This window comes from Glandiceps talaboti, chromosome 3 (genome assembly GCF_964340395.1).
Source record: "Glandiceps talaboti chromosome 3, keGlaTala1.1, whole genome shotgun sequence".
Lineage (NCBI taxonomy): Eukaryota > Metazoa > Hemichordata > Enteropneusta > Spengelidae > Glandiceps > Glandiceps talaboti.
This window is the reverse complement of record NC_135551.1, coordinates 13,269,875-13,414,053: the sequence shown is the minus strand read 5'-3', so window position 1 is coordinate 13,414,053 and position 144,179 is coordinate 13,269,875. Positions and strand designations below refer to the sequence as shown.

Sequence of the window (144,179 nt, the reverse complement as noted above, 5' to 3'; positions counted from 1 at the left end):
TGTTTACTATACACATACAGGAAGTAAAACGAAGCGGCAAAAGATAACACATCAAACCACTGCACCTTCGAATTACACGTGGTACTTGAAAAAAAAAACATCAAATTAAAGTTTGGCATTTTAGTATCAAACGCTTGAATGTTTGTCTACATACCATCACATATGAGCACCGGAAGAATCAAAGCACGCGCGCGCACGACCACTACAAAATTATTCAATATGCTAAGAAGTAGTCGGGTCAGACTTTATATGTAAAGAAAAGTATGGTGCACATATCAGGAAGTTGTTATGCAATAGTAACATCGAAAGGGAGTAAAGACATTATGTGCCATTTAACTTCCCACGGTTTGATAAGTGAATACTAAATGGAATGATACATCGAGAACATTGATAAAAACATATCACGAATTCTATGCAGTAGTAAAATACAAAACGGGGTACGTACGTTATAACATCATGTTCATGTAGCCTTCCGTGATTGGTTTAGATCGATCGTACCACATTATAGTGACTTCAAATTTGCATTTGGGGTTACTATTCGCATTCTATTTTCCTCTAGGGCAATATTGGCACGAACCTTTCATCTGAAGTTGCTTTGACTATAGAACGAATACGCCTGCGAACGTGATATGTTATAAAACATTCATTTGCATGACCTTATTCCGTTACTATTAGACGTCATATTGCCTCTTGTGCAGTTATGTTGCAACTATTTTGCTGCACAGTAACATCCCTCGTAGTGATAAACGCTTTGGAATACCAATAAGATTAATAATATAATCAGTATATCTAATCAGGAATGAAAAAGTAGGATTGTTATTAGAATATCAATGAGCTGTGCTTATGATATCCGTGCACATTACCTTTTCATTTGCAAACAATCCGACGTTCTGAATAAACCTCTCCAGATAGAAAAAAGACAATTCAACATAAATAGTTATGGATTCCCTATGGAGTCCGTGTTCAGCATCATCGGACTTGATACGTCGTTGAAGAAGATGGCTCCTAACAACATAGTCACGGTGTGTGTGCTAGATAAGACGTGAATAATGTGGCATCTCTATATGATTACACACAGCGTTATCAAGTAGCTGATCTCTCCTATATAATGTGACCTCAAGAAACTCTTTGAAAGCTATGATTTGGTATACTGAAGCTGGATGTGTCATGGCCTGTTCCATCACGTATATATATATATACATGAGGTTTATTTTTCATCAGTCAAGTAATGTTTTTTAGTAACTTCATTTTCCCAAATAACATTTTAAGATGGTAATTATGTCCACAGAGCGGTCTCTCGCCACAATTTTACACATTCCAAAAAGAACATTTCTTCAAATGAATAATACGGTTACACATCATAATATATGACACATGTATATCAGAATTGCACAAGCTTATTATAATTCCATATACATAGCAAAGCGAATGATGAAAATATATCACCCGTTGTGACCTCTCTTTCAAAATGTGACATTTACTACTAATCACTGTCAGTTAGTTAGTGCTATTTTTGTATGTTTTGGATTACCTTCATTTCTTGTTTATATTTGTTTTAGATATCGGGAGATTGTTGTACATTCATGAAGTCTTAGTTATTATTTGTGCTAAATATTTCATGTTGTGTGTTTGAATGTCCATAAGATGCCTATCGTATATATGCCATTGCACTGAGCTATTATACATTATAACTCGCTATTAAATCTGTTAAGCTACCTACTGGAGTAGAAGATTTACTGTTATTGCCAGGTCTTTCACCTCAGCCCGTAGAATGCGATTACCACGAGAATAGGCTATCAAATACCAATTATACGAGTCTGGCAAGAATTAGAAAGTGGCTGTCTCAGTCTAGATTAAACGAGGTATCGAGTTTAGAAGGAAGAATTCGTCTACTTACAATTTCCCCTCAAATGAGTATATAGACTTACAATTGATTGCTAACGCAATACTGTGAATCGGTTTTAGGTTGTGGTTTTTTTGCAGATATGGCGCTACTATATTAATAGGTGACCTTTCGAAATACTGCCATTAGAATGCTATGGTTAAAAGGAATGAATTGTTGTGATTTTCCATATTGTAAAGTACAAAATTTCAGTAGTTTAATACACGAGACAGAGGGCAGTCTTTTAAATCGTCAGACGACCATGCATCAAGGGACACCATAATGGCTTTATACTAAGACCTATACTACATTAAGTTGAATACTATGGAGTTACACGTTGAATCCAATGATACAATACTGCTACTAATAGTTTTACAAAATGGGTGAATGATTTGTTTTATAAACAGAAGTAGTAGTACCCTGTTGTCTGGAAAACTGGACAAATCTATCAAAGTAGTTGTATGCAAACTACATACAGATGTGACTCTTCTTTTTTTCTCCAGACGTTTTCCATCGTCCACACTATAGTCCGTGATTGAAGACTGTAAAATTTTCGATGACCTAACAACCATGGCAACTAGCCAAATATGAATATTAATTGATTATTAGAATATACAACGACACCACCATCTTTTAAAAATAATACGATCTGATTGGCCGTCACTTACAAGTGGTTGAAAATGCTGTTTGTCATCTAAAAACTATCAGATGGCTTACATATCTGCGTACCAATATACTTAAATTTTGTAAAACTATTAGTAGCAGTATTGAATCATTCCTATTCAACGTGTAACTCCATAGTATTCAACTTAATGTAGTATAGGTCTTATTATAAAGCAAATGATAAATGTACGTTTTACCAGCTTTCTGTAGCAAATGATAATATGCGTTTTATTTTTCATAATGATTAAAGTATATATCATAATGGATCAGCATAGATTTTATTCGTCATGATCTCTTAATCATCTGGGTTATTATCAATCAATTAATCAATCAATCAATCAATCAATCAATCAATCAATGACGGACATACTAATGAAACGAAGCTGTCCAGATGAATTGCGCAATGATCCGTCGTATAATTTATGTGTTGCCCCCAAGAGAGTAGACTAACATCGGATGAAAATTAACAACCATCCTGTCATGAAATTGTCGTTCCATTATCAAATCTGTTTGATACACAGTAAATTTTAAAATGTAACAAATTATGAAGAGAAGAACCTCTTGGTCAACGAGAAGATTTTGGAATACAAATGTAATTGTACAATCTTTCCTATATATTATTTGGAATATTTATTTTCAGATGCATTCCTATTTACCTAAAATAGCTGGCGACATGCAATTTAGTACTTTGCCTTCTTACGTAAAGTGCAATAAGCAAATACTGATTGAACAGTTTGGTGAACATTTCCGGAACTGTAGATGTATATCCAAGATCAAACATCATTTGAAAATTTGATGTTGTGAACAGCTCTGTCACTAGTTTACATTCAAATAACCCGTTAGGCAATAATAAAACCCATGGAAGCTTCAAGTTGGACATGACTGAGTGCCAAAAATATCGCTAAAGGCTACGAAATTTGAAATTTCATCCATTTTTGTATAGACACCTATATAATAATGCACCAGTCACAATTAATGCCTCAAGCCTCTCTAATATCGCGACACTGATTTTCTTAAACTCCAACACTCGGCCACATGCTACATGTACCTTCCTGTCATGGTCAAAATCAGGTCATGACAGTGGATCCATGGAATGATTACAAGTGATATACAATATAGTCAAGGAAATCAAACTTAGTGTCTGTTCTTTTATGGGTTCTATTACATCTAATAGATAGAAGCCATAACAGTCCATAATCAACCGTCACCACTAAGACAACTCTGGTTTCAATATGTAGACAGAAAAGTTGTCTACTGCTACATGTAGATCGCCACTCGGGACGAGATCATTGCTGTGACACCATTGTCAAACAATACTGGAAAGATTCTAAACAAATGTGTTATTTGTCTTCACAGTGAGATGCAATGCAGCATTTCACGTGCATGCGCACTATCAGTGACTGTATTTTGTTTGTGTGATAAGTAAGCCATAACGTGTAGGATGTAAAAAGCATCGTGTCGCCTAATTGAAATCCTATATGTTAGTTTTCGTGCTTTATTAGCTTCAAGGTTCTATTTATTTATGTTGTAGGTATGCAAGTCTTAGAGATGTTATCACCCACATTGTGGTATCTAGTATTGATATTCAATACACATTTCATTCAATTCCTCTCCTTATTACCAATTTATATATCTATAGATTACCCTATAGATGTCACTGTTATAGACCCCATATCTGAGCATGCGTGATGTAAAACGACAGCAAATATTGGTAATTGTTATCAAATACAATTTCTGCTTTATTCAGTATATGAATCTGCCCTATGCTCACACAGTTTTGTCAGAGTGGCAGTTTCGCTGTTACATGCATCGCATTTGGTTATGTATATATAATTTGTTATAGATAGCTTGACGAGTTTAGTATTGGCCAACTATGGTACTGTGATTGCAGTATTGCCGATTATTCTCAAAATCCAATAAGAAAGAGCAAATCATTTCAGGGTTTGAATCCTGATGTTAGATATTAGCTATGTTACGACAGTTTTAAATCTTGATATCATATTTCCTGTATAGAGTAATTACGCCTTAAAGCAAATCCATCATGCCAATCATAAGACAGGTAATACATTTTTTAATAATTTCGCTTGGCTTTTACATAGATGATTTTTTTTAATTATGATTCCACAGTAGGGAAATTCGTAATCAACGGCATTCAATTGTATTCAAAATGGCTCTACATACACTGATCGAGATTAAAGGCGATAGCTTCAAAGGGGATTGGAAAAGTGAGTACAATCGTAAAATGATACAGTTTATCATTCATTCAGTAGATTGACTAAAGAAATATCTGCCCACGTGTATGAATGGACTCAGATAGCACATTTAATTATATGCATACAGTTCGACTACTTTCTAATCAATTCAAAGATTTAGATCTTGAAAAGATCACACACACAGATTTTAAATTGTGCACCCTTAATTACAAAACAGTGATATAAAGATACTGTATTTCAAAGAGAATAAACGATAATATATTAACACTCTTCAATGTCTGTGGATGATTTGTGCATATCACTTGCCACTCAAAGGATTTTCTCAAAGGTCTTTCCATGATCATAAACAACTAGGTCATTTAATCGGGACTTATTTTTTACGTGCCACCGCTCTAGAGTAGACACGTGAAGCGAATTCATCGACACCACTATCACCATGACTACTAGTATTTGAAATGTTTGATGTGAAACACCTAAAAGGAGTTACCGCAGGGGTTTCCTGGCACTGATGATAATAGCAGTTCTTGCACGTATTTAGTCACTGGTGCCTATATTCAGAAATAACTCCTTGGAAAGTGATTGAGGTTTATAATACCAAGATATATAATTTGCTTTACTGTCTTATTAAATATATATTGACATTTTAAAAAAGACAATGTGGTGTCCATATCAATCATGTACTTTTCTGCACATCAAATAATGTATAAAACAATTTCCTGTTCAACGTACAGTAGAATCATATTTATTGATTTTAAGCACACAAATTCAATCATACTGTTATTATGTTATGTTCGTTCATTAAATGTCCCTGTAGTATACATCTGCGTTTATAATGCCTTGACACACTGATGTGATTGGTAACTGGGTTGCAACGGAGGTCATTCCCTTCAAACGCACAGTGTGCTATATAATATATTACAAACAACCCCCCACGTCTGCTTATTGTATTACGTTATGAGTAACATCAGCTGACGTTATTACGTCGTACGTCTGTGTACTGAGGCTAGTATTACAACCCAATATGTGAACGGTTCGTGCGTACATGTACTCCCAGCATATATATTGTGTAGTATGCATAACAGTTGGTAATTATCACCCTATCGTTTACATCAATTTGGTTGCATATTTTGCTTATATGTAAAATACTGAGATTTAGCTTACCCAGTGCAGTATGTTAATTCATCACCAGCTTTGTATTAAATCCTTAATAACAGCACACTTATATCCTAAACATACTGATTGAGTACGTGGTCCTTCCAATAACAGCTCTCAATTGAGAATCCTGCTTGCTGTCGATACTGTAGCCTGGTTCAATTTACAGACGTAGAGTAGACTGACCCGATCTACTTCGGTGTATACACTTAAATAGCAGTAATTGTGAACTGATTGTCCACATACTAGCTAGTGTACATGTACATAGATGAGAAAGATTGCCGACAGAGAGGCTGGAACCAGCAATTCCATCTATACAGACGAGTTTTCGTGTTTCCTGTCGACGCAACTGAAGGATGCCATGGCAACTAGAGCAATACTGAGTAATTTCTTAGACGAACGCTTATAAGATTGATAATGAAGGTGTCATGTCATGCTCGGTGGCAACAAAACTAGATCAGTTTGTTATTTCGAATTTGTCATCCACCTTTGTCGCTTGCCTGTGACCTAGAATTCAATTATATGACCGAGGATTCAATTTATAATGAAGACAAATCTTCAATTTCACAGCGGGCTTAAAATCAGTGACGATGTGGTTGTAATCGCAGTGATGCGACTGGATGAAAACCGTTAGTAAAGCCATGTGCAAATATTCTAGGTTTGTTAAGCTCACTCTCTTTACGATAGATCATGTTGAACCCGAAAACTTACAAGAAATTACAAATAAATAAATAAATAAATAAATAAATAAATACATACATAAATATATAAATAAATAAATAAATAAATTAATAAATGAGTATACTCTAATAAACAAGCAAATAATGAGTGTGAATAAATGGCAATACTTAATTACCTAGTGCTTAACTATACATGTATATTCAGGCCTGTATGTTTCTATGTTTCTATGTACAGAGTGTATACATAAGTGTATGTTATATACCGTATATATATATATATATATATATATATATATATATATATATATATATATATATATATATATATATATATATATATATATATATATATATATATATATATAAATAAATGAAAGAAGACGAGTCTGATATTACATTGTGGAATTACACTACGGACCGTTTCACCAGAAGGATCGTCAGGTGTAATAGTGTGGTTTAATAGTATTCGTTAGCTATACATTCTGCTTTATGTACATAACTTGTGTGTGTTCACTGACGGCTGTGTGTACACAAAAAGATTGACAACAAAGGTTACGTATTATTAAGTAATATATATATATATATATATATATATATATATATATATATATATATATATATATATATCGCATATATATACTAATTATAGCAGTTTGATTTCAACACTTTACTCTATATATATATATATATATATATATATATATATATATATATATATATATATATATATATATATATATATATGTTGATTATTTGTTACTTATCCTGACTCCCTGTGGATAGATTGGCCCAAACCTCCAATACGTAATGTCTCATTGTAAAGCATAAAAGGACCATTCAATAGTCTTCCCTTTTAGTTACATCTACAGCATGCATTCCTCTTCATACTTGCTGTACATCTAAAATATTCCCCACTGTGATTGTTTCAATGTTTGAAATTATACAACCCCATCCGTTTCCGTTATGATACTGAATTGCTGCAATTGTCTGTCTAGTCCCTACCACTGAGAAGAATAGAAACTACCTTCAATATTGTATAGTTGAATTATAACACGTGCCGTGAGTTCGAAGAGGGCAGGCATTAAGTTGTGATATTGCCCGAGTGCATGTGATATTTATTTTATTACACCGTTCACCCATTCGTCCAATCATTCACTGGTCCAGTCATCAAGATTGACAACAAAGGTTACGTATTATTAAGTAATATATATATATATATATATATATATATATATATATATATATATATATATATATATATATCGCATATATATACTAATTATAGCAGTTTGATTTCAACACTTTACTCTATATATATATATATATATATATATATATATATATATATATATATATATATATATATATATATATATATATATGTTGATTATTTGTTACTTATCCTGACTCCCTGTGGATAGATTGGCCCAAACCTCCAATACGTAATGTCTCATTGTAAAGCATAAAAGGACCATTCAATAGTCTTCCCTTTTAGTTACATCTACAGCATGCATTCCTCTTCATACTTGCTGTACATCTAAAATATTCCCCACTGTGATTGTTTCAATGTTTGAAATTATACAACCCCATCCGTTTCCGTTATGATACTGAATTGCTGCAATTGTCTGTCTAGTCCCTACCACTGAGAAGAATAGAAACTACCTTCAATATTGTATAGTTGAATTATAACACGTGCTGTGAGTTCGAAGAGGGCAGGCATTAAGTTGTGATATTGCCCGAGTGCATGTGATATTTATTTTATTACACCGTTCACCCATTCGTCCAATCATTCACTGGTCCAGTCATCAAGATTGACAACAAAGGTTACGTATTATTAAGTAATATATATATATATATATATATATATATATATATATATATATATATATATATATATATATATATATATCGCATATATATACTAATTATAGCAGTTTGATTTCAACACTTTACTCTATATATATATATATATATATATATATATATATATATATATATATATATATATATATATATATATATATATATATGTTGATTATTTGTTACTTATCCTGACTCCCTGTGGATAGATTGGCCCAAACCTCCAATACGTAATGTCTCATTGTAAAGCATAAAAGGACCATTCAATAGTCTTCCCTTTTAGTTACATCTACAGCATGCATTCCTCTTCATACTTGCTGTACATCTAAAATATTCCCCACTGTGATTGTTTCAATGTTTGAAATTATACAACCCCATCCGTTTCCGTTATGATACTGAATTGCTGCAATTGTCTGTCTAGTCCCTACCACTGAGAAGAATAGAAACTACCTTCAATATTGTATAGTTGAATTATAACACGTGCCGTGAGTTCGAAGAGGGCAGGCATTAAGTTGTGATATTGCCCGAGTGCATGTGATATTTATTTTATTACACCGTTCACCCATTCGTCCAATCATTCACTGGTCCAGTCATCTTCCATCACAATTCACCATCGATAGAAAAGTTTTCACTTTCATCATGGTGCATTTCCGAACTGTATGGAATGAAGATATGGTATAAATATTATTTATAGGAGTACTAGTTCTGGTGTCCCCACAGTTCATTGTAATTACATTTATTCGAAGAAAAATAAGCTTGTGTTTCACTTGAACAACACTACGTAAAAGTCGAAATAACTCTAGTGAGCATTATAACACACCAAATACTCGACTCTCTGTCGTGATTGGTCCATGCCACATCGCATGTTATGGACCATTGTCACGCTGTTCCACGATAAATGACGTAGCAAGCACTAATTAAATGGAACTCGTCCCTAGTGACTAATTCCATCGATTAGTGCCTCATGATGACGTCATGTAAGCGCGCGCGAATACAGACGACGTTTTCAAAGAACAGCACATTGTAAACATGTCTGGTTCGTCTGCAACTACGTACGACCGCAATATGCACCTGAATATGGCTAGGCAATAAGTGTTAAATAGTCATCTGCGACTTCACATCACTTGCTTTTTCTTCAATCAAATTAGGGTGTGTTTTTTTTCAAATATACTGCAAATTTTACAGATGGTAATTTATAAATAAATCCCGATCAAACTATTATGTCATTACTGACTTATGACTGCAGTGGCACTTACACGTTTATGAGCATGTACCGTTGGTGGTGAAATATAGGTTTTCCCAGCATTGTATATGTATACTAAAACTGTATTTATCAAATATTGTGCCTAAGTGTCACTTTGAGATTTGTCAATAGCAAGTGATGGTTAGTTGTGTATACTTCCAGTAAGTAGATGACAACCATTAGCATTCAATAGAAAGCAAAAGCTACTCTCAAGGAATAGCTAAAACGGTACCCTTTGTAAAATAGTTCTAAACATTAATGTGTTGTTTGAAAGCAACGGTTGAGTGATCATAGTTTTAAATAACAGACTGGTTTTCTTTGATTTCGATACCTGTATGCTAAAACGTCTCTATCATTCGTGGAAATGACCCTTTTGTATATGTAACATACTTCTACCTTCGATAATTTCTGTTGTGGACAACTATGTTGTCATGGGTGACGAGCAGAGTACTCAAACATGTTCCCGACGTTACTAAGGCTTTCGAAGGTGATGGTTTTGGATTACCCCTGTCACCACACTGTCTCATCATTTAGTATGCCGCCCTGGGCAAGCACGTATTCGTATGGTGATAATCTACATCTCCCAATTAATCTATTAGAACACGTGTTATGTGTACATTATGAAGCTTTGCAAATAAAAACTAAAAAAAAAAAAACACCTCTTTCAAATTGCAGGAATCGTTTGTTATTTGCTTTCCAAACTATTCACCTACCTGTACTAAATCTCGTATTGCAATCTGTGCGAAAAGTCACGAAACTACTGTTCTTTAGATAAAGCCCTCCAGATCTATTCAGAAAAAAATTGGATATCACGTCGATCCGAAATGTCAGCTTTTGTTATAAAACCAGGCACAAATAATCGCAAACATTCGAAAGGTTAATTGCGGAAGAAGGTCATTCAAGGTTTGACGTCAATTTGTCAACTGAGCCCTAATATTTGTATCGCTAGCTCAGTAAAATGTTAACTTTAAGGAGAATACGTTATTCTATGCTAAACCCAATATTCCTGACAAACTACATTATATGTTTGACATTTGTTTTGTAAGAGTCTATACTAATGGTTGATTGATTGATTGATTGATTACATCACCTCCTATCCGACCCTGTAACGAATCAAATAATATAGTAAATCTATCAAACGTGTTTCGTCATTGGAAATGTCAGGCGTAACAAATGATTTCCTGTGTCGTTGTAATGTAATTATAGGAATGCAGTGTCCACTGATTGTTATATGGTTAGTGATCGATTGTCGATGGTATAAATTAAAGGAAAGGCCAATCCACATGTACGTAGCACGTATAATCGTATCACTACATGTCCGTATATGGTACTAACACTATACGCTGTCTGATATGTTTCCTGGATTTCAAGTCACGAATTATCCCTCCAGCAAATTGTCGTGTGAGTCAACTGTACTTCTTCGTTATCTACGGGTTTATGACTAATTTACGCACCAGGGGAATATATCTAATAAGGGGAAATAAAGTGACATTTGCCGTGCCCATCTAATCGATGATATAATCATAAATATAGCAAACTGGCGTTACTTCCCAAAATAAAAAATTTAGTTTGGATAAATGAATTAGTTCCAATTACAGTCTGTCTGTCTGTCTGTCTGTCTGTCTATCTGTCTGTCTGGTATAAAGGAAAGGCCGCAGATTTTTTGTACGGACCCAAAATTAAATTTGACCTTCTTAAACCTGTATACAGCTACAAAAAAAATATGTTTACCCATAGGTGCTTCAATACTTTTCAGGGTATACGATATTACGAGTACGTTATTGTATCTAACACAATTTAAAAAAAATATTGTTCACTTGCAGCTAGCGCACCTTTCATAATGAGGAAAAAACCAAAGCAAGCACCCCTTGTGGCATATCGATAATTTTTGGTAAGCATTGGCCGGATATATAGCTATAACAATATGAAATATTTACAATCCCATGTATTACCGAATGGTCTATAAAACACAGTACATCATTTGATAGTTCTTTCATGAATACTTTTTTTAAAAGTTGTTTTTTTATGTTCTATTTTCTGTTTAATGAATTTTGAATAACACACAAATACCTAATCATAACTTTAAACAATATGCTATTTATTACATAAATTCTGTCGAAAACAACAACAACAACAACAACAACAACAACAACAACAACAACAACAACGAATACTATGTGTATCCAGTGCGAAAAGAGATCAAAGAATGTCAAAAAATTAGCAAAAATCGTTTTCCACACATCAAACCTCTAACACCAAATGACAACGTCACTGCAGTGTGTTTACACATCATAATCTTTATTTCCAGGAAAGCCGAATAGAAAAAAAAATCCAACATCCCAAATATTATAAAAGACCTTGTTTGACTGTTGCAAATTGATAATGATTAACAAATCAGAGATGGCATGTTTATGCGACTACCTGACATGTATAATCGAAACTTCTACTTTGCCGCGTATATATGTCTCAGTGAAGACATTTGATATGGTATCCTCTTTGGTCAATTACCTTGCCTGGTACGCTAGGTTTCTGCTGAGGAAGAAATGTATCCCTCTTGCGATTAAAGAGAGAGACTATCTGGAAGGGTCAATGAGTCATGACTTCATTTTATGAAACACTTTAACCTAACTTTGCAGTGGCTATAATTTCCATATATAAACACCCTCAGTTTGACGGTAGAATAATATTACATTTGTCATTTATCCTCTTAATATCCTCAAAACTGATAAAACACAGTCATATATATAATAATACATTCTATCGCACTGGGAAATAAGTAAGCATTACAGCTACATATATCCGAGATGATCATGAGATGAGATGAGGCAAAATGTATTTATTCAGGTTTTCGCCGAGTATTTTGCCTACGATTATCTTCCTTCAACCGTGTTTAATGAATTATTATTCGAAAAGTCGGTGACATTAACCTTTGCACTCATATAGAGAATACAGCGTTCATAGTTTCAAGAATCTATAGAACAGTTAAATATAGTTACTTGGGGACGGTAAGTTAGAAATGAATACGACGTTCCTATCATTTTCAACATTAATGTTTCTCTCCAACAGAGGAGACCTATCATGAACAGAGACAAAATATACAAACTACTATCAATTTATGAACATATTATTCAACCAGTGTCGGCGTGAACAATTGGATCATTGCGTGATCATTTAAGATCGAATCGGAACGTCGATCACATTCGTTCCTAATTTTCTTTTCCAAAGAAATTGTATTATAACTGTCCTGTTGTTAGTTTATATGCGTGCGCTATCAATGTCTGAACTTTTATGTATGCAAGCCATAACGGAAGAATCGTTGTTGGCGACGTAAGATGATCATGTTACCTCTAGCTAATAACTATACCTTACGTACGTATTATAATAGACATGCTATGTTACTGCTATTACAGTGTAAATATCAAATATCAAATTATTGGGTGCAGTGAACTGGAATCCAATTTACGTCTTTTTAGAATGCAATTTGATACAACACTGTGAAAACTTTACTAATGTGTTAGTTACTAATATAAGTAATCAATCAATAACAATTTTGTTTTGTTTTGTTTTGGGTATTCATTTTCGATTTTTAATTTATAAAACAATATAATCATGGCTTCCTACGTGAACAATCAGTGTAAAACACCATTCACCAAGTGCATGTTTGTAACGCAATACATTACAAAAAGCGTGTTACCTACAATAGCAAACATGTAACACATTTATTAATATTTTGCAATGTAAACACAGCCTTCGCATATGTAATTTCACATTCAATTTGATATTTCAAGTAGAAAGCCATGTTTAAATTGTTTTATAAATTAAAAATCCAAAATGAATACCCCAATCCTCATCCATATTGCCACTTTAAACCATTCCCGTTACTTAGTTAAAGAAACCTCAGTCCTTAGTTAAACTCTAGAGGAAGGAAGCCTGGGGGGTCACCATACATTTTTTTTAATTGAAGTTAACACAATATGAAAATTCATATATTTTATGATACAACATGATTGCCGAATAATATGTTAACTCTACAGGAACATTTGAAGTTTGATGATTTCCTTGAAAACAAGACATTGACCTCCTAAATTAAAATGTTCTTATATTATTCAAAAAAGGTCGAAGAACAAGCTTTTCTATGGTAAAGTTTGGAGAGAATTATAGGACCTTCATTTTCGGGAAAATTTGTCCCCGGGGCATTCTCCCTTTAAATGAGAAAAAGAATGCTGCAAATGATCTCTTCTGTCACACACGTAGGGCATAATTTCACGGATGACAATTTTCATCCAAAAGACGTCACTGCCTAAAGAGTGTATATTATTCTTTGAATCTAACGTTGATTGTCGAATTCGTTCAAAATCACTTCTTGTTTGTTATGTGTTTCTACATTTCATCGGTAAATATTAATATATTCACGATACCTTCTACTTTCACGTTATGTTAGTCAAGGGGCATATACTGATTTTATAAATCCGGATGGAAATGCTTAAGTAGACCCTTTGATTAAGCTATACTAGTACATTCCTGATGTTACACTAAATGTCATTAAAATTCTTCTTACGTTGTTCAACTGATGACGTCACGATAATTTCTCTGACATTTTGGTGCCATTAGATCGCTTGTACATATGTATTATGCATGAGCACTGTAGTTCTCTAGCTGTTAATGGCTTATTAGTGACAAGTGAATACACTTCACTGAGTAGAACAAAACAAATCGATAACATTTGAGACGCAGAAGAATTTATTACCACTAATTTTGTACCAACTCAGATTATGATCTTGTAATTTCTCTGAAGGGTAGCAACCTCCTTAAAGGGGAACAAAGACGAGGCTATTCTTATCTTAGCTGTATTTTTCATGCTTGGAATACCTGATTTCGTTTATATTCTATATCGCCTCGCATCGTGCAGCAGGCCTCTTCTCAATCAGCTCAGATTTGCCAACGTGAAACTCTGTTTTAGAGAGGCCGCGCGATACAGATTGGTGAAAATGACTTTTGGATCCAATCAGCATCTGAAATGCGACTGGGATAAAATCAATGTTGCCTTAGATCCCCTTTCACCTATCCCAAAGTATATATCGTGACGATAGCTTTAACCCAAGTAAGATTGATATATAGAATTTATTTGTTATTGATGACTTCAACCTTAGAGGAAGTTAGTTAATACTAATATGAACGATCACAATAACATTCCCTAAATATACGTGGGACATCAACTACACAGCTTATTACTTCTCCTGGGCAGATCACTATAGTTACCACGGTTTACATAGTAGTAATTATTAACGTTTGTAATTTCACAACATAGTTGAAATGCTGAATTTATTACCCCGCGGCTTGTGATGAAAGCTAGGTGAATCCCCACAGTAATAAGTGATTAAATGTATATAACATCATTGACTTGCTTTAATCGCAAGGGGCTTAATATAAGGGTTGTTCATCCTGACGAACTGTGAGATAATAATAAGGCATACATAAATTGTGTGGTTCCGATTACATTCAATCTTAAAATAGGTGGGGTCGGTTTATTTTATTATATATATATATATTGTGTGTGTGTGTGTGTGTGTGTGTGTGTGTGTGTGTGTGAGTGTCTAGTTCAGGTTTTCCATTGTTTTCCACATGGTCTCTCTGTTGTTTATTTCTTCCTATCAGACGTACAGCCATTACAGATTGGAAGAACAGTTTTATAATGTATTTTTAAGTTTGTCAGTTTCCGCACCCACTATCACTGATTTTCGCGATTTTATTACTATTTTTCTCGAGTACGTAAAAAAAATGTTTAGAGTCGGCGTGAAGAACTAGATGGGGTCGGGTAACCGGAACCAAACAACTTTTTTTTTATTTGGCCTAACTGAAAAAGGTGTAAGTTGAGTAAAGGACATTCATCTTAATAAGCAATCGGAACGATAAATGATTAGGCCTAAAAAATAGTTTGGTTCCGGTCAACCGACCCCACCTAGTTGTTCACTGCCGACCGAAAACTGTGTGAAGTCTCACGAGAAATAGTTGATGCGGAAACTGACATCAACTTAAAAAAACAAACAATATAAAGCCGTTCTTCCAAATTTGATGACTGTACATCTGATCCGAAGAAACCAATGACACAGAGACCATATGGAAAACAACGTAAAACATAACTACATACCTGAAGTAGACACTTACACATGAAAAGATATTTTTTTTAAATTTACCTACCCCACATATTCTAAAATTGAGCATTATCGGAACCACACATTTTTTTTAGGCCTTATAGGAATATAAAGTAAAAGAATTTATATTTATTTCTGAGAGTTTCTGCTGTCTCGTTATGAGATTAACAAAAAATACTCAAAATGCGTATGGTAACTTGCGGATTTGTAAAAGTTGGCGAAGATTTGAACGTATGTCGTTCATATAGCTATCGCTTCAGAATTCCCCTCAGCCGACAGTCTACCTAGCTAAATTCTAAATTTCGTGTGTATAATATGCTATACTACACTACACTACACTACACTACACTACATTACACTCTACTCCACTGTACTGTACTGTCTCATATTTATAAACAAAACAAAACAAAAAAAAAAAAGCTTGTGCATTCTCTTAAGGTAGTTAAAAAATATGTCAACTGAGGGTAATACAAGAGAGTCCGCACCATTTGAAATGATGCCAATATTTTGAAAACCTGCATAGATAGTTTGCATTTTGGATGTTTCCTTGAGGCACCAAATATTTTGATTCATGTCCCAATATCATTACGTGTTGAGATGATAACAAACAGAATGAGTTTCCATGGGAACGATGATATCCTGGCGTCTTTAGGAATATAAAGTTTCAGTTGAGCACGAAGGCAGGCAAAAACTAATAACTTGCCATGCAACTGTATGTGTTATGTCATCTAATTTAGATTGAGTTAGATTCAGATAAAACACAACACCCTGCAATTACCTTGTGTAAGCGCTCATAGAAAAAAAGTCAATGTGCTCTTCTGTGAATTAGTATCAGCAGTTTAGCATTTTCGATTCTAAATTTCAAGAGAAAGTAATTAATTGTTTGGTTCCTAAAGTAGGTACAAGGAAATGTAAGAATTGCTGTATAAATCTAAACTCAATTTGACCTCTTCTTCTTGCACATTTAGTTAGTCACTATAACAAAATCTTGTCACTCAAGATTTCAAGTTCTTTAAGAGCTTCACAGCCTGATTAACGTAGCTATTACCTTGTTATATGTCATCTTCAAGTGTTGTGAATAGTATCGAGTGTCTCATGGCAAATTGCTATATATATGTAGATGCGCATCACGGATTTCTGTCTATCACTTATAACATTAATCTCCCCAGTGTATGTGTGACGTATGTATAGCTCAATACATTTTCGTTAGAAATTGAGAGATGTAGATTTTGTAGATTTTCTTGTGATAGAATTTTCCTTCATTTTTGAATTTTAAAGAAAAATAACAAATTTGAATTATTTGTAAGTGTGATGGGTAAGTTAATAAAATACAGTACCTTTGTTGTAGCCAACATTTAGATTTTGTCGAATACATTTTTCACATCTGTACATTTCTAAATGCTTGTTCCAAATAAAAGCAAAACGCATACCAATATCATTTCCTTCAAAGTGCACAATATCAGTATTAAACCTAAAACATTTTTTCCGATCCTAGACACTGATAATGACTCACACAATGTACAAAATATCTTAAGAAAAGATGGCGTCTTGTTTAACCAACTTCAACGATTCATTTGCAAATTGTTTTTCCTAAAAAACATATACCCTTAGTTTCTTTAGAATTATAAGCTGCAATGTGAATAGTACTTTATGCAATTCGATACCTATACTTAATATGATTGTACTTTTTTGAACCAAGAACTGCATTAGTAGCAGGAGGATCCGATCTACCAATCACTTTTAAGTACGTAAACTTATATTACAAGATGTTTGTGGTTGGTTTAATAATATAAGGTGAAAAAAAAGTATCTTCACCTTCGTTTAACTTCTTATCTGGTCTGAGATATTCAGGGATATGTTCACTCTGTTTGTCCAAGCACTGTCTTTGTTATCAGTTCTCAATTCCACACACTTGGGAAAACCTTTGAAATGAGGAATGTTCCAGCCGATGGACTATAATGCAGGACTATTGACGAGGTAATGAATATATTCATTGTATTGTCAAGAAGATCGATCACAAACAGGTGGAAAAAAAAACACGGACGATTATTCATTATTATAAATCTCCGAGTCGGTAGCGATACATCAAAGGCACCGGTATTTCTTGAAAGTGTGTCATTGTATAAATACTTGATCCTAACGCCTGCTGGTGCATGTCTCTAGATGTAACTGTCTTCCTTGATTACATATCAAGATAAATTTAACTTACATTTTTTCTTCGACGAAGTGATTGCAAAATTTGTTTTCCAATTAATGGCCAACAAGTGTGGATTTATAGTGAATAGGGTAAAAAAGAAAGATTTACACACATGAAGGAAAACGATCAAAACAGTTAATAGACCTACGATAACACCAGGTAATCTGACTAATCTCTGTATTGCCTTGGCTGACTCTTGACATTAGTATACTTCCGACTGTTTCCGATTGTTTCAACCATGCTTTCAATTTCATTTAACCGACATTGTTTCAGTTAACGGGACATTTTTACACAAAGAAGGTGTCTGCATTCCATTAATCCATGAAACGAACTGTCCGCTAACACTTTAAACCATGAATGAAACTGTCCTCAGCACTGTTCCCAAATTGTCAACTGTTACAATGCAACCAACATGTGCTGCCCTGCATAATACCGTGTTCAACCACCTAATTCTGCACCCGTCATTCTGTAATGCGTGCGTTAAAAATCGCCTTTACCTTGATTGGTTTCGAACACAGTACCTCTAGTTCTGTACCTATCTTTCCAAATACATGCTCTAATACCACTTCACTACAAAGTGACTTGTGCAGAAAGCATATCTGTGTTCCATATATAATTTGTCCATTGGCATGACAATGCGTATGTGCACTAGGGTTAGCCACAGAGGTATGGGTTGGTAAAATGGAAATACTGTTCGAATTGGGACTAGCTTTGTTACAGTCTTTGCCAGGTTAATGGATTTCACACTGAATTTTTGGGAAAATATCGGATTATTTGGTCGAGATATGCATATGCGGGATGCGTTTTCTGAATTTTGTAATTAACATGATAATGGGTAAGAGGTTATGTAACAGGGCTGTAGATGACAAGGTTGACTCTTCTCTGGTGAAACACCTAAAAACTCATCGAATTCGAAGTATAACTTCGTTATCCAAACACTTCGATTATTTTCAGTTAATATCCTCTGACGTGTCCTATAATTATCAGTTGATTAATGGTCCATGAGTAGACACAGATAGCAATAACAGACCTCACGGCAAGGTCTAGCCTTCAAAAGCATCATTTTACAAATAGGTCTGGCCTTCATGTGACTCCTGCGAGGGTCTTGTCGAGTCATACAACTTCCCAACAAACTTCTTGGGAGACTTGTACATATGTTACACACTAATGAGGTTTATTAGGTTTTGAGGTCTAATACGCCTAATGGACGATATCCCTGAAAATCAGAGTTCTTATAAGAAATCTCAAACCTCAGCATTATCAAAGTTTGTTTCTGGAAATGGGAAAATCAATTCGGGTATTCACCGTCTTATTTTCAATAAGATTGACAACTTATTATTGCTGGATTTAAGAATGGCTTCATTTTGATAATATTTTAACATATCTATTTTTAAATTTTGAACAGTTCCCCTGATAATGTTCTTGATTTTATTTGAAACTAGGGTTGAGTTTTCCTGAAGAAAGTGACATCAAAAGTTTAGGATTTTTATTTCCGAGGGCTGATGTTATCACTGTAATCGATATCTCTTGCATACGTACATTTTGTATATCACAAAAGGGTAGATTTAGTACTACCGTATATCACGCTGCGTTTTATAGGTTATATCATAGTATGAACGGCTACACCTAACTATAAACGATATTGTAATGGGCTCAAATGAGACTGAAATATAGAACGTTGTATTTAGAAATCGACTCACGACTGAAAACCAATTAGAATTTTGAACGAGATATCTACCTTAGAAAGGCTTTAATGTAATTTAATTAAAGTCAGGTAATTAAAGATACGATAGTTGTTCATTTTATTTTAATGAGTGGGGATTGATTACACGTGGTTAAATTATCACACTAATAACATAACTTTTTGCAGATAATTACAAGGTGGGCGAACTAACCAGGATCGGTTTTCTAAACATATCTGTTTCGAATGGCTTTATACCTTGTCAGAATAATGTGTATGCATGTCAGCACATCTGCAATCAATATTAATGTTACATAACTTTCACGATATAGAAGAGGTGTGCATGACCTATATCAAGTTGCAAAACAAGACCATGATTAGCTCATTACATTGGGAATCGAATGACACAGATTACTGATACCTTTGCCAGTAGTAAATCTAAGACAGCAAATTGTCACAGTAAATACGATAGTCTGTATTCCATTTACTAACTCGGCACTATCCGATTACTTACTGCAGCGGCGCTTTGCGATGTACTCAGATGATCGGAAATTCTCACAACCCTCGGTAAGGAACATGGGTTGAACACATAGATAAGACAGTCGTTGGTATGACAACGAACTAGCTAGGAATCACCTTAAATCCGAAACTCACAGATCCATGACTCTAAGTATCACGTCCTTTCTACATGAACACTATATCAGCGTTCTTCTATGCAATATGAATAACAATCAACACGAAGCTAAGACGAATCCATAAATAAATTTCTCGTTGTTTGAATCATTTGTGATCGCTTCTTTTATAGCTGCCACTAAAGAAATACAACTTAATTATTTAAATGTTATAAATATTACACGTTGAACGTTGAAGTATACAATTCAACTGAAACGCGGAGAAAGATGCAAAGAACTGAATACTGCAATATAGATTTGTTATATTAACAGTAAACAGATCTTAAAGTGGCCATATGGATGACGATTGGGTATTTGTTGAGGATCGTCAATTTATAAAACAATTTTATCATGGCGTCCTATTTGAAAAAATCAATGTGACACAAAATTGACAAAGTCTGTGTTTGTAACTCAATACTAATTACAAAAAGCTAAAAAGCGTGTAAAAAAGCGTGTTATTGTACATACAATAACAAACATTTTACACATTTATCAGTCTTTTGTAATTTATTGAGTTACAAAGACTTATTACATTGGTTTTTAAGTAGGAAACTATGATAAAATTTAAAATTTAAAAATAAATCCAAAATAAATACCCAATCCTCTTACATATGGCCACTTTCACATCTACGTGAATAACACATTTTAGACATTTTGACACAATTATAAAATACAACGTAATAAAATGTTTTATGAATTTCTCCTTGTTGAAACCATTTCCGATTGTTGTATTTCTGCCGTTGAAGAAAATAATCAACTATTTAAGTTGTCCATATGGATGAGGATTGTGGATTTTTAATTTATAAAACAATGTTCAGTCATTGTGTGTAACTCAATACATTACAAAATATTAATAAATATGTGAAATGTTTACACATAAAAATCCAAAATAAATACACAATCCTCATCCATATGGCTAATGTAAATACAGCGTGTAGATATATATTTATCCTATACGTATAATATCACTGCTATTTTCATAATACGGAAAACGTTTTTCATAGAGTTTGATTATATCAGGAAGGAGTTACATTGGAGTCATACATCTGTGTATGTTAAATGTACTAATCTGTACCAATACAATTCGTAGGATACACGAGCAATAGACTGATCGAGACACAAAATATGAATTATGTTGAGAAGATAAATGTTCAGTCAATTCCGGTCAAATTGTTCACTATCGCGTGTACCTTAAACTGAAAAAACGAAACGATCCCTTGAGCCTGGATCATTTTAATAATACTTTTGGGGACATCCATATCTAAGATGTAAAGGCCAGCTGAGAGAATTGAAAATAGCACGATCTCCACCTAAATTCACTGACAATGGATCATTGTCTGTGCTAAAACACACGTCTTGAGTGCTTCTTGCGCTTACAATTTTGAGTTTACATCATCAACCCTCTATCGTTGTATATCTTGTGTATAATACAAGATTAACTGTCAAGTTGACGTCAAACATGTGTAGGTGTATATTATCAACCTGTGACATTCACTCAACAGTAATATGTAAAATGCTACGTACCTTCCAAGAAAATCAAACCTGTGTTCTTGAAAGGCAATGTGGTCCGGCGTAGAAATCAGATGAACATATGGGGTATCTGCTGCCGTCGCATCAAGTCGTGCTGTGATGTTATAACTTGAAGCGGACTAGATCTTGCCAAGCATCACTTTGCAAATAACATCATCACAAGTCATTGCAAATCTCTAAATTTATATCAGCCATATAGTGCACATGCGCAACCGTTCCCATAGTTACAAGCATTCGATAGATTGATACTCCGTAGCATACATTTACGAGTTGAAGATAAGAAAGTAATCTTGTGTTTTCTAGTGAGAAATAAAAGTAATCTATCTATACAACTGTAGTGAGTTATAAGTCTACTCGAAGATCACATACTGTGACGTCGAAAGTAAGCCTCTTGAAAAAAAAATCTGAAAAAGCACAAAAGGCAGGATTTGTTACAGCTGTACTGATGTATACCTAAGGACTAAGACAAATTATTTCACAAATCCTGTGCAACCTGTCTATGACAGAGTAGCAAAAATAGCGACAAATAATTGTATTGTTTATTACCATAATCCCTCGCTTACGTTTGTACACCCCTTTTAAGCTAGATTTGTCAATTTGTATATGCCTTGTTTAAGGATGGCCGGTCGCTCAATGTAAAATTGCTGAAAATGACCTTTGTGGGTCTTACTTTCCACAAAGAATGTCAACTAAGATAAAATCGCCATCCCCTTTGTAAGGTTCTTTTTTCGATTTGTTAGGACGAATTGATTAAATGAAATAGCTCAACAGTGTTCAATTGATCCCCCAATTAACTTGCTAATTGTCACGCTATTGCAGACATGTGAAGTTGACGTCAAGAGAGAGATGATTACTAGCAAGTACTTCAATTTAGACAGCTTTCGATTTCACAAGCAGATGATTGTCGTCAACTCTAGCATCACAAAGGTCAATTTATTACATTAAAGAATGAACATTATTATTTGTTTGTCAATTTGACAGTTTGATTATAAATGGCTGTTTGTTAGATTGCTTAAAAACAACGTTGACTTCTCTCAATTGGATTCATTCAATTTTAAACTCATCACATATTTTACGCGATCTCTCTTTCTATCTCTAATTAGGAGTGAAATAGCAAAAGCAATTATATTCAATCCGTCATTATATCACCCTTTGGTGACCGCTTCTGTTGTCAACAATATCACGCCGCGCCGTGGTTTTCAGATAATATCCGTCTATGCTTGAGTCATTTTGATGTCGACCTCATCATCGAATGGGTTAGAAGAAAATTCAGTAAAGGAAACGGCTGCAATAAGTAAACTCTACGAACCCTGTGGTTTGCAATACGATTCTGATTTGCATTCTTCTTTAGAAGGCTTCGCTTCTATAGACAAATTTAATATCAAACGTCTTTGCCCATCAACATTTTCAGTTTCCCAGATACCGGAGACAGTGTTGCATTCATAGAGTAGGATACTAGCGTGAGACTAGGAACATAAATAACACTGCAAATATCAAATGGTTATTAAAGGTCAAAACGGGCGTCGTGACAAAACAATGTTCTTGTTGGTCTGTGAATACACAGGAACAAACGAATAGCACATTATATAGAACTTTAGTGTCGGCAAAATGTAAAGTGTAGGGAATATGAAAGTATGTTAGTGAGACGTGGCTGAGTACCAAATGACTCCTGGAGATTGTGGTAGAGATACAATCTTGACTAACATCAAATAAGACTGCTAGTCTGGCAAGGACTGGGAAGAACAGCTTGGAACTGCATCAAAGAATAAGATAAAAAATAAATTCTGAAGAACATTCAGTTAGCAGATACTTGTGTATTTTAATGAACAATGACAGGGATGAGAAAAGGAAAGGATGGGTTCAATGCTTGTTACCTCGGAAAAGTGAAAAGTTATCTTTTAAATATTTGCATTGACACTTTTGGTGAGGCCTAAAAAAATTGTTTGGTTTCGGTTACTCAACCCCACCTACTTTTCCACTGCCAGCCCTCAACTTTTTTTTTTACTCACTTGAGAAGAAAGTAATGACATCGCAAAAATTGTGAGGTCTCGCGAGAAATAGTGGATGTGGAAACTGCAACTTAAAAGGACAATATAAAATTGTTCTTCCAATCTTTAATGGATGTTCATCAGATGAGAAGAAACCAATAACACAGAGACCATATGGAAAACAACGAAAACTATAATTACCTGAACTAGACACGGAATTTGTTTTTAAATAAAAAAAATCTACCCACCCCACCTATTCAAATATTGAGTGTAATTGTAACCACAATTTTTTTAGGCCTGATAATCATTGAAAAAAGAATACTTAGGATGTATCGAACATTCAAAACCAACAAATATTTCGCATCGTGATTGTAAATGTTGATACATTAGACATATCACAAGCTATAGTAGGAACATTGTATTCAATGATGCATAGCACACCCTTTTGAGTGTCAAGTCAGTGTGTTGAAAATAGTGATGTTGAAAGCTGAGACTAACAAACACACTTGTGAATAATACTAGCCTACCCATATATTTAAAGGACTATCGCTATTATACTGCACTATTCCGCTATCCTGACTGACATTTTTCATTTTCTGAATATATGCGTATTATACGTAAAATAAAACCCTAAAATGTCAGTTAGGACAGAGGAAGAATTTAGTAGCGATTCTCGTTCATCAGTTTTACAGGTGGGCTAACATAATACATAGTAAAGTGGTTTGCATATCGAGTACGACAGCTGTGTATAGCATATCAGCCAATTTTCGACTATATATAGACTTGGTTTAGTTGGCATTGAGGAACAAGGTAACTAATAAATATAAATATTTCTTTACTGAGATTTGTTACGCCTTGATTTTACTTGATTTCGTGGGTTTCCTCTTAACATGTCAAAAGTTTCAATATTAACTTGAAACGTTTGAATGAATGAAAATTCGTTAACTTTAGGGCCTCGTTTAGTTATTTGATTTCAAAGATATGTCAATTGATGTTGTTAATAAAGATGGCTACATGGTTTCTTTGCCATCGATATTCTTCGCCAAGGAATTCTGCTGCATGGTGGATATGTAAAACCAAGTGTGCGCATGCGTGCATGTCTAAGTGTTAATTACTATGTAACTTGTCTTTATATACCTTGAGAACTAAAACATTTTTTTCGTACTTTGAAACATGTTTTGTGAAATTCAATGGTAATTCAATTGCACATATATGAATAGAAATAAGAGACATTGAGAACTAATTTTCTGTACGATCGAATACCCATAGACCCTGGGTAAAGGGTCTATGGAATACCTAAGAAATGAAAATTTAATGGTATTTTCATTGTAGTTCTAAACGTACGTTATTCCAAATATTACGTGAACGTTATATTTAATTATTAGTATTTCTTTAATTTAGGGCACCAAGATGTCCCATAAATAATATCAAAATATACAAATACAAATACAAATACAAATACAAATACAAAAAAGACAATAAGTATCAAACAAGCAACTAGAATGGCAATTCCATAATTTCTCCAAAAGTTGCGTAAAGAAAGTATGCATCCGAATCAATGCAGATTCGATTAACGTTGTTACTCTCAGAATACGTCTATTAAGTGTATACAACCGCTTTCGGTGGAGCGACGTAAAATTCAAACTATAGAATGTTGACTGCACCCGTCTTAGGTCAAAGACTACCCGCATTGTGTTATTATATGCTAGTATGGGGCAACTTAACCAGAAATAACTCCTTCACATTTCAAAAAGGATAACATTTGCGTTTGTCTTTCAGATAAAGCCTTTGACAAAGTTCAGGTGTCACTTTTCGTCATCTTAAGTTATGTTACAGACAAAAACAACACTGACTTCAACATGATCATTAATTTTCCCACCGACGGATTCCTGTGGAATGGCACTAGAATTAAACCCGTAATCAGATATGCACGTACCAAGTGCTTGCATTTTAGTTAGTATAATATCAAAGACCAAATAACTTGAAACATGTATGGTTGTGTAAATACACCGGATAAAAACGTATTGCAACGCCAGAAGGAAAGACACAAATCTGATCACGCCCGCCGAACTACTCAGTTAGATCGGGATTATTACATTACGTACTTATCAACGCTACATAGTAATCTTCAGATGTTCAGAAACCTGTATGAATCAGTAAATACGTTCTTCTTCTTTTTACAAGTGCTATTTGGATGGAACAAATTATACTATGAAACATTTGAGTAATGACTTCGGTGTAGACCTAATCTTTTAGTAGTAAAATAAATATACATGAATTGTAAACACTTGAAATTGATCATTCAAATAATCTTCGTGATTTAAAAGTCAAAAGTCATATCTTGCCGAGGGGTATGCTCTTATTTCAATGTAAAGGATGTTGACACTAGTGTAGTTAGTGAATAAGGTACGTAAGATCACTGCAACGATCCAGTACTCGTAAATTAAAGTAAATGTATTTCACCTGTAATAGAAGATCTAAGTTTTCACAATCCTGTATGATGATGAAAATTAAGAATGTGCAACTGAGATGAAAGTACTACAAGAAGGATAAAAGCATGAAAGCACAGTGATTTCATCGAAATTGAGTCTTGAATCACAAGTAAATATAGCAATAAAACCCAAATCAATCTTTAATTGCTACTGGAGACGTGATTCTGATGCGGACATAATTTTATAAGTGCCAGTGGTTTGACATGTACAGGTAGGAGAAGGTGTGGGATTCTACATCAATAACTTGCGTTGATGTATACGGGGAGAGGGCAGATTCACAGGAATCTTAGCTTTGTTTGTCATATTTGGCAAGATATTCTTCTAGTCGGTTTAGAACCAACGCTTGACTCTAATTGTTGGTGTCTGTATCTTGTTTATCAACCTGCTATTGAACTGGTCTCAATCTGTAAAGAATGACTCAACCTTAAAGGTAAAGTATGTTGTCAATTTAATTCATTGTAATAACGTTTCATGTGTATGTATAACCATGCATAACACACACTTGAAGACAGCAAAGGGTAAATGATGTCTGTAGCATACTTAGCCCATTGTGTAGTCCTTCGAGCTAAGGAAACATCCTACATTTAGTTGTTCATCAACATTGATGACTACGGATACGGTACAAATAATTGAATTGACCATGACAAGAAAGGAAGGCTAACAAAGTTTTAATGTGTATATATGTGACATAAAGCCTTTTCAGTGCCCAAGGATAATTTTACGGGAATAATGGACATAGCTGGCTTGCGATATAACGGACCGTCTTCTATTTTTCATTTCTGTATGTCTAAAGTTCATTGACCTTCGTTGCATGGCGTACGTGCACAACAACGTGTATATGCCCTTGCTTGTTATGGAGAGAATCTGGAAATTTCAATAGCTACTTTCACTTTGGAATTGTAAATCCAGGAACTCAGTCATTTTACACTGAGTGTGTGAAACCTGTTGGGAGTCTGAATACACACGATTTTGTGAACCCAACAATGAGACATACAAACAGCTGATAAAAAATTTTAAGCACATTTAGTGGAGAATTGAAATTTTGTCGTAGCACTTTTTTATCCACATAATGTATAAAACTACTGTCTAAGCTTGATGTAATGTAGGTAATACGATTATGATAATCATTAAGACATAGCTAGGTATTTAGTTCAAAAGAAGGATTATCCTGATTTCTTTCAAGAGTCTGATCATATATTCATCGAGCGTTCATTCTATTTTATTAAATTTTCCTTTTTTTACAGCCGAACAGAATACTGATACCTATTTGACCTTTAATGTTTTCAAATGTCAGACAACAAGCCGCACATAATATATATATAAATATCACCAGCACTTAAGAAATTGTCTTTTATGTGCACGTAAGAAGTGCATATATGAACAATAAAGACATGCAACAGAATGCATTAGGCTAAAACAACGTATCGAAGCAACTGAGAGAAAAATCAATAATTGGATCTCGCCATGTGGAGCCACTGAATTTTATCAGACTAATAAGCTCACAAGCCATTGCAATACAATACAATACAATTGAAAAACTGAGAAGTGATTCCCAACGGCTTATTTATTTGTGATGCCAACTGAGCGTGCTCAAAGGGCAAAAGAACTGTTGGAGTATTTGTAGATAGCTATTCTTCAAGGGTATACCTGCTTCAAACCAGAGTCTGCGCAGTCAATATTATAAATATTTAATGTTAAAAAAGCAATCATTGATGGGTGTTTTTTTATTATACTTGAATCCATACTGCTCATAATGCATGCAAGTTCCGTATTCAAGAAATATGTTCGGTGTAATCGGGATCATGACTTTATGAACAAATTTAAAGAAAGAAAGAAAAGGAACCGTGAGAAATGAAATCATCGCAAATTATGATTCGCGATCACTTGGAAAGCCCTGACCCATCACAAGTTCCCGACAACCATGTTGACTTGCCTTATTTGCATTATATGAGGTTCAATTATGGGGGAGGGGGATATGTTCGTATATCACATAAGTTTATGTTTTACGTTTTGTTCGAGTGGTTACCAGTTTTTCGTAGCATGGTACCGAGAAACGAGCGTGTTTTTGAAACGGACGACTGCCGAGATTGAAATACATACAAATATAATGAAACATTTACATTTACTCATTCTATATTTACATAACTCTGTATTCGATTCGTAAGATACCTGTGTATCGATTAAAATCGCTATAATGCCTACTTTACCAGTTATAATTTCATTAACTTGCACAATACAAACTAAAGATCTGATAAAAATTTTATCATGGGATTACTAGTTTGCTATATTCAGTGTAAACTTTATATCAAAGTATTTATATTATCATGACTTGTCCCTCAACCACAACACCACATGACCTTTCGCAAAAAGTTGGAATTTGAGCATTTTTTACTTGTAATGAGGATTGATACTTCGAAAGAAAACTCAAGACCGGTCTTTTTAAGCAAGTCTTTTTCAGGCTCTGATAATTTCATTTTAAATGGCATTTGCGGAAGTTTACTTTCTAGACGTAGTTTGTGATATTTGTTGATATTTGTTTTGGTGTTTTTTTTCCATGTTGTTGTGTTTGTTTTATGTCTGACTGTATCCCTTGTATTTTTGTACAGCGCCTTTGAGCAATTTTAACTTGATATATTGGTTGGTGCTTTCTAAAATCATATTACTATTATTATTGAAATATAGCACATCTTCCTTGGAATCCACTGGTAATGGCAGACTTCTAGTGTGATTAGAAATAGAAGCTTATCTCAAAAAAATCCATTGAACTATATTGATGATATATAAAAATAACAGGTCTGATGAAACACTTGTAGATGAATTAAATGAATAATTTAACCCTGTCTTTAAAGAGATTTGATGGCATGAAAATTATAACCAAACAAGCATAGGAGAGTTTGCTGAATTAAATGAAATTCAATCTAGTATACATATTCCCCACTCGATGCTTGAAACGTTTATTAGCCGAATCTCATTTCTCAACAGGATTAAACTTCATCTCATCTGGACATGATTATTTAATACCAGAATGGCTGATTAGACATTGTCAAATTCCTATTGAAATCAATCTGTTAGAATACATATGACATATAGGGTTACCGCACACTAGAAAGTATATTATAATTGTCCACGAGTAGATGAGTATGTATTGACCCTCTGGGCAGAGAGATGAGTATGTACTGACCTTCTGGGGAGGAGGCTATAATTCTACTTTTCAATGCATAGGCAACCAGGACAATGATCATAGCATCTGCGGTATATGAACTTGTGAACCTTCAAAATCTCTTCAATGAGTCTTACTCTACAATGCCTTGCCTTGAACATTAAATGTTTTTGTGTCGCCGCACGTCAAACGTTTATGGAAATTATTTATTGCCTGAAGGATATCACGCTTAAAAGTCAATCCATTCGCGAAAAGATGTACTAATCCCCAGGGAAATGAATATAATATTTCACTAGTTATTACCTACACTTCTTCACTATTATATGAGGAATTTGATTCAAGAATACCCTTCAAGTTTGAATAATCAGATTAACATCAAATTAAATTTCGTAAAATCTCTCTTGTTACAAGGGTTGATATATAATCTATGTTCAAGCAACACATATTCATGTAAGCAAAACAAAGGCGTGAATTGGTGTTATTGTTACCATTTGCAATAGCATCATTTTTTAAAGCATGTTTGATCAATATACATACCTACGTCATATTCACTTTAATAGCTTTGAAGGTTGGATATATAGTATTGTCAAGTAACATTTCATACGTTATCACTGATTTTGTCATTCCCGTTCACTCGCTCTATCGTATACTTGATGAAATATTTTTGTACAAGAATGCTTGACATTGTATATTCCCAATGTTATCAGTACAGGGCTAAATCATTAAATTGCTTGTGTGAGGCGTGAGACGGGTTACTTGTGTAAGACCTCATGTGATCCCTCATACGTACAAAGCTTCATACCATCGATATTTTCTGTTGAATTTGTATGTTTCAATGTCTGCTAACTGGTGGCTACAGAGTACATCACATGATTTACGCTGATGATTTCATTATTTGTTCAACAGATACGTATGGTCAACAAATAAACCTTAATACTTGTGGCCAATGTAGCAACATGAGTACAATATTCTTCAACGGGGAAAAAACTGTGTATGTTATTTCAAGCAAATGTAAGGCCAGTCAACCGGGTCTCTGGTCTCTAGTTATTTCAAAGGACGACAAATTAGCTATGCTAGTATATACAAATACCTAGGCCATTTAATCACTTCAGATCTGAAAGACAATCTCGATATCGAGGTATTTTTTGTGCCAGAGGGAATGCGATTATCCATAATTTTAAGTTTGCATCCTTTCAGCTAGTCGAGTCCGTACTCCATTCACTCTTACATTATATTGCGTTAAACTCATTCTGGGCAAACTGTTCATATGTAAATTAACTGAAATAACTCAAATAAAACAAAAACAAAAATACACATCAACTAAACTCCTTTGAAAACAAAACTATAAAAACACACGAAACAGAATATAACGACATATATCTTATTCGATAGACTGAAGGTGTTATATGAAATATGTTTTAGAGTATGTTGCGGAATGTTTGGTGCAAGTGAATTTTGCAATGTTCTCTATTGTGTTTTGTTCTTTCATTTCATTCTGTATATAGATATTTGTTGTCTGAAATAAATAAAACAATAAAGAACTAAATGTAGCTTTAGGCACAGAATGGGATTTAAAAACAGTTTGTGTGTATGTGTGTGTGTGCAATATCACATGATAATAATGCATTAGTGGATATATGTGAAATCACATATACTGACTTGAATTACTTTCCCTTCATTTCCCTCTGTAGACTTTTTTCTTGTGATCAAACTAGTCTCGATTATTTGTTATGAATTATAAGGATTGCAGACACTGGATTAACACTCTAGCAATACTCATGCTCGTATAATATTTATGACGCAAATGGCAGTTATAAAAACGTTGTTGTTGATGATGATGATGATGATGATGATGATGATGATGATGATGATGATGATGATGATGATGTTGAAATCAATGATATTTGCACTATGAATTTATCTAGGCTGATGCATATGATACCGTGTGTATTATTGCTATAACATTCAGAGTTGATTGGAAAGTTATGAATAGTTAATATATCACATATCGTTTCAACATAATTGAATGTTTGATTAATATATTCAAACATTAGTGTAGAAATAGTTTTGACTGTGACTCTTAAAACACTATTTTTTCAATAGTTTATGGACAGTACTAAACCAATAAATCTCAAAAAAAAATTTAATTGTAGTTTTCATGTTATGAAATATTGTATTCAGGTTTATGACTTTGATCACTTCAATATGAAGAAGTAATGATGAGTTTTATTTATAGTGTCAGAATAATGAATGGAACATACGCCTCAAGGAACTTGTAGTTTTTACATGAGAAATAATGAGTTTTGAAGCAATTAATAGTCGAAACGCAATTGGAATTCTTGTGGACATAAGGTTTATCTCTAAAAAGGTGATGCAAAATGTATTATGTCACTGTCATTTGCAATTACCTCTCTCACTTGCAGTTCTGTGAAATCTAGAAAGCTACAAGAAATATCCAATATCAGCACTATGGAGGAAAAATAAGACTAACCCTTTTCACGTCCTTTTCTTATCTAAATTTGTTCTTCAATTCATTTCTTATCGCCAATTAAATATAGATACCAATGTGTGAGATTCGTCACCTGACAGATGTGTTAAACTGAACGTCATAATGAAAAAAACTACATAATGGATGTAATAGCAAAGTTACCGGGCCAATTTCGCAGGCCCTATAGATACATGTACATTAGCAGAAAATTTAATGTTAAACATTAAATGGCAGTAACATCCATCACAGTACGAATGTTAACAACTGAGTAACTATTGTGCGTCAGAAAAATGACGCAATAAAGACTTTCCAAAATCAGCCTGGGTACTAATAGTAAGCGGCTTGTTGTAAAACTTTCCGAAAGTTGAGGCAGTAGACCATCCTGCTGTTTTCAAAATGGATTCTAGTGGCACATGTAGTCGCTTAGCCATACTTGGAGAGGCAGCTCTAGTACTATGTGGAGCAAACATAGACATATCAGTACCTGCTCTGATGAGCGTAGTTTTTATCCGACGTGATATGGTTTCTCTAGAGACTGCTTTGTGGGATTTAACATATGCTATAAATAAGCTGTGTTCTGTGCCCTTAAAGCTTTTGTAGTGTGTAAGTACTGCCTGAGTAAAGTTACAGGGCAAAGGCTTGAATCTGATGGATATGCGGGAATAGCAATCTCTGCTAAGTGTCTACCTGGAGCAGTTTGCTTCAACAGTTCCACAATTCTGAACTTACAACAAGTGTCTGTAAAAGTCATATTCCTAACATCTAATAAATGGAGGGCTTGGACCCTTTGGCCTGTATGTAATGCTAATAAAGTAACACATGTAAGAGTCAAGTCTTTCAATGTCAACTCCCCAGAGAGGTTGGACAAAACCTGTAACACAACATTGGTGTCCTAAGTCACTGAATTACGGGATAACGCAGGTCTGGTGATGAACACACCTCTCATAAACCGGGTGACAAGTTGATGGGTTTCGATTGGTTGACCATCAACCCGAATTATTGACGACAGAGCCGATCTTGCTATATTAAACCCACTGTATTGAATTCCAGTGTCATAGAGTTCTGCTAGAAAATCCAACACAAGGCCTACAGTTGGTGAAAATGGATTAGAGTTCCTTTTACTGTAAAATTTAGTCCACCTGGTGATGTAGCTGGAGTACTGTCGTTTGGTCCCAGTACGCCATGACTGCATGATGATTTGACTAGCTCTTTCAGAAATTCCTCTGTCTTCGAGGTTTGTCCTGACAATTTCCGTGCCCCTAGCTTCACCTTTTTGAGTGGACGTTGTACATTTTTGTAAGCTTAAGGTAAGGTAAGTTCAGGATCTTGTGTCCCTGTGGGAGAAGCAAAGGACATGCAGTTAGAAGTCTAAGCAGTTTTGAAAACCAGCGCTGTGTTGGCCATATTGGTGCTATAAGTACCATTGCTTCTACCTGGTCCACCTCGATCTTTTGAATCACTTTTCCTATCAGGGTGAATGGGGGAAAAGCATAAGCAAGGCCAAAGGTCCACTTTATTGTGAAGGCATCAACAGCCATGCACAACGGATCTGGTTTCCAGGATTATATTTGCCAACTTTGAAGTTGAACCTGGAAGCAAACAAGTCAATTTCTGGACTGCCATACACCCTCAAAATGTTGTCAACGACATTAGTGGACAAAGCCCATTCAGTATTGTCGTGATGCAATCTAGATTGATTATCTGCTGCAATATTTTATACGTATATGATGAGAAGCACTCAACCATATATCTCTTTCTTTTGCCCATAGCCAAATGTTTTGTGTAATATCATTTAGCCTGTCAATATGTCCGCACATATTAGTGACGTAAATACAGCAGTGGTATTATCCATTTCAAGTCTGACATGTTGGTGTCTCACGTCCTTACAGTATGAACGTAGTGGTAGAAAGGCAGCTAACAATTCCAAATAATTGATGTGATTTTCGGTCGTTTTCTAAATCTGACCAATGACCACCTATTTCCTGTGAGTTACATACACCACCCCAGCCACGAGTAGATGCATCAGACCTATAATTGTATATCTGCTTTGTTACGAGTAATGTGAAAAGGGTAGTTTGTGTCTTCATTGATCCACCACTGAATCTCAGATCTAGCTTGTGCTGATAGAGTCATTTTGGCATTAAGGTTTCCCATGGCCCGTTTTAGTGCGTTCGATTTTTCTATATCAATCCGTTTATAAAACAAAGGGCCATATTCAACTCCTGCAGTGTAGGAGACCATATAACACCAACAAGCTCTGCCACCTGCCTTATCATCGGTTGTTGCTCTTGCAATAACCTCATACATATTTTCTTGAGATTTCCTTTTTTCTTTTCAGTAAGCGAAACGGTCATATTTACCGAATTCAACTGAAACCCAAGCACAATTATAACTCGTTTCGGTTCAAAATCTGACTTAATTGGGTGAATTGTAAACCCAAGTTTTCTCACCAGTGTCATGGTACTAAAGAAATTCTGTCTGCAATCATCAGGGTCATCACCTTGTAAATAGGTATCATCAATATAGCCTGAATTGACATGCCCACTACTTCGCAGAGTGGCATAGACTGGCTTCATAACCTTTGTAAATACTCGTGGTGCAGATGTACGGCCATTAGGGAGGAGACATGTAAACTGAAATAACTTTCCATTGAAGGTAAACCGTAAATATTTCTGAAACTCTTCCGCCACTGGGACAGAGTAGTAGGCATCTTTTAAATCTATAGACATCATATAGCAGTTCTGTGTCATCAATGCTAAGATAGACCTTAGTGTATCCATTTTGAAATGTCTATAAACAACAAAGTCATTCAATTTGGAAAGATTGAGAATCAACCTGTAAGACCCATCTGGTTTAGGCCTTCTGAAAATAGTAGATAGGTACTCCCTGTTGGTATGCTTGGCCTGAACCAACACTTTTTTCAACCACAGTTTGTCTATTTCTGCCTGAATAATTTCCCTCTCACTGCCATTGAACACAATTTCTTTTGGTGGTTGGCTTTGCACTGGTGGACTTCTGAATTCAATGTGATAAGCAGTGATTGCAGTAAGAAATTCTGAATCAGATGTCAGAGTTTCCCAGGCTAGTCGATTAAATCTCAGTTGACCTGCCTAGAAACGAAGTACATCTGGCTTCAAGAGCTCCCTTACTTTATTTGGGTCAAGTGTAAGTAAAGTGATATTGATCTCACCTGCATCAAGGGAAGTTAATTCTCCTAGTCCTTCTTCTTGTTGTGGAAGTACCTTTTCCCTTTGGATAAAAAGATTTCCCTTCTTGCCTTGGAAATACTTTCCTTTCTGGTCTTTTGGGAATCGCCTCTCCGAAACATTTCGTCCCACTTTATTCGACTCATTTATATCTTTGATAGTCTTCGCCAAATCATCCCCAAACAGATTGTTTGTAGTGGGAGTCTGAACTGAGCATAGCTGTTGTACTTGTGTGTTAAGGAGAGGTCTGAAGAGTTCCCTCCTACGCAAATTCAACTCAGTGTTAGCATGAGATATAAAAGTCACAGAGTCTAATAATTGACGTATTGCTAGCACAATATCATTAACGTCAAGGCCTTTACCGGGTTTCTTTGCCTTCAGCAATAAACCCATGAGTGTTAACAAGGGCGTCATCCCTTTGATAATTGTTGACTGCACTCTCTGAAACTTCAAGTCTCTACTCTTTGCAAAGTTTGGCACTTTAACCCACACTTCAGGGTTTACCCTAGTTGTGCTTAGCTTTGCACAGTTTTTGGGTCTCGGGTATATTTCCCCCTTGTCCTTCAACTTGTCCTCTGTCCATGTGATCTACAGTAAGTTAGTTATTATGTCTGCTAGCTGACCATTAATATCTCGTCCAACCTTTTTCTGAGTGTCATAATCCTGAGCTATCTCCACCCTCCGCACTTTAGCCGGGTCACTTTCAACAAAAGAGGGCCCTGCTTGAGGCTCGTCGTCATATTATCTGTGTTTAAGACCTCTATATCAAGCTCTAAGGAGTCTATGTGCGACAGTGCCTTTTTGGCTGGGATTCCTGCCGTGTCGCCCTCAACGGCAGGTTCGTGAGCCCTTTTGTTATCACTCAGTGAAGTCCGTACAGAATCATTTAGAACGTTCATGTTGCCCCACCGGGGCGGTCGTCACTCGTACTGGCATTTTTATCCATGTCGGACAAAATATCACCCACAACATCTTTCGTACCCGCTGCCTCGGCGGAAGGGCCTGGGCGTACATCGTCATCATACAAGAAGGCGTCACTGATGGCGAGCAGCTGTGCCATAATTCACGGAGAAAAATGGTGAATCTCTGACGAAAATTTTAGAGAAAAGTATATGTGTGCGTGCAGTAGTACTGCGGGCACACCCTATAAAGCTCTGTTTCGTGTCTGTCGGGCAGAACCCGCAAACTTACAGATTTTGTAACAGACCCTAAACAACTGGAGTGTTTCTAGACTTGCGGTAATACATGTACTAACGCATTGACTTGTGGGTACATAAACGCTATCTCACGTGATCCGTAGTACCTACAGAATGGTGAGGTAGAAATGTGAGCTTGGCGTTCGTTGCTTTACACATAAAACTACATGTATTGAACGAGTCTTTATCATCTTTCCTGGTCCCCACCATTCCTATTCTTCTTCTTAGCTCTATCTTTTACATCGTGGATACATCAAATCCTCTCTCTCTGCCCTTGTCTTTCCTTCTTTGATCGAATTTACATTTCAAACTACACAAGATGAATGTTTTTATTAATAAGTGAATAAAATCTCGTGATCGTCTTGACGATTTCTTAAATTTCCATAGTTCGCGAATTTATGTAGCTTCACATATAAAGCCAAACAAACCGACGAAAACATTATTTGTTGGTTATAAATTTCGACAAAGTTCTCCCTCAAAAAACACGCTCGAGTAGTTTTAATTAAACATTTTTTTTTTCACACGAGGTCCATTCAGTTATCTAATGTTAAGGACATATTAGTTAATGAATACAGCGACATAAAGTTAATTCCCCAAAGGTGTAATTTTCCAGGTTTCGTTCTCCTTTCCAATCTTAGATTTTTTGGAATTTTTAAATTTACCTTCTAATCGCTTCTCAATTTTTACCTTCATTTTGGGATTTACTGTTTCCTGGGTTATGTCCACAATATTATTTTGATTTGATATACAGATGGAATTTGAGTACCTGTATTTAAATAATTCGTCTGGTTCTTGAGGTCAAAATGAGTTCTTTGTTCTCCTCATTTGTGTTGCTCAATGCAATATAATGAACAAAATATTCTATCAAGACACCAGTATGCAGTTGAAAAATAATGTTATTAGACAAGCATTGCCTAATTGTTCGTTGTGCATGTATGTACTAAAACAGATTACAAGTATCTGCAATACCTTCGTGATATAAAAAATATATCATAATAAAAATCACAGGCTTAGTAGGAAATCCGTTGGCGAGTTATCAAATGCAGTTACATATCTTGAATTCTTATGTATTACTTGATATAATATATTGGTAAATCATGAAGTCACCTTTTAAATCTCGAGATCAAATATACGGTTTGTGAATACATCTGTAATTATTCATGTGCGTGAATCTTCATCTTGTAAATTTCTGACGTCACTCTTACCACCTTCGGTTATTTTTAAGTGACCGTCGTGACTTCTTGAAGTCTTGTGTAATACTTGCTATAAGCTATAGTGAAGCGTGATTACATCTACTCAAAAATCTCCCACGTCGTTAGTAATACTTAATTCTACATAAATACACACCCTTTACCTTTAATGTAAGGTTATATCTGTTTTCAACAGAATTAATTCATCCAAACCATACACGCATGGAATCCACGTAATTATAACGAAATGCATCGAACATTAACCGCTCTCTCTCTCTCTCACTGTAGTAAACAAGGTCGTCGCAATGTTTTGAGGCATAACTAATCCTTCAAATAATCCTTGAAATATTACTCAAATGTGTAAATGACTTGTTTTTTTTACACTTTTTTGAAACCTTTATTTCTGTCCAAATTGTCCAAATACAAGAAATATGACTCACGTTCCTTTCATTTATCAAACAAGTCATCAACATCATCATCATCATCATCAACACCACCACCATCAACACCACCACCACCACCACCAACAACAACAACAACAACAACAACAACAATAACTACTACTACTACTACTACATCTACAACAACAACAACGACGACAACAACAACAACAACAACAACAACAACAACATAAGTAAGTAAGTAAGTAATAGCAGTAGCATCGTCCTTTAACCCAAAAATCTACACCTTATACAAAGCATACATAATACTGTCTCAAAAAGTTCATTTCATTTATTTTCTTTTGGCAGTCATTAATCTAACATAGACCCCCACCCTATCTCTCAACCGTATATGATGTAGGCTTTACGTTATAAACGTGATATACTGCAGCATCGAGTATTTCCACTTTAAATAAAAACTAGAGAACATTCTCATCTCTGTCGTTAAGAAACGAGTCAAATTCCATTCACAGTACAATTAATCAAGTATGTACCGATGTGTGTAAGCTAATTCAAGGAGGATCGCTTCACCAATCTCAAGTTAAGGGAGGTCGTTGCTTTTGTGCGAGTGTTTTATACTAGCTAGGTTCTACATATTTTATTCGTAGTAGACAGTGGAATATGCGAGGAATCCACTTCATCAGATGGCACATCTGGTTGAATTTTAATGAATATGATATGTTCATGCCAATGTTTGTTACAGAGAACATTCCAATCACAATATTTGAACAAATACTAATAACTAATTTCATATGTGGTCGATGAGAAACAGATTGTGATATGTATATCCACGTAAAAGAAGACCAAAGTCTGTCCCATCCGATTTTACTCTACCCCCTAAAATAAAATTGTGCATAACCTTTCTTGTCTAAACTTACCATACACATTGCAAAAAATACATGCTTTAAAATTTGTTTCATTTTCTTTCATCTTCTTCTCACGCTATAGGGCAGAAAAGAGACTGATTTCAAACATTGATTTTTCATAAAATGATTCCAGACTCAACTAGTATGGTTCTATCCTTCTGTTTTCTTTCTTCTTACTCGTATACAGGGTATAACTTGAGGATTTGTGTTTTTGAAACATTAATATTCAACAGAAGTGTGTTGAGTTAAGACATAGGGAGAACGTGTGATCATTATATGTTACACCCCAATTTTTTTCTTCGTTAAGCCAAGGAATATACGAGTGACCTAAGGGGTCTTTGTCACTACGAGTCGAAAGACGAGCACTTTCTGGATGACTGAAGAAACATATTGGAGAATAACATAATTAGACCAGCGTCAGTAATATCAAAGAGAAATCGGGGAAAGTAATAGTAATTTTGAACGTTTTGACTTATATTTGAACACCGAAGAACCAGGGACGTAGGCACGCGTTGTGGCGACATAGACGCGCGTGGTCGTGACGTAAAATGACCAGAGTATATATTCCGTATTTTGTGTTCAAAATGGCTCGTGTAGGGTATAATGATATTAAATTACGCATGGACAGAAGATTTCTATATCCTTGTTTATTTTGATATGATAGTTGTTATGAAATAGTCAGGAGACAAAGTAGCCTCCTTGTCTATATAAGACTGGTCTTCTAGCTTGAGTAAATCTACTCAGCGTAGCTTCTTACCTACCGTACTAGAAACACAAGTTTAATTTCCGCATCCAAGTTGATAACCGACAAAAGACATTTACGTCAAGAATGTTCGTTATCGGCATGCTACTTAGAGTCAGAGACCACTGATACAAACGGAGTATTAATTACCCTGGAAAAGAATGAATCGAAAAATCCAGTAAACATGTGCTCTCAACCACGGGATTATATTACGATGCGTGCGCGTGGGCCTCTGGTTACTGAGAAATAAATCAGTGAGGCCAAAAAAAGTCATGAAGGCACTAGATCAGCACAAAGTTCTCCATAATAGATATATATGTTATATGCGAATGCATCACCTGGGTATCTAAATATTTGGGTCGTTAAATACTTTATGTATAGTCTTTCTTAGCATATAACAATGTGATGGACGTGATGGATCTAAACATTATATTGGATAATATTCAACCTACCAAGTTATGTTGGGTTCAAACTATTTCTCAATGGTACGTAATTATTTACTACTCCTTGGGAAGTAGTATCAGTATCGCTGAAAATTGCAAAAGAAGAGCCTCCCAAAATTAAAGACTTCAAGTCGGTAGTGATGCAGGCTAGAATCGTCGATTAACAAATTGCAAAAACTAGCAATAAGATTGAAATGCATCTAAGAAAATGGACACCTTTAAAAGATGTTTTGTATCTAATTTTCCTGTGGATTATTTAATTCAGTATTTAGCAGTGCCACACTTTTCCTGTAGTTCCTTCTTCTTCTTCTTCTTCTTCTTCTTCTTCTTCTTCTTCTTCTTCTTCTTCTTCTTCTTCTTCTTCTTCTTCTTCTTCTTCTTCTTCTTCTTCTTCTTCTTCTTTTTGTTGCTATCTTGTTTCTTGCTTGATCAGTCGTGTTTTGTATTATTTTCTTTGTAAAGAAATCAACCTACCAAAATAGATTCAACTTTCCTCCATGATTGTAAACCGTAAAGCATCTTTTACTTAAACAATCATATGGATTTATTGTGAGTAAGTTGTTGGTGAAGCACATGAGTATCAGATGGGAGCAAAGTCCTACGTAGACATCGCATTCCTCTGTTCATTGTTATAAGCATGCGGTGTCTGGATTAATGTGTGAGAAGAAAATGTTATTGAAAATACAGCAAAAGCAAAGTTAAGTCTGATTAAATTATGTACATAACTGCACGCCTGAATATAAGAAAGTGAGGTTAGGATAGTCATTGAACGAAGTAAACGTTATGGGGTCAAGGCTTGACGTATGTAGATGTACTTTTCTTTTATATTGGTTACGTCAGATGTAAATGTAGCGCACAAGGGGGGTATTGTTGTTTTTTATTACATACACCTATAGGTCGCTAGAAATTTCCTAAAGTGGAAATACTCGATGTTGCAGTATATCACGTTTATAACGTAAAGCCTACATCATATAAGGTTGAGAGATAGGGTGGGGTCTATGTTAGATTAATGACTGCCAAAAGAAAATAAATGAAATGAACTTTTTGAGACAGTATTATGTATACATTGTATAAGGTGTAGAGGCTTGGGTTAAAGGACGATGCTACGTACTGCTATTACTTATGTTGTTGTTGTTGTTGTTATTGTTGTTGTTGTTGTTGTTGTTGTTGCTGTTGTAGTAGTAATAGTAGTAGTAGTAGTAGTAGTAGTAGTAGTAGTAGTAGTTGTTGTTGTTGTTGTTGTTGTTGTTGTTGTTGTTGTTTGTGTTGATGGTGGTGGTGTTGATGATGATGTTGATGACTTGTGTGATAAATGAAAGGAACGTGAGCCATATTTCTTGTATTTGGACAATTTGGACAGAAATAAAAGTGTAAAAAAAGTGTAAAAAAAATTCATATATTTCAACATATTGTATCTGATATTGTCGCATTATATACGGCAAGCAAGTAGTGGTGCCGAGGCCAGATTATTATAATTACAGAAGTATAGAAATCTGCGCACAAGAGCTCCCGACAAAATACAGCTGTTGGTCTACACATGAAGATTTTCATGTCGTCTTCCGAGCAAATTACTGACGAAAGACGCTCCTATAAAGCTTAGGCTACTGGTACTAATTGCTACCAGGTCGACTTACGTATGGATACTTCCTAAATTGATACTAGAGAAGTCTCTTCCTAGAAAAGAGCCAAATAAAGACACTGATAATAGTACTTCCAGCTGGCAGATCACAGTAATGCGCCGCACTCATACATAGTCAAGTGGCAAACAAGAAGATTGTAAAAGGTAAAAGTGATCACTGCCAGTCTCTGTGCAGGCAGTGACTAGATGACAACTCATGATAGGAGTTAGAGCATCAATTACTCTGTGCATAGACCAAAACTGACAATTTCATTGCATCCTACTTGAGACATTGGCATGTTCTACGGAAGATATACTTCGTCCGTTTATTCTACTTTCGTAAGACAAAATATCTTTCAAAATGCGTTGGTTGACAGAACAACACTTGTTGCATCTACCTTGGGATTTGGGGTGATAACTTGAAGGAAACACGACTTTTGACAACGTGAACAGTTAAGTTCAAATCATCAGTTATACAAATTTAACCACTACACCACAGGATATAGACACAAAGACTGACATGGCACAAAACTAAAACATGGGGGGAAAAAGCTAACGTCATCGACTCAAATTTCGGTGTAACTGTAATTTTGATTACACTTTTACTACTTAACACGATTTGAATGAAATGTAACAAATTTAATATTCAACGTCACTGTTTTAGTGTGTACACAACAAAACCACGTGATTAATGTCAAATGAAATAATCAACATGAAAGATCAAATGAAACATCAATCAGAACTAGGATACTAGGTGGAGACTTTCCTCCAAAACTGTAAAGTTATCTTCTTGAGATATGCGTTTGATCCATATTTTTCCATAGTCTCAGTTGTGCAGGAATATGTCAAATAAAATAAAAACCTGTTATATATATATAACCGTTGTGTTGTCAGGAGTAGAAATGGTAACCAACCAATGATATTTATAATAAGTTAAATAGCTTAAGTTGAATCCAAGTTGCTCTCGAAATATGAAAGCCAAACTTATGTCTAAGATTTCGTATTTGAATTTTCATTGAAATGTTATTGGATGTGTTCTCGAGTTATCCTGCGCATGAAACTTCGATGATGGATTTTCAGCCATTCGTAACCACCAATCCGATACAACCAGATATACATCAACAACATAATATATTAGCTCAACTTAAAGGGCCCTGACCCATTAAAACAGTCCACGGTGTTTGTGCAAACACGTATTTGTCCTGATTTCACAAGGTTCAACATCCACAGCATGACAGCATGACGAACTTAGAAAAGTTGCAGACCGTTGATCTAACAGTCAAATGTATGATGGCTTACTGAACGGACCTCCTAACGTACATAAGGAAAGCAAACTTTCTGTAATACAATAATTGAAACGTAAATCCAAAACCGAAATGGGAAAAGCTTTAATGTTTTTTGTAATATATATTATTAACTTTTGATAATTTTAAATATTCAAAAGGTCTTTGTATAAACATATAACAAACCTTGATATAGAAATGGTTATTTCGATTATATATGCGTGAACCTTTAAAAAATACGATAGATAGCAAGTTTGTATTGACGTTGTTAACATGATGATATAAAGAACGATAAGATACGTTTGCATCTTGTTCATGGAGAATAAAATGGATAGAGTATATTAATATCCAAAAGAATGCACACTTGATCAATTAGGAACACACTTGTATACAATTTATCGCGAAAGGCGACCTTGATTGTCAGATATATTTCTGGAATAGTCGCCACGGTTTCCATCAAAGAGAATGTGTAATCCTCATGTATTGCAGGATAATGTATTCTCACGTACGTGGGCAAGGCACAGTTCGCTGGAAGGAAGATTGAAGAAATGAGATGGGTGTTTGGGATTCACACAAAACATGTTACCATGGTAACTAGAGTATCAGCTTCTTGATTTTTGGTTTCCTTCCCATTTTGCCTCATATCAAACGGTGACACGTTTTTAATGATGTGTCAGATGATCAGGAAATGGAAATGCTTTTTCGATACATAAAATGTGAAAAGAGAAAAGATGATTCTAAGAACCACACTCCGTGCCTTGAGGATTTGAAAGCTTTATAGATAAAGATGATATGTGAAACACAGACTGTAATCCGTCACCCCAGGCTTAGAAACCCAAGAATGAGATATAAAGAGAGATAATAATTTTAACCTTAAATTTTAAACCTGCACCAGCTGCAACGGGAGTATGTTTTCCATCAAATAACCAAAGATATATTCACTATAAATTGATCAATTCCTTATAAAAAGACATTATATTTGTCATATTGTCTGTAGATAGTGCAGTGACAAGTCTAACTCTTCAGCGAAAGCTCTGTTTCTAATTTGTTACCGTCATATAAATGGTACTAGTTGTAACTGGAATATAATTTTTCATTCAGACAACCACAATATATTGACTGGATATTCTTACATACCAACAATTAGAAATTGTACATTTTAACCAGTTATCGATAATGTTATTCATAATCAGAAACGGGTTGAGATCGAAATCGCCGCTGAGGGCGCTGATTGTTGGGTGCGGACCCCAAAATCAATTTGATTTGATTTACCGTGTATATATACCTACAATAATACGATTATCCACTGCTATTATTATTGTGATTATTCACGGTATACGATATTACGGATGAATTGTTATTGTATCTAACAAAAACATGTGTAAAAACGTTAACCGTTCCAATTACACTTTTAACAAAAATGATTCCCTTTTACATGTTCTATATTTGATTCTATGCTCAAGCCCATAACCAAATAGAATTCAAACGATTAGGAGTATGATTACAACTACGCGAAACAATCATGCATGCATGGGGAAGGATTTCCATGGTAAAATTCAATCTACCAACTCAAGAATTGTATATCAGGGCTGATCTTTTTCATCCTCGCCTTATCTTGAAAATGTCACTGTAGTTTGAGTGGAAATGGCTATGACTTGCATACTAGTAATTGGTTCAGTGAATACGTGATCACCTTAAATTATTCAGCATAGACAACTTACATACTATATGCGCAATAACCATCTAATGTACATGTGAATTCAGATACAGTGCTGGTAAAGGGAGGTTATGTTATGTCTGTCTGTCTGTCTGTCTGTCTGTCTGTCTGTCTGTCTGTCTGTATGTATGTATGTATGTATGTATGTATGTATGTAGGTAGGTAGGTAGGTAGGTAGGTAGGTAGGTAGGTATCTATATGTCTGTCTAACTGTCTATGTATGTATGTATGTATGTATGTATGTATGTATGTATGTATGTGTATGTCTGTCGCTGTCTGTGGACACGATATCTCAAAAAGACAATTGCAATGAAACTTGGTACACACTTTCCATATGCTAATCACAAAACATAAATAGATTTTGGTAAACATCCAAAGAAGATTAATTAGTCATTTGCATAATTTATTGTTAGTAATTAGGCTATATCTTTAGAATGTATGCTTTATATTTAACATAATATGATGCATTTGTTAACTATAACAAAGAACATATGTCACCTGTAGTTTGTTGTTGTAGCTCATAGCTTTAATGAAAAATTTGCATAATTAAGATAATCTTAGGAGTGCACACTTCAAATTCCGCAACATTTGGTACATGCATTGACCATACATAATAAGCACATATATCCTAGTAAGCCTGTTGGCATAGTTTTAGTTTTAATGAGTAATTTGCATAATTAATGATTTTCGGTAATTAAGCCACATCTTTAGAATTCAGCTTCAAATTTCATAATTATAATTTGAAACATTTATCAACCATGACAATGCGCACACATCCTACGAAGTTTGTTAACATAGCTTTTACTTTTAATGAGCAATTTTTGTAATTATTTTCATTAATTAAACTATATCTTAAGAATGCAGACCTCTATTTCAATATAATTTGGCACATCCATCAACCATGACAAAGCACACATTCTATAAAGCCTGTTGTTGAACCTTTTAGCTTTAACGAGTAATTTGCATCATTATATGTCGGTAATTAAGCTATATCTTAAGAGTGCAAACTTTCATTTAATTTTGTACATATATCAACCATAACAAATCACCCGTGTTTGATGTAGTTTTTTATGAAGTTTTAAATTGTTATGTGTAATTTGCATAAATAATCAGTTTTGATAATCAAAACACAAGCAAACAAACTCAGAGAGAGAGACAGAGAGACAGACACAGACATACATACATACATACATACAGACAGACAGACAGACAGACAGACAGACAGACAGACAGACAGACAGACAGACAGACAGACAGACAGACAGAAAGAAAGACAGATGAATAACATTAATTTTGTGTAAAAAAACTCCAATAATTACCAGATCGATTACAATTGAGATTGCCTTCTATGTAAGAGCGAGGGCAATAGTCCAAAGTTATATAAAAACTAAATTCTTTTAGTTCGGTTTCAGCGGACCCTCTCCCCTCACCCACTTCTAACTTAATTGACAAACAATAATTTGACAAATTGTTTCAAATAAGTATATAATGCATATAGTGAGAAAATATAGCTGATTTATTGACACTTTAGTGTATATTGGTGCCGTGCATTTAATAGAGCAAATTGTGTTTCATTTCTCAAGTTGATGACATCTCTTCTAGAAACATGTGTACAAAAACGTTTCCACTATGTATAAAATCATTTGTATATGATGAAACTTAAAAATTGTTCAAACATCCCAACCCTACATCCAAACTAAAAGAATTTAGTTTTTTTATCGTATATTGAACTATTAATCTCGCCCGTTTAAAGTCAACCATCGGTTGGACGGCGGCAAACTTCACATAGGGACCGATGCAAATGTAATCGTATTGCAAAAATGTATTTTTAGCACATTGTGTATTGGGGATTGGTTGTATCCTAAGCCATTGCTCAAGTATTCTAATTAAAACGTTTCCTTCAGTTTTTGTTAACCTACAGCTACCTATTGACCTCATCCATAAAAGATAGAATTCTATGTTCGTCATGATGCCATTGGTAACAAGACTCAGAACTGATGTTGAACCGAGCACACTTAAGTAGTCTAACGCCAGGCCTGCCACGTGCATTCAGTTGTAATTCTACTGATGTCGTTATTGCTCGCGTAGATCAATTTGGTCCTGTAACCTTTATGGAGTTATTAGCCTTCTCGTTCTTTTATCTCGAAGACTTGCTTTTTCATTTGATAGACAAGACGACTGAGTTGAGCCCTATGCTAACTATTGTCACCAGACAAGACACTAATTATCGATAAGCAGTAAACATTATCCTAACTATAGGGCTCAAATTCCACTCATATGCAGAGAGTTTGGAGAATGACATGAACTCAGACTACCATAAAAGTTATATTGTTCAGCGAGCATCAAGCTATCCATTTGGTTGATTTCATTCGACGAGTGCACTCATCTTATAATCCACACACCATATCTGTGTTGTCACTCCAAATCTATACTAGAGTGTTACACCAATTTCAAATTAGTCAGACGATATCATTTAAAGTTATCATACATCCTTTTATGTACATTTCAGAATCCAATATTAAACTTCTCGTATATCGAATTCCTCCCATGAACTGAAAACGTCTTAAATGATTTAAATGCACTTTTCTGAAATTGATCAAACATTGATTGATTCAGACATTGATGTGATAGAATGACACAAATGAATAAGTTAAACGGAAATAGGTATGCATTCTTCATTTGATCAATACGAACACCACCCTACCTGGGGGAATATAATAGATAATGCTTGAAATAATAGCAATATGCAAATTACATAAGTGATGTTGCTCAATGCTTTAGTAACTATATGCAATCAGTAATTGTAATACTGATTGACGTCATGAGTAAAAAAAACTATCTTTGATATCACTTACAAAATTAACAATTTATCATTCGTGAAATGTGTGCTTATGGTAAACCAGAGATCGTTCAGAAAGTTCACGCCACACTTAATAAAGGAAATGCCATCTTTATTACAAGTATTGATAACATCTCCACGAGGTATGTTAACCAAAACACACTTTAAACTAAACCATAACAGTAATTTCCCCTTTGTTTATAAGTAATATCTTCTACGATCAGTTTTACATGGTTGAAATGCGGAAAACGTCATTCGACATTCAAATGCAAATGCGAGAACATATAATTAATTCGGCTTCATTAATTACTGATTAATTACGATCACAACAAATGTTACTTGTATGTAATATTAAATAGGTTAAGTGAGTCGATACAAATCCATATTAAAATGTATTGAACACATTTCCATACTTAAATACTCAATACAGAACACTACAGTCAACGTACACGAGTTAACTACATACTGTGAAAACACATATTTCTCTACAGAGCTGTGTCCCTCTATTTAGTCAATTGTATTGATTACGGCTATCACGTTCCATGTGATTTTGGATGTCAATGTAGCACCCCTATAACTCATTCAATTTTGAACGCTTGTAACCAAGCTCTATTTCACTTCTACATCTACTTCACTTAGGGTTTTCCAGCAAGGGTTTATTGGAACACGTACGCCAATCTTTGTATTGACATTCTTTGTATTTGTCAAAGAAAATAAATGGAAAATTCAAAAGTTATGCGGCGACGTGGTATATTTTAAAAAGCGATTATACTGATCAATGTAATGATTACACACAGAGAAAAAAGATTTATATCTGTTCTGATAATGTATGCATAATATAAAAAACACCTGATAATTGATTCAATCATGGATAAATCATTCTAAAACTGTATATCTATATTCTATGTAACACTAGTGTCTTATTGGAATATTAAGCTAATATTTTGACAGCAATACATACATACATACATACATACATACATACATACATACATACATATCAACATCATGTACACTTCATTGCTTGAACATATACTTGAATTCTCTTGTTTTAATTACCTGCAGTAATGTTAACATTTACATGCCAAGCGCAATACCTACTTGCCCATTTTCATTTTGATTTACAAATATATTAGTAAACCAACAATATAGCATTATATAATACAGTCTGCATTAATATAGGAAGATTGCCTTTATAAATTAGTATGATCATTCATAGGTACTAACTACCGAATCTGTCATAAAGTGGTGGGACTTTTTAATTTTATAATTGAGTTAAACAACATTGACAAAGTCTGTGTTTGTAACTTAATACATTGCAAAAGCTAAGCAAGTAATGTGTAAAATCTTAACGTATTAATTAATCTTCTGCTATTTATTGAGTTACGTACAAACAAGGGATTGGCATAGATTGTTCAAATTGATATTTCAAGTAGGAAGCATGAGAAAATTGTTTTATAAAATAAAAATCCAAAATAAATACCCAATCTTCATCAATGTTTAAGGTACAATTATATAGGATTCCTAAAGGCCAAATTATGTCAATGGGTTATTGTCCCAACTTGTTTTCTATTTAGATAAATCTCAGTATCGAGGCTTACAGCTAAATAATCTGAAAAGATATCACATGTATATTAACGTTTATGCATATCTTAATTGATCCTTCTAGAAACACTTCAGTCACATCAAAATGAATTGACCGGTTTAATGTTATCCCTCGTAGTACTATCGACTTGAATAGCTGTACAGCAAAGAACAAAAATACAGCCATTCTCCAAAATTAAATCATATTGTCGTCATTTTAATGCTGGTCATTGGTACTTTGAATGCTAACGTCGTAGATGACTTCTCCCTCGGAATACGTCTCCTGGTACCACGTAGAATAGATGATTTGAGGTCTTTCTACAGACGAAAGAGATGATGGGAGGGGGGGGGGTTAGTTGATTTGTGACATCGAAAACACACCATACAGAAAGCTGTAGATTATTTTCTAGGAATAAAAGAGACGGTGATATATTGTTTTATGTACAAACATATTATTACAGTGGTTTTTGTTAGCAACACGGAAGTCATGGTGATTGGCGGGTAGGAGGCTATACTGAAAGTCAGCAAATAAACAAAATTACACATTAAGAAACAAAACACAGAAGAAATAACGTGCCATTCATCCAGGTGTATGGACATCAAAATATTAACAAACCAGATTTAAACTGAATGCCTCCCGTAAGGGCAAAATCGTAGATTTGTGGGCGTACACACATTGTTGGAATGCAAACCTGTGAACTATGAATACATGATGTACGTACCACCTGGAAAATTAATGATAGGAAACTGTATGAAGTTTGAAGTTTACGTACTTAACATATTGTCTAATTACAAAAAAAATAGTATGCAAATTAACCATTTCGCTTATATAAGTTACATCATCAAGCTTTAAATGACGCATGCACATCTTTAGCATAAATGCATGTACTAATCGAAATGATTACTTATGGAAATTACACATCGCAATTACACAAGCAACTACATCAAAACATGATTTTTTATGGTTGATGAATTCAAGTTAAATGAAATTTGAAGTTTACATTCTTAGGTTATAGCCTAATTACCAAAAATCACTAATTATGCAAATTACTCATTAACACTAAACAACTATGCTAACAGCATATGGACATATGCACTTCGTTATGTGCAACGTATGTACTAAATTATATTAAAATTGAAGTATGCAGTCTTAAGATATAGTTTTACCAAATAAAATGAACAGATCTCGCTCAAAAACTAATCAGTTCTAGCCATTACCCCTAAAATTATATGAACCAAATTTCATTATAATTGAGCCAGCGGTTTTTAAGTGATGACAGAGACAGGCACACGCACACACACACTCACTCACATAGATCGACGGATGGACAGACAGACAGGCAGACAGACAGACAGACAGACCACGCCATGTTAATACCTCCCCTTACGGGCGAGAAAAACAAATGAAAACAGAAGATTTTATAAATACAATTGTCACCAATACATACCTTTGGCGAGACATGGAGAAATAAACAAGAACAGATAACAATTGTCAAAACAACAACAACAACAACAACAACAACAACAACAACAACAACAACTATCTGGTCACCTGCTGGTACCAGACAGTAACATTTTGTCTCGAGATTGTTACTGTTAGGAATCTATTACTTATAACCAGAGAATCATTTCTCGACAGGATTGGAAATGTATAATGAAGAAGACGATATACACAATTTGTCATAAAAGCTTAGCTTTGATTTAAAATGTGCCATTTTGTTTAAATTACTACCCAATACCATTGCCGAGTCTGTCTTACGGCACCCCTGTACATTAATGGTATATACCAGCATCTCACTACGCATGCTCGGTCATTTACTTTGCACTGTTCCACTAAAGTTTACTCGTCGATGTAGTTGGCAATAGTTTGAGCCAACTTTCTGAATGTAGTGTTCAGTTGGGACAGGTTTGCCTTTTAAAGATCTTTCACGATATATCCAGACCTCACAGTCGGTTTCAGCCAGTTTATTTGCATCAGTATGTCGTGCAAGGACAGGGGTGAGCAACAGTCAGATGTTCAGGATTCGGAAGCAGCCAAGGTTGACGATCTTGGTCAAAGACTTTCGCTGAATTAGGCGCGAAGCCAGAGTTAACGCGACCTAAGAAGACAACCCAGGTTAGAAGACAAGGGACCAAAGTTCATGGACAGCTCGACGAATTATTGGGTCAAGTGCAAGTGTTAACCAGTCAGTTATACGTCTCCATGAACATTTCCCGCCAGAAGAGTAATGTCACTATGGAGCCAGTCGCATGACGCAACAACAGCTGATCAGGAATGGAGTGACACAGTGTCCTTAAGCTTTTGAGGACAAAGTACCCAGAGACCAAATGAAAGAGTGACATTTTGAGGTTGTCTGTACCAGTGTTGTGTTGTGTGTATTTTGTGTGTGAGATAGAGGGAGTAATTGATTAAAAATGTGCCATTTTGTTGAATTACTGCCAATACCATTGCCGAGTGTGTTTTACGGCACCCCTGTACATTAATAGTATATCCCAGTATCTCGCTACTCATGCTCGGTCATTTACTTACTGTCCCACTGAAGTTTACACGTCGCAGTAGTTGGCAATAGTTTGAGCCAAATTTCTGAATGTAGTGTTCAGTTGGGACAGGTTTGCCTTTTTTTCCAACCCACCTCTCCCTAGTTTCTTTTGTAACTTTTGTATTATTTTTCCCCCTTTATTAATATATTTTGATGCGTCAATCACTAGCAGTTTTTGTTTATTTCCTGTATTTTCACTTGTTTAGCATAATTTTTATTTCACGATTTCTTCGATAGCTCTCGACTGATTTGTTGTAAAGTTTTGAGCTGTTTACACCCAGTTATGTAATTTTTCAGACCTCTTTTCAGGTCCTTTCTCCAACCTTTTAGCACGTGTGAGGTTCCTTTCACAGTAGCTTCGAGCTCTAGTAGTGTCATCAGTACTTTGTAACTGTATGGTGGAGTACAGTAAAGTACTTCCGATATTTTGCCGCCAGAGTTGTGCTGTGTGTATTTTGTGTGTGAGAGGGAGTAATTGTGTGTGTGTCTCAAACAAGGATTGTGTGTGTCTCACACACCCAAATGCTGGAGAAAATTAACACCACAACAATGTCACTCAAAAATGGAGGCAAATGCTGAAAACTTGCGTTGCTAGAGGGCGCCCTAGCAAGAGTAACTTGAACTGTAATTAACAATTTTTACCAAAGTCAAAAATAGTAAAATTACACAATAACACAGCCAACATTGGGTGAAAAAGGGGAGTGGTTTATTACATTAATGTCAACGGACACCAACACTCCCCGAACAACCTGCCAAACACCCAAATTGGACTGTGTGGGAAGTGAGCAATGCAGGATTAAAAGTCACTTTGACGAATAGCCTGGCCCATAAGGGCGGTTACTAACAACTTGTCAGATAATGGAACTCTAAGGTACCTGCGAAAGGCATCGCTAGCCCAGTCTCCATGCAAGCGCAGCATCTCTGGTGGTACACTACAATGGAAGGCAAAGGAGCAACCACCCCTACGAAAACTATGCCCCGAGTATGAACGAGGGGGAAGACCCACCAGCCGGATAAGTTTGGAAAGAGCACCGGTAAACACATGGGCATCAAGTGGGACAAGCTGACCACCAGAGGGAACTGCAAATGCATGTGCTGTGGCTGGAGCAGGAATAAGATCACACATGTTATGGAAGGCCTGTACTGGGCATAAAATAGACCCTGGGATGTGATGGAGCGGAATAGCTAGCTTACGTTCTCCAAATTGGATAGTTTTGCTCCAAGACACCAAAAGGATGATGCAATTGCTACGAATCAGTACATTATTTCTAGTTAAGTGCTTGCTAGGGTCAAATTTGGTCCTGCTCGCTGGAACTAAGTTGCTTTTGCGGAAAAAGCCAAAAAAGGCAATCAAAAAACAACTCCATAGAGCCGCATGAACTGGATTTGACAAATTTAAGTGATTCGCGAACTTCAAAAGTATGTTGGGAGTGATAGGACACTTTTGTATGGGGATACAAGACAACTCCCGTTTCAATGCGCGCAACGATAAAGATACAACAAAATCTAATAAAGGCTCTACGGAAGCACCATTATATAGTGCAAAACGTTTCAAACTACACTTTAGACTTAGTAACGTTCCAAAAGCAGTAACTGTTCTAGCTAAAAACTCAAAAAAGGCACACAATGTGATTGCTTCTAATGGCAGTGGACTAACATGAAAATACGTACAAAATAAAAAATAGGTTTTGATATGGCTATGAAAGTTTTTGTCTGTCCCTGGAGCATAAGCTGACTTTCGTCGTAAGTTTGCTTGGTGGCACAAGTTTCTCCATTGGTAACTCCTGGTAGTACCAAGATCTGTAATGCAATTACCAATTGTGAGTAAATTCAAAAATAGAAAGTGGCATTACACATTCCTTCAAAACACCTGAATTGGGCAACTCATGGAAAAGTTTACCATTTTTGTGGTTCAGATGCCACCTACTTAAATAATCTGCTGCCGTATTGTCTCGTCCTGGAGTGTGCTTTGCTCTAACTTCCACTTGGAAAGAAGCACACCAGAACAACAGTTCCCTATTACATGCTATCATGAAATTGTCTTTGCTACGACCAGTGTTGATGACTGATACTGTGGCCTCATTGTCACACATAACCGTTACGCGCTGACCTTTCCATTCAATGCCCCACAATTTAAATGCAACTACCACAGTTAACATTTCCAAAGCGGAAATATGAAGTCTCTGATCGATAATGTGTTCAGGGAAAGATGAGTGGAAATATTGTCTATTTGTTATTCCCCCACACCCACTAAGGCATGCATCGGAGTGAAAAATTGAACCTGGTGCTGACCAGTCTACAGCTGGTATCATGGAAATACCATTATACAAAGGTAGATACTCTAACCACCACATAATGTCTTTTTTAAAGCCACCTGTAAGGCGAGTTTTGTGGTGATTTCGTTTAAGTTTCTTTAAGAGTTTTAACATCCTTGAAACAAACAGACGACCTGGGCGAACACATGCTGCAATAAACATAAGTTTACCAATAATTGATTGTAGTTGTCTTTTTGAGGCTGTCCGTTTGCCTTGCCAAGTATGCAATTCAGTTAAAGTGTTCTCAAGTCTCTCTTTTGTCACATACATGGTCATTGTTAATGAATCGAAACCAACGCCTAGGAAGGTCAACTCAGAGGTAGGAGGTATAGCTTTATTCTTGTTTTCCTGTAGTCCTAGTTCTTTCAAGAGACATTGAAGGTGGTTAAATGATTTCCATGCATGTTCCTGAGTATCTGCCCCACCAAAGTCATCTAGGTAGTTCACACATGAGTATCCATAGTTATTGTGTAGATAAGTAACTGCACTTGTAACTCGTTGGCATGCCATTGCAGCACTACGAATTCCAAAAGGAAACACAATGTCAAAATAGAAGTCTGATCGCCACTTGTAGCCAAGGAGATGGTAATCGTGAGGATCGACATATAGCTGTCTGTACGCACGGCTAAGATCACACTTGTATAGAAGGCAACCTTGCCCATGTTTCCGTATTAATGAAGCAAATGAATCGACGGTAGGATACCTCAGGGTAAAGTCTTCCCCTAAGTAGGTGCCTGCAGGGATACCATCATTCACAGAAGTGTTTGCTGGGAAGCTCAAGTCTAATATAGTGCGTCGCTCGGTACTCTCTTTTTTATCCACTGATGACAATGGTGACACTGCCACAGAAGTACACAGTGGGTTCTTACTAAATGGTCCTATTGCTGCGCCCAAAGTAACTTCCTTATGTATAAATTTATCAATGTGCTGCCAGTTAAGAAATGCTGACTTGTGATTACGGTCACAGGTTTCTGGTAACTGTGCTTTGCTATAGCCAACTGGCCATCCATATTCAAGGAAGTCACATAGTTTATTGTCTTTGTAGTCATGTAGTTTCTCTCTCCATACGGAGATGTTGAGTTTTGTAGGCACGGGAACACGAAGTCCTTCAAAGTTGTATTTTCTTGATGTATAAATCTGGTCATGTAGTCGCACAAAATCTTGTAGTATATAAGGAGAAAAGGAGGCCAGTTGTCACAGGCAGTGTGTATTGTCTTACCTGTGTCAAGCAAAGCTGATATGTCTGTAAGGTTCTCATTGCTATTACTATTTAAATGCTCAAATTGTTTAATGTTACGAAATGCGATATCATTACTACTACTCTGCAAACCGCAAGCTTCAACACGCTGGTCGCAAGTTGTAGTAAGTTGCCCCTGAGAAGCAATACTGTGGCTAGGTCCTGTTGCATTGGCAAAAGGTAAGTTGGTCTCAGGGGTAGCTAGGTTGCAAGCAATGTTTGTTTTCAATGCAGGTATCAATACTGGTAGCTGTTCACAGTTCTCCCGGTGAATTACTAAGCCTGAGTGAGAGTCATGATCAGAAATAGTTAGATTGTTTTTCAGTAACCTAGTCTTTATATGGGATCGGTGCACTCTGCGTAATTGCTTGTGCAGTTGTCGTTTTTGTTGACTGTTCGCGAAATGGACATTTCATGATGGGATGACATTCATAAGTTCCCTTATTCATGCAGTGTAGACATGCGTGCAGCTTTCGACATTTCTTGCCGCTTTTTATGTCCTCAAAGGGGCACTCGTTCTTCCAGTTCCAACTAAAGCACAGAAAATTCAGCTGACCACTTGCCTTACCCTTGTCTCTTTGTGATACCTTGACTGTAGAGGCATTATTCGCCTTGGTGTCATCTGGACTGGCCGCCTTGAATGCCCAGTATGCTAGGCTCCCACAGTCGTCGTCCCAATCAGCATGGCCCATTTCGATTCTATGTAGCACTTTCGCGTGGAACTCCCGCGTTAACTCCCACCCGTACAATATCTTGTAATTAATAAGATCTTTTAGATGGCGTATTCTTAGGTCTTTCTCACTGTCTGAAATTAGGGGTGGGCTGTGTGTAATGATGGCCATGTAGCCCGCAAGGAAATGTTCGAATGACATTTGGTAGTAATCGATCGACTGTTGCGATGGTAAAACCTCTATCATGACACATTGTGGCCACAGTGTTGGTCTCACCACGTGATCGTGCGGTTTGCTGAAAATGCCAGATTTTCTCTTACCCGTGGGCATCTGAGAAGTAGCCTCGGTGTCTGTAAATGGTAGCCAATTTCGCATACGGTCTTCCGCCTGCCAAACCAATTCATCCTCATTACGCAGGGTTCCGATGTCGACGTCATATCGTTGTTGCGGAGGATGGGGTTGGCGTTGTTGTGTAGAATGATCTTGCGGTATGGGGTAACTGCTTGCTTGTAGCATGTCGCTTCGGGTGGAAGGTTGTCGAGACCTTTTCAGTCGCCGCAATTCCATATCAGCTTCCCGAATGCTGCTCTCAAGCTGACTCATCATGTCCTCTACTGGTTTCTTTGCTGTCTTCCTGCCTCGCGGCATTGTTAGAGGAAATCAGCAAAATACTCGGAGGAGAAAATTAACACCACAACAATGTCACTCAAAAATGGAGGCAAATGCTGAAAACTTGCGTTGCTAGAGGGCGCCCTAGCAAGAGTAACTTGAACTGTAATTAACAATTTTTACCAAAGTCAAAAATAGTAATTTATGACACATAGTGTATATGATATTATAGGGTATGTGTTCTGCTGTCTGTGTGTGTACAAAGTGTCTGTGTTCCAATCTATAAGTTAAGAGGATTGGCTTGCCCACAGGGTTCAGAAATGACAATATTTTATCGCCCTGATTTTCACATCGTGATTTCAATATTACCACAAAGTATTGTCTTCGCTGTCTACCTCTTTTTTGCGTCTACATCGTTTTATCAGCATTTATGGACAATTAATTAGTGCACGACTTCTCCAAGAAAGCCGCACACCTTAGGATGAGCTCCAGGATGTATGAAAAACATACTACATGTACAGGTATGTGATTAGTGTTAACATAGATCAAACAACTGATAACGATGTGAAAATAAAGTTCGGATAGACTATGTAAATAAAATACCTGTAGTAATGAGATTGGAGGGAACATTCTTCACACTTCATATAATAAACGCCACAAGGCAGTACTGGCAGTGGTAGAAACGTAAACAGAGTAAATAACTCTTCGTGGTACTATTTGGAGAGAAACAACATTTGAAAGAGTTCAGGAAAATGACACAGCCAGTCCCCCGTGACCCTGTGGTGATCTATGATGTAAGCAGCGTTATAGTAATGCATCGTTATAAGTAGAAATACCTACCCTGAATGTACCACTCATAAAGGTGTAGATAATTGGGTTGAGAAAACTATGTGCCATTGCAAACCATAGAGTGAAGAAGTAAAGGCCTATCATCATCTGTTTATTTTGGGTGTTAGCTAGTAAGGATGGGTGCAACGTCAACGTGATGAAAAAGATTTCCTTGGGCAACCAACATAGGAAGAAAGCTAACACTGCAACCAGTAACATCCAAATAACCTACAAATAAATAATAACAATAATAATAATAATAATAATAATAATAATAATAATAATAATAAATAATAACAATAATATATATGTATATAATAGTGTTCATTTATGTTATAATTACACGTATTATATAGTTACCACTTTGTTTGAAATAACTTTTTTACATTTATAACTTAATTTCAAACAATTAAGGTTATGCTGAAATATATATGTACCTGCTGGGTAAGTAATCCTTTTGATGCCCCATTGAGTTATGTAATGACACCACGTTGCCCCCGACAACCGATCATTGCGACTTGGTTTAAGAGTGAATGTGGGTGTATATGTCAAATATAAGATATGGGGAATGTAGTTGTATATTGAATGAATGTGATTAACTGATCAACACAAAAGGAGCCGTGGTACACATCACCGTGTTGTTAAACTGGCCATATCGATGGCACGTGGCTATTTACTTTAAATTGGATATATTTAATTGATAAAAAGAACTTTACTATGTGTGTCTACTTGAAGAATCAATGAGAAGTAACATATACCAAGCTCTTGTCCGTAACTCAATACATTGCAAAACATTAAAAAGACGTATAAAATTACACTTCTGCATCTTTTTTTTTTTTTGTAATTTATTGAGTTGCAAACAAGGACATGGTGCATGTTATTTAGTAAAAGTTGTTTTATAAATTACAATTCCAAAATAAATACCCCATATGGCCACTTTATATTCTTCTAACTTGAAGCGTTTACAGTTTCAATTTTGAAACGATCGTTACCACATATATAGCTTTGCACTTTTTGGTAGAGTTAAACAACGAATCTTCTAAGTTACAGCATGCCAAATTTACTCAAAACGATCACCAGAACTGAGAACACCTCGACAAAAGTCTTCATATAATCTCATTAGAGTAACATCAGGTGAAACGTCTACGATTCCAAATGACCGGAGGATTTTTGCTCCAAACGTCAGCTGAATTGATATCAACATTTCGATTGCTTGTGCTCACGACGTACTCAAACTTCATACATTTTCGAAACATGTGAGCGGTTTACCTCCTAGCACAGTGAACACACTATTTCCCGTGATTCCCATCAACCACGCTCATCGTACAGATTACGTACACACATCGTACGGGGGGGGGGGGGGTTATGGGTATGCAACAGTACTAGAAGAAAAGGGTACCCGTTACCAAAATAGAAGTACGCCATCACACGAGTTCCATTTTTCCGCTCGCCTTGCATACAGTGTTGATCGACGGGGACGGGAAAGCAAAAATTATCAGAAAAAAGGATCGACGCGAGAGTAATCAGGGCACGCGCGCACTGACCAGAACCAGATATATATTTTTTTTGGCCTAACCGCTAAATAACCTACAACGCGTACATGTTAAAACAATCATTGTCATGGAATAGAGCTACGACGCGGCACTCACCTTCTTCTTCTGCAGGTTGCCACCATCCCTGGTATCATCATTATTCCCCGGCACTCTATGCCTCCATAGTATACGAATGATGCTGACATAGGTCGATACCAGAAGGAATAAAGGAATGACGAACATGACAAAAAAAACGCAAATCTTGTATATCAACAGGTCACTGTCGGGCAATGTATTAATGCAAAGGATCGTATTTCTTTGGCGATGATGATCAGAGAAACCACTCTTGGTTTCATGAAGGAAGAATTGGCATAAGCTGACAACAAGTGCAGTCACCCACTGAGATAGTGACAACTACCCGGCTTTTACGATGAGTTGATGTACTGTTGTAGATATTCAGTGGGTTCTTCACAGCTCGGAGACGGTCGATGCTAACAACAACCAACGTGTATATACTGACGATCACGGACACCTGTAAAAAGAAGGACTACATTTGTCACTTTTCAAGTTGGACCACAATGTGTTGTTATCACGATTTTTAAGGAAAACGTGATGAATAAGATTTTAGTCTGATTTTTTTCCATACATTGCGAACTGCAGTTCCCCATTTCCCCTTACAACTAGCGAATATAGATATACACTTAAGTTGTAGGGTACATCTAGTAAAGACTCGTTTCTCCGTGTCAGACAATTATCCTTCTGTATGACATTACTTAGTTACAGTTAAATGAGCATATTGATATTATCCATGGATGAACACATTTAACTAACACTAAAGATAATATGACCGTTCATTGAAAAAGAAATTAGTTGTGGATACATTTTGATGAAAAGAGATGGCGTACGAAAATTGTACAATTCTTAGAGATTTTTTCCTATTTGCAGAAGCTTCCAATAGCATATGACATTGTGTTTCCCCTATTGATAAAAAATTACGAGGTTATTTTGCCTATTCCCTTTGGATGGAATCAATGAAATTGTCATTTTTTGTGTGGAATCTCCCCATTGTACACCAATCAAGGTGTACTTTCCTGCCTAATCTCTTCAGAGCCATAGAGTATCAACTTTAATTTTCGTCTTCACTTTTTCCGAAAGAAATTATCTCGGTAATGATGATTTGCTTACTTTTCCTCACCAGAAAGACGTGCCTTTTTGCCAATTCTCCTCGTAATCATTTGTGATTTTAATAGGATTAGGGCGATAAATGAACAAGTTGTCTATTTTGAGCCAACACATTGTATGAATAACTATCAACATCATGTTTTGGCCTTTTCTTGATTCTCCTTGTACGCATTTGTGATTTTTATAGGGTTAGGTAGATGAATGTGTACTGTATGTATTGCAACGAATTGAACAAATACATTTATAGACAGATATTTTGTTACCTTTTGTGCATATTTCACGAGTGGACACATAACATCTCCAAACACCCACTCTTGTAGAATCGTTTCTGATACTAGGAACGGTAAACAGAATACTCCCATGCCGATATCTGCAATGGCTAGACTAATCAGGTATACTTTGAGATCAGCAGATATTTTGTTAGCTCTTGTTGACACCAAGATGACGGCTCCGTTTCGAAGAATGATCAACATAAACGTGATTGAGAAAACAGCGACAACTGCATAAACACCGTATGAAGGTAAAAGTTCTTTACCGGGCTGGACTACGTAGCTCCCATTCTCATCAACTATAAAGTCAAAGTGTTTCATAAGCCACGCTAGAGTTATGTTTACCGGCATGTTTCCAATGGATGACACGAGTAGAGACAGTGTACACGGTTTGAGTCGCCACGTTATATGAAGAAGAACAATTGTAATGAACTCACCAATATATTGCTGAATAAATTATTATAAATCTATACACAATATAACGCCCTCTAGTGATTTTGACCATTTCTATGACGTGAACTCCCATACATTATGGCATGGCCGTCATATATCACGTATGGGAGTGTACATCACTAATTAATGTTATGTTGATTTGCTAACAATTAAATCACTTGAACAATCCATGGAGGTAGGAAAGATCTTGCTACCTCCATGTTCAATCAATAGGGCGCTCTCTGATGAAACTGGTCATGTTTGTAGCTACATCTTTCGAACGTAACTATTTCCGTTGATTTTAAGCCAGGGAGTACGACAATCTAGGAATACAGTCACTCTCAGTACCGTAACAGAAAATAATATCAGATGACCAAGCCAACGTGGACACAATAGATAGCAGACCAGTTTCCAAGTATATTCACATCTGGAGACCCAAAACTACCAAGTTCAAAACAAGTCTGTTCCTTAATATGCCCAACATCATGTGTATAATTACTCGGCTTAGTCTAGTAGTTACATCGCTGGGTTACTAGTGTGTGACATGACCTACTTCATACAATTCAACACGTGGTCACATGTTTGATACAGTTTAGTGAAAGATTAATAAACTTGGTGTCTTGTTTCCTGTCTATTCCCTCCCATATATACCGGTTTTCGAGGCATTTTCTGTTTTTTCTTACCGCTGACTGGTATAGCTTATATTTTGGTGTATGAGATTTACTTACTGACTCCTGATTGGCTGATGCCCACATTTGCACGTCAGTCACACTTTTTGCGCCTCCCTTGGGTACATACATACATACATACATACATACATACATACATACATACATATTGTATTTATATTTATATTTATCTAGTATTAGTATTTCCGCGCGCGCGCGCACACACACACACACACACACACACTACTTTCTACCTGTATGTAGGGTTGACCACTGGACCTTTTTAATTAGTTAATAAATTAGTGGCCATACTGGTACTGATATAATGTGTATTCACGTACCATTGTGAGGACGACGTACGTGTGCTCTCTCGACCAAACTGATCAGTGTCAACAAACTTACAGTGTCCTGTGAACTTTGACCCCGGTCAGAGGAAATGATATTTTGTACAGGCACACATAACCATACGTATTAAATCGGACGTTTAGTACAGGGTGTTCATTCACACACTTTGTTTTCCACGATGGATCCTAAAAGCTCTGCTCATAAGGAAAACGCGGCAAAACATATTGAACTGCAGAATTTACGTCGTCTTCAGATTGAAGAAAGATTTCTCACTTCGGTGTCAGTGTATCTTTTAATCCTTGGTCTTGCAATCGTTCTACCTGCAGTGTTTGCTACGTCGGTGCTAGGTCTGTCATTGTTTCATGGCTATTTGTGGGGAGGGGTTGGATGGCTCTGTACATATCTATCACTCCACTACTGCTTTCCAAGGTGGACTTGGAATGGCTATGGACCTGTTATACCGATAAAGAAGGCTGTGCTCGTAACATGTTGTGATACTCCTTTGGGCTATCGTTTGGTGAAACAGTTGGATGGACTGGTCACTGTATTCGCAGGAACTAACAAGCCAGGTAATTCCATCATATATATTCTTGCATCGAAAACCAAGTAAACAAATGCATTGAAAGACGTAGCTGGCTAGAAAAAAATGACAAAACAGATATAAGTAGAAGTGAGAGAGTTAGATATTCTACTAAAGATCACGTAAACAGACGGGCGTGTAGAGACAACTGGCCGAACGTGCGGACATACAAAAAATTAAACTTGTAACCATGGTAACTAAAGTTGGGGGACGAAAATGAAGTGCATCTGTGTGGAATAAAATCGTTGTAGAACGATGACTAATAGGTTTCCCGTAGTAATTGAATATTTTAGTACACCAAATTTCATTTGCCATTTCAAGGTGAAGCAAATTATAAGTTATCGATCATGGCAAATGAATTGACATTCTACCAAATGAACTTGGGGCAGGTCTAGTATGGGTTTTTAGAATAGATTACACTGAATTCTGGGCATAATGTTATAAAACCAGAAATAAAAAGACTTGCCAACACAATAAGTCAAGATAATTTTCTCATAAATAGCTGTCGCGGGCACCTTGGAATCTTTTTCTACAAAATTTGGCAATAATTGTGTCATCTGAATGATTGAATGGATGGATGGATGGATGTTGATTTTATTTTCTGAAAAAAATATTCAACACAGTTAATTACAACTATTTGGGATAATATAAGTTGGGATAAAATTACATTCCGAACAAATATCCAAACCGAACACTACCTATGTATTATAAATGGTAACATGAACAAGACATATGATATTTTGTAAGACCTGTGACATTTAGTTTCTAGTTTATCTGTACAGTTTTCTTTTACTCCAATTTAAAACCGCGTCTTGTCGGAATATAAGATTACATCCCTGTGGTAGTCACGACGCTTTTGTTGAGTCGAATTTAATACCATGGCAACATGTCTGTTTCATCTTTCCCTATAGAGTAGATGAACCATATACAATGTCTATATGTCTGTTTCACATATCCCTATAGAGTAGATGCACCTAGCAACAATGTCTATATGTCTGTTTCATCTTTCCCTATAGAGTATATGTACCATAGCAACACTGTTTATATGTCCGTTTCATATATCCCTATAGAGTAGCTGTACCATAGCAACACTGTCTATATGTCTGTTTCAACTTTCCCTATAGAGTATGTACCATAGCAACACTGTATATATGTCCGTTTCATATATCCCTGTAGATTGTGAATATATAAAGAAAATACAGAAAGAATGTACAACACGAGTTGTAATTATGCCGCTTGATGTCACGTCTGATAAATCTGTAACCATGGCAATTGAAAACATTGAAGAATATTTGGAGAAGGCTAACCATGGTAAGTACATGTACAGCTTAACATTATGTTTGACTTGAGTAGTGCAGCAGTGTAAGGTAGATAATAGATGACTGCATTGATGTGGTGGAGTGGGGGAGTGGGGGGAGTGGCAAGAATGTCTTTGCTGTCTTCATGATTGATTGATTGATTGAGTGAGTGACTGATTCTATGTCACTTTAGAAAGAGTTATTAAAGGCTTTGAGATTATTTGGATGATTATTAGTTAGTTGTTGGTTGTTAATTAGTTAAATAGTCAGTCAGTCAGTCAGTTGGTTAAATAGTTTCATTTAGTCAGTTCGTATATTTGAGTTAATGAGTGAGTGAGTGAGTGAGTGAGTGGGTGAGTGAGTGAGTTGTTGTTGTTGTTGTTGTTGTTGTTGTTGTTGTTGTTGTTTCTTTATTCCTCCTCAAAGAGAAGAGTTACAACTCAGTTCACATATATACAAAAACAAAATAATGAATAAATAAGTACAGAGTGCATGACTTCATTAGTCAGTTAAACGATAAACTTAAGGATTTTATCTTGAATATTTCCTATTTGTTCGGTTGCTGAAATTTATACTATCTTCTAAAAAAATGACAGTAAGAAATACGAGTGTGACAAGACATCATAATCCTATCAAAAGTCTAAGCATGTGCCTGTAAGCTTATAGACTGTATCTTGAAATATTTCCCATTCGTCTGGTTGCTGAAAGTGTTTTTCGCTATCTTCTAAAATACTGATAGCAAAATCAACTTCATTTAAGTTGTACAGCAAAGTTAACGTTCATATTATCAAACATAGTTGACCAGAAAATATCTCTTTGTACAGCCGTATTACGACATGAAGTCAATAAATGAGTTAGATAATCTCCAACGAGCTCTTGGCATTTAGAACATCCAGTTTGTCCTAAAATGGCTAGGATTTTCATTATTTTGTAAACTATTGGCCTGTAATGAGGAAACTTACGTGATTGCAAATATAGACGAAACGGTACAAGGCTCTGATGTAATTGAGAGAAAAGTAATAATTCGTCTCTACTATCTAATCTCTGTCTCCAAAGATTGTACTCGTCAGTCAGTCAGTTGGTTAAATAGTTTCATTTTGTCCGTTCGTATATTTGAGTTAATGAGTGAGTGAGTGAGTGAGTGAGTGAGTCAGTCAGTCAGTCAGTCAGTCAGCCTCATGCAGTCAATCAGTCAGTCAGTCAGTCAGTCAGTCAGTCAGTCAGTCAGTCAGTCAGTCAATCAATCAATCAATCAATCAATCAATCAATCAATCAATCAATCAATCAATCAATCAATCAATCAATCAATCAATCAATCAATCAATCAATCAATCGATCGATCAATCAATCAATCAGTTCGTCAGTTGTTTGTTGTATGCATGTTGGCACGAATGGTTTGTTGAATGAATGGGTTAATGTACTACCTTTGCACAGGATTGAATGATGGTTTGTGGATTTGAGTTGACTATATCCCCGCCGGCATGTATGGATCGCATATATCACACAAAGTACTTGTTATCTAACCTTATAGATATAAATGAATATCATTTGACTTTCCTTTCCATTACATTATCTCATTTAATGCACAATGTACTACATTCAACAGACTTCTGGGGAATTATCAATAACACCATGGCAACGTCTAGAGGGGAAGTGGAGTGGGTTCCTGTGGAGACATTCCAAAGACTAGCGGAAATCAATCTCTATGGTATGGTACGAATCACCAAGGCATGTCTACCGTGGATACGACGTAATAGAGGTGAGAGACGTCAACAAAGAGACTACTTAACGTAAACAGCATGAAATCTGAACTATTGAACTGATAATACATTTGGGGGTCATCCCGGTCATGACAGAATCAACATACTGTAATGATATACAGTACTTTAAGTTGTATTGCATCCGGTATCGACAGTGTCTCAATACAGTGTGCATAATGATAACGCAATTGACAATGTTTTAACTGGAACAAGTTTAATCATTTGTTTGTTAGTTGTTTGTTTGTTGTTATCAATGTCATTCAACTGTAACTCTGATATTTTTTTATCTTAAATCAGTGTTCTTCAAAAGTGATCTGTCTATGTAAAGCTGTTGTTGTTAAAACACAAAGTCGTTTGTATACATTCAGTGTTCATAATCGTAGAATAACGTTTTAATTTTTATCAGTCAAGTGCGCCCTCTCGAACTCCTCATTCTGTCACGCTCCTCTTTGACTTCGTAGTGGGTGTACTCGTTTACGGGACTAATAACCGTGCGAGTACATGACGTTCTTTTCATATTTGATTCATTGCATTGCTGTAGCCACTCTCATTAATTTTATTTGTTTTAGTTACAATGAAATATTTACATATTTATAATATTCATTCGATAGGCACAGTGGTGTTAATTTATTCATTATTGCTTGTATTTCAGGTCGAATAATTAATGTCACTGATACACGTGGTCGATGGACGGTACCCGGGTGTGCTGCCTATGCCATGACAAGATACGGAGTGGAAAGTTTCTCTGACGCCTTGCGATATGAGATGCAACAATGGGGTGTCAAGGTATGAAATGACAGACATAATTCAAGTGCATGCATGCCAGATTGGCATGTACAGACAGACAGACAGACAGACAGACAGACAGACAGACAGACAGATAGACAGATCGATAGACAGACAGACAGACAGACATACAGACAGACAGACAGACAGACAGACACAGGCGGACAGGCGGGAGGACATACATACATACATACATACATACATACATACATACATACATACATACATACATACATACATACATACATACATAGACAGACAGACAGACAGACAGACAGACACAGACAGACAGACAGACAGACAACTGACTGACTGTTCTATTCTATTCGATAGATAAATTTTTTTTTAATGTGGTTGATGGTACAACCAACTTAATACACTATATATAATACATCAAACAGAATTGTACACATTGACATGTCACATACATGTCTAAATTAATATTTATGTAGCGTAATTCTGCTAACTCTATGCTAAAAAGAAGTCTAATCGAATTAGCATTTAAAATTACGAAATGATATGCCAAACACTGAATTACTTTGTATATATCGTTATAGGTGTCCGTCGTCGAAATTTGCAAGAAATTTGAGGGCGTCTGCGATGTGATTGACAACAAGAACTTATGGGATGAATTAGATAAGAAAGCACAGAGGCATTATGGGAAGTCGTACTACGACGACTGCATTGCATCATGGGATGAGGATCTCAAAGGTGGTGACAAACACATTGGAATTATTGTACGGAAAACTCTTGACGCAGTTTGGTCCAGGATTCCTCGTGACAGATACGTCATTGGTAGTCTGTCTGACCAAGTGAAGACGTTTATGTACACTAGTTTGCCTTCGTTTATTACTGATGGACCCATTAAGGAGAGTTATTCCTCTAAAGTCACACCCACTGTCTTACATTGAAATAGTTAGAATTAGGACATGACACTAAACAGGTTGTCCTAGACAAAACCGTTAGATTAAAAAACAAAACAAAAAAACGTGTTATTGGAATTTTGATTGGCAATACATATCCATTCCTTTTTTGCATGTTATGCTGCTATTGTAACCGTATCAGATTTTCTAAATAGACATATCATAGTGATGAAAATTTCTACACACAGAGTTAAAAAAATTCTTGGAAGCGAATCCCAAATTTTCAAAAACAAAATGTTTTGACTTTAACTAGGAATTATCATTACTACGAATGAACTCAAAGTTCATGAATATTCATTCTCAAAAATCTTGTTTTATTCTTATTTCCTTTCTTAAAGTGGCCATATGGGTGATACATAGTGTATTTATTTTGGATTTATTTTTAACTCATAAAATAACTATTGTTTTTTTATACCTGGAAAAACAATGTCAAACATGATGTTTGTAACTCAAAAAATTGCAAAACATTAGAAAATGTTTAAAATAGTTGTTATTGTACTTACAGTAATATATTTCTTACATACTTTTCAGTTTTTTGTAATTTATTTGAGTTCCAAACACAGACTTGGCCAATGTTAGTTTACATTGTATTTTTTTCAAGTAGGAAAACATAGCAGAGTTGTCGTAAGAATTAATTGAAAATCCAAAATAAATACCGATTTGTCATCCATATGTGCACTTTAAGGCTTGTGTTTTTATATGGTATGCACCTCCAAAGTAGTTCTCACTCATTCATGCACAGAGCGTGTATTGATCGTTCGTTTTCGAAGATGTTCTACTTGTATTGTTTGGTGTCACACTTTTTTCTTGTTTCAATATCTCATAAAATGTTCACAACTATATTGACTTTACAGAACACTTTTTTATTCTCATCAAAATGTTAACACAACATTGAAAATATTTGTTAATTAATTTGTTTAAAGCTGTCACAACAAATGTAGAAAACAAATAAACGACTGTTTAATATGTTCAGATATGATTTATTGTAAACCTGGCAATTGCAACAAAATGACAGTGATTGCAATTACAATATTCAATATTTTGCCAGTAAGTTACTTTACACAGTATGTACGTGGAACATTTGGAAAGAAAACTAAATTTAAATAATAAATATCGTAATACTTTTAAAACTTAAAATGGCTGGCCCTGTGCTCCAAATCACATCTTGTCTGAATTGAGGGATTTTGATGGGGGGGGGGGACAACTGGAAGCCAGCACCAGTTTATTTATGGTTCAATGTTTGAGGCTTCAGTTACCCCTACACACCTGGAAAGATGATTAACCCTTTACACACCTTTTAGATGATTGACCCCGTGTAAGTTGCATGTCATCCCCGTGTAAGTTGCATGTCATCCCCGTGTAAGTTGCATGTCATCCCCGTGTAAGTTGCATGTCATCCCCGTGTAAGTTGCATGTTGTAATACACAGGTAATTTAATCACTAAACGAGGAATTTCTACAGGGCTTTACAATGTGGTGTTGGTGAATATTACAAAGATAAATTGATTCTAACCAGTTATATAAGAAACACTTTACATGTATATAGTACGAGTACGAAAGACAAAAGATTGCATAGTTTGGCCACTGGTGGTGCTGTTTGAAGCTATCATTCGTAAAGTATGTGAGGGTCCAATAGCATTGTTTTATAGAATTTATACACCAAATTTCATTTCATTCAATATTCTTGAGATTCGTGATACAGACAGCTGACGGATGAATGAATGGATGGATGCAATCAAACAGACACATGTACAGAGACGGATGGATGGCAAACAAACAAACAAACAAACAAATAAACAGATGGAGGGAGGCAAACTGAGACATATGGATCAAAACAAACAAACAAACAGACAGACAGACATACAGACAGATTGATGCAAACAGGCAGACAATTGGATGCAAACAGACAGACAGACGGGTGGATGCAAACAAAGAAACAGACAGACAGATATATAGGTTTACAGACAGACAGATGCCCAGTATATCTTGAGCTGCCCCTTCTGGAGCTTAAACAAGTAGCAGTGTGTGCAGCTTCAATATCAAGTATTGATATTCACAAACAATACATCATGAATATAATAAATACACGAGACCATAGTAGGCATATAATGCTATTTATTTAATATTATATAAGCATAAAGAAGTGAAAGTGTTTATTGATAAAAACTTTAAACTTGCACATGACATAAAAGAGATATTTCATAACTTACATAACTTTATTTCAAGGAGTTGTAACTTAAAATCAATTTCAGATCATAAATTTTATACTATTTAATATTCTGGTCAAAGGTCACAATTATGAATTAAATAGATATGAATGCGAAACATTAGAATTCATTGAAAATTGCTGGCATGTACAAATTCTTAAAGAAATTGATGATGTGCAGTTGATGTAGAAATGAATTGTATTTATGACAATGATGCATTCACGGCTTGATTTAAAGTAGAATGTGCCGGCAAAATAAATTCTTTAAATGTTTGCCGTTACTACGTTCAAGAAAACTCCAACCTATTCGCAATTTAAATCAATATAAAAAAATCTGGTGTAACCATACACATTTTTTGAAATAGAGGTCAAAATTATATCCAAATTTAGTCATTTTAGAATCTAATATGGGCGCTGAATACTGTGTTAACTTTCTGGTCCAATGAAAGATTGCCTATTTCCTTGAAAACTACAGAATCCCAAATTTCTTTACTATTATTTCAAAAACAATCAGGAACATGTTTCCATATGACAGAGTTTGAAGAGCTTTGGTTTTTTTCAGGTTACTTTACAAAGGCATAGGCTGAGTTTACATATGTTTATTTTACTTACTGAGAAGCATACCTAACAATTATTTGCTTTTGGTACAACTCAGACCTTTTCTTAGGTAAATGTATATATACACTAAATGATTCAACTAATAATATAGTATACATATACTATAACATTGAAAAAAAACCATCAACTATGCTGACTAGCGATAGAGCAGTAGATAATTTTGAATGTCATCTGAAACTTCATATTATGGAAGTATTTTCAACAGAGTAAAACAGCTTATAAACTCACTTTATGTCTCTTAAAAATTAAAGTGTATGATATGAAAGTTGGTTGAAACACTTTTTTTGGAATGCAATATGCCATATTCAGGTTATTAGAAAGATTAAACATTTTACAGTTGGTCATTAGGAGCACTGTTTGCTACTCGATTTTTGGCTGGAAGTGAGGGCCAGTATAGTGGAGTATGGTAGTATAAATACAGCAGATGTGTTGTTCTTGCTATACTGTTTTGCTAGCAACTACAAGTAATCAAAACATGCCTAATCACACTACTCTAATGCTCTTTGAAGAACACACTTGAGTTCTTCTAAACACCTTCTGGTGCTGCCACACCATCAATGGCCATTACCAAATTACAGCCCCCCACTTTATCAAATCTTGGGTGCCAGGTCTTACAATCTTTGTATGCGAAGTGACTAGATTTTTGGTAACCGAAATTTGAAATGGCATATTGCATGTATTATATGGAGTTGTAGGCTGCTGTTGAATTCCTTTTTTTAAACATATACATGTATACGCATCATCTTGAAGTTCAGCAGAAAATGAAATATTGAATTTCATACGTGTATTTTAATTGATGTGATTGTCAATGTTACATTGCACAAAGTATGTGATATGCAGAGATCGATGAATAGGTAATGACTTGTGCTTACACCACAAGACCACAGCCAGCAAACCTCAAACTAAGTTGGAACAAATTTTTCAACTGAGACATGTTCTTTAAAGGACTTCAACTTAATTCGAATTCTCATTTGAACTGAAATAGATGCTTGCCAACTAGTTGCGTCATAAATAATGAAATCATTAGATCTCTTTGCTGGTGGTAGGACTTCCATTCCACACATTATATATGTATTACAATAAGCATGTGTGAGTAGGTAGATCATCTTGTTCTATTTTGAACTGCTCACTGCATGAAAAGGTGTCATTTCTGGTTCTGTATACATAATGCTTACACAACAGAATTGCAGTGAATACAGAATTTCTACAATTCTGTCGAGTGACTGTCATGTTAACGGAACTGGAAACGCCACCCTTTCATGCAGTACATGGCTTACATGAGGTAAAATTACCTTTTGCTGCCATATTACATCGTCACTCAATATTGCATTGGATGGAATGCCATGACAACAAGGTTTTAGTACAAATGGTTGTGAGAAAAATTTGGACAGGAAAGATTATGACAAGTACTAATACACAAAATAACAACTACTACTACAACAAGATGAAAATCTTCTAGAAGTACTGTCATCAGACATAAGTATATGATTTGATATGTTAGAAGAGTTTAAATGAATAAATCTTAAATATACATATAATAATCTCATCTGGAAAGAAAAGGTTAAGTATAACTCCAGCTTGTATGAAGACATGGCAAGATGTACTGTAACAAAACAGAAGACAATAGAAAAGTTAAATTTAACAAAAGGGAAAAATTATATAAATTAATATGTTGTGTAGTTTGTAACTTAACTGATGCAAATACATGTATGCATATAAGAGGCACTAGTCACGTTCTAGTTTCCCTAGGGCACTATTCATGTGGCATGGAAGTCTTACCAGGGATTTGCTTCGACTATAGAAAGAATGTGTGTGAGAATGTAATGTTATAAAACAGTTATTGCTTTATGGCCTTATTTGGGCACGAGTAGATGTCGTATTACCTCTCATGCAGTGATGTAGCAATAATTTCAGGCATGGGAAATAGCTGCTTCTTAACAGCCCTTGTGGGTAATAGATGCCTAGTAGTGCCTTCAAAGTCAAGCAATGAGTGTATACAATTGATATGCTGTGGAGCCTGTAACTAATAACTGATGCAGTACTACAGTACTGTATACTATGAGAGGTTTACAAATGATACAAACCTTTCCTGAAATATTTAAGTCAACAAACCAAGAAACAAACCAACCAACCAACCAACCAACCAACTCACCCACCCACCTACCCACCAATCAATCAATCAATCAATCAATCAATCAATCAATCAATCACTAATCAAATCAATCAACACAGAGGTGCATAAATATACATTGCTATCTAAAATTACGATCTATGACATACCTGCTTGAAGGATGACTGATTAGTCTTCTAACTTTCTCTTAGGTTTCTTAGGGTTTCTGGATCTACTCTTTGCCTTGCATAGAGGGCAGATTGGTGCATTACGGTGGATTTGTTGATGACAAGATAAGCAAGACTGTAAGATAATGTCATAACATAACTTATTACATATATATGTACCAGTGATTACTTTTATCAGTGTGTACAGATACTAGTGATATTTGTACTGTAGCACAACACCAAAATCATAATGGCATACCTGTATGCAAATGATATGCAAATGAGGGTGCAATCATTTTTTATACATGAAAGTGTGTGATTGCACAGTATCAATTTTATGGAAATTTGCTTTCTCCGATAAACATATGTAATAATAACAAAACCCCATTCTGCATGAGTGCGAGTGTGGGTCCTTAGGGATATTTGCACTCATGCTTGCAACTTGTTTTCTGCTGCACTCACTCACTATGCTCAGTACGGCTGCAAGCATGTGTAAAATCCCCTGAGAAAGCCACATCTGCACTCGTGCGTCATGGGGGTTCTGTCATGTAATCATATCCGTGGTACATTTAAAAGATATATTATTTGTCATCAATTTTCATTTACTCTACTATAAACTCAATCACAATGTTCTATATGTTACAATACACGTCAATGTCAGTGACATTGTCACCGCTTTTGCTATGCTAGAGTCAAAATGTTGTGAATTGCAATCATTATTTTCCCTGTCTTTCTTTGGACACTCAGGTATACTTATAGACTCTACTGTTTCTCTTCTTTAGCTTGAAAATACTTGCAGGTAAGGGTTTTGTCACAATTCATCTTTAACTCATAGTGACAAGTCCCCTTAGGTTACTGATATTTTAAATGACTGTAAGTTGTATCTAATTGTCAAAAAATAGACGGCAAGATGTGTTATGTTGTTCAGCAACTATCAGGCTTCTAAAACATGTTGGTAGCGTAGCATGAATGCCATATCTTACAGACTAGTCAACATATGTTTACCTTCATAGGTGGAGGTTGTTGTCTAAAACCTGATGGTTGTTGTCTTTCAGGGGCAGCTCTGTTGACTCTAGTGACTTGTATTTGTTGTGTAGCTGTAGCAGTAGGTGTAGTCATGGGTGGTTGGATAGCAGACTCTGCAGGCTGGTCATCACTTTGATAGTTAGATCTCTGTCTCTCAAAATAACTACAGTGAAAAGCAGAACTGTTTGGTCATGTTGCTTGTTTGTTTGTTTGTTTGTTTGATTGTTTATCTATCTGTCTGTCTGACTGACTGACTGACTGACAGTGTGTGTATTTGTATGTTTGGTTGTGTATACATGTACATGTATGAGAGAAGGATCTTGGTGTATATATATGTGTTTGACTGGTTTTGTTTATTTGTTTGAGTGTATGTATGTATGTATGTATATATGTATGTATGTATGTATGTATGTATGTATGTATGTATGTATGTCTGCATGTATGTATGTATGTATGTATGTATGTATGTGTGTGTGTGTGTGTGTGTGTGTGTGTGTGTGTGTGTGTGTGTGTGTGTGTGTGTGTGTGTGTGTGTGGAAGCAAGGAAGTATTTAAAGTTATAACCAGCACATTTTTTCCTTTGTTTGATAAAAATTTAATAATTATGTACTTCATGGGTAAAATAGTCAATTTCTTGCTATCACTTTAATATGTACTAATAATGAATAATGTACTGTGTTTATCATTTTACCCTTGTTAGTATAGTAGACAACTGTGTATATTTACAGTTATTACTCTTAAAATTGGAACAAAAGTTGCAAAACATGCTATACTTTCTAAATCTTCCTTGCAGTGCATCGCATTTGCACTTGAAGAATGATACAGATTAACATAGATGCAACAATTTATGCCAACAAAATTCTACAAAATGAACTTCATAATGCATGAAAACACTACATCACTGACACAAATTTCAAATTAATCCTAGAATGACTGTTACAGTTAGTAGATACACATATAAATTAACCCAAGTTTGTTTGATTCTAGGAGTAAATTTGCAATTGGCTAACCCTTCTGAGAACATCATAATTACATCAATCAAGATACTTACTCAGGTGTTAACTTCACACCTTCTTCGTATAACTCTGGTAACTTCTCTAAGCCTAGACTGGCTCTCATGTTATCTATGTGTTGTTTTAATGGTTGAAATTCATCATGTAATCTTCTAGCACAATCTAGTGATCGGTTTCTCTCTGTCTCTGACTGTTTTATTGTCGTTTCCATCTACAAATACACAAAAATAAAACATACATGAAATTCAGATTTGCTTCTGAATCGGTAAATTCAAATGAGTTTCCACACTTTGATTTCAAATTTCACATATCTAGCACAATCTAGTGGATCAGTTTTCTCTATGCCGCTGACTGTTTTATAGTTGTTTGAATCTACGAATACACTTAGATACATGTATAGCATTGTCCTCTGTAGCTATATTATGAGATTTCTTTGTGTCTCTGATTGTTTTATCGTGTCCATGAAATAATCAACAGAAGTCTAATAAGCACTACAGTGTATCAGGATAGTTGTGACATGTCCATACCAGGGGGTATATAAAGTTTTCATGTACTACTTTCGTAAGATGTTCATCCTAGACTTACATCCAGACTTGTATACTACTGTGGATTAATGGCAATGAAAGAAATTGTTGCAAAGTGTTTAGTGACTCCTAGGATACAGTAATATTACAAAATTATGCATTAATGTTTTAAAATATGATGTGTGCTGCTTTAATTATGATATTCATTCAATTTCTAGACATGAAGCCAGACCTAAGCATTTGTGTACTTCAGGAAATGAAAGCAAATTGTTGCACAGGACTGTAGTGGTTCCTAGGATACAATATACCATAACAATTCAATACATGCATTGATATTAATGTAGATTGTACATATTAATCAGATAATCAAATTTCATAATGTTTTTGCAACTATAATCCTTTGATCATGTCTTTGAAATTATGACAATTATTGTGTCTTGTAATAACATGTACATGTATGTATGTATGTATGTATGTATGTATGTATGTATGTATGTATGTATGTATGTGTGTGTTTGTATGTATGCGCATCATGTATGTATGTATGTATGTATGTATGTATGTATGTATGTATGTATGTATGTGTATGTGTATGTAAGTATGTATGTATGTATACATAAAAGACTGAAAGCAAGACAATCTATATAAACATACTAACATTATGCATTTATCATTTTTCCGTTTATATGATATGTATTGCTTTAATTCCAATATTCATTCAATTTCTAAACTTGCAGGCAGACTTTTTATCTGCATGTGTGTACTCCAGGAAATGAAAGCAAGGAGTCGAACGGTTCCTAGGATACCATATAACATTTATATTTTCAATTGAGAACACATAACTAAATTATCAATTTCCTGTACAAGTACAGCATTGTAGAAATGTATTTATTTAACAATTTTATAGATACACATGTAGAAACTAGTTTCTTTGGAAACCAATGAACAAAAAGGGAACATTTTTTGATAAGGATTCATGACATAACCAAGCCATATAATTATTTAATTACATTATAAAATATGTAACTTGCTTTGAAATTCAATAGGCCTGCCATTGTGTGCTGAAAATCTGAGATTTATGTACTTCATTGAAAGCTGGTAATGGCTTTCTTTTGTATGATTTCAATTACAGATATTGGAGTACAATTATTTAGATTGTGCTACATTTTTAGAGGTCCAATTCAAAAAAGGGTTAGAATATAGTGTAAAAGTTACATGTAAAAATAGTGGCCTGGCTGAGCTTAGAAAAAGTTGGTCCAAACAAGAGAATGATCCTATTTACAAATTATAATCCTTGTGGCTCTACTGATAGATAAAACACTGATATGAGAACCTAAGACTGAATCCCTGGCCTTTAAGAAAGACCGCCTAAGCTCTATACAGTAGCTACATATTATTAGTTATGTAGTATTTTTTTCTGTTCATATTCATATGTTTCTTGTATTATACCACACTCCCTAGGATAATGTAAGTAGTCTAAAAGTAAATAAAGATTAATTGATTGAAATTAGCAGTAGCTTACATACGGTAATTTTTCAATGACATTTGTAAAGTTATAGCTTTGAACGATGTACATTAGGACTTTCCAAAATGAGAGAAGTTCATCATTACTGAAAAAAATACAATATTTATAACCTGGACAACCTTACCTAAGACCAAGTCCATTTCAAGGCACTTCAGGTCCTTTCATGAAAGACAAGACTAACAGGAGAGCAACATACTCCAAGCTCTTAAAACTGAAACATTTAATACTGAAGTTAGCATTGCGGTATTTGACAAATCTTACCAGATTGATATCAGCATGTATAAGTCGTAACTCTTCAACATGTGCCATTTTTTCCTGCATCAGTAATTCCATTTCTTTCTTGTACTCTTTCAGCATGTCTTCTTCTTTCTCAGTGTCTTCAAACTGGTCTAATAACTGGTTCTTTAACTCTTCAAGTTGCAGCATTTTGGACCTGGTAGAAATTATCACATAGAAAAAGATTTGATTCAAATGGAATGTTTTGATTTCAATGACCACTTATAAATCACATAATACATTTCATTCATTTAAGCAAAATGTACCTTTTGAAAAAGGGGAACATTTAATTTATGCATACAAAAACAACAATAACAGTAAGTTTGCATCACTTGCTGTAAGCAGCAAAGTACAATGTTGTAGTAGTGAGCAAAACTCACAAAATACTATTCCAAACCGTCACTTGCAAGAGTACAATTTATATGCCCCTGTGGTATAATGTGTACTATTGGCTGCAATTACAAGTTACATGTTTCTGTGGTATTTGAGCATAATTCATAAGATGATATGTATCTGTGGCATAAAGAGCATCGTTTGCTAGAAGATCCATTCCCAGCCATCATCCATACCATACGATTATATGCCCCTATTGTATAATGAGTATAATTAGATGCAAGTTTACATGCCCCTGTGGTATAATAAGCAGCATTCACTCTAAGTGGAAAAGTATAATGTCAAACCATCATCTGAAAGATTATACATCCCTGTGAGATAATGGGTAGTACTCATAAGAATACATTCCCCTGTGGTATAAGGAGCATCATTTGATGTAAGTACCCCTAGTAGAAGTGCAATGTCCAACACATATACATGTATATAGTATATGGCACCATTAAATCCCAAAGGTATAGTAAACATTTAAAGGTTGTTAGTATAACCCCATAATAGCATTTGACTGATCAATTTTTCTCTCAGTAGATGTGATCTATGATTGAGGGGTCATCTTTTCCATTATCATCGCATTTTATCTCTAAATCTAGGTTTTCATCAGATAACATAAAGATTTGACGAGATCTGCTTGTATTTCAGGAAGGGCGATCAGGTTAAGCCAGGCCTATATACCTATTTTTATGTGTTTTTTCATGTTATTTCAAGCCATAAAAAGCGAGTTTGTCATATCCTGTCCTTGTATAATCTATAACTACATTGCACAGGTAGACATGTACTTTTTACATTATATATGTGATTCTTTCAATGATAGTAATTCAAGTCAACAAATTTTGAAATTTAATGCACATTTTATTGGAATTTTGATTACATGTTCCATATCACAATCCTACTTAGTACTTTATCAAATGCCACATACATTAAAATAGTTACAAATGTATAAGATACAATCTGGCGGATATACATCCAGAATTATTTACTCAGCCAAGCCATAAAACCCCATAGCATATATATGTCCTTGGTTTCCCACCAGACCAGCAGAACTGTGACTTAGTTACACTTGAGACAGTTAATGAGCAATTAACAGTATGGTAGACTGACACATTCAGCCAGTAGACAGGCTACACATCAGACCTTGCTACACCCAATCCAAATGCCTTGCTGTGGGTCAATAGACACCCACTGCAAATCTTGCAGTACATGTACAATAATTGCATATGATGTTATTTCTGCATTTGACATGAATGTTTCCTGATTCATCCCTTACATAATATTATACATGTATATTATTTATATACAGTATATACAGCATGTCCCCCACATCAATACAGTAGTGCTAAATGCAACACGAGCAGCTTTTAGAAGCAAGTTTTAAACAATGTTGTACCATAGGCTAAAGTGAGCAATATAATTAATACTCCAGTACTATGACATGAATGTACACTTTGAAACTTGTTTGAAGTATTCACTCCACCGTAAAATACAGACATATGGGTGTGGAAGCAATTAGAATATCAACCATGACTGGATTGTGAAGTCTGTATAGGCTATATACATATAAAGCAACACCCACAACTGCATTTTACACCCTACTCAAATACTAGTAAGGCCCAGAATTAGCATCAGGGAACAGCCATGATTCTATACTACACGTATGCCGATAACTATGACAACTGCATAGTCACAGGTAACACTGAGTTATGGTTATGGATATAGATAGTATCTCTCAATAAACATCAGATAAAATGCAACTTGTGTGTTGCCATGGTAAACATATTCATCATTTGTGTTTATAGGTAGTGCCACAGCCAAGTTGGCACCTTGATATATTCTCTTGGTAGTACTAGTAGTCTACCAAGTCTCCATTTATTTCACATCCACTGGCAGTCTGTACAGGTCTTAGTATGAAACACTGCTAATTTCATGCCAATTTTTTTTTTAGAGATATTTAACAAGGGTAATTACAGCTATTTGACAAGAAATATCACAGTTTTTCATAAATGATGCTATTATATATTGTCAAATTACTTATATATATCTACTGAATTGTGACTAAATATTGGTTATGGTTTAGATTGGAAATTGCTGCATTACTATCTTAATCCTAATACAAATTATAAATTAAAATACTGTTTTAACAATTATAACAAGAAAGTTTAACTACATGTACTACATATGTAGCTGGAATATAATATAATCATGAAAATTTTGTGAAGTCTCGCCAGAAATAGTGGATGCAGAAACTGACATCAACTTAAAAGGACAATGCAAAACTGTTCTTCCAATCTGTAATGACAGTATATCCCATGGGAAGAAACCAATAACACAGAGATCATTTGGAAAACTCATAACTACCTGAACTAGACACTCACAACTTAAAAAAATAAAACAAAAATTAAAAATCTACCTACATTTTGTACCCAACCTATTCTAAACTTGAGTGTAATTGGAACCAAACTATTTTTTTTATTAGGCCTAACATTTAATTCTGTACGTTCTGAATTTGGCAAAACAAAATAGTCACCCTCTTTTGCTAAAACTAGTAATTACTCTCTTTTGACAGTGTACAAATAATACACCTTTGGGAGAAGAATATTGGTAAGTACTCCAAGAAACATTACAGAATGATTTGATTTTTTTTGTAATTTGAGTCTACACCTTTTAGATATATTAATGTAGTTTAAAACTTTTCAATTTCCAACACACACAGTTTTTAGGAAACTGTGTCTGAAGCTTTCGTCCTTTCACTCAGGACATCATCAGCAAACTGAAAGATATTAGACACAGCTCTCTCAAAACTGTTTGTGTTGGAAATTGCGAAGTTTGTACTACATTAATATGGCTAATACAACACACTTCAACTTGCAATTTTTTTTAGATACTTTCAGTGTGAACAAGATACACAAAACAAAACATTGCCATTGTAAATCATGTTACAGAAATACAAATAAATCATTTTGAGCAGGAGATCATGTCTATTCACAGACTTTAAACAAAGTTAAACATAATTACAGAATACCAGCTCAAAGTTTCATTCCACACCTCCAATAAGTAGATAGATTTATTTGTGTGTGTCCAACAGGTCAAGTAGTTGGCAATTTTTATCAATGGTAAAATCAATATGCTTGATAGGCATTTCTGAGTTACCTGTTTGTCATTAAAATATTTTACCTGCAAAGCTTAGCTGCTTGATCACATTAAAGAAGGAATTACAAACTAAAATCTGGGCAAACAATGCAGCATTAGGCTATTAAATTGGACCATGTTTGCAGCAGTATACACACCTTATTACAATTTGCCATTCACAGGTGTTCAATTAATTGGATTTACGCGTTCACACCTCTTAATTAAGAAACAAAGGGATATCTATTGGTCCCGACACCTGTGAACGGTCTCTGATAGAATCACGAATCATGACAGCAAACGAAAATGCTGTTTTCTATTTCCACGACTCTGACGACCACACAGTTGCTGGGTGTAAAACCAAAGCTAATCCGCCTGTATTCGAGTATATATGTTAACTGCTAAAATATTTTTAGTGGCACGAAATTTCGTACGTTCAGACAGGTGTGCTGCGCGGAATTGGATTTCAAGCAGTATTTTCAGCTATATATTCTACTTACAGAAAAATCAGCGGCTCAGACACGATCCCATTTAAGCCGAGAAACGTCCACTACATATTTTAGTTTCGTAGCATACTATGACCGAACGTACTACTAAACGACAGACTGCATGCAAGAGTCAGATATGATGATTCAATTCAATGAAACCCTTTGTTCTCACACAAACGTTTTTCTGGACTGAAATCAACACGGCGATATTAAAATCTGTGATTGTTAAACTTCCTTTGCCTCAATTCGACAATGCCTCATCGATCAAAAAATAACAATTTCACACTTTACCTGATGTCTTTCAAACTTTCGAGTCGAGACAACATCACGACGTCTTCTTCATGCGCCGCCATTTTGAAAGTTGGTAAACAAACAAAAGAGCAATCTGGGATAGTCCGATAGGACTCGTCTATTATTGTTATAGGGGTGTTTTGGGGTATCACTGTTAAACAAAAAGATAGAGAGAGAGAGAGAGAGAGAGAGAGAGAGAGAGAGAGAGAGAGAGAGAGAGAGAGAGAGAGAGAGAGAGAGAGAGAGAGAGAGAGAGAGAGAGAGAGTGTGTGTGTGTGTGTGTATGTGTTGGGTAGGGGTGTGGTTGTTCTGATAAAGACCACAAAGCAACGATTTAAAGCCTCAGTGTAACCAAGGTTACATGTGTTCATTCATGTAATAAGATTTGTATTTAGCAATGAAATATTACCAATATACTACTATCTGCATATGTAAGTAACATTGCATATGTGATGTTTTCTTGGGGCTGGGGAGGGGCATTTCTTTAATAGCAGACTTCACAAGTTATTAGGTGTGACAAAACACATTGTGTGGATCCAATTACGCTCAATTTTAGGATAGATGTGGTAGGTAGATCTTTTATTTTATTTTATGTATTTTTTTCATATGCGAGTGTCAAGTTCAGGTAATCATGTTTTCATATTGTTTTCCATATGGTGTCTGTGTTATTGGTTTCTTCCTATCAGATGTACAGCCATTACAGATTGGAAGAACAGTTTTATATTGTCTTTTTAAGTTGATGTCAGATTCCGCATCCACTATTTCTTGTGAGACTTCACCATTTCTGTGATTTTTATTATTTTTCTTTAAAATGTGTATAAAAAATAGGGTCGGTGTGAAAAACTAGGTGGGCGGGTCTGGTAAACGGTACCAAACATTTTTTTTGTATGCCTCAGCTGGGTTAAACTTTGAACTGTTCATTAATCTAACAGGTGGTTGAATATTGAGAGAGGGAGGGACACTCTCATAGAAGAAGCTTACCAGCGTTTAGAACTCTCTATTACATTGCTTCTAAGATGGTTGATCAACTATCAAGAAGTTATCACACAAACTGAAATGACACTCACAGTAGGGTCACATATCCAAGAGCATATTTTTTTCTCAAATGGCAACACATTGAATGTACCACATTCAGATCTTGAATGAGGGATGACCACATCTAACAAATTAATCAAAGTACTGCTATCGCCCACTATACAATCTACCACATGTAATAATTATTATATACATGTAATTGCAGTATCCGTGACTGTGTAACTGTTTTACTGTTGTTATAGGACACTACTAATGAATTATAATGAAACAACTTTACAACTCAGCATTTCAGAACAAGCGACATAACAAATGTGTTCAAATAATGCAACCAAGTGATAATTGTTTGATTGTATTCACTGTGTCCTTTATTGAATGCTGCATATTTGTTTGTTTGTTTGTTTGTTTGTTTGTTTGGGAATCCAATATATATCAAATACTTATGTCATATTGGATTTGCAATTTCTAGTTCTGCATTGGCAAGCCCTTCTGTATTTTTCTTAACGGCATCTTTCTTGTTATCACCTGTGTCTTTGCCGGATACAGCAGTAGTAAGACTTTCATATGTACTCTCTGTATCTGCTCTGACCAAAGCAGCGTAAGGACTCGTTCTGGGGACATCATAATATGATCTTGGAGGTATCGTTCCAACTGTTTCATAAAGTGGAAACATGTCTGTCTTGGGCGAGTACTCCTCTGTCTTCTTCAGCCGCCGCTTTTTTCTCAGTCGAGAGAAAATGATAATTAATATTACGACAAAAGCTATAAGAGCAAACATTCCGATCACAAGAGATGACAAAATGATCCAAAATTCAATTTCGTCTTCTGAGGAATTTCCTTGTGAACCTGTAGTGTGTTTATGTGTGACGCCTATTGTTTGTGCTGTATTATCACTTTCCCGAGTTTGTGTTTCAGGTACAGGTTCGCTGTTAGTGGCTGTTGGTGATGTCACCACGTCACGTTGTATTGAAGGACTAGGTTTACTAGTTTTCCTTAATGTGACAACATTTGTGGTGGTTAATAATTCACTCTCTGTAGTTGTTGACTCATCATAATCCACTGTAGTTATTGCTGACCTAGAAGGCACAGTGGTTGTTTGCACCGTAGATGTTACTAGTGATGACGGTGTGTCGAGTGAAGAAACAGTGGTTGTTTCTACCATAGAAGTCACTGTAGTCACCGTTGATCTTGAAGTCATGATATATGAAGTAGTGGCCGCTCTTCTATCTTCTGTTAGAGTCATTGTTGCAGTTTCTGACCAATGGTAGACGCCATTTTCAAACTTCACACCACATCTGTAAACGCCAGTGTCGTTTAATGTGAAATTACTGATGGTAAGATTATACTCTCCTGTAGCATTATCCCATTGTACGTAAAGGCGATTTCTATCATACTGACCTAACATAAAGTGATCATATGTAATATCAATTTCATCTTTTTGCCAAATCACATGAGCTCCAGAAGGCATGTCATTTACACGGCACGGTAACTGAACAGTCTCACCTTCAACTACAGAGGTATCACTCGGTTGTTCATTAAAGTTGACTGGTACTGTCAGCTGAGCTTCATTCGACCAGATGTAAGAATCGGTGGATTCATTGTGGGCACCACATTTATACAACCCATTGTCGTCAAGAACTACTCGTGTAAAAGTGATATTGTACTCTCCTTGGTTACGATCAATATCTATTAACACACGTAGAGTGTTGTCTCCAGGCCGATTAGTAACAAATTCATCAAAAGCATAAATTGTGTTGTCCATATACCATACAAGTGTCTGGTTAGCTTCTACACTATCAAAAGTACAAATAAGTGTTACATCTTCACCAACGTCGACAGTGACATCGCTTGGATGGCGTACAATCCTTTGCTGACTCACACCGGACAGGAAGAATGGAATAACCAGGAATATCGTAAGAGTTTTTAAGTAGTACGTAGTGATCAAACTTGCAGACGACATTATGGCTTTGATTTGTCGAGGATATGGTGATTGTAGTCAATCAATATATACTGTAGCAGTGCACAACGCCAGAAGGGTACACAAATGCCAATATCGCTGTACGTAGGCCTTACCAGGGCCTTATAGCTGTAGACTCTCTCCAAGTTTACCAGTGAATTGGTTGTAGCACACTGCTAATTCCCATCTATATACATGTATACTGCAAACACAATGCATATATCCGACATATTACCGTCTCTGTATATACAAGAGTGAACGTTCACCCAAATATGCGACGTGGTAAGGAAACACCCATACTTATGACGCAGTTACAAACAACCCAAGCCTGATACTGTAAAACTGCAATGTACGTTGGACACTTGAAGCAGTATGACCCATGATCACCTCATAAAAATAACAAAGACCACGAGGGGTAACGCTATTACTCGAGGACACACTTGACACCTTAAAAACTTCGTTTGAATATAAACGAATATCAGTGTTAATAATTTGATATAATAATCAATATTTCATCAATACTACATACAGAAAATGAAAGAACAAACGTACAGTGACGAAAAACGTACGTGACATTCAGCATTTGGAGACGTGAGACAAAGCTTATCAGCTGTATTTCTTAGAAAATATTTGTTTTGTGCCATTTGTGACTCAGAAAGGTTGTTTAGCCTCATTAGTCCCATTCAAGGTAACATATCAATGTAACGTCCACCGATACTGTCAGATGGACTCTAACCGTTTTGGCTGCAGTGGGATGTAGGGTCGGTGGCAGGGATGGGATGCCAACCTCACAAAAAGTTAGACAATACGTCAAAGAAATTAAACTTGTGACCTTTCCCATTTTCTGAATTTTGGACCTCCCAGCCTCCGAGAACGGAATGTAAAAAAAATGGCACCCCTAATCCCCCAACTATCATGACCTTGTAATTACTGAAGGCTCCCTAGCGGTACTGCCTACTGTTTCGTGAATTCGTAGATTAAAGTTGAAAGTACGAATAACATATACACGTGAGAGCAAACACATATACAGATCTCTCTCTCTCTCTCTCTCTCTCTCTCTCTCTCTCTCTCTCTCTCTCTCTCTCTCTCTCTCTCTCTCTCTCTCTCTCTCTCTCTCTCTCTCTCTCTCTCTCTCTCTCTCTCTCTCTCTCTCTCTGTCATACATACATACATACATACATACATACATACATACATACATACATTTACACATGTAACAGCAAGAAATTTCGTACAAAATCATTAATGAAATAGCATTTTAAAATAAACTCGACCTTTTTGGGTGCTGGTCTTTTCGGGTCCTGACCGATTCGGTACCACCTTTTTGTTACCCTGGACGATTCGGGACCAGTACCCTGGTCGTTTCGGGACCACTACAAACATCATTAGAGTTTGATTTTTCTTATCTCTTTCGTTCATTGTTGTAAAGCACAACCAAGTTTCTACATTTTCATAACATCTGTACAATTAAAAGCAAGTATTATAATGTATAACAAGTAGAAATGTATACATTTGAGCACAGCCTATCCCCCCCCCACCCTTATTACGTGGCCGACTGTGTTAAAGTTAAAATTAATTTATTTTCCATTAAATATTCAAAAACGCTGTACATACAATTGAAACAGCCATTGATAGATGCGAATCTATGTGGGGGGAGTAAATGTATCTGAGTTTAGAATACTTTACTAAGTGTTCACAGCGTCATCAATAAAGAATTTAGCAAATAAAAAAACAAGTACTGCCTTGCGCAAAAATTATGCTGTGCGTGTCAACTCATTATGCTAATGAAAACATGATAGATCTGCCGCCAAAAACAAAAGCTAATGCGGCAAACACAAAAAGTACGAATCGTTGTCAAGTAAGGGGTCATTATGTGGGCTTGCCTAGATCATCTGAAAAAACAAAACTGTACACAACTAAACATTTCTAAGTAGAAACATGAAAACAGTCACATAGTGCCGAATCATAGCGTTGCCTTGTCAAGTACAGGGATCGTGGTACTGAATCGACCAGGGTAACGATATCATCGTAGTTTTCGCTGCGTAGATCATCTGAAAAATACAAAACTGAACACAACTAAAATGTTCTAAGTAGAAACTTGGTTGTGCTTTAGAACAATGAACGAAAGAGATAAGAAAAATAAAACTCTAATGATGTTTGTTGTGGTACCGAAACGACCAGGGTAGTGGTCCCGAATCGTCCAGGGTAACAAAAAAAGTGGTACCGAATAGACCAGGGCCGAATCAGGCTGGTCCCGAATTGTCTAGAAAGCGACCTTTTAGTGTACAAGTGCTTGAAGAAATAGTCACTGGAGCAGGTTGTCAAAACTTTATTATTCCCACGGTGACTGCAAATGTCACGCGATTTATTACAAATATGGCGCCCCTTCTTCTCCTCCTATGCTAGAGTGTTATGCACACGATCGATGACATTGACTGCATGGTGTTCACATATTCATCTGTCCATTTCACTTGATTCATCATAGTGAACACATGAACAGGCCAATTTCAAGGGCTCCACAAACATAAAACATAATTATTGGTATTCTAACAAAGTATGTAGAATTGTGGTAGAAAAGTAGAAAAACAACAAGCTTTTCATAGTTACCAAGATCATAGATCCTGCACAATGTACACTAGCACAACGCCAAGTTCTGATTGCACTTCATTGGCTTCATACACAAATACACCCACAAGCTCTTTACATTGCTTGGTCACGCGTCACCAGGCTTTAAACCGGAGAAAGTCGTCTCCAGCAAGTAGGGCTCTGGTCTCCATGAAGACGTGCATGTGAATATTTTCAGACTAAACTGTTACTAAGAGTCCGACACCGCATACCTACCTATGTGATGCCCATCTTGCCAGGTATCAAAGGAGTTGGTACATACGTACTTCATTCACGGTCTTCTTTCCAACCAACACAGTTTAAAACGAATCTGTCCGTCCATCGATGATCAAATTCCCCCGCAAACACAAAACCGAAGCGAGGATGTCTAAAATGAACTCGCCTGTCGATTTTGTCCAAGTGGGGGCCATCCAAACCTGACCGTCACCGCTTAGCACTCGTAAGAGTGACTGCACGGCCGCTTATGACAGTCAGGTCCTTCAAGCCGATTGGGGTTTTGGTTTTCCCCTGGTTAAAGTTTGCACCCTAACCAGAGAGAGGGTTTTGGTTGAGACGTTAGAAAACGTCTCAGAACCGAAGTATTACCGACGTATTCGTTCTTGTCTTTTCAGATACATCGTTGAAGTAAGCGAGTGAGCGCCAGCCATCCAAACACCTTGGACCGTTCCGTACGGTACCATAGTGTTCAGGTACACAGCAAGCAACTGACGATTACGTCGTCACCCACCGTATTTATAGACCTGGCAACGTACAAAAATAGCTTTCTTCAGGAATTCTATTGTGTGAAAATTGCTGACCAAGCACCGTCAGCACATTTTGAGCGCCCTCAACATTGAACACCCAGAAAGATGTTTTCTGAACACTTTGTACAATGACACCCTTTAAAACATCATAATATTCTGAACACTCATAAATTGTACATTCACTATTTATGAAATGTATTTTAAAATCACCACAAAGTAAAAAGACACATTATTTTATACATGCGCGTTTCTCGCGCCAAATTTACGCCACATGGTCGAAATGTAACCGAGTATTTCAGTGGTGAGTTTTCTATGACCTTTGCTCTTTCAGTAATTACAGCCAATCACAATGTCTGTAACAACTGTGTTGATATTCACTGTGAGGTATTTGAAATCGTCAACATGGCGGTTCAGCCGAATCAGCAACTCTCGCTCGGTAAGGAAATCAATGTTTCAGCAATTTTACACTTTCGTCAGCTCTTTTCTATTGAAGAAGTTTGTACGTTAATGTTGCATGACAATGCTTAGTGGTGTGAATCTCAACCAAAATTGTTCCCTTGTAAGTAAACTACAACTTTCAAATGAATTAATTAGAGAGGGACTGTGGGCTAGTATTTTGGCTGTAGCTTGCCATCACCACAAGTTCTCCAGTATCTACCATGTACACGAATCTTGGTAATTGCTCTCTCTCCCCCCCCCCCCCTCAAAAAATAGGAACATGCTGAACTACATGTATGCACTGTGTACTGACTTAAACTTAAAGCGTAACAAGACACACTGACTATAATGCTTAAACTGCTCATTGTGCCCTGTTTTTCTTTAAAGACTCAATAACTGAGTTTGAGATTTTTCATAGTGGAGTGATGAAGTACATTGTATTATTTGTAACTAACTACATATCTCAATAACAGATCCATGGTAATACGGTCCCTGTCAGCACCTAGACTAGGCTGCTGCATGGTGACAGTAAACTGGTTACATGATGTGTCATGGAGATGTGCATATATTAAATAGGACAATACATTACATGTGAAAGTACAATATTGAATGAGATAATATATTAATTAATCCTTGGTACTTGCAATAATACCTTACCTCATACAGTAGTAGATGGTCAAAATAGAACAAGACAGTCAAATCTTCTCACAAGTGCATATAGTAATGTTTGTGTAGCACATGGAACAGAAGCAATGGTGTTGACCAAAAGAAACGATTGTTTATTATTTTTTATCATGCCCTTAGACTGTAATATTCTATTTCAGGTACAGAGAATTGTATTATGCAACTGTAAACTGTAGAGTATACCTATATATATGTCCATACCAATACTGGTGGTAGACTACATGAAGTTGATGAGACAGTTTACTATATGTGACAGTAGATTATTGAACGTATCTTCCCGATAGGCTATAGAGAAGTATCAAAGTGAAAGTTGTACAATTTACAATTTGTGACACTTGGATCAGAGTATTTTATTGGGTGGGGGGGTGGGGGGAATGCTCGTAGTGTTATATTTCTTCAATTACGACTACCATTCATACAAATAGACTTTATCTGTGCATCATTGTTCAATGTTGTTGTTGTTGTTTTTTTAAATATTTATTTATTTATTTACAGATAATGTACAGGAACAGGGATTTATATCTTTTTTCCGTTCCATGTCTGAGGTGAGAATATTTCATTTCAACACCATGTGATATCATGAGGGGTTCATACATGACACAAACCACTCCAGGAAACTACTTAGTTGAATTTGACAACTTACTGCTGAAAAATCTTGAAATGCGAAATTTTGTAGAATGGTCAATGTGTTGACAAGTAAAAAAATGCCATATCAACAAGTAAAACAAGCCACACAGCAACAAGGTAGTTGACACAAAATGAATGTAGCAATAACAAATTACTAAAAGAACAAATAACTGAATGACATGGAAGAAAATGATATGAAAATTTATTTTAATTCCAGAAATTTATGTGATTGTATATCAGTGAACCATTATATCTCTGTAGTGTACAGCAGTGTTTTTGCTAAGGGTTGGGAACCCCGGTAACAGAAAGTGGGAAATGGGTAAAGGTTGCAGAGTTTCCCATACTATCCACCATAATTTTGTTTGGCAACCCCAATAGATTTTACCTGCTTACTGCCCTTAACAAAAATACTCTACAGAAAAAACAAAGGCAAAATTGGTTTCTGTAGATGACAAAGGTGTAACTTGTAAATTTGCAGAAAAGAAGAATAACATGTAAAATTATTGTATTAATTATGAATTGCTATTGTTTTCATGCATAGGTTTGATAACATTAGTTAGGTATGTGTAATGAATATTTCTTCTTGTGTTTACTTTACAGAAACCTGATACAACATTCAGGGTATTTGACAGGACGGTAAGTATTAATCTTTAAAAGCAAAGTTTTAGCAAATCAGAATAGTTTCTGTGAAGTATAATCTATTATCATTGTTTTACAGTATTGTACTAGCTGTATATGTGCAGTATACATTTATTCTTTAAACCTACAAGAGGTACCCAAACTACCATATATGGTTCTCAGTAACTCTGACAATAAAGACAAGCCAAATTGTATCTTTGACTATCAGTGTGCCCTCTAATGATAGCCAAATTTTGTTGTTGTGAGTCAAAATGGGAAAAATTGGCATTCCTTGTGAGTCACCACATAGTAAGAGATAGGGGAAGACTAAGTTTTGGTGCATCACTAGAAATTGTGTGTGTCAGTGGCGCGTCGAATTGGCTTAGAGGACACACTGTTGACTATACAGAGTCAGGTTGAGAAGCAATTTACAGCCTTACAGCCCGTTAACCATAGAGGGCTCTGTGATGAGTACCAACTTCTGTACTTGATGATAGTGACTATGCAGAGTCTCATGGTTGTTACTATATCATTTTGCATAACAACATGGAAGGGTCTGAAGTATGGATTTCTTGAATTTATAATTTTTAACAAAAGGGTTCTGAGAAATGAAACAACACCCTTGGTACTTTGTTCAAAGAGAACGCTGCAATTTTTATGACAATAGTCAAGTCTTCAGTATCTTGATAACAACTGCCTACCCTTTCTTCCTCTATGGTGGGATTCCTCTTCAAATCAATAACTTAATATGTAGAATGTTGTGTAAATTTTACATTTCCCTATTCTCATTTACAAAAAATGTACAAAGGTCGTAAAACATAGTGATAATGGGACCGTGCCTTGCTGAAACACTTCACCTATTTTGTATGTGTGGTACATTTTATACACACATTCTGCATGAGGTTTTATTAGTGTTTATAGTTCCTCTACATTTAGGAGGTTTCTCTCCCATTTTATTGTGAAATGTGTAGAAATGCATATATTATTTTATCAAAATAAAGCAACCATTATATGTATTTCCTGTCAATAGGAATACTACACATGTCATGGAACTGATGCATTGTTTGCAGCCAAAGAGGTTTTTAAGACCATTGGAGTTATCAAATATCTTGGCACAGGTATTGTACACACTATACTAAATTGATAGCCAAAGGCTTATTCATGATATAAATGGTAACGATACTGTATACGAACTAGGATATCAATATCCTAAAGGGACTCTGCTATTGTTATTCTCATGTGATGATTATAGCAAAGGTTATCAGTGGCAGTTAGCTGGTGAGCCTTATAGCACTGCAGTCTGGGTTTGACACAACCCATCATTGGCTAGATTTTTGACTATTAAAAATGATCCAAAACTGTGCATGCAAATGGTGATGTTCTTTTGAACCCTACCACAGATTTTTTCCCTGGTTACTGCAGTTTTGTCTTGTTTCAACACAAGGACACACAAGTAGCCACCATATTTCAGTTTCCAAATTTCAGTGGTTTGGATTAATAAAGTATTATAACAACTGTGAAATGAAATGTCACAGCTCTTCTATATTTTTTACCAAAAAATATATCATAACATTTTCTTCTTTTTTTTTTCTTCATCTAAGGTTCAAAAAAGTTAGAGTCTGTGGTTCTTAGTAAAATGAACTTTGAATCTTTGGTGAGAGACTTGCTACTCATCAGACAATACAGGGTTGAGGTTTACAAGAATAAAGGTTCTGGTAAGAACAATGAATGGATTGTAGAATACAAGGTAGGCAATGCATTTGTTTGTTAAACAACAGTACATTATCAATAGGCCTTTCCAAAATTTGCCATGGTGGCACTGTACTTCCTGTTTGTGTGTACTTTGGGGGTATGTATGGTATAGGTTATTCAGTTAATCATAGAACACTACTACTTTCCTTGATGTCTGAACAATATGAAAAACATCCCTGAGTTACACTTCTACAGAATATCAAAGGACAAAGCTCTTATGAAATGGTACAATGAGGTGATGATACCCCCAATTTGAGTGAGGGCGCTGTATTCTCAATTGCCTGTTTGCAGTCTGGCACCCTTATTGCATTTGTTTGGATTTTACCAATGAATATATTTTCTTGAATCACTATATAGTATGGAATGGGGAATGACACATTTTGTGTGAGTCACAGGAAGTTGCTGTTGATCATGATTTTGAACCTGCCATGCTTTGAATGCACTTTGTTGTGTTGTTGTAAAGCACCTCTGAGCAGACTCTGTCTGGGTTTATGGCAATATATATAAGTTTTGTACAGTATTATTATAACAATGTATTAGCAATAAGTGTCAAATTGACCGAGAGGGTTAAGTTTTGGTATTATATAAAGAACTGTATATTTTTGACAAAATGAGAACTAAGAATTACCATAAAACAAACCTCAATTGTCACAACAACTTTTCAACTACAGGGGGCATTTTTTATCTGAAATTGTGTTTACATTCATAAATTTATGTCATGTATAATGTTTTGTTTGTTAGGCATCTCCTGGAAACCTAACACAGTTTGAAGAAATTCTATTTGGTAACAATGAGATGTCATCTTCAGCTTGTGTTATATCGCTCAAGTTGGGTAATGAGAATGGACAGAGAGTTATTGGTGTTGCCTATGCTGATGCTACACTTAGGAAAATGGGAGTGTGTGAATTCCCAGATAATGAGCAGTTCTCCAATCTTGAGGTGAGTATTATAAATTTTTTGATGTTGAGATAATTTTGTGACATCAATGTATTTCAAAAAAGATCTGGGTCATTTAGTCATCATATTGTACTAGATGTCTAACCATTAGTGTCAACTGAGATGGGCAAATGACAAGTTCCAGTAATACTGTATGTATTATATACTTAACTAATTGTAGGCATGAGTTGTTCAGTGCTGGATTTATTTTAGCTGAATATATGCAGAAAAATACTTCCTGAAAGTACACCCATGTAGGTCCCGGTAACATACTTTATAAGTTGTCATATTTCTATATCCTGGGATTTCCAGCTGTCACCAACAGAATGTGGCAGGCCAGTCAGATAAGTTATGTACAAGTAGTGTCTACTTTCCCCATGCACCATCTGCCACATTAAAGTGTGCCTAACACATCCAAAATTGTCATTCTGCCAAATTGTTTGTGTTGTGTACAGTAGCTTAGGAGGTCCTAGTTTGCAGACTTTAATTTTTCCCATGTTATAATATAGAATTTAAAAAAAAGTAATACTAGTACCCAGTAAAAATAGTGTAATTTCTTGGTTTGAAGATGTTTAGCAAATGACTTCTGATAGGGTGTCACTAGAGTGTACAATTCTTATTGTTGATTAATATTTCATTTATTAATTATTACATACATAGGCACTTATCGTTCAGATTGGACCCAAGGAGTGTGTACTGCCCTCTGGAGACAGCGGACCAGAAATGAACAAACTTAAACAAATCCTTGAAAGAAGTGGTTTGCTTATAACCGAAAGAAAGAAAGGTACAGCATTATTACAGCATTGTTTTACTCTGTGTGTCAGTTCTTATACTCTGTGTGTCAGTTCTTATACTCTGTGTGTCAGTTCTTATACTCTGTCTGTCAGTTCTTATGCTCTGTGTGTCAGTTTTTATGCTCTGTCAGTTCTTTTACTCTGTGTTCATTTATCTACAGCTGAGTTCAGTGTCAAGGACAACGTTCAAGATTTGAACAGACTGTTGAAGTCCAAGAAAGAAGACCAGACAAACAGTAGTGCATTACGTGAGTTGGCAACATCCATTTCTACAGTGTTTTTGTTAAAGCTGCACTAGCTGCAACTAGAAAGTGTTTTGAATTTTTTTTATGGATATAAGGTCTAAGAAAAAAGATTGTTTGGTTCCGGTTACCTGACCACCCACCTAGTTTTTTACTGCCGACCCTAAACATTTTTTTTGATGTATTCGAGAAAAATTAAATAAAATACGAAAATTGTCAAGTCTTGCGAGAAAGAGAGGATGCGGAAATTGACATAACTTTAAAATGACAATATAAAACTATAAGACATCCAATCTGTAATGGTTGCACCTCTGATGAGAAGAAACCAATAACACAGAGACCATTTGGAAAACAACGGAAAACATATCAACTACCTGATCTGGACATGAAAAAAATATATATATACCTATTCTAATATTGAGCGTAATTGGACCACTGTCGTGGCAATTTTTTTTTAGGGCCTAATGATTTACTTATAATATTGTATGGAAGAGTATGTTGTCACACCTATACAAATATGTTCTAAAAATGTATTGTATCTTGTGTTCGTAGCTGAAATGGAGAAAGTTCATGCTATGTCTGCACTGTCAGCCCTGATTAAATATTTAGAGGTAAGTTTTGTTATTCTCTTCACTACAGGTCATAATGCCAAAATCACTGTAACACAAAGTTTGTTGTAAATTTTGTTCTTGGTCTTCATATCAGCCATACAATTAGTATTGTAATGATCTCAGTTCTAGGTGTCATGAGACAATGCATAGATTTTTGCCCTCTTACTGCAAATCATCCACACCATTTCTAGACTATAGCATATCTTTTTATAAAGAAGAAACTAATGACAGAAATAAAAAAATGCATTTTCATCTTTTTGTTCTTCGTAGTTGCTTAGCGACGAAAGCAACTTTGGACAGTTTGAACTCATGACCTTTGACCTGAATCAGTACATGAGACTAGATGCTGCAGCTGTGAGGGCACTCAACCTCTTACCAAGTAGTCTAGATGGTAAGTGATAAGATTTGCTATTGTTTTGCTGGTTCGTGTACTTTAATTCTGTGTCCATCAGGGACATGCATCTCGAAATTCTCAACATATTTGAATAAATTATAATATAATTAATTATTATCTAGCTATGAGAATGATGTATGTTATTAGTCGACCTATGGATTGGGATCCGTCCGCCCGGAGCCGTTTCTTGGAGATGCCTGGACCAATTTTTCACACTTGGTACAGGGGCAAGATACTATGGCATACATATGCACGTCAATTTGTTTCATGATACGATCCAATATGGCTGCCTAGCGGCCATTTTGTTTGGGAATTTTCCCTGTCCAAAGCCATAACTCAGACATGCTTGAACAGATCTCATTGAAAGTTGGAATTAGGACAGTGTTCTATAACATACATGTGCATATTCATTGTTGACGTGATACGATCCAATATGGCTGCCTGGCAGCCATTTTATTTGCGAATTTTCCATGTCCAAAGCCATAACTCTGACATGCTTGAACAGGTGACTTGTTATCTTAATGTATGACCTCAATATACCAGAACACAGCAGAGGGTCGGGGTAGGGATGGGGGTGGTAGGTAGCGTTTTGACTGACTCTGATGCCAGTTTTCAAAGTCACCCATTTTACTCCCGAGGGAAAACCTAACCAGGAAATTTGAATGATAAGCTATAAGGCATGAACATTTTGTAGATATGAATGCAAGTCCCATTGATAAATATATACATGTTATTTTGTCTCTCTCTCCTAGGTGGTAACAAGACCATGTGTTTACTTGGATTATTAAACAAATGTAGGACAGCTCAAGGTCAGAGGTTACTGGCTCAGTGGGTCAAACAACCTCTCATGGATAAAAATAAAATAGGTAAGTATTGCTAACATCCCAAGTATTGACACCCCCACCCCAATACATATACACACTTAATGAATATGACAGCAGCCCAAAGATTACTGGTTGAGTGGATTAAACTACCTCTCTTTGGTTAAAAAGCAAAAGGGTAGTGGTGGGGTGTGTGTGTGTGTGTGTGTGTGTGTGTGTGGGGGGGGGGGTGGAGTATATCATGTGGATCACATAATCTAATGAAATAACCCTCTACAGATACACACATGCACATGCATGTACACACCCACATACACATATACAGGCACACACTCACATGCACACAGACGTGTACTCACTAAAATTCACATTTTTGATAAATATTTAGGTATATATGTAAGCATCACATGAATCTAAGATGACACCTTATGATACTGGATAATACTGCCCATCCCACCCCCACCCCTATCCCATCCCCACCCTCACATACACACACTCAATTAATCTTGATGGTTGAATGGGAAGCCCAGATGCAGAGATTAGATGGCAATGCCTTTACAATTTAGCTCGCTTTCCTACATGTATTATCTACAGCCTATTTGTTTATGAGTAGATTTGGGTAAAGTTTCGCATCTTGTCGGAAGTGATGATCTTTTTTGGGAACAAGTAACAGTAGACCAAAAACAGCAGTATTCTCATGGCTATGTTGTGGTTTTTCTGTGATATTTTTTTCTGTTTCAGAGGAAAGGTTGAATATTGTAGAGGCATTCTTTGAAGACAATGAGTTGAGACAGACTCTACAAGACGAACAACTGAAGAGAATCCCAGATTTCCAAAGAATTGCCAAGAAGTTTCAAAGAAAGAAAGCCACCTTACAAGACTGCTATCGTATCTATCAAGCTATTGATTACTTCCCATATCTTGTGGAAGCTTTAGAAAAACATGATGGCCAACACAAAACTCTACTGATGGAGGTGTTCTCAAATCCTTTTAAGGTAAAAGTGTCAAAGTTCACGGATTGACCTCTGACCTTGCTTTTTTTTCTGTAGCGGAATTACACTGAAATTCAGCATGAAAGGAATAGACACAACTGTGATTTTCAAGATAAACTCAATTGATTCGACCCCTCTATATAAAAAGTTACATCAGATACCACACTTGTTGTTGATTGTTTGATTTGAACTTTTCAAAGAGTGTAATTGTTTATATACGGGTGTCTTGTCTTGAAAATCACAGTTGTGTCTATTCTTTTCACGCTGGTCATTCGAACTTTATTGTATCATTATTGTGCACAGTCAGTATGACTTCAGAAATATTCTGTCTTTTGCTAAAGATATTGTAAAGTCTCATATGTATATGAAAATTTGCCAAAAGCATAGTAGTGTATTTCAGTGCACGTTCTTCAGTTACAACAGTTATAATTTCCTGAATTAGATGTAGCTTTCAAGAAATTAGTGATGCTATCAAATTTGGTCATTAACTTGATTGCTATTGTCTTGAATTGATTTAATATTTAACAGGAGCTGTTGCTAGACTTTGCAAAGTTTCAAGAGATGATAGAATCTACCTTGGACATGAACTTGATTGAGCAGCATGAATACATGATAAAACCTGACTTTGATCCTGATTTACAAGGTGAGTATGACCTGAAGTCTCCTACCAAATTAGTATTTATTTAGGGACAATTGCATGATGTCACACAAGCTCAGTAAAAGAACATCATTTGTTTAGGACAAAATCCCCTCCCCAGAATGAACGTTCACAAGTGCGACATCACACGTTTATATATGATGTAAACTATGATGAAAACTGTAGCAGTCACACCACTACAATCGATGCAATGTAAAATCATGGATAAACTTGTGAACCTGTTTACTGTTAAGGACATAAAGTATACACATCAAAATACTACCGGAAACCCAGCACTGTATTTAAATAGTAAACCCAAAAACCCAGCACATTTTGAAGTAATATTTTATCAATTTATCAACATCTCAGTAGTGAATACAGAAGTCGTTATCACTGGAAGCGTGAAAGTTTTCAAAATTTCGTTAGAAGTGTAAAAATGAAGTTCAGCAATCACATTGCTGCCAGACCCCCTCCCCCTCCCCTCCCAAATGAATGAAGTTTGCTTGTTGAGCTTGTGTGACATTGTGCTATCGTCCCTTATTTAATATGTTATGTTTTTTTTGCTGTCAATGTCTGATTTTTTCGTTTTAGCCACATGCAGGAGAGTGGACCTCCTGTCTTTGGCAGTATAAATCTGGTTCATGTTAACACTGTCCCAAGTCCAGTACATGTATTTACAGTTATAAACTAAACCAGTCCTAACGTAAGCCAAACTCCCTAGCTTTAATACAACTGTGTATCAAGTTTTCTTGTCCAGTTGTTTCACTGTTATATTATTCTTTCCCTTTGACACTCTCTGCTACAGCATTGAGAGAGAAGATCGATGAATTGGAAGACAAAATCAAGAGAGAGTTGACTAAATCCGCTAGAGACCTTGGTGTTGAAGCAAACAAGATACTCAAATTAGAGTCCAATTCTCAACTAGGATATTTCTTCAGGGTAACACGCAAGGTTAGTGAATTTTTTGACATGATAGATATAATAATCACGTGACATAAGTAATATAACTGTTATTTTGTTTTTTATCCATCCTTTTTATCCTTTCTTTTTTTACCCCGTTTTTAGGAGTGCAATGAGTGAGGTATATTCAAATTTGTTTTTATACATATTATTGATTAGCAAAAAATATAGAAATTTGGCTTCCAACTAATGAAAGAATTGTATCATTTGCAGGAAGAGAAGATTATAAGAAATAACAAGAAGTATATCACCATAGATACCAACAAGAACGGAGTGAGGTTTACTAACACTACACTTAGATCTACTAATGAAGAGTACATGGCAGCGAAGAACTCGTACAATGAAACACAGAAAGCTGTTGTCACGGAAATTGTCAACATTGCAGGTTAGAGATTTCCACTGACGGAGCACACAATATCGGAGTTAAGAATGTATGGATAAATTGTGGGCTGGGGGGGGGGGGGACTTTGATAGAAGGGGGGGGGGGGGGGGTTGTAGAAAGGTAAACATTTGTGACTGATGTGCAATGCTTCTTTTCCAAGTCCTTATCAAAAGATTGTTTTATAGACTTGATATATTTTTATCTATGTAATGTTTCTTTGCTATGGTCTACATGCTGTATAACCCCTAATTTTACATATTCCTGTTTACCTCTTTCTTTGTCTCTGTTTATGTATATAACACGACATGTATGTCTCATTGTTATTCAATCTTTGCCTGACTTATTGTCCATCTGTGTCTGTGTCTCTTTCTCTCTGTGTCTGTCTGTCTGTCTGTCTGTCTGTCTGTCTCTCTCTCTCTCTCTCTGTCGATTTCTGGATATACAAGTAGTACAAAAATCACTACAGATTCATTGTTTTTTTTCCATTTTGTATTATAGCTGGATATGTAGAACCATTACAACAACTCAATGACATGGTATCACAACTTGACGTACTTGTCAGGTATGTAATATATCAAATACATGCAGGTTTACTCATAGCTCAACAATGGTAAAGTGTTGTCAATAACTCTATGGTACCACACAGTGGCTCACTTTCTATTCTAATGCACTCTCATCATATTGAACAGCTTCATCACAGCCTTTTGATAGTTTCACTGTTTCCACACCAGTGGGGGGGGGGGGGGGGGCTATAGGAATGGCCCATGTCCAAGTGTCTGTGCATGCATTCATGTATGTATGTATGTATGTATGTATGTATGTACAACCCTTTTCTTCGACACTCGTTAATTCTGAGTTACATATATTCTTCAGTCTTTGCTGTTTATTATAATTACAAACTGTGGTACATTTAACAGGTACATTCACATTTTGTTGTTGTATAGTTTTGCCTGTGTGTCAGCCAATGCACCAATCCCATATGTTCGTCCTACTGTACTGAGCAAAGGAGATGGTGTAATCCGATTGGAGGAAGCCAGACATCCTTGTATAGAAGTACAAGATGATGTAGCTTTCATCCCCAATGATGCTAATTTTGAAAAAGATAAGGAGATGTTTCATATCATCACTGGTCCTAATATGGGCGGTAAATCTACATACATCAGACAAGTGAGTGGTCAATTCAGTAAAGGTTTGCCATAGAGGGCGCTGTAATAGAAGCAACATGCTTGTATTCAACTTGTAGATTGGTTGAACTTTATGATATTTCTGGACACTGAAACTTATTAGTGTTAAAAATCGAGTCACAGTAATAAGCAGTTGTTAAAAAAATATTAGGAGGAAATTATAAAAATTATAAATTATAAAGGAGAAAAAATATTTGGTGATACTAGGATAAATATGGAAAAGCCTATGAGTTAATCCCAGAAAAAACCCAACTGTGTATTAAAATGAGATTAGTGTGTAAGGATTATGATGGCTCAATGATTATCAACACGGAATCACATCTGTAGATTAAAATCAACATAGAGTCAAAACGCAGTCTTTCGTATAGTTGTATACTATTATTGCGATAGTTGCATGCATGTACTCATTATGTACATCAATTTGACTCCTGTCTCTGTTATGTTTTATTTGATCTTTAACATTTAACCTTTAACCTTTGACACCAGGTAGGAGTGGTGGTATTGATGGCACAGCTGGGTTGTTTTGTACCCTGTAGTGAAGCTACTGTAACCATCGTAGACTGCATTCTAGCCAGAGTTGGTGCTGGCGATAGTCAACTCAAAGGAGTATCAACATTCATGTCAGAGATGCTGGAAACGGCCTCCATTTTACGGGTGAGTCGGTAAATAAATAAGAGCTGTATGTGCATGAGAGTCCCTGCACACATTTGTGTTGTGAATCTTAGCGAGACTGTATGTGTAGCAGTAAATTGATACTCCAATGCAATTATGTGTATTGTTGATTCTGTTTCAGTCAGCATCTGATTGTTCACTGGTTATCATTGATGAACTTGGTAGAGGGACAAGTACATATGATGGCTTCGGTCTTGCATGGGCTATATCAGAGTAAGTATTGGTATCATATGACCATGTGATATAAAGCTTTGTCAGCATTAGGAAGAGTGTATCACTGCTTGAAAAATTTTCAGATGATCAGAAATGGTAGATAGATTTTAGTCAACTCCAAACAGGCCATATAAAGTAATAACTAGTTCTTGTGTCACAACCAAGGGTTCTATAATTACTTACCAGTGATGTTTCACCTGTTCATGTTAGTCATAAGTACATGTAATTCTGAGCACCCACAATAGCATTTCATGTCATGCTAGAGAGTCAACATAGAACAATAAGGTCGACTTATTCTCAAACACGCTTATAATAATGCATGTGAATTGCATGGAGTGGAAGTTGTGGTGTCGACCAGGAAATTGAATGTTCATTATTTTCAAGATGAGCCATGGCAGTAATAATCTATTTCAGGTACCGTCGATTTAAAACCTTTGGTTGTGATACAAGTGCTATTCTAATTATTACTATTTTTACTAGGTTGATAAGTGTATTTCAGGCCTAATAATGTTGATGGGGGTGGGGGTGGGGGGGGGTACATCAAGGGTTTCTGTATATATCCTACACTGTTGACAGATATTTGAAGGGACTGTCCAAAGTATACATGATTGGTCAAATAGTTTATATAATGAATGGCATAGGGAGAGAGAAAGCTTTCAGTTGAACACCCTTGTCTTGTTATAATACATAGAATCTGTTACATTCACCAACAATGTGTTGTAGCATGTGTGCTTCCTTAGAGAATACTGTAATTTTGTACACAAAAGTTTAATGTTATGTTGCTCAACTTACAGTCATAGTTTTTTGTGTATAATTAAAAACTCTCCTGGTAGAGAGTGGATTAATTATATCCTAAGTATATATATCTTTTCCTCTTCTAGGTATATAGCAACTAAAATCAAGTGTTTTTGTTTGTTTGCCACTCATTTTCACGAGTTGACATCACTAGCTGACTTGGTATCTACAGTGAATAACAGACATGTCACTGCCCTGACTACTGGTGATACATTGACTCTATTATATAAAGTCAAACCAGGTAATGTGTCCGAAATTACCCAACTGCAGCCCGCACTCTTAATGAATCAATTTAAGTTCTCTGTTGACGCATCAATCTCGTGTTAGGAGTCCTCTACACAATATTGTTTTTGTAAATTTTTCATTACACGCAAAATCAATGCATGTTTCATTTTATATGTACCATATACATATAACAATAAAACACATATTACCTGGTGTTAAATTTCTCAAACATTATATTTTCCTGACAAATGACATTTAGGTTTGGTTTGGGCATCATTATGCTAATTACAGTGTTTACATTGAGGTTTAGGAACCCGGGTATATGGAATTTGGAAACAGTAGTGTGTGTGTGATGAGTATAAATAATAGTATTACCTTATTTTCGTACTGTATACCATAATCTCTACAAAATTAACCTTACCAGAATTTGTAAAATCTCAAACAACTTATAAAGTGGAATGCCACTGCAGGAAATAGAGACATTTTCATAAACTATGGGTTCTGGAGTATTTTCATGATTTTACATCACACAGGATTACAGGTTATTTCTGAGAAACATCAAGTTGATCATGCTCCTTTATGTTTATAGGTATCTTTGCTGTCGCCTATTGCATCATGAGAGTTTGCAGAAATACTATAATCACAGTTGCATACTGAATATTCATGAGTCCTGACTGCCTATTCTCTTCAGTGTAAAACATCTCTTATGAATATTCATTGTCAAACCATGAATATATTATTTCTGCTGACTTTCATCATGCAATGGCCCACACTAAAGATACCCTATAAAGGCACAAGATCAACTTGATGTTTCACTGAAATTGCAAGTAATTGTAGGTGATGTAAAATCGCGAAATGACACTACAGAACCCATAGTTTATGAAAATGACTTCATTTCCTGGAGCATTCTTATTTCTTACATTGCCTTCTGATGCACTAGTGTATACTATGCGCCGATGTTACATTCACTGTACAGTGTGTATTATCACAGTTTACATCTGAAAGTTGAAGACTTCAATTTGAAGATTTCTGTCCTGATTCTAGGTGTGTGTGATCAGAGTTTTGGTATACACGTAGCTGAACTGGCACATTTTCCACAGAAAGTGATAGATTTTGCTAAACAGAAAGCAGCAGAGTTAGAAGACTATCAAAGTATATCTTTATCTGATTCTGGTCTGGAAGGCCAAGATGAACCAGCTGCTAAGAAAAGAAGACTGGCGAAAGAGGTAAGGACTCTTAGACTATCAATTTTTTATCCATTCAGGTTTTACGTTTTGTGTTCTCCCTCTCACAATACTGGCCCATGTGCTTTAATTGTGAATCTCTCTTCTTTAGAATATTTTGTCTTGTTTTTATCAGTCCAAATCTAGTCTTTGGTAAAGCTAACTAACCAAGGGACGTGTCATCGTAGCGTAGTCACAAAACTAGTTTGAAATTCAACCAATGCTATCCTTAAAGTTGAAGGGCAATGCTTCAATCCCAGGTTCTCTCATTAGTGTTATCTTGTCAGTGGAGCCATACAATAACATGGGATCTCTCTTTTTGTTCAGGACCATGTTTTCCTATAGACTGACAAATCAGCCATTATGGGTGCAGTCTAATCTCTCTACAGCTCTGCCAAACAAAATATTTTCTGTACATAAACCTAAATCATAATCTGAAGTGAGACTTTAGTTACTAAAACAAATTGACATAAAATATCAACAGCCGTAAAAACCACAACATGTAAAGATGGCCGCTCTTGATCCATTCTATGGTTTTTGCATTTATTTGTATAAATCGTATGACATAGAAGATTAACACATGTTAATAAAAGTGACATCTTCCTGTACGTGTAGCTGTAAACGTGATTACCAGCACCTTGGTAAATTGTGAATTCTTGTGGTCTTGAGAGATTGTTTTGCATTATTCTCTATGACAGGATGGGGAGGAAATCATTAAAGACTTCCTATCGAAAGTGAAGGCTCTTCCATTGGCTACCATGACAACCAAAGAGGCCCTTGAAGAAATAGACAAGCTGAAAAGTGATGTGAAAGCCAAGAATAATCCGTATGTTGAGGACATTTTGGCTCGTGGATGCTAGAAACTCAAGAAATATTACAATACAGAGATGCCTTTATTATGATATGTGATGTATGACATGACAGAGTGTATTCAGACAAGAAACAATGGCTCTGAAAGTTGATATTTCACGTACAGTTAGGTGAAGCAACACAGTTCCTAATGCAAATCATGTGTACGCACTGGAGGTCAAACTGTAATCTAACTGACATTCACTCTCAAGTACATGTAGTTTCAATCTGAAAGTGTTTGGTGGATGGAACATTTGAAACATAAAGTTTGATTGACACATCACTGATTCATATGTCAAAAAAGCTAGTTAACTGCTATGTTTTGTATTTTTATAAAATAGAAATAAAAATATAATCATGACCTGTGACAGGAATGCATCATGTTACATTTTTTTCTGGCCAAAGAGTGACAGTGGTGGTATAAATGTGTGAATGTTTTGTTCCAAGTCTGTGTACAGTTTGTGTTTCCCATCCCTTCTTCATCAAGTTTTCCTACTCACATACAACAATCAAATAGACAGACTGGCACATAAACTTCCCTAAATATATCTTCAATTGTAGCATTATAATTAACAGGTAATTCCAAAACTCATGGTCCTTGAGTCACCAATCAAATCTGTCCTCTGTAATAACAAATATCACATCGATAAAGTGTGTCACTATGTCCAAGTGTATGAGACATTAAATGTTTGGTTCCCTTAATCACTTCATCACTCTGGCCTGGTGTCACTGGGCAGAAATAACGCTAAACTGCATCCCATATTTAAATCTGAAAGAATAAGATCAAAAGATTTAGTTATTCATTTGTTACTGAAAAATTCAACTGCATGATACTTGTTTGTCCACTAAATTCTCATTATGGTAATGTTCACTTGTAATACGAAATCATGACCACTGTGTAAGAAACTTTCTAAAACTGCAGTTTCATGTCATTGAATGTATTTAGATAGATGTTCTCCACTTTCTTCATACATATGTTATAGTGTGTTACCAGCAATGGAGGGAAAGGAGAGCAAAAACTTCCCTACTCTGTACAGCATGGCTCAAAATTCCATTATGACTGGGCCAACATGTTGGCATCTTGTAATTGCATGGCTAGTACTAACATATCACTGGCATGAGACTGATTTTGTCTTAGCCAAATTTCCTCTTCTTACAAGCCATGAAAACACACTTTCCACTGCATGACGGGATTGGCCGGCACAAACCATGTATCTAGGCTAATCCCCTGAATGCGGACAAATTCCATGTTACCGAATTAATGGCTTATGACCACCCAGACACTGAATAAACTACCGATCAAGTGGAACAAAAGATCACAATGTTTGTACCCCGCAAACCTGTGGGATCGAAACCTGGGCAAACAGTGATATTTGTCAGAGCAATCACCGATTGACAGTCAGTTCACACCTCAAGTAAGGTATCTTTTCATATGGAAATTATTTTGAACCTGCAGCGTTTGTGCCGGTGAATCTTGGCATGCTGAATCTGCTACATGCAACCTCTCTTAGAGCTGTTAAACTCAAATCTTTCTCAGAAACGAGGGATACATCATGAGTACGTAAACAATTTTAGGACCGTCACACCTTTTGAAATCTTGTCCAAACAATGTTGAAGCCAACTGTGTAGCTTCTATGATTGTTTATTTACCCATAATGCTTCACCTCCCCAGTCTACAGTTACAGTAGGACTCTTCAATTCCAGGTATGCCAATTTAGTTTTAAGGTTGTGTGATTTTTTTGAGCTTTGCAAGCATGAGAATTTCCTGCTTAGGTAAAACCCTCACTTTGTTCCCCTTTAACACTCGCCTACCCTAGCATTTACAGCTCAGGTCAATTTCAGACTAGTAGATGAGAAGAGGTTCTTCAGTTGTATTGTAGGCGTCAGACACATCAATACTTCAAAAACGCTACAAATGGACTATAAGATATATTCTTTCAAGTTTGAGCAATTCACTGTACTGTGTTCATAAGAGTTGTTTTCTTACATCTTAGGATATCCTTGGTGTAAACGTAACTCGGATCAAAATCCAGAGCAGGCACTTATTACAAAACACCTGGAAATGATTAACCTAGCCTCCAATAGGAACATACAACTTCTTTGTATTGTATTGTACACACTATGTAGCTAGAAAGAGAAAAAATAAAGATGAAAATTACTTGTTATGAAATTACCAATATATCTGATATGCTAATTACTGATAATACAACAGTGCTTCTTAAATCATGTACATTGGACCCTTAGGGGCAGAGCCAAAAGTTGTTGTTTTTTACTTTCTGCATTGTAATGTGACAAGTAAGATATGTGACTTTTCCTGAATTCTTTGAAATCAATCCATGTGTGAAAAAGCTGAAAATTGTCAACTATAAATGTATTGTAGTTGAATGCCACTTTGTCTTCAATGAAGACTTGTTATAAAATAGTCTATTATAAGTGTTCTCCACGAGGGTTTTTGAGGGGTGCAGCACCCCTCTGTTTTCATGCAGCACCCCTCTTTTTGTGTGACACTCCTCTGTTTTGCCATGATGAATTATGTTATTATTAAAGATTGAAGTTGTTGAGCTGAAGTACTTTGCTTACCAACAGCTCAAACAGGAATCACCAGAGCCACCTCTGCATGTTTAGCTAGGTTAGGGCATGTTTCTGTCACTTTTGTTACCATTTTCAAGTTGGACTGAAATGACGAATTGTGTCTGGTTTGGAAGATCCCTGGCAACGTCTTCCACACCCTCAGCATATCTTCAACAGAGATTGTGGAATACTTCTGACTCAGTACCTGAGGATTGAACTTTAAAAAAAAGCTGGAAATAACAACTACAAAAAAATTAAGAATTTCTCGTCATCTCTTTCCCCAAAGAAACAATAAAGAAACCTGAAAATGTTAGAGCTTGTAATCCTGACTAGACCCAATAAAAATTGTGTGGTTCCGGTTACACTCAATTTTAGAATAACTCACCTGTATCTGCTTCAAGGCACTTAACCTCACTGGTGAATTCTCATCAAATCTGTACAATGTGTCAAGGATGTCATTGAACTTTTTGATGTATGGAACAGCATTTGCAGCTTGACTGTCAGCTAACACTAATCTGTGTGCCACACAGTGGTGTGATGATACCATAAATAAATGGAGATATCTGAATAAAGAAAAAAAAAATGCAATGCAATGAAAAGAGAGAATGAGCTTTCTGACAGTATACATACATTTACACATGTTCCATTTAACAGTTATTATTAATAGTTCTTGACAACTTCATAACACTGAAAATGTTGAATTTGATACTCACTCACTATTTTGGCAACACCACCCTTCTTTTGAAGTTTCCAATCATGACTGGAGCCCCATCACTTCAAAGTGCCGCAAGTCTCTTCTAGAATAATGTTATTCTCATATGCAAATTCCTTAATAGCAGTTGTCAGTGTCTCGGCTGTTCCATCGTGAATCTGGGGGTAAAATCAAGAGGTATAGTAAGACAACCTTGAGAAACATGATAATAGTGTGAATATATGGTAGTAGATTACAGCTGAATCCCAAATCATGCAGAGAATGAGACAGTTCTATTGTTACCATCATTAACTTGTAAGAGAAAGTGGAAAACTTGAATTTAAATTTTGAAAGACCAAAACATAAGCATCTAGAACAGTAAAATATAGTTACTTTGGAATGATAAATTGGAAATGAATACGGGATTTCGATTCGTCTACTATGACCTTGATCACTTGATCGTTATGGATATTTTACGAAAATATTCTGGGCCCTTTTGAAAAAATTTGATTTGATTAATAAGTGTGCATACACTCATGGAAGTGAGGCAAAGAAATTCCATACCTATAAGATTACAGTACAGCAGTTCACTGTCTTTCCATTCTTTGAATCCTGAACCACGAATGACATACAGACTGTCATATTTCAGACTCTAGCTGACCAATAACAGAGTTTTATGTTCTCTCACATGACCTGACAGATGACCAATCAGATTGCAGTATAATCCCATGGCAGTGCCCTCTCCTTTGGACTTCACCAATCTGCAGTATTGTCGCGCTGTACTGCAGTGGAGTTAAGTTAATAACCAACCACATTCCATTTTTTATGTCATGTGATCTTACATTGACCAATCAAGTCACTCTAGTATTCTTGTTCATCCGAAGCCTTATCTTCATAGTACAGCCAGCTTCCTGTGCTAGGGACCTCATCTTCCTTGTGATCAGAATACCACTCAATATATCATCCACGTAACCTGCTTCATATTTCTGACAGAAAAACTGCATATCTTTCTCAGTCCGAAAGCTTATACCGAACCATAAAGATCCTGACTCTATTTCATCAATTCTTGCTTTTAGTTTCTTGAAGGCTTTATCCAATTGATCTATTACATCAGGATCTTTTCGGTCAATGATGATTTGCCTCTCAAGTTCATAAAGATTCTGAACTTCTTGTAATACATTTTTTTTCTTGTTGAGTTTTTCTGTTTCAAACTCTGTCCTTGTTCTTTCTAACCTCGATTTGGCCATGTCTAGTTCCATTTTTTCCATCTTGACGCATTCTGTTTGTATCTCGGCTTGAATCTTTTTCTTCTGTCGATCCATACTTAATTCCTCAATTTCCAAATACACTTCAGCTCGTACAGCTGTAATATGTAAACAGACTTGCACTTTAGTTAGTCTATATTTTTGAGAGGTAATGTTCACTGCACATTGAAACTTACTATCAAAGAGACACTGCCCTACTGTGAGTGTGTTTACATACATATCACTATCAGAGACACCGCCCAACTGTGAGTGTGTTTACGCTGTCAGAGACACTGTCTTATTTTGTGTTTATGCTATCAAACACTGCCCTACTGTTAGTTTATTTACATCACAATCAGAGACACTGCCCTACTGTTAGTGTGTTTACATGTACATTACTGTCAGAAACACTGCCCTGTTGAGTGTTTATGCTATCAGAGATACCGCCCTACTGTGTGTGTTTACATCGCTATCAGAGACAGTGCCCTACTGTAAGTGTGTTTACATGAACATCACTATCAGAGACACTGCCCTACTGTTAGTTTATTTACATCACAATCAGAGACACTGCCCTACTGTTAGTGTGTTTACATGTACATTACTGTCAGAAACACTGCCCTGTTGAGTGTTTATGCTATCAGAGATACCGCCCTACTGTGTGTGTGTTTACATCGCTATCAGAGACAGTGCCCTACTGTAAGTGTGTTTACATGAACATCACTATCAGAGACACTGCCCTATTGAGTGGTTATACTATCAGAGACACTGCCCTACTGTAAGTGTGTTTACATCGCTATCAGAGACACTGCCCTACTGTAAGTGTGTTTACATGTACATCACTACCAGAGACACTGCCCTATTGAATGTTTATGCTATCAGAGACACTGCCCTACTGTGTGTGTTTGCATCGCTATCAGAGACACTGAGTGTGTTTATACTATCAGAGACACTTCCCTAAGTACTGTTAGTGTATTTACCTCGCTATCAGAGACGCTGCCCTACGATCAGTGTATTCACATCAATGGTTATACACTCATCTATCCACTGATAGATTATGTCATCATATCACAAATACAATTTCAGTTTCTAGCTTGGTCTACATACATGTATAGTCCATTCGTTGTTGTCGTAGTTACATCTGACATAATATACATACATGGTGGGAGCCGCAGTCAGAAAATCTATGCAAATTTCACACACTAAGGTTCACCACCAACATTGCTGTACTAGGTATTGAAGCATACACAAAATTTTAAGTGATTTTCCCCTTCTGTTACCGGGGTTCACAAACCTAAGCGAGAACACTGCATACATTTACATATATGTCATACATATACATGGATGTATGTAGATTGCATTTGCATATGTATGAGACAAGTGACAAGTGCAGCATGGCCAGTTTAGCTTCATCCTCTGTATAAACACATTTATTAACTATGAACTCACCACAACCACCTGGCGGAGGAAATTGACGAGACTGGTTTTCATCATACATATACCCCATGCTGTATGCACTATCTGACATCTGACTGAAAGATCTGTTGCGGTGAATTGATAAATGGGACTTTGATATTTCTGAAATAAATTTCAATATGTAAGTAGTGGTATATATATATATATATAGTAAATAGTATCAAACTCGTAGAATAGAGTGCTCGATGCTTGGGTAAGCAGGGCGGGAATAATCAAAGTAGGTTGGTTGGAACTTGAGGTGCTTGGTTGTAACTCCGAGTTTCACGCTCAATGCGTTCATCAGACAACTGTCAGCTACTCGTTGTGTTACTGTATTTATATGTGTAAGGTGTGAAAGAATTTATTGGCAGTTAATTGTGTATTGTTTCTATGCATACAAGGGGTCCTCAGATTTGTCAGGTGATGTTACTTTTGAAGTTCGCTATGTAGAACTTGTTTTCGTGTCGGCACTTTGAGATGAGTTCAGATTTTTTGTTGAGAAGTGTTTGTTTGTCGGCGTTGAGGATGCAGAGTTTTTCAGTTAGGCAGAGGTCGCATCGTTTGGTTTCGTTACTGTATGGGCGTGCTCTCTGTGATATAGACCAGTCTACTTTGAACGTTTTTTTATTTCTTTTCAGCTGCCAGATGTATTTCGAAAGTTCAGTGCTGTTTGCGTATTTTTCGTATCTGAAGGTTAGGTTGTGGTTATTGTATCTTTGTTTGAAGGCATGTTCAGTCAGGCCGATGTACAGTTTGGGGGGTTGGTTGCATTCCTCTCTTTTTACTTCAACGTTGTAGATTATACTGGTGGTCAGGCAGCTTTCCTGTAGGGGGCATGTACTTTTATTTCGGCAGTTACAGGATTTCTCTTTGGTCGTTGTGTTGTTGTTCGCGATTTTGTTGTTATGTGTTTTGATGATGTTGGCGACGTTTGGCATGCAGCTGTAACTGACTTTCATTGTATTTTGGTTGAAGATCTTGTGTAGGGTTGATTTCTTTGGGAAATGTTTCCTGATGAGTTTTAGAAATATTCCCCCAATGCTTGTTCTGACGTTAGAGCTGAATGGTGGGTTGAACCAGATGATGTTACGCTGGCGGGTTCTTTTTCTAGTTGCTTGTGGGTTGTTAGTGTAGGATATTTTCTCTGTGTAACCGCTGTCCTTCAGTGCGTTGTAGTACAATGGTGCTGACTGTTTGAAGATTTCAGCATCATACGAGATGGTGGTTAAACGTCTGCTTATCGATGCGGGTAGGTTCTTGGTGATGTTTGGTGGGTGGTTGGATTGCTTGTGGATATACACAGGTTGCATCGTTTTGTTTTATTGGTGTATGCTTGGGCTGTCTTGCTGATGGACCAGGATACGGAAAAATACTCATTGTTTCTTTTCAGTTTCCAAAAATGTTTTGATAGTTCTGTGCTGTTTTCGTGTTTTTCATGTTTGAATGACTGTTTGTGGTTGGCGTATCTCTGTTTGAAGTTGTTCTCTGTTAGACCGATATATACTTTTGTTTGTTTTCCGTGGACGGTGGCTTGGTATACGATGTTTTCCGTTTGGCATTCGCCGTTCAAAGGGCAGGTGTCTTTCTGTCTGCAATTACAGGGTTTTTGAGTGGGTTTAGTTTCGCTGTTGGAGATGGTGGCGTTATGCGCTTTGATTATGGTAGCCATGTTTGGCGTGCAGCTATAACTGACTTTGACATTGTTTATGTTGAATATTTTGTGTAACTTAGAGTCTGCTGGGAAATGTTTAGCGATTAGGTTGAGGAATCGTTTGCCTACATTGGTGGCTACGTTTTTGCTGTATGGTGGGTTAAACCAGATGGTGTTTCTATTTCTGTTTTTCTTGTTTTTCTGCGTCGAGGTGCTGGTGTACGTGATGTTCTCTTTGTGGCCGCTGGTTTTTAGTGCATTTTGGTACAGTGGGGCTGCCTGGTTGAAGATGTGTTCGTCGGATGATATGTCGGAAATTCTACGGCCGATGGCTGACGATATGTTCTTGATGATGCTGGGTGGGTGGTTAGACTGCGTGTGTATGTACATGGGGTTGTCGTTGGGTTTTCTGTAAGGGTAATATTTACCGTTGTTGAGGTTGAGCGTTATGTCTAGAAAGTTGACGGTTTTCAGATTGGTGAGTATGGTTATTTTTAACCCCATGGCTTTGAAGGTTTTAGTTATATCTTTTCTGATACTTTCTGATTTACTTCCGGTGATGTTCTTGAAGGCGGCGAGTCCGTCGTCCCTATATAGAGGCCTATGTTTTCTTTACCATATATTTTGGCTAATTTGTGTAGCATGAATATTCCGACCAGTTCTCATATTTCGGCCCCGTCGTTGCTTCCCATTGTGACGTCAAATGACCCATTATTATTCTTTTTTACCCATGGTTTGGTTTTATCAAAGAGGAGAGATTTCCGCGCGTGCATGATAATTTGTTTGTCTGCACACCCAGAGAGTAAGCCTCAGAATTGTCTGATGATCGCACTATGCGTCAAACTCCGAGTAACAACCAAGAAAGAGTTCCAGTACTACCAAAACTATTACGCTCTGCCACTGCGGTATAGAGCACTGTCTTAGCAGATTGATACTCACCAAGTTATATATATATAATTATATATATATATATATATATATATATATATATATATATATAATTATATGCTAATGCTGTTTACAGATTGTGATTATATTTACAGCCACCATGTACTGGGTTCATAATAAATATATATAGTATACTTTTACACTTGATATGGGTGCAGCTAATAACTGGGTGTGGCACACATTTAAAATGCCTTACTTCTGATGGGTTGTAAAATCTGTTATGGTGATACATATCAGTATACATACATACCCTGACCATCTTGCTGGAATGAATGTCTGGTAGATTGACTATACTCTGACCCAATACCATCATCAGGTACCATCTTAGAAGGACTACTACTTGTGGCCTCTTTTGACGCTGAAAAATACAGATACATGTATTACATTTAAAACGATTAGCATATATTTCCTCATTTTAAACTTTTTTTTTTTACTTTTTATATTATCAAATAACTTTAATGATAAAGTTAAAATGAATGAAATGTCATAAATGTTAACTAGTGTGAAGTTGGAGAAGCAGTTTACATATCAAGTATCTCAGAAAATGTAATTTCTCAAGTTGCAACGTATCTAGAGAAAATAATGTTCTTTTGGCACATTTAGGGCGCTCGTATAAAAATAAATAAATAAGAGAATGATAGTGGAATGTGTGAAGTGGACGACTGCAGTACGAGAAGTGTTGTCACTAAGGAATGACCATCAACTTCTATGTACCTGTAGAGTGCACATATTAAAGTGTGGTTGCAGTGTGACCAAGCAATGTAAATACATCATAGCTTGTCGATGGTATATGGTTTATGAGTGAAGCAATTGTCTGTTTTACAGAACAGCTAAGATGTATCCTTATTCTCAAATTTTCTTCCTTATATACAGCAATATGTGCTTTCTTTTACTTTATAGTGTTTTATATCTGTTGCAAACTTTGAAATACATGTATGAGTGCCACTTAGACTTCTAGTGTTAGAAATGTATTATTCTTCTGTCCTCATTGGTGGTGAGTGTTAGCTTATAGAGTTAACGATGCGATGTGTGGATACATCATAATTTTGAGTAACAGTGATAGCTAAGATTCAAAACTTGCATACCTGACGTAGATGAAGTAGATATTTCGTTTATGTAAGACTTGAATTTGGTGTGTGTTTCATCTATTTTTGGATTTTCCAGATAGCATTCCTTCAAACACTTGGCTTTTAATGGTGCTTCTTTTCTTCGCAGCATCTTAGTAATACACTTAGATAAAGTCTCAGCATCCGATTCGTCATAGATGAAGTATTCAGCATGTTGTTCACAATACTGCCTTAGGAAGTGTGCAAAACTGCTCATTTTTGACACAACGACTGGCAACCCTGCTGCCATGGCTTCCAAAGCCACCATTATTCCTGCAGTTTCTTCTGGTGCTACCACACAGACATGACTTTGCTGTAAATCTCTGCACAAATCTTCTTGAGAGCTATATGGAAGTCGGACTTCTGGGTCTACCCACTGGCTTTTACTATGCTCAATGAGAAAACTCTTCACATTGCTTGGTGTTGCTTCTTGTGGTACCCGAACACACCATTTTGGAACGTCTACACTCATAAATTCAAATTGTTTGGCTGTGATTCCTACAGCTGCAGCAAGTAATCCTGTACTTAGATCTTCCACGTCTAAATCAACGCATAAAATTTGTTGGATGGCATCTTGCGATGTGAGTTCAACATTGATATCAAAGAATAACTTATCTGGCTTTGGAATATAAAGTTCATGCATTGTTGTAATTTTGTTTGTACTGTAGTAACTTTTGAAAAATTCAAATACCGTTGGACCAACAGAAAAAACAGCATCAACTCTTTTTGCAAACTGTAAATGTTTTTCTTTCAGTTCCGGCGAGGGGATCGTATGATTTATCAGAATCACTTTGGCATTTGGGTAAAACTGTTTCCTCAGCACTGATGCAATGAGTGAAGTTGTTGTCGCTGAATGAACATGTTGAACGATTGTCGTTACCGTTTGAATTCCTTTAAGTTTTGTAAAGTAAGTTTGTGGTGAGAGAAACCATGTGAAATTTGGTGGTGTTTCTCCGAGTGTGTCTATGACATCTTCATCTAAACAAGGAGGAATTAGTTCAACCTTGCTACAATTTGCATCTTCACGTTGCTCGTCATTGATTCGTAGAACAGCACAGTATGTCTTCTGTGTATCTGATATGCTAGTTGCCAGTTGACAATTTATCACTGCAGCAGACGTACCAACCCTGTTCCACTCTTCAATCAGAAACAGGACAGACATTTCTGTGATTAAAATAAATAAAAAAAGGAAATATCACAAATTTACAACTGTATTATTTCATTGTGTATGACAGATGTGTGAAAATGAGATATATTTTGAAAGTCGGACACCAAAAATTGTAAGTACCGGTACTGTACATGTATCCTAGTAGCATTACAGGGAGTAGCGAGCATGTAACTGATTGATTGATCGATCGATCGGTTGATGTATTGATTGATTGATTTATTATTTGGTTGAATGATTGATTGATTGATTGATCAATTTTTGTGGTGCAATATAACTTACTTTATGTGTGATATTGATCAATTGACTCATTGAGTTTTAAAACTATTTCTTTTTCTTTCCCTGGTTACTTTGCTCTCAACTGTTGATCTCAGACCACTAAAAGTCTGAGGCTGTATGTAATTCTCTCCTTGCTTTATTGACTAAATAAAGACGCCTTGTCCATTCTTCTAATCTTATCTTAATTAAAACACCTCTTATCTTAAAACTGGCAGGAGATCACTTACATTAACAGTTTGCTTTATCTCTCATCTGCTGGGAGATTATCACACTGGACAAACACTCGATCATGCATAAACTAGTAAGGAAGAGATAAGAGGTGTTTTAATTAAGATAAGATTAGAAGAATGGACAAGGCGTCTTTATTTAGTCAATAAAGCAAGGAGAGAATTACATACAGCCTCAGACTTTTAGTGGTCTGAGATCAACAGTTGAGAGCAAAGTAACCAGGGAAAGAATAAGAAATAGTTTTAAAACTCAATGAGTCAATTGATCAATATCACACATAAAGTAAGTTATATTGCACCACAAAAATTGATCAATCAATCAATCAATCATTCAACCAAATAATAAATCAATCAATCAATACATCAACCGATCGATCGATCGATCAATCAATCAGTTACATGCTCGCTACTCCCTGTGGTAGCATGTGTTTTTATGTCTCCCCATAATTTAAACAGACACTGATACAGAACAAGTTTCTTGTGGCACAAAAAGCTTTGTAAGCTAATAATAGTAGAATGCATATTAGGGAAAAATTTTCCTGAAAAATAAAACATCATTTCTCTCCACATTTTACGATATGAAAGTTGTTCCTGGTCCATGTGAAATAATAATTAAAGAAATTTGAGTGTTCATTGTCTTGTTGTCTTGGTATTTGTCAATTTTTGATGTTCGTATACAGTTAACAGACTACTAGTCTGTGGCCATATTGGATTCTAAAATGACTAAATTTTGATATCACTTTGATCTACTTTCAAAAATGCATATGATGACCGCTAGATTTTTTTTCTTGATTTTAACTGAGAATAGGTTGGATTTTTACAGTTACAGTTTATTTCATATGGGCCTATTTAACTCAAAGACCCTGAGATATGACAGCAAAATATTGCGAATTGAAATTAACCATCTTATTTACATGTACATGTATCTGGAATTATTAAATTTTAATAACTTTTTTCTTTCATGACTAAATACAAATGTCGGTAGGACTCAAAGTAATAAATTTGCCAAGATTTGCTGAACTATCACTTGTGTGGCCAATGTTTTTGCTAAGGTTTGGGAACCCCGGTAACAGAAAGGGGGAAAGAGGTAAAACTGGTAGTGCTTCCCATGCAATGTATCATAATTTTGGTGGGGAACCCCGGTAAAATGATGTGGGAACCCCGGTAGATTTTACCTACTTACCGCCCTTAAATAAAACACTGGTGGGGGTAATAAAAGTCTGCAATATTTGACCATGAAGACTAAATATTTTTAATTTTATAATTTTATTTAGTTTTGGGGATATGGGTGACAAAATATTACAAACAACCTCTTGTTACAAATAGGTATGGGTGATTGAGATGGCATCAAATAACGAATATCACTACTTAGGCAGGGTATAATTTGATAACTTAACATGAGAAAAGCATATTATTGAATTTTAGGTTATTCGTACTGTACATGTGTATCGTTACAAACTACGGTGCAAAATCAAATATACTTTGTGGGTTCAATCTGGGTGAAGATTCATCTATGAGTCGAAAAGTTCACATTTGATTACAGTTGGGGAGCATCACTATGTGAGGATTCATGAATTTGTTCACGACCAAAAAGTAAAACTTGGAAATATTATACACTTAGCCACCAGCATTATTGGTGTGTAAATCCGACCATTGTGGGGTGTTCGTAAAACCTCCATCATAGTAACTTATACTACTATAAATGTATCAAAGAACGTCCCGGAACAAAGAACGGTCCTGTTGATGATTTATGACAGTCCCTCTATGTGCTTATAGCAATTTCTATCTCCTTAAGTTCACTTAATGTAATATATATGTAATATATATCTTGATCTCAACGATGTAGATGTATGTAATAATTAATAATAGACCCATAGTAAGAGTGTTACAAATTTGTAAACTTAATATACAGCCATGAATGACTGTTGCATGGCTTGTCAAATTGGTGGAGTCGATCGAGCGGCTGACATGGACAGTGACCTTGCAAATTAACGTATATGTATTCAATTTGAAGAAAACGAAAGGGGTGTACAACTTACCTGTAATCACAACTTTCTATGGCGGTATAGACAAATCATTTGCTATCCTCGTCATCACGTTATAGTCATCAGTGATCTAGTACTAGTAGTGGTAAGGCAGTTTACAGCAGCAGACATGTGAACGGTACAGGGGATGCTCTGTACGAAACACCAACGAAATCATTCGCGTAATTTACGTGCCCACATTGTAGGAGCTTCCTATTAGCAGTCAGAATTGAGGTGAGGAAATGCTTCTCATTTGTGCATGGCTGATAGTATTTGCGTTTAAAGATCAATCAATGTATATTCGACTACGAGTAGTACCCGATCAGAAGCCAGCGACAACAACACACGCTTACGTTAATTTGAATATTTTGTTTGACTGCAAGACAAAACTACTTTACGTAGGGGTGGAAGGCTGAATTTTGAGAGGGGTGGATTGAAGCATTTACGTACAGTACATAACCGAAAAGTTTGTTACCAGGCAACTTACTGGTATTCGTCTTTTAATATTTGATTTTGCTTTCTAACTTGTCAAGGTCAAAGTTCAAAAAATCATTGACCCGGTTCGCTTTTACATCATCGGTAGAGTATCTTACTGTCCTCAGATCTTCGCAGCACTTAAACTTGGGATGGTCTGTATGTACATACCTAGTCTGGGTGTCAATCGTGTGGTCAATATCTACTGTAAAAATTGTAGTTCAGTTGACGTTCTGGCCTTGAATGCTTGGCTAACTTGTAACCATGTAACTGAACGATGTTGCAGTATCATATGTATAGTATGGAGCGTAATCCACGTCAAAAGTCGAACTCGTCAAGTGATAAGTCAGGTACATCAAGTGACAAGTCAGGTACATCAAGTGACAAGTCAGGTACATCAAATGACAAGCCAGGAACGTCAATTGACAAGTCAGGAACGTCAAGTGATAAGTCAGGTCCGTCAATTGACAAGTTAGGAACGTCAAGTGATAAGTCAGGTCCGTCAATTGACAAGTCAGGAACGTCAAGTGATAAGTCAGGTCCGTCAATTGACAAGTCAGGAACGTCAAGTGATAAGTCAGGTCCGTCAAATGACAAGTCAGGAACGTCAAGTGATAAGTCAATTTGTACGGACGTTGTATCATTTTTGGCAATTGATAATTCAATGTGGACAGTTGACAATTCATAGAGTGCAGTTAAATCAAAGCGTACGTTGAAGTCTGCACAAAGCACCCCAGCTTGCTTGGAAGTGAATACACGTCAACTGACGACTACTTTACAGAACGCATTTGGAAATCGTAATACCAATGTCTACAAAGCTAGGTATGCTCGTGACAAGTTATATGACCTAGGTCATGACCCGGAAAAAAAACATTACCCGTCTTACATCCAGTAATCATGTGTGCGCTCGCACATCTTTGCCAGTTTAGGCATTTTGCGGAATGACTTCAAAACGATGTTGAAGTAGTAGGCCGAGTTCAAAGTCGTGTATGTCTACTGTGTCAGTTGAATGCCATAGGTATGTGTAATAACGAAGTTGTCCAACTCATTCAAGAATACCATGGCCAACGAACTGTATCATGCCACACTGATTTCAAGCCGACTCAGGACTATTAACTGATGAAGAATTAGACGAGAAAGTCCGTGAAATACAAAGAGATTTTCCTAACTGTGAGGTGTGGCTGTAGACGAATGATTGGTTTTCTTCGCTCGAGAAATCTTCGTTTACAACAAAGAAGGGTTAGAGATGCCACAGAGTTGATACGCACAGTGTTCTGATATGGGCACTTGAGGTACGTTCAGTACGCAGAAGGCCATATCACGTGCACTCACCTTTAGCTCTATGACACATTGATGGAAATCACAAACTTATTCGGTAAGTTTTAAAATATTACTTTATTGTTTATTGTGGAATTATTTTTGATACATAGTTTTTATGGTTTTGTTGTGTCTTGATGATGATGATGATGATTAATTATTATTATAAACATAGAGAGAGAAAACATACAAACTGTGTTAGGCTCTTTCTCTCTCTCTCTCTCTCTCATGCTCTCTTGTCCTCTGACACACTAACTGTTCATTTAAATATATATATGTATAATTATATTTATAATATACCTTGTGATATTGCTGCGCCATGATTCGCTAGAATCAGTCACGTGATAGGAAAATAGAATGACTGTTTCCCTAGGGAAATAGTTCCATCAACTATTACATGGTCACATGACCACCGCAGGTCAAAATGGCAGCTTCTGATGATGTCGTCTGCCACTGCGAGTTCACAGCATGAGGTATATTACAAAACACATATTGCTTGGCCTATATTCGGGCTATAGCACCCGTTCATTATCCCCTCATGACTGTGAGTTACCAGAATCATATGCTATTTCCCTCGCCCTTCGGCCTCAGGAAATAGCATGTGATTCTGGTAACTCACAGTCTCCTTGGTGTAATAAACTGGTGCTATAGCCCTCATGGCCAGGCAATATGTGTTCAATATATATACATATATAGTGTGTGTATGTATTATTATTATTTAATATTTAATTATTAGCATTACTGAACAGAGGTTCACTTGTGCTATAACTTATAAGCATGGTGAAATGTGTGTGTGTGTGTGTGTGTGTGTGTGTGTAAATGACATAAAATTGAAAACTGACAGACTGATTGGCCTAGTATATGGTGGTCAGGGTGTGTAGATTGCAAATTGTTCAAATGAAAATGATCACAACAGAGATGTGAATTTTGGGTCAAAATACGTGATTCATGGTGTGGGAAAATGCCTTGACCAGGCCTAGAAATGAAAGGTTAGTTATTGTTTTATTAATGTCATGTAATCGTTTAAATCTGTTGTGGGCTACTTAACATCTCAATGTCAATGTGTCAATGCATAAAGTTTAACCTTGGTTTGCGGTTGCTTGGAAATTTTAGCACAGCTGAATTAAATCATAGACACTGTCTATGATTAAAACAGGTACGATGCATTCATGCTACAGACATGATAAATAGTCTTGCCCATGAATATCTGTCTGTCTGCCTATATGTGTGGTTGACTTAAATTTAAAGAAACTTAGAAGTCAAAAACATTGGGAAGAATATTTTGTAGTGATGTTGATTTTAGTCACTTGTTAGCACAACTGAACAATTGCTAGTGCTATATCATGGTGTGGTGTCTGGGTGTCTGTCTGTCTGTCTGTCTGTCTGTCTGTCTGTCAGTGTGTGTGTGTGTGTGTGTGTGTGTGTGTGTGTGTGTGTGTGTGTGTGTGTGTGTGTGACTTGAATGCAAAAGCCGCCCAATTGATTGCCCTAGTATTTACATCTATTTGCCCTAGCATTTATATCTATATCATGTATGCTAGTGGTGTTTTTGTGCAATATGTATTCTTGCTTAGCATTTATGATCCATTTTAGTGTTCCTTTACATAATTTTGAGTATTTCAATCAAGCCATTATTGTGTTATATACTTATAGGTGGCGTTTTATTATTCATGGAGGAATTGATGGTTACTCCAGAAAAGTCATGTTTTTAAACTGTATGGGCCAGTGGTCTTTTAGCCTTTGCAAATTCCAGTGGTACAGTTGGAAGGGAGGTCTTCCTATCCACAGAACAAGTAAGTATAAATATATCTATACAACCCTGTTAGTGTTAGTGTGTTAATAAGACTACTTAGGGAAACTGACAAAACATACCTAATACAGGGTTGTAGACATAATTGTATTAGCCCTGTGGTGGTATAGCCACACATATATCCTGTACAGGGTTGTGGACATGACTGTATTAGCCATGTGGTGGTATAGCCACACACATATCTAGTACATATTTGTAGACATAACTGTATTAGCGATGTGGTGGTATAGCCACACACATACCTAGTACAGAGTTGTAGACATAACTGTATTAGCCATGTGGTGGTATAGCCACACACATACCTAGTACAGAGTTGCAGACATTACTGTATTAGCCATGTGGTGGTATAGCCACACACATATCTAGTACAGAGTTGTAGACATAACTGATTTAGTCCTATGTTGATATAGCCACACACATACCTAGTACAGAGTTGTAGACATAACTGTATTAGACCTATGGTGGTATAGCCACACACATACCTAGTACAGAGTTGTAGACATAACTGATTTAGCCATGTGGTGGTATAGCCACACACATACCTAGTACAGAGTTGTAGACATAACTGCATGTATTAGTCCTATGGTGATATAGCCACACACATATCTAGTACAGAGTTGTAGATATAACTGATTTAGACCTATGTTGATATAGCCACACACATATCTAGTACAGAGTTGTAGACATAACTGATTTAGACCTATGGTGGTATAGCCACACACATACCTAGTACAGAGTTGTAGACATAACTGCATGTATTAGTCCTATGGTGGTATAGCCACACACATATCTAGTGCAGAGTTGTAGATATAACTGATTTAGACCTATGGTGGTATAGCCACACACATACCTAGTACAGAGTTGTAGACATAACTGATTTAGTCCTATGGTGGTATAGCCACACACATACCTAGTACAGAGTTGTAGACATTACTGATTTAGTCCTATGTTGATATAGCCACACACATACCTAGTACAGAGTTGTAGACATTACTGTATAGCCCTATGGTGGTAAAGCCACACACATATCTAGTACAGGGTTGTAGACATAACTGATTTAGACCTATGGTGGTATAGCCACACACATACCTAGTACAGAGTTGTAGACATAACTGTATTAGCGATGTGGTGGTATAGCCACACACATATCTAGTACAGAGTTGTAGACATAACTGATTTAGTCCTATGTTGATATAGCCACACACATATCTAGTACAGAGTTGTAGACATAACTCATTTAGACCTATGTTGATATAGCCACACACATATCTAGTACAGAGTTGTAGACATAACTCATTTAGACCTATGGTGGTATAGCCACACACATACCTAATACAGGGTTGTAGACATAACTGTATTAGCCCTATGGTGGTATAGCCACACACATACCTAGTACAGAGTTGTAGACATAACTGTATTAGCCATGTGGTGATATAGCCACACACATACCTAATACAGGGTTGTAGACATAACTGTATTAGCCATGTGGTGGTATAGCCACACACATACCTAATACAGGGTTGTAGACATAACTGTATTAGCCCTATGGTGGTAAAGCCACACACATATCTAGTACAGAGTTGTAGACATTACTGTATTAGCCCTATGGTGGTATAGCCACACACATACCTAATACAGGGTTGTAGACATAACTGTATTAGCCCATAGTTGTTGTAGCAGCTTTGGATAACATATCCCAATAACTGCTTTGGTGTGCACAAGACTTGAGACATACTTTAATTCAACCTGTTTAGCAACTTGTATTTCAACAAAACATACATGCATCTATGGTTCAGAGATGTGTATAACAGTCTATGCATAGAGATGAAATGCATATCTGTGTAGTAGGTATACTTTTGACAACCATGTGAGCAGTAGCAAAACATACCCTGCAACATGGACATGATATACAATGTTCCTATTTAATCTTGCATATGTTAGTTGGCATAACATTTAATCCTGCATGTATTTCAATCTCACATATTATTCCTTCAAAATGTTCCTAGATACTCACACCTACCTTTCTGTCACAGTCTCAGTTTGCTAATTAAGTGTTAAAATATAGATTGTATGTGTGATGGAATTCAATTGTTTTGCCTCAATACTTCATGATGTGCAGAAATCTTTATTAATTCTTTATTTGCAACACTTCTGTGTCATATATCCAGTGAGTTGTTTTACTATAATTGTTTTATTATTTTTGATAAGTATGTAGTATTGACATTCATATACAGTACCGTCCTACATACATATGGACAGAACAACACCTATTGGCAGGGTTGTATTTTGAAACTATTAACTTAATTTTCTTCTATTTAGACCAAATTCTTTTGCAACAGTAAGTTTGGCAAAGTCAGGTTTCCATTATCTCATTTTCAATTTTCATTTGACAGGATTTGGAATATGGTGTTGATTGGGAACTCCAACAAATGTACCAGAACTTGTAAGTGTAACAATTCCTGATGTGACAATACCACTTGAAGAGGAGAAATATAGAGAATTGTGCATGTTGATCGACCCACTTGCAGAATCATCAAGTAATGGGATTGATATATATATATATATGTAGTTAACATAGTTAACTCTTTCCTGTCATGATAAAGTACCAATGGTTGAATATTGGTGACAAACTAATGGAGTATTCAAAAAGGTCAAGGTCATGTTATGTTTGATGTCAAGACACTGACTGAAGGACAACAAAAAGACAGGGAAATATGAATATATTATTGTATTCAGCTGTCTGATACAGTAATGGAACGAAGTGGTATTTCCACTGATAACTCTTGAACAATCATGAAAAGTGTTGTGTGCAATTCTTATTGACCTATATTCTGTCCAACCTTATCAATGATTATGCACAACTCTCAGGCAAAAATATTGCTTTCAGTATTTCAGCCAAAAAAGTGGATTCAGATCCTTATGTGTCGTTACTCTCATAGGGCACCTAGGGGGCTTACCTTACGACATTCAATGCAGCAGAAGATCTGTGCAGGTTTATCGCGCAGTCATTGTGGTATGATCCTATATCGATCTAGATATTCATAGAATTTGATGCTTTTGGGGGGTTTGAACGGACGTCAGGTCTATAGATGGCTTTGACAGTGATATAGTACCACGGATAGTAATTGTACTTTGTGATAGTGCTGTCATGTCATTTATTGTGAACATGTAACATTATTTTAACAAAAATGTATCATGGTATACACGTATATTTTAATAAAATGAATAAACATTTCATGATGACCAAGTATAACTTGCAGATGTATGTATGTTTTGATTTTCATAGTGCATGCTTTGGAGTACATGTAATGTTTTCATTCCCTGTAAGTCAGTATCCTAAAATTATTATGACAGTAAAGGACACAAGAATTTTCTGAGAACATTTTTATTATAAGTAAGCTCAAAATTTCTCAAAACTTCTCAAAAAACTAAATACTTTTTGAAAGGACTTACTGAAATTAACCTATTAAATGCATCAAAGTTAAGGCTAATTTTGTCCCAACTATCTAACTGATTAAAGTCTTTGACAAGTAACTCATCATCAGAAGTTGTCACCTCAATCATAAGTTTTCACACCTGTTCTAAAACAATTCAAAGTGCAATGATATAATTTTTAGCAGCATATGAATCGACTCTCTGGACTTAATGTAGAACCGAAGCAGTAACCCTTTGTTGTTTCCAAGATATTGTCACTTAGCCCCTAAATCTAATCTGTAATCAGTGTAGTGAGAAGCATTAGAGAGGATTGATGACATCAAAAATGGAAAGATACTTCAAGTTTATGCAATACATTGAATTGGAGAAAACACAACTAAATTTCTAAGGTTACATTGATCATAGGTAGACACTGGATTGAGTTTTGTGTGTTGTGTGTTGTAGAGAAAAAAAGATAATGTTAGAAATTATGGAAACAACTAATGCATTCCTCTTGCAATCTATGTTTCTAAAAATGATGCAAAATTACATTTCTGGCAACTTACTACCTACTGTGATTAAACTTACACCAGTCCAGTGAATACACTATTTCTGGTAACTTAGTACAACTGTGATTAAACTTACACTAGTCCAGTGAATACACTATTTCTGGTAACTTAGTACAACTGTGGTTAAACTTACACCAGTCCAGTGAATACACTATTTCTGGTAACTTAGTACAACTGTGATTAAACTTACACCAGTCCAGTGAATACACTATTTCTGTTAACTTAGTACAACTGTGATTAAACTTACACCAGTCCAGTGAATACACTATTTCTGTTAACTTAGTACAACTGTGATTAAACTTACACCAGTCCAGTGAATACACTATTTCTGTTAACTTAGTACAACTGTGATTAATTTTACACCAGTCCAGTGAATACACTATTTCTGGTAACTTAGTACAACTGTGATTAAACTTACACCAGTCCAGTGAATACACTATTTCTGTTAACTTAGTACAACTGTGATTAAACTTACACCAGTCCAGTGAATACACTATTTCTGTTAACTTAGTACAACTGTGATTAATTTTACATCAGTCCAGTGAATACACTATTTCTGGTAACTTAGTACAACTGTGATTAAACTTACACCAGTCCAGTGAATACACTATTTCTGGTAACTTAGTACAACTGTGGTTAAACTTACACCAGTCCAGTGAATACACTATTTCTGGTAACTTAGTACAACTGTGATTAAACTTACACCAGTCCAGTGAATACACTATTTCTGGTAACTTACTACAACTGTGATTAAAGTTGCACCCGTGAATATTTAAAGAATTTTACCACAAAATGAGGCATATTTTTAATCAGCACCTTACTAGCATTCTTTGCATGTGTATGTTGTCTGAAAATCATCTTAACATATTAATTCCACAGCTGAAAAGTAGATCAAGAAAATATGTGTTAATACCACCCAAAACCTACACATTGGAATGTGACAGTTGTATCAAAGGAGTTTTTCAAAGTTTGGTAAGACTCATGGCTGACATGAAGCTGCACTTCCTTGGTACAAACACCAGGGTCTGGCAATGTAGATATTGGTATGCTACTGAACCATATGAAAATTTTCCAGGGCATATTCCTGTCGCCTGTTATACACTGCAAAACATCATGGATAGAGGGTTTGGTATCTGGGAAAAAAGAGAATAAAATATGTTATATGCAACAGTTTTTTATGATATGTTAACTAATTTCTGAGTAAACTAGCTCTTAGTCCTTACGGTTGCCCACAATTAACCAATACTCCATGATATATGTTAAGTCTGGCTATATTGGTACTTAACCTATGCTATTTCAGAACCCATTACCTTCCAGGAAGGTCCTTACTAGTTGAAGGGTGATGATGTGTAATGACAATGACATAAGTGTATGTTCATCATAGAAGCATGGCGATTCAAACACAAGTTTTCTTCTTCCACTTTAGAATCTGAAACAGGCATGTTTTGAACTAATGACTTGACATATCCTTCTTCAGTTAAACCGGATCTGACAGAATGATCAAAATTTGAATAAACTGGAGATGTAAAGGTTATTTGTTCAAAGCATGTCTGTATTTCAATCAAAGTTGTCAAAGAGAACTTGTGTTTGTGAATAATATACATTTGTACCTGATATATGAGCCAATGACCCAATTACTGTATCAAAAGCAAAAAATGACATTAAGTTTGGACTCACAAGTCTTCATCAAAAATGCACTCCCTCACATGCTTTACTTCTATCATGATTTTAAATGACATTAGTAATAAATAGGAAAACTTTTTAATAAATTTTATATGCATTATAAAAGTATCTGTGACATGTGGGATAGGACTGGATTTAGATAATTGACCCATTTGGCCAAGGTCAAAGGTCAGGGTCTCCAATGAAAGTTTACACCTAATAATTTAGGGATAGACACTATAATGTAGTCTCTATGTATTCAAGTTTTCGAGTTATGCCATAAAAAGTCATTGTTAACAACAAACATGGCTGGCATGCCACTTGGACACTTGTGTATGTTGTGAACTGAAGTGACTTGCACATGTCCCATATGACAAGTCATCTTTGCGCCTGGCTTAAAAGTAACTGGATATTGCATGTCTGAGAAATGCATTATGGACGGACTAACAGACCCACTGTAATAATCAATTAAACTGGGCTCTTTTTTTTCGCAACTGCATGCTTTGAGGCAAGAAGTAGTGAATTTATTATTCATCTATCATAAATGTACTTCTACTTAGGCCCTTGAGGCAACTCAAGACAAATGCTTGGTGAGTGAATGTGAAACAAGTTTCAAACTGGTATTATAACTCATGCTATACAGCAGTACTATTATGTATGGTACTCTGTATGGTACAGTTGTATCATTATAGTACTATATGTATGGTACAGCTGTACTACTATGTATACTACTAGTAGTACTATGTATGGTACAGCTGTACTATTATAGTACTGTGCATGGTACAGCTGTACTACTATGTCTAGTACTATGTATGGTACAGCTGTACTACTATTATAGTACTATGTATGGTACAGCTGTACTACTATTATGTCTAGTACTATGTATGGTACAGCTGTACTACTATGTATACTAGTAGTACTATGTATGGTACAGCTGTACTATTATAGTACTGTGCATGGTACAGCTGTACTACTATGTATACTAGTAGTACTATGTATGGTACAGCTGTACTACTATGTATACTAGTAGTACTATGTATGGTACAGCTGTACTATTATAGTACTATGCATGGTACAGCTGTACTACTATGTCTAGTACTATGTATGGTAAAGCTGTACTACTATTAATGTATAGTACCCAAATAACATTAAAGGTGACAAAAAACATGAAACCAACAGCTTAAATTCATACAGTACCCCTGTGTCACTAACTCCAGTGTTTGGTTCAACGTCAGATTGGTCCTCACCTCACTGATGGACAGATTATCAACATCTACATTACAAACTTTTTGATGATTTTTCAAACAGCCTATAGTAACTTCCTTTCCACAATTCACACAGGATACTTTGGCTGCCTTACTTTCTCGCTCTTCCTAAAGCAGAAAAAAAAATACAAATAATTAAATCTTATTTGATTATTTAATGTTTAATTAAAAAACAGTAGTTACAAACATTTATCAAGCTATACAGGTCTTCCTTAGGGCCACAAGCTTGACTAGTTCCTAGGAACTATTTTTACAATATCCATTTTGTGTAAATTTTGATATTTTGTATATTTGTGGATAAATTTAGAGTATTTTGTAAGTCTATAAATTTCTGGCAATAAAAGTTTTTATATTAGTATATATTAGTATTTGTTAAATGCTGATATCAAATTTTTTTAAGGTGGTATGTATGTAAAAGGTACACAAGTTCTCTTGTCACTGTGCCAGCTTTCCACCTTTCTATTGCTGGGGTTCCCATACCTTAAACACCGAGATATGGCCAAGGTTAGTTAAAATATAATCGATACACACAAACCAAATAAAATATCTCTTTTGCCAAATCTGATGTGTGCTGAAATGAGTGTCTAAGAAAAATAAATCATCATTCCAGTATTTTCAAAGCTTCAACCTATCATAAGATCAATCTGTAAATGTTAGCTATGTGCCCCTTATGTATTAGTCTTTCTTTGTATAAATTTGTTTTAAAATCTATTTCCTTGTTAATACCTATTAATTCATTTCACAAATTCCACTTACCTCACAGTGAGCGCTGCTAGCGCTGTGATCTATCTGCATATTCTTTTGCAGGGGTCTCACATAAGCTACAGCGTGCCAAGTTTAACACGGACTCGTCCCTAAAATAAGGTACCGAATAGCCACTGCTAGGCATGGGTAGAGGGGTTAGTAGTTTGCCACCAGAATGCATGTTCCTGTATATTATAAATCCACCACCATCTGCCAGTTTAGGATAATGACGGTATAGAGTTTCCTGCAAATGTTCGAAACCACCATCCCCATCAAACGTTATTTTTCGCGTGCCCAGTCCCACCTTCCTAAGTTCCTCTCGTTCCAGTAGGGATGGTACACAAGACGTATCGTCACTGTCGTGGTGCATGTCTTACTGCTTCCGGGTCGATTACCGTTGTGATCCTCAGCTTACTTGTTAGAATCTGAAGAAAACTTCTATGACGAAATATGACGTAGGGTATGACGCGTCGTGACGTAGTTGAGTTGACAATCAGCCATCCTAAGGGGTACCAGTTTGGTAATAGTATAGATTGATTCATCCGCCAGATGCATTGACTTGTTGTTTTTTCAAGAGTTTGACTATCATCCAGACCTGACTTATTACTTGATGTTCCTGACTTGTCATTTGACGGACCTGACTTATCACTTGACGTTCCTGACTTGTCAATTGACGGACCTGACTTATCACTTGACGTTCCTGACTTGTCAATTGACAGACCTGACTTATCACTTGACGCTCCTGACTTGTCAATTGACGGACCTGACTTATCACTTGACGTTCCTGACTTGTCAATTGACGGACCTGACTTATCACTTGACGCTCCTGACTTGTCATTTGATGTACCTGACTTGTCACTTGATGTACCTGACTTATCACTTGACGAGTTCGACTTTTGACGTGGATTACGCTCCATATGTATAGTGTGCATATGTTACAGCTAAAATGGTGTTGCTTTGGTGTTTGATTGAAATGTTAAAAATAAAAGTCTGATAGTAAATTGCCAGTACGAAGTGGGGGAAAGAACGTTAGACTATGATATGTGCACCTCTTGGGGGGTACTATGGGTATCCTCCCCCACCCCCCAGAAGCTCTGGAGGTGTTCACTTTCAAGGGAGCGATCTGTTTTTACGGCCGGGGGCGGGGGCAAATCAGAGGGGAGGGTCACTTGGGACTCAAAGAAGGGGGGGGGGGTCATCATTTTTACAAAGTGAATAGAGGTTCACCTTATTTTCAACAGCTAAATGAAATCATGAGCCACGCTGCTGTACTGAAATTGCCATACACTTATAAAACAACTAATGTATGTGCATACTAGAAACCATAAACAATAAATAGCTATAGATATACATTCAATTATAACATAAATTCTTTGTCTCTTGATAAATCCCAGATGACACAGTCAATATGTTCAAATAGTATAAACGTAAAATACATTTCTGATCTGGGAGGAATAAAATAATGGTCTACGTTCCATATATTGACATTTCTAGTATAACAATTTTTTTAATTTCGGTTGATACTGTACCAAACTTGACCAAAATTTGTGTCTCAGGTATTTCAAAATCATGATCAATCATTGTTGCATCAACATTCACTCTCCATATTTTTGGAACTGCTTTGAGAACGTGACACCAAACCATTGTAGAATTGATGACTGTGGTACTCCCATTTTTCTTATATCCTCCCTGGCTCCCATGACAACAACTGTCCATTTCCCTGGAAAAGTTGTTCAACATAAATTATTCCAGCCTGTAATTTTTTTTTTGAAAATTATCGATTTTCCAGCAAATAAGATATCATGGTTATTCAAAATTGTTCTTATAATGTCGAATTCTGACCATACCAGTAACATATTTCTAAAGAAAACTTCACCTGTAACGTTTTAATATTAAAGTTACATCTCAGAAGTAATTCAATACCATCAACTTTTTCTAATTCTCTCTCCATAAACAATTTCTATGGATAACTTATATGGGATCCCAATATCCTTTTATCCAATTAATATGTTGAGATTTATATATATTGCTTTTATGTCAGACATTGACATTCCACCTTTATCAATGCTAAGCTTTGACACAAATTCTCTGTAGTTGTATATAATACTGAACACATATTGCCTGGCCATGAGGGCTATAGCACCCGTTTATTACACCCGAGGGACTGTGAGTTACCAGAATCACATGCTATTTCCCGAGGCCAACGGCCGAGGGAAATAGCATGTGATTCTGGTAACTCACAGTCACGAGGGGGTAATAAACGGGTGCTATAGCCCGAATATAGGCCAGGCAATATGTGTTTTATAATATACCTCATGCTGTGAACTCGCGGTGGCAGACGACATCGTCAGAAGCTGCCATTTTGACCTGCTGTGAACGCGCGGTGGTCACGTGACTATGTAAAAATTGATGGGACTATTCCCCAAGGGAAGTAGTCATTCTATTATCAGCATTATCACTAGGTATATTATAATAGAAGTTATAATATACCTAGTGATAATACTGTGCCATGATTCGCTAGAATCAGTCACGTGATAGGAAAATAGAATGACTACTTCCCTTGGGGAAATAGTCCCATCAATTTTTACATAGTCACGTGATCACCGCGCGTTCACAGCGGGTCAAAATGGCAGCTTCTGACGATGTCGTCTGCCACCGCGAGTTCACAGCATGAGGTATATTATAAAACACATATTGCCTGGCCTATATTCGGGCTATAGCACCCGTTCATTACCCCCTCGTGACTGTGAGTTACCAGAATCACATGCTATTTCCCTCGGCCTTTGGCCTCGGGAAATAGCATGTGATTCTGGTAACTCACAGTCCCTCGGGTGTAATAAACGGGTGCTATAGCCCTCATGGCCAGGCAATATGTGTTCACTATGTCCACTTACGGAATCTAATAAAGCTACGTTACGACACATGACAAAATAAGGGAGAAAATGTTGATTACATTTAATTTTCTTTCACGCGAAATGATCATGAAGAACAAATTCGCGATAGTCTACACGGAGCGTCGCAGCATGGAAGTATATAGACCCAAATGTGGATTATACTTCCATGGTCGCTGCAACATGTCAACGAATGGTTATCCCTATGTGATCGATGAGGGCGCACAGTCCCTGGATAGTAGAAGATATCGGTACATACAAAACAACCAAGATTTAGCGATGCGAAGCTCCGAGGACTATAAGAGAGTCTAACATCCTTATATTGGATTTCGTTGTTGGACATAGCTTATAGTATCTCAACTACAGAGAATTTGTTTCTTAGCAGCTATTTCGTTAACGCGTAGCGATATTTGGATCGTCGCTAATAAGATTTCTTACCCAAACCCATTACAAGCAGAGGGCTATATGCGATCTTACCACTGTTTCGCAAGTACTGCACTCGGGTGACTATTTCACACAAAAGAAGAAGAACCATTTGTATTTCAAAGTATCATTTCAAATAAAAATTGAAAATAGACCGTGTATTTGCGCAAGTCTATTGCTTATGGAAATACAATATGTGGAGATCTGATGTTTTTTCTCGTATTTACTTTCCCTACAGGTGGACTTTGCGCGACATTTTCCGTACATATTACACAACTGTTGTTTCTATAGTTGTGTTCATACACAATATATTTAGGACTGGATTGGCTCATGTACGAATAGTTTCTAGCATTTTGGCTAGTTCAGTTATTGTGTGGGCCACGCCTGTTTATAGGCGTTTGTCACCTGTGTGGACTACCTGGCTATAGTCCAAGTTAAATAAATAAAATATAAAGAAATAAAAATACCACATCAAAACCGTTGACCTGACGCTGTAATATAATGACGTCACACTGTTAAAATCGCACTGTGTCCCATTCTCGCAAACCGGGGTTATTTCTTCCGCGACACTGCGAAATAATCGTTTGTACGGTGCTGTAATTAAAAGAGGCTGTGGTTGACGATGGTATGTGGCCCACTCAACAGCTTCTTGTTTGGGACTACAACTAGAACGGGATTAAAAAAAAACATGTTTTGTTAGGTAAAATAACTTACTCGAGATATGATACACCGTGAACAGTATTGCATCATCTGTGGGTAAACATAGCTGTAACGTATTTTTATACCTGTATCAAGTTGATTCTTGGTTCCACGCCCAGAAATCAGCGGCCTCAACGGCGATCACGATTTCAGCATATCGACCAGTGCTGATCATGTACATTGTCTAATTACTGGTATTTTAAGTTTTCAGTGAATATATTGTGGTTGTATGATTGACGAATGGTACCCCAACTACAACTTGTGCAGTTTTTGGTCATAAACTGTATTAGCTCAGTGAAGCCACTGAGGTTGTACGAGCTATACGAAAAATATCCGTATAACAGCTCTGGCCAGCACACTGGGTGTAACGTTATACATGTACCTAGATTTGACAGATGTGTAACTGGTATGCCATATCGTCATTGTAACATGCATATATGTTAGAAATAGCAATGTAACACACTTGTAGGTTTTAATAACATGCACGTACACAAGGTTTTCCCCCACAGCCATGTACAAGCTATGTGAGCATAGCTGTAACGTAGGTATTTCCAATAGCCATGCACCAGTAATGTCAATATTGCTGTAACAGCAGTATTTCCCACAACCATGTACCAGCTATCTGTGCATGTGTGAGCAATACTAGTCGGATATGAACAAAAGGTTTGATACAGAGTATTATCCCACCATATAGCTTTTACATGGATGTGTACAACTGTGTGCAAGGTGTGCAGTACACAGTCACCTATATGGTACTAGTACGTACTGTGATATGGAAACGGTCGTTGCATATATAGAGGCGGTATTTCACATCCATTCAACAGGCATATTTTTCACAACCATGCACCAGGGCTGCTGAAAAATATACCCTGTAACGGGGCTGTGAGGCACAAAACTGGTACACAACTGTCACACAGTGTACGTTTCAGTGCCATCCTTCTTGCACTAGGATGTGCACATCCTATAGTGCTAGGATGTTCAAGGTTCCCTGTATGTAGGTAAAATCGAAATGTGTGGCATGAAAACACCCCAACTTTCCAGGTTCGTTCGTCTACTTCATGATATGCAAATTAATTCCATTTATTAATAAGACTTTTTATCAAATAATATCAAATATATCATATCATTAGAGTATTAATTTCGGCACATGCACAGCATAAATTCGTGGGTACCCCATTACATACAGTGAATATAACTTTCCGTCAAAGTTTATCTGCACAAATTTAGCAATTATATTATTGACAGAAAGCAGCAGAAATTATGTTCTGGTAATGCCATCTGTGGTACATATACCTGTTTGTGTTTATCACGAAAATACAGAATCGAATACAACTCAATGTATTTCTACTAATTTAAAACAATTTTCAATATTTTCATAGTTGTTATTAATACAATTAGATACAACCATTTCATTAACACAATACCATAATTTCGAAAACCATACCACTTTTTCATTCAGAACAAGTTTTTATTTTGGGGCTGGCACATTGATATTTGTAAAGAACGAATGAACAGTTCAAACATCAGCTGTATGTAGGTGATGTGTGATAAACCCTGTAGCAGACAATCAGTTTAGAGGTAATGATGAATTGCATGCCATGTGCATGAGATGGGTCACAGAATGAAAGGTTTTCATTCGCTGCAATGAATACATATCTCACCAGGAAGCAAACCCGTTGCCATGATTTTTTTAAAAATATATGTTTAATATCATGTAAATACAAAGGGGTGGGTGCGTCAAGATGTTTTTGTTTGTTACAGGGATCGCAATGGAAAAACCGAGAGTTGACTTATCATTTAAATTGACAATACAAACAAATAATGTATAAGACAGTTATGCAAAATATATTAACCATGTAAACTGAAATATCGAACATGATTCCTTGTGATTGGTTCTGTTGTTCAAAACTTACACTTTCCAAGTGAAAATACTGCAAAACGATATTTTTTTGTATCCAAGTTTTTAAGAAATATAGCATTTTTAATATATTATTTTTTTTAAAAACTCGAAAAAGACCAGGTGTTTATTTTGAAAAGTGAAAGTAAAACGTAATTACTGCAACGTAATCTGTACCTTGATATACATAAGGACATTCACTAATGCAAGATAAAGAAAATGTCACTGAATAAAATACACAATTTGTGACTATTTTCAAAAATAACAAAAAGGCATATTAGACAACCCAGAAAGATAAACCCCAACAATTGATTACATAACGAAAAACAGATGAGACAGCCCGAGTCAATTTCGTTTGGTTCATATAATATCAATCAAATTATTATTATTCAACCGAAGACAAAACATCTCGTATTACAGATCTAGCATTCATTTAAAAACACACAAATAAAACAAGATTATGGTCACAAATAGACATATTGAATCAAGTATAATGTCTTCCTTATTTCCATGACGAAAATAATTTTCTTTACGGGTTACCTCCGTTTGTCCCTGGAGATCAAGTTCTTGAAATATACTACCAAACCAGAGACTGAGTGACCATAACCTTACGTTTCAATTTGTCATTCAAGACGATATGTTTCTATACGTCTCACATAACATTATTTGTTACAAATTACATAAAATAAAATACAGAACTTACAGCGGAAGAGCATATATAATTACATATTTCATCTCACTTAATTAACATAAATCAACATAACTGTCAGATGTAACAAGGAAGATTTAAACAAAAATCTGTTACTTGTGTTGACTGTGGCATATAAAACGTATCATTTCATGAGCATACGCACTATCAATGACTTTGCTTTGTGTAATTCGCAACCTAAAACGTATAAAGTGGTATGTGAATTGTAAAAAGGATATTTTTTTTACTAATAATAACTTGGAACAACAGTCAATATAATCATAACATATTGTAATAATAAAACAACTGATACAAAATTGAGTTTCCTCTGACTGACAAAAATGAATATTTACTCCTTGAAAAATAACCCTACGCTTGGAACTATGCTTCGTGTTACACTGATCTTGAAGGATAAATAAAATGAATATCACGCGCTGGAATATTCCAACAATTGTTATTTTCCAATAACGGAAATAAAATGTTGACTTAAAGTAAAAATCAACACAAATTTTCCAGTATTCAAATTTGTCAGGAATGCCCAACATACAGTGGTGCGGCTAGCCTTTGTTTCTGAGTGGCTAAAGTCCTTGGGCAAGATTTTGAACCACGACTGTGTCTCAGTCAACCCAGCTGTATAATTGGGGACCTGGTAGGATAGAGGTTGAAATGTGAATGCTTTGATCATATGCACTTATAAAGACTGCCATGGATTGCATGCTCCCCAGGGAGTTGAGGAATTAATGGGTCATTGTGCCGATATAGATTCGCGCAATGGGTAATAATTGTAAACCGCTTTGAGCACAGAGTGGGAAAGCGCTATATAAAATCTAACATTATCATTATCATTATTTACAACTGCTGACTCATTATTAAGTAAAACTGCATTATCAGAGTTATCAATACTAACACCAAACACAGAACAATGATAAGCCATTGATAAAGAAGTGCTCCAAATCGTACTTACTGGATACAACAGACACACTACTCATGATAACCTGACTCTTATACTTACAAAACAAATTATTAACAAAAATAATAAGTTGTGCGCTTAAAGCTTAAGGTGGACGGATTTTCTTCTAATCACAAATTTCAGGATTAATTTGATTAAAATCTTTCATGACAAACAATCTCTGATTTCAGATCACTGAGGAAAACGCTTGAAGGAGAAACCATGAGACAACTGTTATTGTTGTGCCTGCATACATCACCAGCTGGTAGCACAATTATTGGCCCTACTGTAATCATTTCCTCACGTTATAAATTAGTTACAATCACGTCACAACATCCAATTGTCGTATTGTACAGAAACGGGATGAAGGTCGGCCGCGGCCTCCGGCGGCATTTCTTGCACACGATGACCACCACGTTGAGTACGCATCTCATATGGCCCTTGACCTTGCTCGATCCTGCGGGTCACATTCTCCATATACACACGCTGGCGTCTTGTCCGTTTTGAACATCTAAATGTATCTTTAAGCCGTTGCCGAAAATTTGAGCTGACGATCGCATAGATCACTGGATCAATTAACGTATTTAAATACCAGAAATAGAATGACACTTGATAGAAAACATCAAAACCACTACTTTGTGTGAGGATGTATCCGGCCATCGAGATAAACCTAATAATGTACGTTGTAGTGAAATAACATGTTAAAATAAGTGTAATTTTGGCAATTTTGGCTGTTGCTGTGGATTTGTAACGGTAAAGTGACTCTGACATATGGCGTTCGACGACAGAGAAGATTCTATTTGGTGCAATAGTGTCAATTTGTCTCTTCTTCCTGTATATAAGTTTCAGCGTTTTACAGTTCAGATAGACAATAAATATTGAAAACCCAAGTACACAACCCACAAAAAACGTCATGTAGGAGGTAACGACAGTATCACTTTTCGACATAAGATCGCGCTGACAATTTTTGTCAATTTTGAAGAGTTTTTCGTCAGGTGTCAAAATAAAGAGCAGTGGTGCTGCACTCCCGAAAGAAATGACCCACACCAAGGCAGCGACTCGTTTAAGTAATCGAAAGTCGAGAGACATGTTTACACTGTCTCTGTATCGTTCGTAAGTCAGCAGTGAATGAAGCATTAATCCTACAAGAAACATGGCTCTCGTAATAACCTTATATATGAGACACAAGACTGCGCCAAGACTCCAGTAACCATACCATGTTTCACTCATTTTGATAGTCCCCAACCATATAGTAAGTACGACATCCGTAAATGTGAGTTGTGTTAGAAGATATTCGGTCCTGCTATTCTTGTTACGGTATATATACAGTAAAATCAGTACCATTATATTGGCGAAGAGACCCAGGCAGATCAGTATAATCTCAAAAATCAGAAAGGGCACAACCTCGGATATGTTTGTTTCGCTGTCGTCACCAGAAGTGTCATTTGCCAGATGGGTTGCATTCTCCCCAAAATGTAAGTTATGCATCATCTTTATCACTGTTCGTATATTGTCTACAGGTGCATCGAAAAGAAATGTCCCCGCTATGAAAAAATAAATCGAACACGTTCAAGATATACAAAACCACGGATGGATCATGTTCATTTCCATGTCTTGGGCTATGGTAATTGTCCACACATGGTCACTGTCTGTTGGCGAAGATTGTGTATCCACGACTTCACGTAGACTGAATAATCTAGGATGTTCTTCAGATGTATATATCTTATGACTTTCTTTCTTTCAGAAATTATATGTAGGATCAAGAAAGTCATTTGATTTGCTTATGACAGTATCAGATTTAAAGCCATATATCTAATATTGCAGTAACAGCACACGTTTCAAATGACATGCACTGTACTAAGGCATTACCAAACAGTTGTTATTTTATCTGTTTGAAATGTTAAATGTACTTTCCATATAAATAGTAACTAGAGAAATATGAGCCTTCGGAAAAGGATATACCATTTGCACGCAGACTTATAACTGAAACATGCCTTTCATATTACTTGCAGGTCTTCATGTATCAAAAGCTATCATGGCCTATGTATACAGCATACGACAGTCTTACTAAAATATACTATTGCGTGTATTGTGAGTATACGTTACATACAGCATCGATCTACTTAGATATAACATTTCCTGTATTATTTGTTGCTATGTATTCTGTTAATGATGAGTTGAAGACTGATGTGTTTTTATTGCAGGGTCGTCGGCCTTTTTATAGAAGAAAATTCTGGGTGGCTTTACAAATCTAGTTGATATTCTGGTATTAACAATGACTATATCGTGCATGGTCGTTTATTCCTGGTATGATTTGATGATCAATTATTGTTTCTGGATAGTTGACAACGCAGAGATCTAAGATTTTTCTAGCTCTAGTTGGTTTGTCAACAATCTGTGTTAGATTATGATCTTCGGTAATGTTCAACATACTTTTGCTGCATGCTGGGTATCTGACACCAGGTTGAAATGAATTTGTCTTCCATTCGATGTCTGGTAGATTAAAATCACCAAGAAGCCAAATGGAGGCAGACTTGGGATTTTTGCAAGCGACTTCGAGTTCTCTGAGATGTATTCTGCAGAGGATAATGGTGGATGATTAAAAACTCTAACGAATGTGGATTTGAAGCCTTTGATGTGGATGCTTATCCATAACAGTTCACAATTTGTATCTAGGCTGTCTTCTTGGTTATCGATGTAGGTGTTATTAATAACTACGAACACTCCACCATATGAACTTGATTGTCTATCTTTCCTAAAGACATTATAATTAGATAGGAAAACCTCTCCTGATGCAATGTTTTTATTCAGCCATGATTCTGTACCAACCACTATGTCTGGGTTTTCTGTAGGTAGAAGGGCTTGGAAATTTGAAACTTTATATTTAATGCTTTGACAGTTCAATTTGAGTATTTTTTGTTTTGTTGTTTAGAGATTTCTGTCTTCTGTGAGAATGGGGTTTATATGGCTTCTTAGATTTATGTTTAGGGTTGCGTCTCTTCTCAGACTTTTGAGTGGAGGTTCTTGGGATGGTTGAGTTGACATTAGTATCATCTATGCTTTGCTGATCAGAAGTTGAGCTCAGAGAATAAAAAATGTTAGACAATTCAGTCGATACGTGAGTTTGCAAAACAAAAAGACGTATCAATGTTTGGAAACCCGCAATCGCAGTACATTTGTTCACTCATACCAAGGCAGAGTCTGTGAAACCAAGAATTACATTGATCACATGGAATTGCTTGTTGACCATACTTTGTTGCTTTTTTGCTGATAGTACATGGCTGTCTGGGTTGGTAAGGTCCAGGGTTGAGTCATTTGAGAGTACCATAATAAAGAGTGTATGAATGTTAGGTTTCGGGTTTAACAAGTAATATCTATTCTTGAGAGTACACTTGGAGTTGACGAGTGGATTGCAAAATGAAACAAACTCACCCCATCTAATGCGTTATTGAGGGAATGCTGGGTTGGTGCAGTCCAATGTTCAATGGTCCATGGATGGTGAAGATCTGAGATATCGATGGGTTTCTTGCAAAGTTTAATAAATATTTTTTGAAAATATTAACCCCCTGCATGTATCTCAGGCCTCGGACCACCAGATTGTTGGTGGTTTATGTATATATACACGTCAAAACTAATACCTATAGATAAAATAGATGATTACGACATACGATGGACATCAAAGTACAGTTTTACGATCTTTATTTTGAAATTTCGCAGAAGATTCCGAATTGGCTAAAAGTGGATTTCACCTTATTGACCCTCTTCACATAATGGTATAGTCAACTCTAACTATAATGCGTCACGATGACTCTATTGGTACGTATTAAAGCCATACATCTAAGGTTGATGAAGTAACGACACTGATCTGATGTTATTTAATCTATCTGACAGTTTAAATGCGCTGTCCGTTGTAACCAGAGAGACATGACGTCGATATAGAGTAGTTTGAAATATGACACCTCTTAAATTCAATGTAAGAGGGACCCGTATCATATAACAACTTTAATTCTCGATTGGTTCTAATGTGTATGTGTGTGTGTGTGTGTGTGTGTGTGTGTGTGTGTGCGCGCGTGCGTGCGTGTGTAGCTAACATGAAGCACAGTTAAATATCATAATACAATTATGCAATAAGAGAAAAGTGTTATTATGCTAATCTGGTCCTGAAGCTAGGCCATAATGTACTTTCAAAAGAGCAAATTGAAGAGTTTTGTCCCCTTTGCACTTAAACCACGACCTATATTTATAAATTTATTTTGGTCATTACGTGCAGCTATATGCAATCCTTTAAGTGGTATAAAACAATAGTTGCGTTTTATTTTCACCAATCGATAGAAATGCTTTGGAAATAAATCACGTGCTACTTCTGCACGTTGGTTATTTGCTAATTGCTATGATTAGCCATATGTGAATACAATAGAGGTTTAACACAAGTCCATATACTATGTGTCTATTCTGATCAGGGGTGAGATGGAAACGGGATACCAAATCTTGAAACAATTCAATCATAATTATACTAAGACCAGAAATTATCCGTACGTTACAAATCAGTTTCTCTGAATCACCATGTCAGGGCACAACTTCCTAAAATGACGTCATCCATCCACAGGGAAGTCTTGTGTTACTTGTCTTCCGAGAAACAGCATTCAGTTTTAGATTTGATATCTTTATAACCTGTCCCATTCAATGTCAAAATACATACATGGAGAGTAGTATCAGTAACAAAAATCATTACTAGGTTCAAGTAAAGCCTATTTTGAAGGAAAGCGAAATAAGAAATTGTTGTAGCATACTGTAGCGTACATGGTCTTTGCATTTACGTAGTACACGAATTACTAGTACCAGTAGAATGCACATGTAATTGTGATACTGTTTTCATATTTGACCAATATCTCAAATGAACACGAAATATCACTAAGGGCATTCGTACAAGTAGTTATACCACTATGCATACACATATACAATCCAGTACATGTACATGTGCATGTTGGCTTGTATTTTTTTTTTTTGAATTCGTCTTTCTTCAAAATAAGCTTGAACCTAGCAATGAGTTTCGTCGTAGACACTCTACAATGTATTTAGAAATCAAATCTAAAACTGAATATTATTTCCAAAAGAAAACTAAAACTCATTAGCAAAGGACTTCCCTTCGATTGCGCCCCCACTTGGTGAATCAGAGAAAATTGTTTTGTGACTTTGTGGGTTTTAAGTAATCAAATGAAAAGTGTTAAAACACCAGTAATCAGTACCCTGTGCTTATTAATCAAGAGTCGGTCTAAAAAATGAGTATTGCAATAACAGGCTTAAATAGTGATCGCCGTTGAGGGTGCTGATTTTTGCGTGCGGACTCAAATATTGATTTGATTGATATATCATGTAAATATCTTTAATCCTTTTACATTGTCTGTGGTTATACAATTTTATCTCTTTTACGCTTCATACTTTTTAAGGTTTTTCAATTTTTATGTGTGTTACCTTGTTTTGTTTTTGTTGTTGTATTGTGTACCTTTGCTTTAGGGCCCCTGGGAAGATTAGGCTGGACCTAACAGGGTCACCCCTTTTTCTTTTTGAAATAAAAGTCGTTATTATATATTATTACAGCTACAACATTCGGTCACCCATTGGTGATTCAATACGGTTCAGGTTGTGTGATATTACGGGTAAGTCATTGAATATGCCACTGTTATTGATAAAAAAGGAAAAAATACCGACCCAAGACCAGACCCTCCTCTATTGGTTACTGTACTGGTTTCCAGCTTGATTTCTTAGCCTGTATGACTACACGTTGCTTTCAATTGGTAGGCCAATCTGCAATCCAGCGAGCAATGACACGTGCGCTTGCACGTTCGTGATAATCCCTTTGTGTGGCACTTTATCAAAGGCCTTGGCAAAGTTTAAATATATAATTTCAAAAGGAAGGCCATCACCAAGATAATACGTTACATCATCAAGGAACTCCAATACATTAGTCAAACAAGATTTCCCAGACATAAATCCACTTTACCATCGTAGTATCAACTTAATGTTGTTCACCAAGGAGTTTGACAGTACTTTCTCTTACACACGATTTCATCAATTTGCAAACCATTGGTATCAAGTAATTAATGCATGTCTGTAATTTTTCCTGGGTAGACTTCTTGCCATTTGTGGAAATTGGACATTCATAAATTAATTTGTTGCCAATCGTCTGGAACACCTTTCTTCCTTCAGTAATTAGTTAAACATAATTGTCAGTTGAGGATATCATTCTACTAATAACAACCTGGTTGTAACGCCATCTCAGCATCGGAACCTGGAATCGTTTTTTTTACTCAACAGTAATTTGTGTAATGATATGACAGTTTTAGTTTTATTTGCTGCATCATCAGTAAAAGCCATTCAATCTTTCAATTATGAATACTGAAGACATCAAACATACAGTATACTGAATTCTCGTCTTAGTATAAAACATCTTAGTTTAAGACGACAATTCAGTGTACTTTATATTTGATGTTTATATGTGCGATTTCATAGTTGTTACCTAAACGCGCTCCTTTGACATGCCTATGAGACCACAACGCATGAACGTACGTCTTTTGCAACACTAACACGGGCTACGTTCATGAACATGATGGTTATGGGGGTCATAAGGTCAGAATGGATCGATTGGTAATGATTTGTATTGACTATTGTGTCTGTGCATGGACACTGATATTTTAAAATTAATGTTTTTTCATCATATGTACTTGAATGAGGAGGAAGATGAGTACCTTATATTGTAAGCATTCATCATTGATTTGTTAGTGAGTCGAAATCTTTACTTAGATTACAAAAAAATTCGACCATCTATTTTCGAAAATGTTGTTGGCAATGATAGTATTCTCCTTAAATTCACCTGTAATGCTTCCAGTCGTTCCCATTGTCCGAAAAAAAGTCGCGACACTTCTTAGAGCGATATGTCTATTCATTCTAAAACAACTGAAGTGACAGATATGACAGTTCCGCCTGTCGAGTTTAAGTGGCTATAGAACACGACAAGAAGTGGCTATGTTTAATGATATCACTTCGTGATATTATTAAATAGAGAATTCAATGATATCAACAATGTCAATGCGTAAGCGCCCTTCTCTTTAAAAGACACACGAAGGTACAACCCTCATCTTTACATTAATTACCACTATTAAACTTACAGGTAAACATATCCTTTACAGACGGATTTCAAATTGAGAAATATTTCAAGGGTCCGTTGGATCCCCCTCAACGTCTTCTCCGAATTTCCACTCATCATCTCACATCTTACTTTGTAGAATATGCTTTAATTTCGTGAACACGCGTTTAGTGAAATTATGACAATGTCCATTCGTATTTGGAAGACGGTTTTGGCTGTCAAGAGGTTTTCCAATGATAAGTGTGAAATTAGCTAATCGACACTCTATTCTATACTCAAATTTGACACCTCTATTGGTCTACAATGTACAAGCCTTTTTCATTTTTTGTCACCGGAATATGAAGTGTTTAAGTTCCGTAATGAAGTCGTTACCATGGACACCAGCTATATAGCTTACTTCAATTTACGAAAATATCAAATGTCAAATCAACTGATTGTAGACATAATTATATTATTATGTAACAAATATTTAAATGAACTACTGTTGATATTTGGTGAGAAATATATACATGAATTATACACAGGGCCGTAGCCTGACCAAATTGGCAGGGGGGGGGGGCGGCGGCGCAGAACTTTGTCTTAGTGCAATCATGCATTTAATATTTAGAAATGTATTAATTTACATAAATTTGCATACAAGTTACATAATAAATATTTTAGCATACGCAATTAAATATCAAGACCAGAAAAAATAAAAATGCTGGTCAACGGGTAACCTAACCCATCACATTGGGTAGGTAGGTCGATTTCATTTTTTCACAATGCTTGACAAGGATAAAACAAACCATATATAATGATAGCAAAATATTTCAGGTCGAGTTTAGATAGAACTTATTCAGTCATCTTGATACTATCTCTATTCAATTTGTTTGCATAGCTGCAGTTAGGAAATGTACACAATTTACGGTTAAACAAATGGTGTAGTTCCTCTCACCATGTTATTAAAGCCCCGCCAAATGAAACTCAAGCATTATTTTAGCCACCCCTTCTGTCTCCTACACTACAGTGGAGATATAAAAGCATATGGTACAATGATGCATACAAAATATCAGTGATAGCCAACTACAATAATACTCCGAACGAGATTACATTACACAGGATGTGGATTTCACACGCATAAGGAGATGTCTCTAATTAGTTCTGACCTATACAGGGAGGTACTTCGCCAGACACCTTCCTTCCATCTTGTTTTGGGAGAAAGATAATTGTCATCTTGATTGGAAGGAGACAACTCCAAAGGTGAAAACAATTTAAAATAAGACAATGTAGGAGGCCATTTATAGGCATAAAATATCAAACCATAGACATAATTTAAAGTCTTACAATGCTTAAATATGGTAATAAAATATCAGAATTGAAACAATTATGCTATGCATTACATATTTTCTGGAAGTATATTTTGTTGTGGCAAAGCTGAAAGATATTTTGTGGATGTGCACTTGGTACATGACTTCCTTTGAAGTTTAATTTGGTTCCAAAAAATCCTGAATAAAGAGCAAAACATTTCAAGACTTTCAGACTTTTGATGGCCCAATGATGGTCGTAAACTTTTGTTCTATTCGTTT

At 36.0% G+C, this 144,179-nt stretch overlaps 6 protein-coding genes and 2 long non-coding RNA genes across 8 annotated transcripts in view; 3 read left to right on the top strand and 5 right to left on the bottom strand.

The window, feature by feature from the left end:
- The window catches only part of LOC144432755 (neuroglobin-1-like), a 12,082-nt gene extending 6,072 nt beyond the window's left edge, over nucleotides 1–6,010 (bottom strand). The window contains exon 1 of the mRNA XM_078121030.1: nucleotides 5,920–6,010. The gene's annotated coding sequence lies outside the window, so the exon portion shown is untranslated. The remainder of the gene's footprint in view (nucleotides 1–5,919) is intronic.
- Nucleotides 6,011–59,260: 53,250 nt separating this feature from the next.
- On the bottom strand, nucleotides 59,261–60,710 carry LOC144433063 (RYamide receptor-like). Its single transcript, XM_078121374.1, has 2 exons — nucleotides 60,354–60,710; nucleotides 59,261–59,440 (listed from the first exon to the last, which is right to left on the bottom strand). Exons 1-2 carry the CDS (start codon nucleotides 60,708–60,710, stop codon nucleotides 59,261–59,263), a joined length of 537 nt encoding a protein of 178 aa, XP_077977500.1.
- A 4,682-nt stretch (nucleotides 60,711–65,392) lies between these two features.
- Nucleotides 65,393–67,139, top strand: LOC144433062 (D-beta-hydroxybutyrate dehydrogenase, mitochondrial-like). The gene is made up of 3 exons (XM_078121373.1): nucleotides 65,393–65,441; nucleotides 66,095–66,228; nucleotides 66,786–67,139. Exons 1-3 carry the CDS (start codon nucleotides 65,393–65,395, stop codon nucleotides 67,137–67,139), a joined length of 537 nt encoding a protein of 178 aa, XP_077977499.1.
- Nucleotides 67,140–70,023: 2,884 nt separating this feature from the next.
- On the bottom strand, nucleotides 70,024–80,966 carry LOC144432812 (zinc finger C4H2 domain-containing protein-like). The gene is made up of 6 exons (XM_078121093.1): nucleotides 80,905–80,966; nucleotides 76,601–76,772; nucleotides 74,329–74,501; nucleotides 73,257–73,440; nucleotides 72,255–72,387; nucleotides 70,024–71,577 (listed from the first exon to the last, which is right to left on the bottom strand). The coding sequence occupies exons 1-5, from the start codon at nucleotides 80,964–80,966 to the stop codon at nucleotides 72,274–72,276; spliced, it is 705 nt and encodes a 234-aa protein (XP_077977219.1). The 3' UTR covers nucleotides 70,024–71,577; nucleotides 72,255–72,273.
- Nucleotides 80,967–87,661: 6,695 nt separating this feature from the next.
- Nucleotides 87,662–103,666, top strand: LOC144432899 (DNA mismatch repair protein Msh2-like). The gene is made up of 22 exons (XM_078121202.1): nucleotides 87,662–87,697; nucleotides 88,879–88,928; nucleotides 89,611–89,646; nucleotides 90,659–90,746; nucleotides 91,230–91,375; nucleotides 92,122–92,319; nucleotides 92,977–93,100; nucleotides 93,272–93,358; nucleotides 93,905–93,963; nucleotides 94,234–94,354; nucleotides 95,110–95,223; nucleotides 95,920–96,173; nucleotides 96,699–96,813; nucleotides 97,613–97,758; nucleotides 97,981–98,152; nucleotides 98,648–98,711; nucleotides 99,094–99,316; nucleotides 99,820–99,987; nucleotides 100,127–100,218; nucleotides 101,100–101,254; nucleotides 102,283–102,464; nucleotides 103,160–103,666. Exons 1-22 carry the CDS (start codon nucleotides 87,664–87,666, stop codon nucleotides 103,319–103,321), a joined length of 2,790 nt encoding a protein of 929 aa, XP_077977328.1. The 5' UTR covers nucleotides 87,662–87,663; the 3' UTR covers nucleotides 103,322–103,666.
- Nucleotides 103,667–107,497: 3,831 nt separating this feature from the next.
- Nucleotides 107,498–109,334, bottom strand: LOC144433060 (uncharacterized). Its single transcript, XM_078121372.1, has 3 exons — nucleotides 109,263–109,334; nucleotides 107,546–107,935; nucleotides 107,498–107,505 (listed from the first exon to the last, which is right to left on the bottom strand). The coding sequence occupies exons 1-3, from the start codon at nucleotides 109,318–109,320 to the stop codon at nucleotides 107,498–107,500; spliced, it is 456 nt and encodes a 151-aa protein (XP_077977498.1). The 5' UTR covers nucleotides 109,321–109,334.
- An 8,703-nt stretch (nucleotides 109,335–118,037) lies between these two features.
- Nucleotides 118,038–123,437, top strand: LOC144432785 (uncharacterized). Its single transcript, XR_013480742.1, has 3 exons — nucleotides 118,038–118,517; nucleotides 120,113–120,252; nucleotides 122,663–123,437. It is a non-coding gene; the product is annotated as an uncharacterized LOC144432785 (long non-coding RNA).
- A 199-nt stretch (nucleotides 123,438–123,636) lies between these two features.
- LOC144432784 (uncharacterized) lies at nucleotides 123,637–128,369 on the bottom strand. Its single transcript, XR_013480741.1, has 3 exons — nucleotides 127,936–128,369; nucleotides 127,112–127,287; nucleotides 123,637–125,385 (listed from the first exon to the last, which is right to left on the bottom strand). It is a non-coding gene; the product is annotated as an uncharacterized LOC144432784 (long non-coding RNA).
- Nucleotides 128,370–144,179: the final 15,810 nt, after the last annotated feature.

Excerpts from the sequence above, each read along its gene's own strand:
- LOC144433062 (XM_078121373.1), top strand. The coding sequence starts at position 65,393 with ATGGTACGAATCACCAAGGCATGTCTACCGTGGATACGACGTAATAGA. Across the intron at positions 65,442-66,094 it reads GTGGATACGACGTAATAGAG|GTCGAATAATTAATGTCACT; the intron begins GTGAGAGACGTC and ends CTTGTATTTCAG. Across the intron at positions 66,229-66,785 it reads TGCAACAATGGGGTGTCAAG|GTGTCCGTCGTCGAAATTTG; the intron begins GTATGAAATGAC and ends ATATCGTTATAG.
- LOC144433060 (XM_078121372.1), bottom strand. The coding sequence starts at position 109,320 with ATGGGGTATATGTATGATGAAAACCAGTCTCGTCAATTTCCTCCGCCA. Across the intron at positions 107,936-109,262 it reads TCCTCCGCCAGGTGGTTGTG|CTGTACGAGCTGAAGTGTAT; the intron begins GTGAGTTCATAG and ends TACATATTACAG.
- LOC144433063 (XM_078121374.1), bottom strand. The coding sequence starts at position 60,710 with ATGCCGGTAAACATAACTCTAGCGTGGCTTATGAAACACTTTGACTTT. Across the intron at positions 59,441-60,353 it reads TCGTGAAATATGCACAAAAG|GTGTCCGTGATCGTCAGTAT; the intron begins GTAACAAAATAT and ends TTCTTTTTACAG.
- LOC144432899 (XM_078121202.1), top strand. The coding sequence starts at position 87,664 with ATGGCGGTTCAGCCGAATCAGCAACTCTCGCTCG. Across the intron at positions 99,988-100,126 it reads AAACGGCCTCCATTTTACGG|TCAGCATCTGATTGTTCACT; the intron begins GTGAGTCGGTAA and ends ATTCTGTTTCAG. Across the intron at positions 101,255-102,282 it reads ATTATATAAAGTCAAACCAG|GTGTGTGTGATCAGAGTTTT; the intron begins GTAATGTGTCCG and ends TCCTGATTCTAG.
- LOC144432812 (XM_078121093.1), bottom strand. The coding sequence starts at position 80,966 with ATGGCGGCGCATGAAGAAGACGTCGTGATGTTGTCTCGACTCGAAAGT. Across the intron at positions 73,441-74,328 it reads GGTGTGAAGTTAACACCTGA|TTATTTTGAGAGACAGAGAT; the intron begins GTAAGTATCTTG and ends TTTTCACTGTAG. Across the intron at positions 72,388-73,256 it reads AACAACCTCCACCTATGAAG|TCTTGCTTATCTTGTCATCA; the intron begins GTAAACATATGT and ends ATTATCTTACAG.